The 102,415-nt window shown below is 38.9% G+C and overlaps 7 protein-coding genes and 1 non-coding gene across 21 annotated transcripts; 2 read left to right on the top strand and 6 right to left on the bottom strand.

Annotated features, from left to right (window-relative positions):
- Positions 1-11,601: 11,601 nt before the first annotated feature.
- LOC105262922 (corticotropin-releasing factor-binding protein) lies at positions 11,602-16,571 on the bottom strand. Of its 4 annotated transcripts, none has more exons than XM_011298820.1 (9): positions 16,418-16,571; positions 15,343-16,236; positions 14,293-14,383; positions 13,378-13,538; positions 13,068-13,275; positions 12,752-12,930; positions 12,330-12,438; positions 11,960-12,121; positions 11,602-11,817 (listed from the first exon to the last, which is right to left on the bottom strand). In XM_011298820.1, the coding sequence occupies exons 2-8, from the start codon at positions 15,439-15,441 to the stop codon at positions 11,979-11,981; spliced, it is 990 nt and encodes a 329-aa protein (XP_011297122.1). In that variant the 5' UTR covers positions 15,442-16,236; positions 16,418-16,571; the 3' UTR covers positions 11,602-11,817; positions 11,960-11,978. The 4 variants fall into 4 exon arrangements, with proteins under 4 accessions (XP_011297122.1, XP_011297124.1, XP_011297123.1 ...); XM_011298822.1 differs by having other exon boundaries at positions 15,343-16,073; XM_011298821.1 differs by having other exon boundaries at positions 15,343-15,711.
- Positions 16,572-17,806: 1,235 nt separating this feature from the next.
- Positions 17,807-55,224, bottom strand: LOC105262921 (uncharacterized protein CG43867). 10 transcript variants are annotated; one of them, XM_011298809.1, is made up of 15 exons: positions 54,852-55,224; positions 49,760-50,900; positions 30,034-30,096; positions 25,155-25,322; positions 24,865-25,062; positions 24,582-24,793; positions 23,916-24,153; positions 23,397-23,811; positions 22,372-23,327; positions 22,073-22,291; positions 20,179-20,510; positions 19,237-20,077; positions 18,905-19,114; positions 18,697-18,832; positions 17,807-18,619 (listed from the first exon to the last, which is right to left on the bottom strand). In XM_011298809.1, exons 2-15 carry the CDS (start codon positions 50,633-50,635, stop codon positions 18,555-18,557), a joined length of 4,929 nt encoding a protein of 1,642 aa, XP_011297111.1. In that variant the 5' UTR covers positions 50,636-50,900; positions 54,852-55,224; the 3' UTR covers positions 17,807-18,554. The 10 variants fall into 10 exon arrangements, with proteins under 10 accessions (XP_011297111.1, XP_011297110.1, XP_011297115.1 ...); XM_011298808.1 differs by having other exon boundaries at positions 49,760-50,894; XM_011298813.1 differs by having other exon boundaries at positions 22,118-22,291; positions 49,760-50,894.
- Positions 55,225-55,332: 108 nt separating this feature from the next.
- Ldsdh1 (Lipid droplet subset dehydrogenase 1) lies at positions 55,333-66,821 on the top strand. 2 transcript variants are annotated; one of them, XM_011298807.1, is made up of 8 exons: positions 55,333-55,420; positions 64,717-64,875; positions 65,284-65,438; positions 65,561-65,738; positions 65,837-65,966; positions 66,036-66,159; positions 66,287-66,412; positions 66,580-66,821. In XM_011298807.1, exons 2-8 carry the CDS (start codon positions 64,735-64,737, stop codon positions 66,647-66,649), a joined length of 924 nt encoding a protein of 307 aa, XP_011297109.1. In that variant the 5' UTR covers positions 55,333-55,420; positions 64,717-64,734; the 3' UTR covers positions 66,650-66,821. The 2 variants fall into 2 exon arrangements, with proteins under 2 accessions (XP_011297109.1, XP_011297108.1); XM_011298806.1 differs by lacking the exon at positions 55,333-55,420 and adding an exon at positions 63,285-63,503 and having other exon boundaries at positions 66,580-66,812.
- THADA (Thyroid adenoma-associated protein homolog) lies at positions 57,641-62,379 on the bottom strand. The gene is made up of 4 exons (XM_011298805.1): positions 60,652-62,379; positions 58,868-60,587; positions 58,529-58,782; positions 57,641-58,134 (listed from the first exon to the last, which is right to left on the bottom strand). Exons 1-4 carry the CDS (start codon positions 62,275-62,277, stop codon positions 57,790-57,792), a joined length of 3,945 nt encoding a protein of 1,314 aa, XP_011297107.1. The 5' UTR covers positions 62,278-62,379; the 3' UTR covers positions 57,641-57,789.
- Positions 66,822-66,851: 30 nt separating the features above from the next.
- LOC105262917 (ketohexokinase-like) lies at positions 66,852-68,568 on the bottom strand. Its single transcript, XM_011298804.1, has 4 exons — positions 68,191-68,568; positions 67,796-68,120; positions 67,418-67,665; positions 66,852-67,357 (listed from the first exon to the last, which is right to left on the bottom strand). Exons 1-4 carry the CDS (start codon positions 68,331-68,333, stop codon positions 66,961-66,963), a joined length of 1,113 nt encoding a protein of 370 aa, XP_011297106.1. The 5' UTR covers positions 68,334-68,568; the 3' UTR covers positions 66,852-66,960.
- A 1,526-nt stretch (positions 68,569-70,094) lies between these two features.
- On the top strand, positions 70,095-71,878 carry LOC105262915 (uncharacterized). Its single transcript, XM_011298802.1, has 6 exons — positions 70,095-70,221; positions 70,535-70,741; positions 70,850-71,104; positions 71,203-71,280; positions 71,359-71,487; positions 71,566-71,878. Exons 1-6 carry the CDS (start codon positions 70,160-70,162, stop codon positions 71,813-71,815), a joined length of 981 nt encoding a protein of 326 aa, XP_011297104.1. The 5' UTR covers positions 70,095-70,159; the 3' UTR covers positions 71,816-71,878.
- Positions 71,879-72,400: 522 nt separating this feature from the next.
- sha (shavenoid) lies at positions 72,401-81,175 on the bottom strand. Its single transcript, XM_011298803.1, has 6 exons — positions 81,100-81,175; positions 80,154-80,321; positions 77,051-77,164; positions 76,711-76,995; positions 75,983-76,524; positions 72,401-75,846 (listed from the first exon to the last, which is right to left on the bottom strand). Exons 1-6 carry the CDS (start codon positions 81,107-81,109, stop codon positions 73,444-73,446), a joined length of 3,522 nt encoding a protein of 1,173 aa, XP_011297105.1. The 5' UTR covers positions 81,110-81,175; the 3' UTR covers positions 72,401-73,443.
- Positions 81,176-100,696: 19,521 nt separating this feature from the next.
- TRNAL-CAA (transfer RNA leucine (anticodon CAA)) lies at positions 100,697-100,819 on the bottom strand. The gene is made up of 2 exons: positions 100,782-100,819; positions 100,697-100,741 (listed from the first exon to the last, which is right to left on the bottom strand). It is a non-coding gene; the product is annotated as a tRNA-Leu (tRNA).
- Between the last annotated feature and the right edge of the window lie 1,596 nt (positions 100,820-102,415).

The raw sequence follows: 102,415 nt of genomic DNA, 5'->3' as shown, positions 1-102,415 counted from the left end.
TCTCTATTTCTCCGAGGGAAATGACTAATTATTCCCCCAGTGTTGTCTCTCTCTGGAGACCAAACAACGTGAAGTCACTGCACGAAACTCCACACCCAGTGCTGGTTTCACTCCAGGACAAGTTTCAGCTGGGGTCCATTGTCGTTAGTCATTTCAATGAGTCCCGACGTCGACAGCTCGATCATAACTTCTGCCTCGAGGTAGAGGATCGAGAACCCACCCAATACCAGGGGAAATACCGACTCTCTACTCCTGCAGCGAAATGAGAAATTCCCCATTTCGGCTCATAAAACTTTTTGAATATGGCGGGTTCAGTGGCCGAAGGAGTGACAACTTCTATTATCACCTATCTGATGTATCACTTCATTCCTTTCGTTCAGCCCCTCAATCACTCCAACTTTCCAATCAATTATTGGTAATTGAATAAACTCAACCGTGTATTTTTTTTCCACCCGAGGAGAACAAGAAGATCGTAATCTCATTCACTGGAAATCCCGAGAAAAGATTGTACTGGACAGAGGACAACCAGACAATCCCGACTTCCAACACAATTGCCGAGACGCGTGATGTTTTCCTCTGCTGGACCCGAGCCACATAAAAACAGAAATCCAATGGCCCCGGCATGTGATACATCAGAGTGACCAGCAGGAATCCCCAGCTGCCAATGGAAATACCAGGTACAAGGCATTTCGATTGATATCTTCACAAATCCCAGCTTAGCAACTGACACACTACCACAACTCTAATCGATCCGCTCCACATGTCACCTCTCGAGCTAATCCCAATGAGGTTCATTGTCAAATTTTTTGATTGAGATAACGGAAATCTCACGATTAAACCGTCGCGACTCCATGACGTAAATAATGACCTGTAGGCTGACCTGGGTTATTTCCAGTGCAGCCCCATTTGCAATTACCGAGGTCAGAGGGTTAACGCGGTGTGAAAGCCCGATGTGTGGTTTTCTTGAAAGCTTAAAACTCAACGCGCGCCTAAACACGCCCCTTCATTTTCCGGTCAGATGAACCCCCGTACAATTTTTTACCGAAAATTTCTGGCTTTAAAAATCCCAGATTTTTAAAGAGCCCTTGGACTACTCCCGCGAATCGCCTGACTGAAAACATTTTCATTTATGTCGCATTAAAAATTGTCATGATTATTTCCATTTTCCCTATGAAATCGCGGAATTTTCCTGACGCGGGAGATTCCGCTGTTACAAACCGAAAATTTTCTGTTTATCTTTCATTTTAACAGGAACAGGGAATACTCTTGAATTTTTAATGAATTGAAAAGCCGGCGATTGTTGCGCAGTTGGTTGTATTTACACGTGTTCTATATTGAGGTACACAGAATTTCCGGGCATAAATTTTTAGCCGGAGGAGGGGGCGTTGGCCAGGCGACGAGAGACGATGTACAAGGCAAAGGTGTACAGTATAACAAAATGAGAATCAAGGCAGTGCATAAAGCTGAGGTAAGTACAAACGCTTGGTACAATTACCATGCTATTACCGTGACAATTACATGGAACTACTGTGCAGAGTGCAGAGGCTAGAGACAAAAGGAGTTTGCGAAACAATTAAAAAAGGGAGACAGCAGGGATGGAAGAAAAAAATGAAATGGTAACGATGTGCATTATGGAATGATACCTCTGCATTTCACTGGCATGAAGTTTCAATGGAATTATCTACCCGTGAATTTGAATACCATTTGGATGTTGAATTGATGCCATTCCAGAAGTAGCTACGATGATCTGGTATTCCAGGGTCAGTTCATACAGACTCTATGGAAAATATAATCCTTAAAATACTTTAAACCTCGCCAAGGACAACGATGACGAGAAATTTTAATAGCATACTTCACTCTGATGAGTCGAATTTTATTGACATACCTCGGAATTTCCGTTGCACTGCAGTTTACGCCTTTACCATTTTCACTTGAAACTCGAAGACTCTGGAGTTTGATCTAGGATAAGGGAATCATTACTTATTGCCAGGAGCACATGGCGTTTGATATTATGAATGTGAAAAAGAGAATCTGGAGATGAAATTCTCAGCTATCGAATAACGACCATTTGAAAATTCCAGGATGAATGGGATAGCTCGATTTTTTTTTTTCACCTCTGAAAATAATAAAATGGGAGTTAGTGTAAGTTTCTGATTTATGCTTCATGAGTTATCGATTTTTCGGGAACAATGGGAAGATAAAGGGTTGTACGTTAGTTCGTGCTGCGATTGGGTGGAAAGTTTTTGGTGATTGATGGAATCGATGGGAAATAATTGACGAGAAACGATTGAACGTTTACGCTCCATTAGGGGGTCACACGGTGGGTCGTATTGGTTGGATTATTTTATGAACGCAATTCATATATCTCTACATTTTTATCTTCTAACTTTTATTGTTTTACGGAGTCAACAAATTTTTCAATCAATGAAAAAAAACCGAGGCAAGAAAGAGAATGGGATACCGATCCTAGGGATGGGTTTGGGTACACACTGCACATTCGGCGCAGTATCGATTATTAATTTCTCTCGAGGGAATTCCAGTGGAGAATTGGCTTCGATTAACAGAGAATAATTAAATGCGAATTTCGGTATCGGTCCTTTTGGTGCGAGTTTGGTGGTGAGGATGGATTACGGAGAAATGATACTGGGTATTGCGTGGTTCATTGTGTTAATCCACATGATCGTGAACGCGTTCAACGACAATGATCGTGGAGCAAGCAGCAAACCATTGGCTGACACTCCACTTTATGGGGATAACGAGCCTCTTCCGCCGACAATTGCAATCGTTCAATTGCCATTTGTATATGGTTAGGACGATTGCGACTCTCGGAGGGAGAAAAAAATTTACCGCCCGCATCTTATTGTCTCATCCGTGGGATAAATCCGGGAACAATCGATTTCACCCAAAAAATCATTTCCCCAAATAAATCATTTCAAGCCAAATAATTGTCTATATTTTATTATTATCTATTATTTGATGATTAGTTTATTGTTTAATAATTATAACTATTACTATTATTATTCTGGGTGAGTGAAATATTTTTTTTTAATTTAATCTTTATTTCTTAGGTAATTATAAAAATTGTTGAAGAGTAATATTAGGTGTGACTCAATCCGATTGGGTGTGTCGTTTTTTCATAAAAAAAAATAAATTAACTTGCCGAGTATGTAGTCCCCTCTAATCAAGCGTATGTGAGTTACTTCTCCTCTCATTTTATTTCTTCCTTCCACTCGACGTTGCTCTACAAACTTCTTTACTCCACTCGCTCTTACTCCCCCTGATTTCTATTTCTTGGGGTTTCTTGTGTCTTTTTATCTCTTACTTGTAGTACTCCCTTCTTATTTTTCTTTTCTCCTCTTTTCGACTGGTTCACTCTAGCACTGCGAACAATCCTCGGGGCTCTCAAGTCTTCTCCAGTGGAATGGGAACGCTTGAGGGTAAAGTCGATGCCACGACTCGCACTACTCTGGCTTTTTCCACTGAAAAGTCTCAAGTCCGGGATCGAGTTATGGTCAGACGAGATCAAAACCCCTTGGAGCTGGTTGTAGTTAAATGGGGTATCAATTCTGAGAACAATGACAAATGTTTCGATAGATATCTCCATGTTCCCAATATATTTATTACGATTTTTCTCGACCCTGTCTATTCCGAGGGGATGGTTCATTTTTTCCGAGAATTCTTTTTTATTTTTCAAGAATACCGCAAACCATAGCACGGCATGAATAATATATTAACGTTCTTTGAAAAGTGTTAATTCTTCATATTAACTTGATTAATTCTGACTGTATAAAATTACAAAAAAAAAATAAGTTTTCAAAAAAACCACGATCTGACAACTCTGGGTTGAAGTGAAAGGGATTAATAATTGATGAAATCATTGTGTCACTCTAATTCTCAATGACTTGAAATAACTTTCAATCATTTTAAATCAGTAATAATTGTACCAGAATATTTGACAATGAATAGCTCCTCGGAAATTTCAATATTTTCTCCAGGAAAATGCAGACTTCACGATATTAATTAATAACGTCATTGAGCTTCACGTCGTTCACTCATTTCTTCGACCCAGGGGAACAATAAATAAATGGAGTACCATGAATCAATAATTTACAGCCTGAAAAACGCGTCACTAGCCATTCCGTCGATTATTTAAAGTCGTTCTGCTGACGGACAATGTCTGAGAAATTGAGACAATCGCTCCGATCGAAGTCGGGTGACGGAGTTGACCTCGTCTGAAGGACAATCAATAATTTACGGGATGTGAAATCGGGGTGGAAAAGTGCCTCATCGAACATTTATATGACTGGCCAGAAATGTCCTGGCTTATCTACCTTTCTTAGCTTCCGATCTGAGAAATCCGTCAAGTACCTGAGAGCCAACCGTTTTTACTATACGTCTGTCGCAGCCGCAAAAGCTGGATTTGCCCAATCAAAAATTACTCAGCGGCTCCCAGCTCCCCCAAATCCGTTCTTCTACCTGAAACATTATCCACCTAAAGATATTGTTGAACAATTCCTCAAATTAATACGACGCAGAAATTAATCCTCTATTTTTCAATTCCAATCCAATGAATAACTGAAAAAAAACGCCTGTAGCGATCCGTTGAAGTGATTTCCCAAATCCTTCGCGATAAATTCAAAAAAAAAAAGAAAAAAGATCCTGATCCTGCAATTTTTTTGGGGGCCTCTTGAAGAAAATTCGTTGAGAAAAAAAAATGAAACGTGTAATTACCTGGAAACTCGTTTCGCTGCACACGAGGTTTCACCAGGATAACCTCGAAAAACAATTTACCCCAATACGGGGGGTAGAAAAAAGTCGGGAAAAACCTAACCCGATCGAGTATGCGAAGGAGGTAGTTTGGGGTAAGGAGGGCAAAAGTTCTTGAAGAGGTTGAAGCCCTGGTAAAATCCATGTGGAGTACAAGATAGGAAGAATGAGGGTGTGGGGTGTAGCAGTTAGAGGGGCTAGAGGAGCTAGATAGAGAATAGGGCTGCCAGCACAGATATTGATCGTTTGGGTCACGCAACAGGCTGCTTGTCAGTACTCTCGACATCAACCCCTGAACCAACCCCTGAACATGAAGGCCAAACCAGTATACCACCTCCCCACCTTCAAGCATCCCCGATGATGCTGCAGTTGTCGTATTGCCTGTTCACGCTCTGAGCTTCAATTTGAAAGACTCGATAACGACCCAACTGTTATTCACCTTCAAACCATTCACCTGACTTTATTCAATGGTTCCCTTGGGATTTGGATACAGTTCTCCAAGGCAAGCCTGCGGGTGACACTGATGCTGTCAACCTCAGTCTACTCATGTTCCTCTTGTCTTCGTGAGGAGGAAGATGCATTGCTGGATTTATTGAAGATTTTCATTACACGAGGGAGACTCTAGACTAGGCTCCTTGGGTTATTAACTAGACATTCTCCTCATTCTCCTCATTCTCCGCATTTTCCTCATTTTCCTCATTCCCCTCATTCCCCTCTCTCACAGTTTTGGCAATTAGACTATTTTTATTTTTTATTTATTCTGTTTATTCTTACCGTTCGTGACGAAAATTCAGCTGTTGAATAAAAGAATTTGGCTGTTTCAACGGCAACACTCCATCAGTTACTCGGGAATTATAATTCTGCTTTTAATGTGACACATCTCGCATGTTAGCGTACAGCTAGTGATCCATCAAAATTCAATCCCACAAGCTTGGGCTTTTCACACTCAGATTATCTGTAACACAGTTAAACTGGATTAATCCAATTTGTGATCTGTACTTTATCATGCGTACATCGGTGTAATGAGGAGTGAATGAATTTACATTTGAATTATTTTCGTATTATGTCTGTTTCAGGTATCATTGGAGAATTAAAAAGCGGATTGAGGAAGGGTTGGGGCTGTGACGCGTCATGTCGAGGTCAACTGCAATTACTTTATCGAACACACTCAGCAATCAAAGCCGGCATTCACTAGAGTCCAGTATGTGCATCATCCAATTCATCCTCTGCTGCTCTTGATAAAATTCCCAGAGCAATCGAAATCAAAATCATACGCTGAACAAGTGTCAGATGAGTGAGTGCCGGAATAAATTGAGTCATCAGTTTATTTCATATCGCAAATATTCTGTTTAGTTTTATTCATCGCGTTATTCGCCTATGCTAAACAACCTCTCATGTAGATCTCGTACTTCTCAATAACTTATCAATTTTGCGGCGACATGACTGGATATCCGCTGGTACGTGATTGAATGTCATTGCGGAGAGCCACGAAAATCCTGATGGATCACGTTTCCACCGAATGACGAGCAGTGCTTCATACAGAGGCCATTCTGATTGCGAAATATGTTCTCCCACTAGATAAGAAAATATTCAAACCGGCTACTCAAATGAAGTGTGAAACAAATTGAATCAGTCCATTCAATAATAATTTATAATTCATCAAAAATGATTTTTGCAATGATTTTTTCCATAAAAAAAAATACATTTATCAATTTATTTTTCTCAGTCTCGGTGTATTTTTCAGAACCTTGAGGTTTAGATTGAGAAATTAGAATAATTTCAATGATTATTATAACAAGCAATTGATAAGAGTAATCATAATTGCAGTATACCTGCATTTGTCCTCTTTACAAAGGATTAGCTATGGATTCACACGACTAGAGCTCGTAATCGATATTCAGAGCAGCAACAGTCCTTAAGTAATGACGAGTGCCATTCCGCCCCGATTGCCTTCAAATTGATTTCCTCTCCGGGCATCAATCCTGATTGTCTCTCGCTAATTTCTTTGTAATCGCGTAAGAATTTCAAACGAAAACCAACATCTGCAACGGAATAAAGACAATTGCGAAAGGGAATAAACGAAACCGAGGCTGGATTTAAATCCGTCAGGCAGACGGAGAAGATGACAGCTTGAGAAAAAGAATTTAAACAGTCGTTACTCCAGTGGAAGATGGTAGTAGTAATTTTCCCGAGGGATTGAAGAGAAAACGAGGTTCGAAGAGGCACCCAACCCCTCAAAATCTTCCATTATACTCTTCAGATCTCATCAGGGGCTGGTGTTATGTTGTCAGCTGGTTGCAGCCACCTGTTTGCCGTTCCCATAAGTTATCCACGAATCAAACTGGATTTCACGAAAGTGTATTCACGAAAGAATCCCCTTGAATCATCACGAGTGGATTGACCCCGACAGCAAAAATTGTTCTCTGGTTGTACCTATCCTTCTAGATTATTTTTCTCATTTCCGCGTCCTGGCGGAACCAGATAGACAGTTGAAATTCCATTTATGGAATCGGGGATAAACTTTTGCTGTGGCAATATCATTCAGTCCTTCTAAAACCCAAGTTGTGAGTTTATACGCAAATGTTTATGAAGTTGTTGAAAGTGTGCATCAATCGTGAGAAGCGGAAATTGAGAAATTTAACTCACCGTTGGGTATTCGGGTCAATGATGAAACAGTATACACTCTGTCAATTAAATTTCACCCTTCGAATCGAATTAGCTCGAGTGCTCTGACAGTCTCCTTACACAGAATTATCTGATGTGCTGGAGTATAGAGGAGTGATGTGTAGTTGTGAGTTGGGAGTGCTAGCAGGTGAGGTAAAAAGGACAACTCTGGAGTTGCGGAGAGACCCACCCCTCGATACATTTCCACGTGCGTTAAATTTCTCTCTCACTTTATCTCTCTCTGTCTCTTTGGCCTCCATCGACATGTACTGATCGATATCCACGACGCGTCTAGACAGCCTACACCTGAGATTTCTTCGAGCCCCTGCTATTTCACAATAAAACTTTACCTAAAATATTCAGGGTTCCGAACAGCTTTTTAAATCGGAGATTATCACCCTCGATCCCAATTATATTGTCCTTTTTTTATTTCCGAATCCCAGTTTTATAATTCTTTACTTTTTGAACTTTTTCATTTTGCCTGAAATTATTTAGTGTCATCAAGCGTCGAAAAATAATGTGTTTAAAAAATACATGTGTTTTTTTTGGAATTTTACAAAAAAATGGAATTTTCGCAAAAAGAAGAGTAAATCATTTAATTTCGTATTCATTTGAATTATTTGTGCCCGCACTCGTCTCCTATTAATAATTTCGTGAGAAATTCTCGGGATCGTAACTTGACCAAAGATATATAATACCGAAGTAATTGACAGATTAATTTGAAATGAAAAATGGGTATTTTTATAAAAAAATTCGCTAGATCAGCCCAAGTTGTTTATGTTAATGAAGTGAGAATAAATGTGTGGGTATGGAGGTACGGGGGTGAGTAACTAGTATGCATAACTGTTGAAACGGCAATCGCCGCGTGTAACTCTACATGTGCCACATACCCCCCATATACAATAGCATAGTCACGTGATTTACACCCGTACTGTTATCGCAACGATAAAAGTAACTCCGGTGATCCACTTAAGCCCTGAGGCCACACCCCAGCTTGAATATTACTCGAATGTTAGCTTGTGTGCGTTAAAATGCGTGTAACGCGTTACCCAGGAGTTTTAGTCGCATGATTTCGTGTGAAAACGAGCGTGCAATGGATTTACATAATATCGCCCTTTTGATATTGGAGTGAAATACCTCTGTACAGTAACTGGACTATTCACTTGATACTGAGAGAGAGAAAAGCTATAACCCACAGCGGGTTAGTTCGAACATTAGGATCGATTTACAGCGACTCGTCCCGCATGATCGGGGTTTATCGTTTCGTGACGAAAATATCCAACTCTATCTAAATTTCCATCGCACTTTCATCTCACTTCTATTTACCGCTTCTCTCAACTGCACTCGTATCGTAAATAAAAGTTTTATGGCTATTTCAATGTCGAGGTTCTACCACGATATACTTTCAATAACTGCGGGATGGGAGTCACGACGAAGAGTGACGCAGATGTCGGTTAAAAAATATAAAAATACATCCTATGAAATTCAATCGATTATCGCGGGGGATGTATTGTTCTGTTGTGCAACTTATTCTATTAATTGAGGGAATAAAAATTTTATGGGACATGCGCTCCTCGGGGTTATCACCATGTCGATATTTTTGTAATCATGCACCGGAAATTTTTTAATGAGCGACATTTCCGGTGGATTATGAGAAAATTACGTGTACATTTTAATAACTATATTTGCAGGAGACTGTAAACTTGTCGACAATTTCTAATTTGTATCGATTTCATAAACAACAGCATTTTCGGTGAATATAGTATAATCAATCAATAAAATTTAATTTTTTTAAATCATTAAAAATATTTGTATACATATTTATGGATATATTATTCATTTTTACTCATTTAAATTATTGAATATGTATAAAATAAGCCTGAATAAGTATCGGAGGTAAATAATTGATTGATTAAGGTCCACGGAATTCCAATCGTTTTTTGAAGACCTTAATGGATTTTCAATAAGTGAGGGCATGCGGGTGGAGAGAAATGGGGGAAATAAATTAATTGAAATTAAAAGGTTTACGGGGGAGGTATCGTTTTGCGGCACAATTACCCGGCGGATTGGTTTAGAAGTGGGTAAAATCTAGGGAGCTACTCGTAAAAAGTCAGAGGAAATTCTACCTCAGAAGAGAGACTCAGGTGTTTGTGTGCGCCTTCAGACAAGTTGCTGCTATTTCAAGTTGGCTTTGTTTTCCTTTCGAGTTATCACGCTCGATATCCGTGACAACGGTTTTCCCTTGAAAGTTTTTCCACCCTCTTTGTCTCTGCAACGGTATCTTTAATTGAATGTCTGAATTTGTTTGTAGCTCAGTAAATTCGTTGGTAGTTTCTGCGAATTGGTTTTCCTCCCTCTCGCATTGGATTTTGTTTGAAACAATCTGCAAGTTTTCGAGAGTTGGGAAAATTTCCGTTAGGCTGCACGTTGATGACTCTTGGTGATTACAACTCGGCATCTGCGTAGCATTATTACTTCATTGAGATCTGGCTTGTGTTCATTACAAAAGTTCCATTATGCCCGCATTAGAGGTATTAATCAGTAATGAAAGTAATCGAGTTGTTTATCAATGGGTGGGGTGCGAGGTAATGATGAATAAATTTGTACGGTCAGTAAATATTTGATTTTGGGGGGATTACTCGTTTAGCGGAACTCACTGCAGTCGGTGATGGCCGCATTAATTTCGAAACGATAAATCAGTGAGTGAAATTTCCCTGGATATGTAATCTATTAAAAAATTCAACCATCAATCTAGATCCAAATCTTAATCCAAGGCCATCTCCACCTTAATTATTCACCCCCTACATTTTATTCGAATTTGATTACTCAATAGCGAGATAATTTTTCGATTTACAAAGTCATTAACTCGCAGAATATAAAGATGGAGGCGGGCTTTTCGGATTGATAAGAACATTTTCGTGTTCGAAGAAATTCTGGGAGTAGATTAGACGACGAATACTCCAGGAGGCAATCATCTCCGACGGGAATACAACTGGACAATGGTAAATATCAATGGAAAAATGAATAAGCGATCGCGTGACATCAGGGGATTATGATTATCTTTTGGATCGTATGTTCTCCAGTGGCTAACGACCGGTTGGAAAATGAGGGAACACACGTGAAAAACCATAGGGTATTCCGATATACTGTCAAAGTGTCAGTATGCTGGGGGAAGTGGTGTTGATTGTACCTGATAAAATGATTATCAGTCCATGCCAGGCGTGTCGGTTTCTGTTCATCGCTGATGGGAATTCAACGAGTGAATGGGTAACATGTCTTGGAGTCGTTTGCCATTTTGAATCGGGTCAATTTATCCGTTCATTGTACTCGCTCCCCACTTTTCTTAACAATTTTCCTTGTTTCCAGAATATTTATGACACTTGGGCCACTCCATGGAGCGGAAAGTTTAACCCAGTGTTGAAAATAGAAACTGATGCTCTCATACTGCCATATCTGACCTAAAATCATTCTATTTTTATTTATCTGTCAGTTTTCTGCGCTGGTTATTTATACTGCGGGAGAGAAATTTGTTTAAGTTATTGGGATTAATCTTGTGGAAATTTTTTTAATTAATCACTTTTCGTGGAACTTGTGGATGTATTGTAGTCCATATTTATTCTGTATGACTGATATCACGATTCTTATCACGCTCATGACTATAGAGGCTTCATACTTCTCATGCGCGACACCCGGGGAACCTTTCCTCTTCCGGAAACGTAACTGTTCCTTGGACGAAAACGTGCTCCGATTTTTCTCGCTTCGTGCCCCAAATGAGGAAAATTTGTGGAGTGAGTTTGTCGAGTCATGTCGAAATTCCTTGATTAAATTTTCTCGGTAGTGACGCATGAAAGTTGGAAGATTTGTGAATAATTTGGATACGTCAGGGACTACATGTCTTTATTTAATTTGTGCGTATGCCAAGGGGGTGGATTACAGGTGAATTTTTAATGCGACGAACTTGAAATGACCTTGGACTCTTACTTGAAAAGCTCGACGATAGAGGCGGCAGCAGTTGGGGGTGAATTCTCCGATAGTCGGTAAAAAATATCCCTGACAGAACACACGCGTTTTTGAATTTTGCGGTTTTTTTTATTCGTTACCATATGTAATGAGAATTGTTAAAAATTATCAAATTAAAAATAACAGGAGCTTTGATAAATTAAATTTCAGTTTTATGTGACATTTTTGCAATTTTAAATACTATTTTTCACTTCTTTAATGAAACTTAATACATGAGATTTTGTACTGAGAGTTATTTCATTCATGTATTACCCACAAAACCTGCAGTCAAAAAAATCAGGTGAAGTCGCATGAAAAACGATATAATCTAGTATTTCCTACAAAGGTACAACGTTTTTTCGCTCTGAGAATTTGGCCAATCCAGTCCTGCAATCATAATAAATAAATTCACATAAACAATTTAATTTCCCAAGTGAAATCTTTCGTGAGAAGAAGAAAAAGTGTAGACTATAGATATTCATTCGTAAATTGCCCTGTGTTTTAAAAGGTTCTGTTTAATGGCACGTACCAATAAACAGGTACATCAATTACAGTCCACAAATGATATTTGCAGCGAGAATTTCATTGTCCACAGCTGGTTTCATCATCAAAGTAACTGAATTGTCAAATAAACCGCTGGACACAAGTCTCACCGATGTCACTTCACACCCAATTATCCTAGAACTTGCATCTGAAAATCATAAAACAATAATTGAATTGAAACAATAGTTTCATTTGCATTAATAAAAATTATATGAACGCATGAATTCAGAGGGGATTTGAATATTAACGGCTGAGAATCGGTGATTACTATCGCGGGGAAGATTAATTAGGTGAATGGAACTGAAATTAATTTCAATGAAATAGCAACTGTTTATTATTTATGTTATTTTTTTCACCGGGTTCTGAATCAACGCCGCATATAGAATCAATGACTTCCATTCTCGATGTGTCCAGTCCCGTGTTGCCTCCAATTTCAACATGATCTGGTAAACCGCGTCTATTACACTGTAAAAAACAAAAATAAATATCACTCGCAATTGTGAATTTCAATTACGAGCTCATCCACCGCTTTCCCAAAAACAACCAGAGCAATTTCAATTGTAAAAAAACGTCACTGCTAGAGCATAAATCTCTATTTGCGAATTCGGGTTTTTATTTCGGATACAACAATAACGCGTTTTTCCAATTGACAATCGAAACATTGAATTCGGTTAATTCGTATTTTCAATTGTCGAGGAAATTTTTATCGGCCATCGCTGTGGTAATTCACTTAATGAATTAATATTTAGAGATATGACGGTGACGTGAAAAAATGTACTTTGTGAAAAGTGCCAGTCTCCATTTGTCTGATTGGTGGTCTCGTTCTCCGGCCACCAACATCAAGGGCTATGACCCTCACCACCGACGGATAAATGGCCGTCAGGGTGCAATTAAGTTGCTGTCCGTAATTCCGGAGAGTGAATGCATCAGTTTCACTGTTAGCTAGGACATTGCAGGCTGTAAATATTTCATTCATTAGTCAATATGACTAGATAATTACGGGTAATTATCTTCTCACATTTAAGAATTGCTGGAAATTTGTCAAATTTATTGAATGAATGTTGCCGCAATTGAGTAATAACAAGAGCACTTACGAATTGGATTTCTGTGGCTTCTCACAAAAACCGAGAAACCCTTGCCCTTCATGGGTATTCTGTACTGTATCAGGGCGGCATTCTGGGTACTGACGTAAGTTTTCGATGCGTAATCACCGCAAAACTCGTCGAACCGCTCGTTCAACGGGATCGGATGATCCGTCGGTGACGGGAAAAGTTCGCCGTTCAATTCCCAACCATCGACGACCTATTACAAAAAGATTACCGAAGTTATGACAAGAAATTGTTATGATTGTATTAAAGTGAACGGAGAAAAAAATTTGGGTGGCATTAATAAATTGAATTTTACCGAAACAAGGGCGTCTTTTTCACAGGGTACGTCGAAGGACAGAAAATTCAATTCCAGAATTTTGTCAGGGTCTGTGACGAAGTAGACACCGCAAACCGTTGCTTCGTCGTTCATCGATTGATAAGTGAATCTTCCAGTCTCTGACGTCATGAATATGCAATCTACAGGCATTTGAATTTAGGTTGAGATAATAATTTTCATAGGTTAGATACAATGTATTCAGAGTGAAACGTTCACCAAGGACATGAGCAACGTCTCCAATGTAGAAGCAAGTGCTTTTATGGGGTGAATTCGGATGAGATGCAATTGAGAGTACGTGGGATTCAAGATCGTGCTCTCCCACCTGTGAAATTCACGTCGAATGCCACAGGATTTTTCCTAAGGTATTCATATTTCATAGACTTCGGTCTTCGATCATTGGATTAAGGGGGATGAATCTACTGGAGCACTCATTCTCAAGTACAGTGAATCGAATTATTAAGCGTTGGTTGAATGAGCAATTATTTTTCGAGTGATCGTCTAAAATTTTTTTGCTCACATAGATCGATGCATACACATAGAGATTTTCCGAAAATTTTAATTTTCCTATTTCCTACCAGAAGATAGGTCGTCTTGACCCAAATAATCGGAAATTTCGAGTGGTACGATTCCTATGCAGCAATCAAAGAATTATATATAAACTTTCAAACAGAAACTTACTCATTTAAACATTATAAATTGTGCACTTAAAAAAAAATCGAACGATGCAACACTTTCAATCGGAAAGTTTCAGTTTCCTATAATTTATTGAGATCCTCTCATTTTTTGCTTAGCGTGACATAAAAGATACGAGAGATGTGACAATTAATTCGACCCCTATTTCGGGGATGATTGATTCCGGAAAATGATGAAGCATTCAGAAAAACACCTAGTCACCTGAAATTGGAATGACTTGAGGAAAAACACTGGCAATCTCCTTGATATTGTATCCATCGAAGTCGGCGCCCTTCATGAATTGATACGGCATCTGAAAAATAATTGGAGTATCAGGTGTATCGATGCGTTATCGATGTATGAAATATCCGTATGTGATATTTGCAGTAGCTCGGAGGATCGATTAACCGGAATTGATACGAAGAGTTGTGGTGAGAGGAACGAGAGCCTGGAGCGAGATAACGGGAGTTTATTGGCAGAGGGAAATTACATAGCACGTGGTGATCATGGAGTAATGCAGATGGACAGTAAACTCTCCTGAGCAACTGCTGTGAAATTCACTGGATCGATTTCGATAAGTCCGTGTTTCTGTTCAAGTGCAGCATCAACTTGAGAAATTCTCGATCGGATTTGCCGGCCGATTGATTTTTTCTATAAAAATTTTATTTCCCGCAGAGCCAAAGAAAACGTAGAAATATTGTCAGAGAATACATTGTGCACCAGCAGTTGTTACTACAATGAAGTTGAGTAATTGAATAGGTACTGTGTTCATTATTAGATAACGCGGCTATAATAGACTATTCGCTGTCCCACACCTGGAATTGCATTTTCTCCGATATACCAGTCATTGAGGAAAATACAATAACCGAATTGGAAATCTTATTTAATTCGATAGTAAATTTCGCCATGGTTTATCATTAAATACTATTTAACATTAAATATTGAATACCTTGAAAATTATTTATTCATCAATTTTTAAAATTCGGGGGAAAGGTACTATTAACCAGCTTAAGAGAATGTATTACACAGCGATTGCCCTTATTTCATTGTACATAACACCTGAAAATATATAAAGTTATATGAAATCATAAAAGAACAATCGACCGAGTCCTGAAAAAACTCAAAGGTAAAAGACAAGGATTGAAAATATTAATCTATCGGTTTTGATTTCGGAGGAAAAAGATCACAGATGAAATATGTAAAGCATTAACACGGGTTTGATAAGAGCAATAATTATTTCATTGATTTCTTCTGATTTAAACGAAGTCTTACCTGTTGCTGAAATTGTGTTTGCTGATCGGGTGGTATTATCTTGGAGTTTGCGCACCCCAGGGTGCAAACAACCACCATAAGACACAGGTAACTGGTCATATTCTTATTTTCTCACTAACTAATCAAAGGGGGATGAATCGAATTATCGGTTCTGATCACTTCTGGGGGACGAATGATGCGTCGCGACGCTCGTCGCCCTCTTATAGTCCCTTGTTGGTCCTCACGCGCATCCCCGAAAGCCCTCCTCTCGATTCAACTCTTCTGCTGTCTCTCCCTCTTTTCGATTTCTCCCCAGACAACACTTTTTTCATCAATTTAAATGACCCACAATCCATTCCATTTATTTTCAATCCAGTTGCACCTCGCTGTCTGCGATGAACGGTAAATTTTCGGATTAATTTTTTGTTCAATGCACGGGGAGTGGAATTTAAATAGTTTGGGGATTGGGGAGAGTATCAATCTAGTGAGAGAATTTATTCCTCTGTCAAGAAGTCTTCAGTCTGTATTAGAGGTGACACGATTTACAAATTGTCTGACCACAGTTTGGCTTTTTCACGTGATTCGGGAGAACAGGCACTCTTGACGCAGCGGGTAGTCTTAATCTTGGGAATTTAGAAAAATTCGACGATTGATTTTTGTGGGATGAGGAAGAACAGCTGGGGATTGATGTCGTCTTGATTTTTAGGAATCAAGGGCATTAGGGATGAGGGAACCTCCAGGAATCGACGAGCCTAGTAGAAACAGACGATGATCAGCTTCTGACTCAGCTCATTCCATACTTCCACAAGTAATTTAATAGTACAGATGAAAAAACGACAAGTGTGTCTAGTAAAAATTCCACATCATCTCCGGTTCGAAAGCCAGACGGAATCGATTAATTAAACTACCCCCGACCTGTCACAGAATTATTCAAAGCACATGCTGAAATTTTTTATCGAATTTTACCGATTCATTGACATTTGACGGAATTACGTTTTTAAAAATTCCCTATTTACCGTACAAATCAATCGGAACTGGTACGTTGTGAGGAAAAATTAATATTATTCAAAGTAGTTACGGAAATTCAAGCACAGACCTTTTATCTCCTCAAGATGAAACTCACGCTTCGCTCGTATCTCTGGTAAATTCTTTTCATTGTTCTCATCACAAGTAATCACGGTAATATTTTTCCCCCTTATTTGATATAACTGTACCTGTTGAAGCCGCTCTTTCGGAGTAAATGAATCGGCAATAGACTCTGCGTCGACTATGGAAAATTAAGCCTTTGTTAACACATCGCAATGGTATATGCGAGTGTTTAGGAATTAAACACGTGTGACAGATTGTACACAAGTAAGCGGAATGCATTTTAAATTATCATCAGGGACGAAAAATAATTATAATTACTATTCCGTACAAAAATGTACAAAAAGGGAAGAAGAGGATATTGTTGCGGATTTTTAATTAGTCAATAAAGGAAGATGCATTCAGAATGGAACATAGTTTATTTTTTTTTTTTTACTGATTTGTACAATAGTACAATACTTGATAAATCGTACCTTCATAAATCGTGCGTTTATGATTCGCCCCTTCTCCTGTCTTCGTGTAATAAATAATAAATTAATAAATGAAGATGTACAAATAGTTATTTCGGTATGAATTTTCGAGTGAGCTATCGTGTGAGAGATTATCGCTTCTGCTCCCTTTTTTCCTCTCTACAAACAATCGTTATCGTAAACCTAACAAATTTTTACAAGTACAATTCATGGAGTTTTTCCGCGTGTAATTAGCTACCGTTGTAAAGTATTCTGATGACATGAGATGAAATAGAAAAATGATTTAATCGTGTATAAAAGTCGGTGAACAATAGTCATTCCATGCGATCAATAGTTTGTACTGTTCCCAATGGATTAAATGGTTTTGCTCATGATTATTAAATTTTTTAATTGAATTGTTCGTCGATCCTATAACAGCTTCATTCAGTACGATTTATATTATTCATTCATATATGATTAAAAGGAAGACATCCACCAGATTTATAGGATCGCACTGATTGAGAAAGCACAATTATTTTCTATTTTATCATTTCTCGAACACGGAAAAATCACACAAATGGCTCTGGTATTCACTCAACAAAATTATTCAATTTAAAAACGATAAAACAATAGTTGCAAATGCGCGACGAGTAGAGACTAGTTTTTTTTGTTACAATATCATCGAGTTTTCTTTAAATACTTACAACTCATAAAATAGAAGCTACAATTAACAATGAGAAATCATTCGTGATGTTTACTTTACATTACCCCTGGATTAATTAATATTAAAGTATAAAACTACAATATCATTTTATGGCTACGAACTGTTTTTTTTTCTTATTTCACTGACGAACAATTGACTATTTTTTTCCCTCAGTGAAAATGTAACTTCGCCATTTTTTAATTGCATTGGTGGCACGATCATTTTCATCTTCATTCTCTTATCTTTGTTTATTTCCGCGAAGTATCTCGAGCACTTTGTGTATCCTCTCTGCGTGTTCAGAAAACAATTCTACGTTTTTTTAATTCAAATGTCGTTACACAACATCGAATGTTTTTTTGGGATTAAATATCGTTAAATAACAGGAATTCATTAATTCTATTCTTGATATGAAGAAAAGAGAATAACAGATGATTTTCATGAAACTCTAAAGAAAATTAATCCCAAGAAAATGTAGAGAAGATATCGATACCAATTAGGGGTGGATACCAAGGTATTCCACCCTCAATTTGTTTCCTCTTACTCGAAATAATGATAAAATCGAGTGGTATTGCATTGATACTCGGCAAGAAAACCATTATACGAATGTCCTGCATCCTCCCCTCGACCTATTATCCCACCCTCTACACACCCATTAATACGACAGTCAATTATTTACATCCGATAATTAAAACCTAAATATCCGCGTTATATTTGTTTTAAATACTGCACGATGGATTATGATTCTTTTCACGACGTCAATGAAATATTTACATGCGATAGCAGCAAGAATCTTCTTTGTTGCAATTTTTTATCATTCCTACTATCTGCTTTTGCCAGAGGTCTACTACTTATTTATTAGGCAGTGTTTCCCATCGCGTTGAATCCCTATTCTTAGTACCTTTATTCGTATCACTGAATTAGTGCCATGTTGAGTAATTGTTTTTGTTCGTTGTTTATATCGTGTTCTTCAGAGAGTTAACACGAGAAAACAAAGTTCATGGCCTCTGGTGGTCTGGTGTTGATTTTAGAATATCAGGTTGCGTTGGAAGACAACTGGAACCTGTAAAAATATTTTAGCACTCCGCATTCCAAACGAATAATTGAATCTTTGTACGTCTTTGATTATGATAAATTTACCAGTAGTAGGTCTCATGGTGGATTTTACAGATCTGTGGGATCCATTTCGCGTGAGAGTATTCATCTGAGGGGTTCCAGGTAAGGCGTGACCCAAGGCATTCATGTAGTCAGCTATCAAAAGCGTTATCTCAAGTATCTGAAGAAATAATTCACATTAATGGATGCTGTTAATCAGGATCGGATTAATTACGAGCGTTGAGACACTTACTTTGGGTTTACTAAGTGCGAATAATAATTTTTGTTCGGCCGCACCCTCGTCCGGGCAAGCAACTAGCATGAAGTCATCCAGGCATCCGCCGAAGGTCACAATATTGGCGTAATTGTATCGATACATCACTGCCATTGTCTGCAGTTCGAGGAGAGTCACGCTGTCCTCGGATACGGCGATCCAGAGAGTGATTGATTCAGACTGCTTGAGCTGCAGTAAAAAACACCATCATTAAGATTCAATTCTGAGGACGCCGTGAATTATCTTATAGCTAATGGCTCGCATGCTAGGTTTGAAGGAAAAATCGAAGAATAATAATCTAATGTACTCACTTTAGCTTGATAGAGAGTAGCTCCGAAGAACGGCCACTTCCTCGTGCATGTCAAATAAATCCTCACGCAATCAAGGACACTCCTCCCCTTGAGTCCCACCCACTTCTCCTGTAATTTTTCCTGCAACTCCCTCAGCTGATCGGGTGTGATATTAGATCGATATCTGACCGGGTAGAATTTATCGAGTGCCTGCAACACCAGATGATTGGGATTGCTGCCCTGTCCACTGCCTCGTGCTTTATCATTGTTGTATTCGCCGAAATCAATCTGTGCCATCAGGGAAGCCAGTTCGAACGCCAGCTCGCGATTCAGGGGAAATTTTCCCTGCACCACTTGCTGATTGACCTGATAGCATAGAAGGAGTCTCTCACGATCCGTCTCCATTTTGGCTGCAGCCTTCCAGTAGCATCTCGACTTGTACGTCAGCTGTATGACCCTCGTATTCTCGAATTTTCCAGAGCCCTTCTCCCTCAGTGCTGTCTCCCACTTAGATATGATGTCGCAGAGCTTCGCCTGAAGGTCTATGAAGTGCTCTAGGTCTTTTTCAATGGGATCGTCACTGAATAGAGTGAAACCAGATTGGTGCACGTCTCGACAGCCAATCTCCTGGTTCAACGTGTGGAGGAATTCCTCGATGGTGGTGCTACCGTCGAAACTCACCACTTGATACGTTCCATTGAGAAAGTGCACCGGAATTGCGTGGGGAAGGGAGTGGTGGTACGGGTTCTTCAAAAGAATTGACAAGACCTCCATTCTCGATGGTTTTACCTCCCTTCCACCGTTTTGCAAAGTTCTCTCCAACGCTCGCTCGCAATAAGCTGCGTACTTCCCACATTCCGTTCTATACACGAAATTTTTCAGTGAAGCCAATCATTATACTATTTATAAATACATGAAATCTATAGAGATGAATTGGACAGATAGAATAATTAAAATTCTTACTTGGAATCTGCATTTCTTTGGAGATGAAGCTTCAGGTACCAAAGTAATCGATTATTCCTGGGTAGAAACAGCGAAACGGCGAGCGCCAGGAGCTGCCATCCCTGGACCAAGACATACTGGGCGGGATTTGTCTTGCAATCGAGGATGTTCGAGGTGGAGTGGCCCTGCGTGAGCGTAGGACTGTGAGATGTTGATGCCGTTGACTGTGCATCCGCATTTTCACCAGCGCCATTTGACGTGGGGCTTTGCGTATCGCAGGTGAAGAGCGATTGGGTCGCACAGAGGAGGAGTTGCTGCAATATGGTATGCTGGCGTACTACTGAGTCCGTGCACTTTGAATATTCACAGTCTATTTCAACTTTTGATTTTCCTGTTCATCGCGTAGCTAAGCTAACTAAATGATTACCATTGCACAGTACCCATTTAAGGGATTATTAAACTGTTTATTAACGCCTATGAAAGCTCCCAATTCTACATTATCCGTCATTGCCCCTCAATTAATAATCACGAATTAATTCAGGAATGTTTAATTCAGCAAATGCATTAGTTCATGTAAAAGGGAAAGGGACAATTTATATACAACTCAAATCATCTCTGCGATAAGGACAATATTTTTGAAGATGAAAATTATTAAATACCTTCAGTTGTAACCCAACACTCTGCTCGGACGAATCTCAAGTTAGTGTGTGAATTGCGGGGGTACAATCGGAATTGAAAAATAAAATGAAATCCTGATTTGTTAATTACAGTGAATTAATAAAACAATGGATTTAATGGATGATAATGCCTGGAGCCCATTGCGGAGATATGAATTGTAGATGGCAAAGCTTCGGGTGAGAAATTCTCAATGAATAAAATCTTCACTTGCGCAGTTGGGGTCCATCCATGGTAATTGAAGCAGCAGGAGGCGCAACTCGATTCGTATTTCAATCTACCTCAATTTAATTTGCCCTCTACGCCGATTTTACCATTTCAAAATTTTCCTCTCATCATGTACTATATTATATCGAAGTCTAAGCGGCATACGATAAATTAAGGAAAGAAAATAGGTAAATTCAGATGGAAAACAAATTTAAAGATCTAGATATTGCAAAATATGAACTAATCAAAGGCAGAAAGTTGATTCTAACAAAAACAGTTTGTTCTGTGTGTTTTAGGATATATATTTTTTTTCATGTACACCAACATACCATTCTGCAAGTGTGTGAGTGAGATCGAACGAATTTTGGGTATGAAATGAATTTCAATGAGTAAGTGATTTATTGAAATTAATTTATCCTGGAAAATGAGAGGTCGACTCGAGAATTTTCCAAACTACGTTCGTCTCACAGTGAGGGACGTCGGGGTCAATGATATTGTCGCATAATGATCATTAGATGTATTGTGATTAAATAAAGAAAAACTCGGATAAATCGAGCTGTGACACTTGTGACAGAGACACGCAAACGTGACATGCAGTATGAGGCGCACGAATTAGCGCATTCAAAGCAGCAAATAATAATAAAAATGTGGATGACTGTGAGAACTTAAAATTTTTCTTGTCAACTCAGTCAAGTATTCGTTAGCCAAGTATCGCAAAAAATAAATGAACTTGATCGTCTGCCACCGAATGAAAATTGATGTTAAACTACTGATAGAAAACGCACAGTTAATATCGAGTACTGAATAAGAAAATGTTAGTTGTTCTCCTCAGATTTTCCATAATTACAACTCTCATGGCGGAATACTTGACCAAATATGTTTCATGTACCATTATTCCAATCAATTTCTCGTGATTTAAATTCGATACATGATAATTCAAATAATGAAGGAACGATAATAAAAAAAAATGTCGATGGAGAAAATGGGAAATGGTACACGAAATGAGTTTTGTTAAACAATAAGCAAGACTTACAACACGCGCAGTACCCAGCGAGACAATTCTGGCGGCCTTTTTTACCTGTACGCCTAAACGTTGCTGGGTATGACGACTCGTCTGTTTGACAAGTGCACAAATGAACTCAGATTGCAATTCAGGTTGATCGAGACACTGCTGTAGAGCATTTTGGGCAAGTACAACGTGATAATCGATACCAGCTTGTTCAACAGCTACAGACATGAATAGCTGACACGCCTGAAACAAATAATAACCTCAATATCCACGCTCTCACTAATTTTTGATCTGATGATCGATTAAAAATTCTGACAACTCACCTTAAATAACTTAATGGCTTCAGACTGCAACGCCTCAGAAGTGAGACTTGTGAGGGGACTAGTAATGTTTTCCTTAGTATGCAACAGAAGTGGATGCCTCCAGAGAACACAGCTGGGATCGCCATCAGTCTCCATGAGCCTCTGAACGAGCTGTTCATACTGTGTCCCAGCATTGGGTCCACCCCCTGAGACGACAGTCAAATGGTAAAGCCAATTGTCCTTCTCCTGTTTTTGAGGCATCAGCAAGTAAGTTGGACCTTGATGAGTTGGAAAAATGCCAATGGTCCTCTCATGTGGGCACTCCGCATCCCTTTCCTCGCTGTCACTGTCCGAGACATGTTCCACCTCCTCCACCCTAGCATCCCTCATGTTGATCTGGCCAATTGGATTAGTATCACTGGGACATTTGAAATAGAGAAACATCTTGCCAATTAGAACACACCAGCACTTTTTGGCATGCCCATTCTTCACTTTAGTCAGCCATCCCTGAATCGTCGGCTTATTGTCCTCTCTACTCAGCAGCAATTTAGTGGCATTTCGCCTCTGAACATTCTGCAGAACTCGTATCCAGTCCTCCATGGTTGCTATGCAGTCAGCTGTCAAGTAGTAGGTTTTCTTTCCCGTTGCTATCTCAAAAGTAGCTGCACCCTCAGCCCTGTTTATCCTGCAAACTTCGTCGAGGAGAATCTGGCCCTGGGGCTTTCTATTCACGTCATTCTGACTCTTCCAGTAAACCAACACACCGTTTTTCAAAACGAACCACCTCTTTCTCCAAGTTTTCAGCTTACCCCCCAGTTTTGCTAAGTGCCCTGTCTTCTCAAGAGATTCTAGTCTCTTTGGGCTCTCGCCTGCGACTCTCATAAGCAAACTCGGCATACTGGACTCCAGGGAAGTAGAGCTGAGTGCGTCTGGGGGAATAGCATAGTCCTCCGACAAGCCGGATTCAAGAGAAGTATCTACGGAGAATTGAACGTAAATTTTTGTTATTCAGTTTTGATAATTTTCGTTAATTGTTTAGGACTCACCACGTTTAACACTTTTACTCGGAGAACCACTGGAGCTTCTCTTGGCTGGACTCAAGCTGCTGGTGGTTTTTATGCTTTTAGAGGGGCTACTACCACTTCCTAGGGACGAATCAGTGTTGTCGGAGGAACTGTTTGTTATCCTCGTGTTGGTTTCGGTTTGATTTGGATGATCTTCACCGTCTGAACTGTCGTCTGAACTGTCACCAAAGGGCATTGATCTTATCTGGCTTGCACGACCCTTCACAGTGGCGTAGACTGGTACAGATATATCACAGTAGCCTTGGGAATTGTGTGCGGTTAGATTGTGACCAGTTGCGTGAGAATGTTTCGAGGAATTTGTATTGGTGGTCGATGAAGGGGCCACTGAGGCATCGTCGTTTGTTGGGGGGCCAATACCCAAACCTCCATCTGCCACCTGATTAATAATCAATTGATTCAACTCTTTATTCACAACTCTCCTTGAACATGAAGAAGAACATGAAGAAAAACATGAAGAGAACTGCATGATTGCGAATGTACCTGATAAATTTTAGCCTCCCAACTGGGAAATCTGTGAAGAGGAGGTGTAGGCGGCCTGGGAGCTGATGATGACGGTTGTCCAGCCCAATTCATTCCTTCCCTGCTAGGTGTATAAATCTCCGCATAATCATGCAATGTCTCCGAACTTCCGCTGTCACGATTTGCCTCCGACACCCCCGGTATACTGGGCAGCATCACGAGATTCTCCACAGCCGCTGCCAACTCCTCCGACAACAGACTAGAATTTGTTCGCAAAATCAAAAATAACAATCATTACAATGACAACTCATTGATTGCTATTTTATCGTTTACATACGAAAATTTCATTCGGTTATAAGCTGAAAATTTCAATTGATGAAACCATGAGATCTAATTCCAAAGTTTAATCTTTAAAGTTACGCTAATGATCTATAGTTTAAGGATTTAACGAGTTCTGAGTACTTCGAAGGTTTTAAGAGGTTTGATTGTGGAAATGAAATGATGGGAACGAGTTTTTATCCCCTCAGGAAGTCCCAGGACGTTACAGGGTACCACAGTCTTGAAATCGGGAGCCACTATCACGTCGCAAGACCTCCCAAGGAGAATCCAACGAATGATTTTGTGATTTAAATGGTTCGATCGAGACAGGAAGCATCTACAAGCGTTGGACGAAATATTGGGAATTACCTAGATTCCATGTTGGTTGTAATAATGCCCTGCTGAATGGTTCCACAGGCTGACAGGTGTCTCCTGTGCCGTGATCCAATTGGTGGCAAATCACTGACAGTAGTTTGATTAACGTTCTCTGGAACCGTCTGGGGGGTCCCCTCGAGACTCTCAGAGCGTCGACGTACTGTTGGATCGACCTCCAATGAGAGAGATGCTCTTGCTGTTGGTATCTGGGGAATTGAGGCGTTTTATCATTTGTTTTCTACTTGTTTTTCTATTGAATATAGCTCAAGAGAATTACCAATGGCCGTACCAGAGACCGGAGACCAATGTTTGTAATGTGATTACGCAGAAGCTCCAGTTGCTGATTGCACTTGTTATTTTGCTCCCGCAAATGTTGATTCTGCTGTTCAAGCTCACGTAGTTTGTTCGTAACCCACTCCTTTATTCGTGCTGCCTTTGCCTCGACTTGTCTCGCATCATGAAGTCGCAGTTGTCTCTGGAAATATAATTAATATCATAATGCGCAACTACTTTTGACGAATTAAAAAAAATTTGAGACAATAATCTTCAAGAAATCGTTCGTCTCACCTGTTCCTCCACTTGTGTTTCTAATTTCGATATGCAGGCACAATGCACATCCTCAATTTTATCATTCTGGGTACCGGAGGTGGATGCCAACGAATGTGCCGGGGAACCTACTCCAGATGTGCTCAGGCTGTATTCACCCTTCACCAGCCGTTCCTCCATCATCCGTACCTAAACAAAAATCAAATAAAACATTTATTCCCACCATAATTCCTCCATAAATGACTTGATCACCTTCAAAGACCGACGTGAACCATTACGCTTTCATTTAATTAACATTCTTGAAGTTCTCTCAATTCAACGACATAGTAAATACCTTATTAATTATGAATAATATAAACTTATAATATCTGCTATACAAGGTAAACCGGATACCGAGTCACCGAACCCAGCTGATGCATGCCGTATGTTATAATTTTTTAAAAATATCCTTGAATGACAAATCAATCCGAATAATGCAATAGACTTAACTTTTTGGATGTAATAAATGAATATCAGATCTATTGTTCGATTTAATTTATTTCAAAACACATGGATTCCCTCAATGCCAAAATAGCCCCTGAAAATCATGGTAACGGAGTCACCCAATAAAACACGGGTGACACCCCCCCGTGGTTGGTACCCCTTCGGGTTCAGTGGTCGCATGGGGGCAGCTGTCAAAAATCGATATTGCTCATATGGACTAGTAATGCATGCAAGTACAATTGCGGACATCGGGGAGGGTTCTCCTCACTGGCGTCTCATCCAAAGAATCAATATCAGCCACAGGGATAGAATTGAACTGGCTAATCTTAGCCCACACCCCCAGCTAATTCTTCCAACAACCCGCGTGTTTTTAAATGCCAATAGTACAAAGAGCGCGACTAATCTCAAAACCGGGAAACAGAAGTTGAAAGCCGCTAATTAACGTCAGTAAAAAAAAAACCCTCCACCCCCCACATTTGGAAGAACACTCTTACCACAAAAGATGGAGGCCATGATGACTTATTCTTTATCACTTAGTTTTTCCGATAATTCAGTGTTGACAGGTTGCGGTGTTGATAGGTACTGGATTGGTACTCGAAGGGTAACTTAACACTCGGTGCTGCGAGCTGGCGAGACGAGGAAATTAAGCAATCAGGAGAGAAAAGTAATGGGGGAGCAGGGACTTGTGTGTGTTGCGTTTACATCGAGATTCGAGATCGAACTGAAAGCTGTGGGGGTTTCTGAGACTCGGTGAGTCACTTTGGCTCGTGGCCAACGCAACGCATCGTGGTGTTCCCAGAGGGGAGTAAAAGTGCACGACCCTTACAAACACTCCAATACTGCCCATTGCTCAACCAGAGGGGAGACTACTGTCAGCATTTAATTTTATGCTAAATTTTCCACTTCTCTATTTTTTGAAACAACGTATGTGGCATTTGAAGATTTTTTCCCATAATTTTATTCTATTTTTGGTTCTAAATGAAAGCATTGGATCTGTCAAATCCAAGATTTCCATTTTTTTTTGTGTCAGTATGACTATTTCTGACCTCAGGAACCCAAATATTATTTTTAGATCAATCGTTTTCCGATTTTTCATTTACTCAAATCCATTTGCATACGGCACAGAATAAATAAATAAATAAATTCTTCCCATAATTTATATTTTGATAATTAATTAATACTTCGGTAGTAAAATGGAAAAAGGGCGATAAATACTATAAATCGGAGAACTATTGAAACTCATAACTCGAAGCTGAAATAAATATAATTATAAAAACAGAGGAATGATAAAAATTCTTTCAAGTCAAGAAAAACAATTCTCCCCCGTGGATTATTGTTCTCTCTGTGAATAGAATGATTGACAGATGTATACATTATTCATGTTATTTTTTTCCTCCTCAAAGAAAAAACCATGAAGGGAGTACAAACGAAGTGAGAGGAGTAAGAGTCACTCCATAGATTACTCACAAGATTTGGCAGTTGGCCAGTTCACGATATATGGAAAGCCAGCACTAACATAACTGATGATAGACAAATAAAGTACAACCGCACCGCCACCATGACAATATGACACCCTCAACGTGTTCTAAAACTGGGAAAATACTGGCGCCAGCAGAGGAATCATCAGAAGCCTCAGTATTTGTCCAACACAAAGGATACGTTCCAGTGTTTCCCCAGTATCACTGCCCCCATTCCTTCATTCATTTCTTTTTTATTCATCACACTTTTATGCGCACGTTCAATAATAACAGAAAGAAAGAATGACAGCGGCACTTGAGGAATGAGTCAAAATGACTCTTCGACTCCACAAATATTTGATAGGTGACTAAATGGTCATGACGAGCGAGAATTGATAAAACTCACAACTCCGTGAATAACAGTGGTGATATCGATAAGCGATTGCTTTGTTAATAAGGATTTCTGTGGCAATTACCTTTCATCAGTGTCACCTGGTGGGGTGCATAATTGAGGTGCTGTTGGACGATGTATTTCTCCGGATAAACTCAGATAACAGATTCAATGACGCGAATTGAGAGAATTCAATCCGACGGAATATCACTGTCAGGTCAGATCAGCCTCTCAGTCGCGGATATCCATTGCACGAGTTCTCGAGGATGGCAGATTTTTTTTTCAACTTTTTTTTTTTCAGAAAAAATCACGTGACGAGTATTTGATACAAAAATAGTGATACCGGGGTTGCCGATCTGCCATCTTGGCACTATTATGTGTGCACGTTGGCAAAAATCAATGCACGACGCGCAGTCTAACATGCGCATTCAAACAGAACAACGAGCACCGCGAAATCAAACACCCCTCGTTTTTTAGGAGTCGGTCTTTTTGGTGGCCTTGAAAAACTCGGTGGCGTTGAGGGGATGATGATGTCTCGTCGGTGAGGGAAGAATTCCACGAAAATTGAGGGTTTCTAGTAATCAACATCAAAAGCGAAAGCAAATTTATTCATTACCCCAAAATTTAGACACTAAATGATCTAATGCAATTGATTTTCCGGAAAATCCAAGCGGAAATGACAAGTACGCGGCAATTAATTCAGGCAATTGTTTGGAAAATGGTTGTGTTATTTAGAATCTCGAAGCAGCTTTTTAACAATTACTATAGTACTGAAATGTGAATGGGAATTCTTCTCTGAAGAAATAAGTACATTTAGAAAAAGAATTGTATAATTACTATCACCCGAAGTCATTGGGATTATCAATGAGGATTGACTAAAGTAGAGGCTCAGTTGTGGGGGTTGGAGTGACCCCAGCGGCATTAGTACTGCACCCCAAGAGAGAGGGAGGGCGCCACACGCAATGGGGGTGTCGTCCCACCCATTTGAAATTTCGAAATTTTTCGAAAAATATCAGGGGAGCATGAAAATCGAGGAAGTATTCACTGAAATTGAAAAATTCGAAATTTTCAAAAAAGTATGAGGGGAGCATGAAAATCGAGGAGTTATTGACTGAAATTTAAAAATTCAAAATTTTCAGAAAAGTATCAGGAGAGCATGGAAATCGAGGAGGCATTCACTGAAATTGAAAAATTTAAAATTTTCAAAAAAGTATCAGGGTAGCTTAAAAATCGAGAAAGGTATTCACTGAAATTGAAAAATTCGAAATTTTCAAAAAAGTATCAGGGGAGCATGAAAATTGAGGAGGTACTCACTGAAATTGAAAAATTTAAAATTTTCAGAAAATCAAATTCACCCAATCGTTTGGTCCCTCTGACAGCGGGACTGCTACTGAAGCAGTTACCGAGTCGGCTGACGGGCAGACACCCCACCGTTGGGTGCGGCCCCCTCTTTCTCTTGGGGTGAGGTACCCCTCCAGAACTGAGCCGCTCAGTGGGGGGTTTGAGTGACCCCACCATTGGGTGCGGCCCCCTCTTTCTCTTGGGGTGAGGTACCCCTCCAGAACTGAGCCGCCCAGTGGGGGGTTTGAGTGACCCCACCGGCATTGTAGTACCTCACCCCAAGAGAAAGAGGGGGCCGCACCCAATGGTGGGGGGCCTGTCCGTCAGCCGACTCGGTAACTGCTTCAGTAGCAGTCCCGCTGTCAGAGGGATCAATCGACTGGGTGAATATTATTTTCTGAAAATTTTAAATTTTAAAATTTTTCGAATTTTCACATTTCACTGAATACTTCCTCAATTCTCATGCTCTCCCGATACTTTTTCAAAAATTTAAAATTTTCAAATTTCAGTGAATACCTCCTCGATTTTCATGCTCCCCTGATACTTTTTTGAAAATTTCAAATTTTTCAATTTCAGTGAATACCTCCTCGATTTTCATGCTCCCCTGATACTTTTTTGAAAATTTCGAATTTTGCAATTTCAGTGAATACCTCCTCGATTTTCATGCTCCCCTGATATTTTTCGAAAAATTTCGAAATTTCAAATGGGTGGGACGACACCCCCATTGCGTGTAGCGCCCTCCCTTTCTTGGGGTGCAGTACTACGATGCTGCTGAGGTCACTCAAACCCCCAGAACTGAGCCTCTGTTTCAGTCAATCCTCTTTGGAGCTTATCATCGTGATTCTTCTATTTCAACTGACAGAAGTACAAATGCAGGTAATATCACCCCTAACTGTATACATTTGATATTTATTTCCCAAAAAAATTCTCTTTTGCCCGATAAATTTCATCGATTGAAATAATAAATCAAAGACTCCAGAATTTACGAAAAAAAATTTCGATTACTCCCTGTGGAGGCGATTAACGATAGTCGGTAAATTCGCCGACTACCCTCGACCCTTCTGATCAATAGAGGGTGATTCCCTACCCCCAGGCCTATAACCGCATCGTGAACATTGATACCGGCATTCCCCAGACGGTAAATTCCGGACAAACCACGAGGTAATACCCAGCCACAAGAATTTTCTCGATAAAATAAAAAAAAATCCGAAAAAAAAAACCAATTTACCTTGTCCTCAGCCTCGTCTGCTCGGCCCTCGGCATCGAGAACCCTCTGCTCGAGCTCGGTAAGCTGGAACATGAAAAAAAAATCCAATTAATTAGAATTTTTCCATCATTGGAATTTCAAACATTAATTAATTAGTTAAATCCTCAATACTTGGGGAATAACTGGCGGATGTGGATACCGGCGGGATAGATCCTGGGCAATATGGAGGTAATCCAGAATGGTTTTGCTCAGGACGCCACAAATAGTCAGATAGGATGGGTGTATCGCGTGGCGGCACCATTGCCCATGTATTCCCGTTAATTAATTAAAAGGGAGGTTAATCCGTGGGTCGCGACACGCTCTCTAAGTACAATTCGCGCTGTCGCTAGGTCAATCATGATATATGCGATTAAACTCGAGACAAGAGTGGCCACTACACCGCGAGATATCATCATTATTCCTGTCAACGCGTTATACTGAAATTATCACTTTAGATATTATCGACTCGGACAATTACGCAGAAAAAAAAGTGTTGTACATCACCAGAACACAGATGCAATATGATATTATTGTAAATGATAAATGACCACCCTCTGCAAAATTCTCCTGATTTACTACGTGCAACCTGGGGTTCACCTTCTGAATTTATATACTTGAAGTCACCTCGTCTTTTAGAATGGGGACTTGTGTAGGTGCACAAGATTACTCTTTCCCTCCTCCCTTCTAGAGGTACTCTTTTTATTTTATTTATAAATTCAAGTTATTTGTAATAAATTTACAAACGCAGGATGTGATTTTAAATCGAAATCATACTTGGCCGGGACGTAGCTCATATGAATCCCACAAAAATCATGAAGGATCCTGTCTCACCTACTTGGGATCGACACAATTTTCGTCTTGATTTCCTTTAATTGCGTTATTAGTTAGTGCCTAGTCAAGATAAAGGCTTTAAATTTAGTCAGAGGTTGATATTCTGCACGCACTTACCATCAATAGCTTTTCCCTGGATTGGTCATTAAATTTTGAATTAATTCCCAATTTCTCTTGAATTGAGTTTTTCGATAATAATGCATTTTGAACTCATTTCGTACGAAATTGGTTTTCAGTTCATGAAAGGGATTTCTCGTGACCATCGCCTGAGGGTCTCCGACCAATTGTTTTCCCCATTTAATTGGCTGTGCTTGAACTTCCAATAGTGACTTGAATTTTTATGAATACCGAATAAACTCAAATGAATTGGAAATTCAGGGCAATCAGCATTTGAACTTCCACAGCATTCTTGCATTTTTATGATCATTGGAGATTGAAACTTCGGCTTCAACTCCACAGAGAAGTATTCAAGGTCCATTTCAAACTCTACGATTATTCTATCTCTCGAACCTCAAACTCCTACATTCGATTCACCACTTGGAGCTTTTCGAGGGAGATTAACTGAAATAATAGGTATTCAAATATGAACCACTTCCCTTCCAGATTAATCAATTTCCTGACTTCCTGTAATCACTGAATTCCATCACAAGAGTTCCCGAGCAAAAACAAAATACTGAAATTCCCTCATTTTCCACCCTGGGCTTTAATTAAAATGAAAATTTGTTGGCAGGTCTCGAGGCGTCGGATATCGGCTCAAAGCCCTCACCCAAATCCTTCAATCTCCAGAGGCTCATATATTAATTACAATCCCAAGTATATACATAACTCCTAACTGCATGTCGCGGTTTTACCGCGTCTGGAAGGGCTGAACCTTTCCCCCGAGGGATGAGAGAAACTCGAGGATGGAAACAGCGAAGATGACGCACCATTCAAAAGCCAGATTGTTACGTTGATTTTGCCACGGCAATCAAGGTTCATTGACTCGCTACCCTAATCATCCCCTCACCCCCATTATTTCAATTTTCCTTATCTCAATTTCACCTCGATCATTTTCTTTTTTCATTTCATCATTAGGTTATAATAAAATGCCCAGTCACAGAGGGAACTGAGCTGGTATTATGAGCAGAGGGTGGAGAGAGTGGAGCGCAGAATGAAAGGGAAAGAAAAAAAAAAGGAAAAAAGGGCCGGGAAAGGCTGAAAGCTGCGGCTTATGACCAGAGGAAGAGCCTGGGAACGACATAGCCAGAGCGTTTGAGAAATCGCTTAGGGATAGCAGAGAGTGAGAGAGGGATGACGAGGCAACCAACTCTCTCTGAGCTCCAGATAAAGAAGTGAAGTCGGTGGGTTGTAATGCCCCACAACCCAGATGCGTCTCGTGTGTTTTATTGCCCCTTTTTATGCTCAAAGAGTCGACTATAAGGGCTGCTAATATCACCAGGACACACGTGCCCGACGACCTATTGAGTACATGTAGCTGAGGAAAATTTTCAACCGGCTAATGGTCACTAGCACGTGCCAAATAATCTACTTCATCGTTATGGAGAATCATCGCTCGAGCAGGAGAACAGGTAAAAAGAGATTTTCCTTTTTTTCCTTATTTTTTCGATATTCAGAAGTGATATGTGCATTTCTGAAAACAATTTCCATCTGAATCCTTTCCGAACCCTTTCCTTGGCTAAAAATATTTCTTATCCTCTGGGAAAATTGAAACAGTGATTTTTCCTTGACGTGCCAAATAGTCTCGCCATTCCAACGAGGAATCATAAAGCGGTGTGAGGTCTGAATAGCAGTTTAATTTTCCGGGATTCATATGTCTCTAAGAATTTGCGGATGGCACAGAAATCTTCTGGGCAATTGAATAAAACTGAGGGAGGCATGAATCAGGAGTTTAATGCTCATTTTAATAGTAAAACTCGGGTAAATGAGTAATGAAGAATGAGGAGGACGGTGGGAAAATTCTGGACAAACTTGATTATCCTCAGGGACAGGGTTTAACCCAAAAGCACTGGAGGAGCTTGAGGTCTTCTCAATTAGGACAGCAGGAGAATTTCCACACGGATATATCCCAAAGTACACAACATTAGTGTGTACATGTGAGAAGTCGGGTAGTTTAGAGCACACGGTGTGCGGTTGTCTCTGCAGAGTCTTTCCTATCTGCGGCTGTCTCCATGGGGTGTTCCTCTTTCCCTCTTTTCCTATCTTTGTCGTTTTATTACTCTCCCTCGGTCTCGACTAGGACAAAAGTTGTGAATTAATTTCAACCGACAAAAAGTGCGCGTTGTGTAAATGGCACGCGTGGAGAAGTTTTACAGCATAGGGTCGATAATCCGCATTCCAAGCCACATGAGGGAGACCAGGGGATTTTATACGCAGTAAAGAGCTCCTCTGTATGCCCCAGCTCATACCACCAATTGACGATTCACGAATATTTCAAGACCCTTGAATTTTCCTCCTTTTGTCCGGGTGGGGGCATTTCCAACATTTTATGCCGTCTCCAGGGTTCGGATGAATTTTTTCGGAATGAATTGTTATCGATGGGACCCTTTCATCTCAAACTCATCGCAGCCACTTTTCTTGGACTCTAAGTGGTACAAGTTGCGGCAATCACGGTGAAAAATGGTCGCGTCAGGTTTTTTTCTTTTTTTTTTTCATGGGTGTGGGGTGGGGATTTCATGGGACTCAGGTGGGAGGGAGACACGAGGAGAAAGGGATATGGGGGGTGGGGTGAACGGGGGTTGGGGTGAATGTGTGGTGCTCAGTTCACTGATAGGAGTCCCCGGGAGATCACGTCAACTCTCTCTAGTTTGTGAATGATTACGAGATAACGATAGCCGACAGTTGGCCCCACCCCGATTCAATCATTATAATGTTTCGGGGGATGAAATCATCTTTCGAAAGTATTCCCAGAAAGTGCAGAATTTTTTAAATTGTTACGGCTGAGATAATAAAATATTGCACTTTTCTATAATCTATAGATCTAAATTTTCAATCACATTCTCACTGTCAATTATTATCAATTATCAATTGTCCCGTTTGAAATTCCTGAACGAGTCAGTCAATGCATACATTTATTATCTGAAAGAATAAATAAAATAAATGATGCATTCACAGTTGCGGGAATATTTGAATGATTGGCGATCCATCCGTGTCTTGTTTATCGAAGAGAAGGTGTTGATTGATTAAAAACACGTGAAATAATCAGCCCGAGGTGGAATGATTTGTTTTCCCTTTGCGACGAGTAAAAAGATTGAATAAATTGCCGAGTGAAATATATGCGCAGTTGTATCAGGTAAAGAGAGACAAGAGGTGAAATTTCTGCCATCCCCTTTTGACTCAGTATATCTTGTCCCAAACGCCACGGGTATTTATTTCTATTTGCCGTCGCTCTCACCGTTTAGAAAGGACTATATGTGTTTGTGGATATATCTATTGGTACATACTGTATATACCATATAGCACAGTGGGGTCTGATGGATGGGTGGATTTGGTAAAAGCGCCACAACAACTCGGGGTAGAATACAACGATGCCACTGGTATACTGGCTCGTTATATCGATGCCATCGATCCTCTATACACGATGGGGAGGTTGTTGTATTAGCAGAGTTTCCAAAGGATCAGGAGAATATTTTCCCGACATTTTCCAGAGAATCCCAAGCCATCGGAGCTGATGGAATCATTCAATTTGGCGCATGCCGAGGCCTCAATTTTGGAGGTACTTTCCAGATCTTTGGCAACATCATTTCATTTCCTACAAAATAATAACGCATTCATCCAGAAAATTACTGCATTCAGAGAGTTAATCCTTGATTGAGTATCAAAGCTATTAGCTGAATAAAGCAGTTTCACTTGATAAATTTACGGAAATTTATTAATTAGGATTAATCATTGTTTAATTATTTTCGGCTGCTCTGTCGACGGTGAAATTATTCATTCGTGACGATTTTCGTATATTTTCGGTTTAATCCCCGGGATTACCTCAGCGACGTGGAGTAACCGTTAAGTGGTTCATTCAGCCTGTTGTCGGAATACATTATACAGGAAGTACTAGTTGAAGAGTCAGAGTACCAGTGCCTCCTACTCACTAGGTCTTTTAATTTTTACTTGCGGTTTACGTTCCCTCTCTTTTTCACTCCTGAATCATCCTGTATGCGTAATGTACATTAAACCCTCGTCGAGGCACTAATAAGTGGAAAAGTACTGTCTGCAATGTTTTTTTATTTCGATTTTTCCCCCTTTGTGTAAAATTTTTCCTCCCATTCTTTTTTTAATTATTCTGTGCAGTAGGTAATGCGGTTTTGTTTGGAAAATTGAAAAGAGGATTTCAAGCATATCAACGCTTTGACACACCCTCTTTCACGGCTTTGTCATGAAATTGCAGTGGACGACGGAGAGAATTGGAGAGGCGTAAGTCCCTGGGAATTGTCGTTGTACTTGCGCTCTTTACATTCGGAATATAATGGGAAAATTTATGAATACAACCAACTGTTGTCGAGCCAAGGATTGAAATCCCCAGTTGATATTCAGTGGTGCGTTTATTGGAGAATATATTTAACAGCAGAACGGAATCGATTCAACGGAGATAATGACGAGATAATAATGCGGTTTTAATTATCAAATAAAATGCTTCCACGGTGGATGGGAAAATGTTCTACTATCATTGTACGGCGATAATAGACGCTCTGTTATCAATGGTGTTAATTATGTTGACGATATGAAAGTACATTTTGCGGGATTCGTTGAAGGTCATTAAATTTATTGAGATAACTCATCGGTATTAACCCCAGGGCTCTTCCCAGGGTCATTTCTACCTACAGAATAGTAGAGGAGCCATTCAAAACTCCAGCCGCATTAAAAATAATTTAACATTAGAATTAACGCTGGCATTTTCGAGTTAACTATCAGTTGGTGAAAATGAAGTCGAGATTATTCTTGATTGAATTCCTGGTTTTTAAATCTTGGGTTGGCATTCATATTTCGGCCAGAAATTATTTATCTAATTATGAATCTATTAAGAATTTAATTAAAGTTAATTCCTAATTATTATAATGACACGTTGAAAAATTACTCTTGAAATCTCAAGTAAAAAAACTTGGAGATTTTTAATAATTCTTCATTAACGAATTATTGAATTTCTTGAATATTCTCATAATTCTTCATTGTCAAGTCGATATGCCAGTGAAAACTAGAGGAATTTTTTTTAATTGTCAAGATAAATGAGAAACTTAAAGATCGTTGTTAATTGCAATTAAATTTAAACTCATAAAACTGAAAATTCAGATAACTTTGGGATTGAAATGCCAAGTACTTTTTAGGGGAATTGATGTTCAAATTGAAATAATATTACTAAGCTAATAATCTGATAGTTTAATAATTCGGTAAAGTAGACAGGTTAAAGAGGACTTGAATGAATAACCAAACTGGCAGAACCAATTGTTCCCAATTGCCAACGGATAAATGCAAGTGGAGATTTACCTTGCGAAGCATCTCCTCGAGGGACTCCATGTCGAGGGTAGAGTTGTTGTTTTCGGTTTGTACAGGCTGCACCATTTGTTGATGTTTCGAGTATCACTGGCTTTTAAAACCGAAAGTGGGTCTGTCACAATGTAAACAAACACCACTGAACTTTGATAGTGCAGGTTGATGACCTACAGGCTCTTTCCTCACTCGGAAGGACGTAAATACTTGAGGGGGAACCCAGTGGATTGATTCACGCGCCGATTTACGTACACGAAGGTTAATGGTCTCTTATTTTTCTGGTCGGCACTCGTTCGATTTCTCAGACCCTTACCCGTAACCCACATTCGACCCTTCGACCATCCATCACACGATCAATCGGAAATTACAACTTCACATTTTTTTTTCATTCGGAAAGAAATGCGTAGCGACTATAAAAGAAATATTACAAATAACGTTGTTTTCCAATGCGAATTTCGTTTTCTATAAATGATTAATTATTCTAGAATCATTGGGATTTGGATTAAAGCTTCAAATTTTTAATGAGCATTGATTAATATTTATTATTTTCAGATAAATAATGTAATATTGTTTCAATTGAGGGAGCATTGATGAATAGTTTTGCACCAATAGTTTGTGATAGGTTGCAGAAACAAATTTCATCAAGTGAAAGGCTTTTAGTGAGCCTTGAAAAGTGCTTGGATAAAGCGGGTGGTCCTCCCCCTCATTCGGGCTATGATTTCCCAATTTTATCAATGACACCATCCCCAATCTTCAACCCCATGAACTTCCCAAACGAGAAGGATCATCCCTTCAATTTTGCATTTCCCTCCGCAAAGCCCCAAACCCCTCACCATCCAAAAAAAAGATTAAAAACTGATAATTTATCAGTGGGAAAATCTCCGTATGAGAAATGGGAAAAGGAGAAAAATTTCCCCGGATTTGTCCTGAAAAATTATATCAGGCGCTGAGAAAACGATGAGATCGCGTGTCCCCCGCCGATAAATAAAGACGTTTCCCCTGTGAGATCGAATAAAAAAAAAACGGAACGATTCAAAAGACGAAAAGAGAAATCACACGGGAAAAGGAGAAAGGAAGAGGCCAGAATGAGACGACACGAAAGACAAGATGCAGGGGAAAAGGAGGAAAGCTGGGCGGAGGGCGAGCGTATGGCCCTCCTCGGATGATATATCTTTCATTTTAACAGGGCGACTATTTTAACCTGCTCGCGTATAAATTACATGTCGCCTGAGACGTTGCGATTCTCTTTTTAGTTCCAAACAAAACGAAAGAAACACCAACGACTTTCCAACTTTTCGCACTGTGATGCCATCCACTTCTTGGGTTCAAACCATCGAGCAAAGTATATCGTTTGGAGGTAACAGTATGGAATAGTGGGATAAACAAGAATAAAGTGACAAGTTGCGAGAGGCAAAAAATTCCCCTGTGGGTGAAAAGTGGGTGGCAGAGGGTGACAGAGGGTGGCAGAGAGTGAACCTCCAAACGAGAATGAAGAAGACCGTAAAGAGGAATAAAGAAGGCGAAAGGATAACACGACGGCTCCAACCGAAAAAGATAAGAGGAAGACTATTTTGGTGGGCCTCTGGATTATTTTTACACGGCGAATGAGATGGTGAGTCTTTGGAGTGTCGGCGTAATGACGAAAAAGAAATGTATTTCCTGTCCCCGCAAATGTCGTCGGTCTGATGAGGATAAAGGGGAATGGCGCGACTTCTCCATCCGAGTAACGACTCTAAGACGATACAAAAATGAAAGACGCGGTATAGAGCGGTGTCTCCAAGGCTATTTTAAAATCCAATTGAGTCAAAGTTGAGTGGAGGGGAAATAAAAATAAAAACCAATGGGTGGTGGATGAAAAAAAAGGTATGATGAGATGTGCAGCGATGCGCAACGTCAAACACCAATTGGATTAATCGAGATTTACTCAACGCTCTGGACATGTGAACTATCACATCGGGCTTTTGTTCTTAAATGCCTCGGCTTGCAGTTATACAGAACGTTGAAACCTCGCAAAAGCTTTTCGCGATGAAACTTCACTGCACAGAGTAAAAAAAAAAATACCAGGGGTTTTGAATAAAAGAGAGGATAGTCCGATGAGTGGAATCGGGAAAGGGCCGATAGTCGAGGATAAACGGATCCCCGTGGATTCGTGTCGACAGCAAAGGCAATTTCCCTTGGCTTTGATCGACCGTTGTGGATCATCGTTCCACTCTCATTCCCATCTCCTGTCATTCCCACCTGTCGATTATAACTAGCCTGTACTCAATACAGTAACATACGATACTTTATGTGCTCCAACCGCAATCGATAGTGTCACTGAAAAACATTTCACTATGATTGAGAGTTTTAATATCCAGGGGTTGTTGTTATTTACGAACGTCGATAAAATTTTATTTCATTTCATTTTCATCCCGGTCTCGGCACCCCCTACCCCTCCACCCCTTGATTAATTATTTATTTTTTGTCATGATGATTGAATATTTAAATGAATGGATTATTAGCGGAATTTTGATATTTTACGATTTCCTCTTCGTTCAAATGGGTTTCTTCTCTTTTTTTTTGCAATTTTATGTCACGATTGCCAGTGTTCACTCGTTACAATGTATTTGCAGTAATTGAAGAGGCAAAATTGCTGTACACACTGCACTCGAATGCGGTAGCACGATTACTGGAGTCATTGGCAACGCGTGTCTCTGGCGCGAGTTTCTTCAGAGTCTAGACTTCGGTTACGCGCGCGCATTAAACACGAAAAACGCGCCCCCGCGTTACTGGTGTCGCGCGCACGTATAAATCCCCCTCTTATCACTCCCTTATCATTCCCTCACCCTCTGGACCCCCTCTGCCACCACCGGATCACCCAACATCCACCCAACAATCTCCCATCCCCCGCGAACTCTCTCTTCCCTCTGTATCTCTCGGGGTACGCGAAATATCCCCTTCCCACCCCTTCCCGCCCCATCACACCCCCTCAATCCCTTCCGGCTCTTACTCTCCGTACACTGTGCACTTAACGTTTTTAGTTTTTTTTTTTTTGGCCATAACCCCAGCGTAGGGCACCCCATGGTCACTTTTTTGCATGTAGAGTAATCAAGCTTTGGATTCAAGTGCCTGTGAATGGAGTAATTAATTCCATTGGGTACTGATTACGACCTTAGCAAGGGGCTCAGGTGCGATAATCGAGAGTTCAGGAACATCTGAATGTCCCGGTTTCGTTTTTACGGATTTAATTGTTACCATTGGATTTTTTTTCATAAAAAAGGGAATGTGATAATTGAATTGAACAAATTTTCTTTAAAGCTCGTGGCCTGGGGAAAAATTTTCCGGAATTTCAGTCTTGATGGTTTTTTAATCCTCTGGAGAGTTATATTATTCTTGGAATTCAGGTCTAGCTTAGTCTAGCTTGTGAATTTCAATTCTTCTCGAGCCGAGAACATTTGTAGAATAGGCTATGAATTTCAAAAATTAACTTTTACATTCTAATGAATTTTCATGATCTCGATTTGCTTTAATTTTTATACGATTCCGAAAATTCGAGTTCAAACTCTATCTCCAAAAGCTTTTACGTAAACGAGTATAAATAAAGAAATATAGATAAAAAAATAAAAAATAATTCTCCAATAAAGTAGCAAATGAAATTGTTCCCCTTTTTCATCTACAGCCCATTGATTGCCTTCTAAAGTTATTGTAGCAGAAATTTATGGAAATTTATGAACAATTCCTGCAAGGAGAGTATTGAACTTATCGTGACGATGAGAATCCTAGAGAATTCCACGATTGTCTATTGATTTCCGTAATTCTTTCACCAGTGCAGCACATGCCGTGAATCCCACGCAGTCCATTACTATACAGACGTTGTCGGAATAGTTGGACGCATTGAAGAGTTGCATCCTCCCTTACACGTGGAATGACTAATCATTGCGATGACACTTCCGATGTCTGGGTCAGTCTCCTCATCAACCAGAAACACTTTAACAACTCTCCCGCAGATCCATGTAAATCATCATTTACATTATGTACCGCGATTTGCTGGGGAAACTTCATAATGGAGAATTTAGCCGACACTTGTGACTGCTCTGGTCCAATATGCACTATCCCAGGAAACAGCTCGAGGGCACTGGGAAAACAAGAGCCCAGAGCCACCCAGAGTAAACGAGAAACTTGAAATGTTTGAGCTGTACAGACATATACAGCCACCAGTGGTTTAATAAACCTTTGCTCATTGTTCCATTCCAGCATTGACAGCATTAAAAATTCTGGTAAAATTCGCCGAAACAACTCGTTTAATCAAACTTTTGGGAGCAATTAAATGGGCAATCAACCGAATACTTGGGGATGAATTTTGAAAAAAAAAAAAAAACCGACGTTTCCCTTGTGAAAAGGCCAAACCACGTTTATTGACACGTCAAACATTGGCGCAACGGTCATAAATACTGAGCAGTTAGTGATCGTATGGAGCACGTGCTCTTCAGCAAACCGCAGTGGATACCAAACGCCTCTATAACGGGCTTAATTAATTCTGCAGGCTGATTAACCTACGGGTTTGGTTGGTTACATCGGAGCTGCAAACCCCATATTGCGCTCGGGGCAAGGTACGAGACTCAGCCTGACTGCAGGATATTGTAGTAAAATTTTGAATGGGATGTAGGCAGAGGAAACAAGAAAATTATTAAATCCAGGATATACTGCTTTTACGAGGTTGAAAGTTTTTCCCGAAATTTTATGCATCAAATTGCAGAAATTTTTAACAAGCCGCAGCTGGAGCCCGAGGAAATCTCATCACTTAAAAATTACAAGACTCACTTCAATTATTGAACAAAAACGAGAAAACTTTAGGTGATCTTCCCACTTCCAAGGCAATTATCCCATGAGAAGTGGCACAAATCAGGGATATTCTGTTGAATACGTTAATTTGGAGAACGCGAGTTGTTCGCTAAGGATTTAATCTATGTAGTTGTTCCTGAAATTCCAACATTTTCCCAGGCATGTCAACCGCGAAACTCCATCCATCGATATTTTTCATTTTGCAATGGACGAATTTGCGTGAAATTCCCATGAATTACCAGTACAATTGTGACGCACAATTCGCGAGGCTTTTATTCACCATATAAATTCCAGATGACGCAGCTCTCTCGCCCCCTTCCCCCTGGGTATTTTTCCCAGTGTTCAAAACATTTTCGAGAATAGCAACGTGCCCCATTAATTCAAGAGGGCGATCATACATCAGGCTTTTGCATGGAACGTTACCTGCATGGCTGAAGTCGTAACTAGTACGCTTATGTGCTTGATCCTCTACATGAGAGAGCAGTCACTGCACGCTGCACCCTGTGCAATGAGCCAATATGCTGCAAATGCCAGATGCTGCAGGGCTTTCACTCAGGAATTGCACACGTGATACGCTCAGAGTAATTGAAATAATGCATCCAGGCATCTTCTTAAATTCCCCTGATGTTCGCCTGTATGATGTGATGATGATGTTTTCGGTTGTCTTTTTAGGTGATCTAGACCTCAACTAGGTCGTTCTCAACAGCTGTTGACGACCTACTTGTAGGAGTGCTTCATCACTCGGCCTCTGCCATTTTTTCCACCTCCGAGTTTCCCTCTCATCTCGTCAGCATCTTCATTTTCATCGAAAAGTGATGAAATTCAACATCGCAGCATTCATCACTGTCAAAGTCAGCGACGCGAGGTGAAATGACCGGGAGATCATCGCTATTGTCACCCAAAAATTTTGGAGACTCATTGGCACCCGATTAAAGAGAAGTTTGACAAGTTCGTGGGGAATGAACTTGATCGTGGAATATTATCTCTACACCTAGATTCTTCCAATAATGAAGGTAATGATAAAATAATAACAGATGCTTTCATTCAGCAGGAATTTTATAAATAGACATACCCGTGGAAACAGTCACTCGAAATTAACGAGCTTGGACACCAGTGCAAGTACTTCCGGGCACTTGCCTTAAGAGCCCCCAGTACTTTGACTCGTGCGCCACTCATCAAAGTAACGAGCTCTAGGAACACCGAACGGATATATTTGAATCTGTTTTCTCTTCTTTCCTTCATTCCCACTCCCTTTTCATTTCTCGTGGCTTTTTTCAGATAGCCCTTGAGATTTGTTTTGTTGAAAATTAAGTTGCCACGGAGGGACATGGTCTCTAGCTCAGTTGCTACAACGTAGAGGATAAAATAAGACAAAGCTCCTTGGGGTGGAAAATATATCGCTGGAAGTATTGTTGTACGGCATCAGGTCTACTGAGCACGAGCCTGCGGGCGGTTTGAGCATTTCAGCTCATTTATCAAGTCTAACAATACCTGCTCTCAACTACAGGCACGCCATCCACTTTGATCCATTGTTCCTTGATGGAGCGAAATTTTCTTCAAATATTTGATACTCTCTATTTCACTATTGTTTTACTAAAAATTTTCCTTTTAACACAATTTTTTTTCTTAGGCGCAATCAGGTGATGTTTCCCTAATTAGATATAATTATAAATCAGATTTTTTAATTGAGGCGGTTCAATTTTTTTTTTATTTAATAATTTCGCGGGAATTTGAATAATATTATCAGACCCCAGCGAATATTCAATGTATTATCAGAGGGTGGAGCAAAATCAATCTGGATTCCGGCGACGAAGAGGGAAGGAAAAACAAATTCTGTAGATAGGGATCAGAGTTGAAATTGAAACTGGCAGTTGATATTGGTGAGAATATTTTCGGGGTCGTTTTAATTTAATCTGAGGATCGTAGGGAGAGTGTGAGGAAAAAAGGTGCGAAGGAAAGCGCCGAGATGGCACGATTGAGGGGGAATAGTTGGTGGAGTCTGTGTTTCCCAACTTCCTCTTTTTTTCCCTCCTGACCAGAGACTCTTATCACTTCCCTCGAATCGTTCAATAGAGACCAGAGCACAATCTACCCTGTCTCCTCCACTGGCATCACTTGGATCCATCAAACATCAGCCTTTTGTAACACTCGAGAAAACGACTTGCGGGGGATTATGATTTGTTCCTGTGAACGACAATGAAAATGGGAGACGACAATCAGAGAGATTGGAGATTACCTCATCCAAAGGATCTTGAGTATTCCTTTGATACTTTGTGGATGCACAGAAATTGGAGCATCTTTCGTTATTATTTCAAATATTTTCTGTTTGCTATTTTAAGATCCAAGTATATTTTCTGCCAGTCTGTTTATTACAATGAGACCAGATATTGCGAGTGGAAAAGTCTATTCATTAAAAAAGTACCATGAAAAATCTCATTTGTTGACGTGCAATAAACATAGTCTGTTTAAAATGTTGCTGAAAGTTGGTAATCAAGGAGAGTAGTGGGGATTTTCACTCGGGTCTGTGCAAAACTCCGCCTTGAGCAGTTATTTACAATCACTCCCGTTTACCACTAGGGGATTCCCCAGCATCTTGGAAGGGAAAAAGCCTCTCTCCCCTAGACCAGGTACTCGGTACTCGGTGGGGCATTCATGGGCACCAGGAGCCCACTCCTGTGGAAAACCGGGGATAAAATGCCACCAGAGTTTTCGTCAAAATACCCAATGGAAGGGGGAAGTGTAGAAGCGTTAATAATAATGGGAAAAGTTTTCTACCCGCTGCAAATGTATACACATGTAGACCTAGACGGTTACCTGCGCGAAGTGCGACTGTAAACCCTTGTTCATACCTCTCTCATGACAAATTGTTCTCGTGGGTTTCATTGTTAGTTTCCCAAGGTTTAGGGAGCCTCTTCGGAGGTATCGTTAAGTAACTGCTTCCAATCTCAGTAACAATGAGAAGAGGAAATTAAAGATTTCTGTATAAGAGTTCACGTTTTTGCTGTGTTTAATTTTACTCATAATTTTCACACAGTGGCTGTAGAAGGCATTGCAGGAATTGCCCAGTAATTGCGAAATACAATGGACTTATGAATGACCAGCGTTTGATTCTTTCAATGATTCAGCCAGTGACATCATGATAAACTCCTGTTATTGCGTCGTGATCAAAACTGGCTATGACATTTTCCATGATAACAATAAGCAATGATCACTGCATCAATCATATCAATTTTTTGCAAACGTCAACAGCAGTGTGATTACGTCAACTTTAATTGACAACTGCGTCATTGCAGACAAATTTTTTTTTCAAAATTACATGTTTTCATTATCCACTGATTTATTTTATCCCGGTTCACCTAGATCATAATAAAACGCAGAGAGGATAAAGAAAACATGGACATAAAGACTAATCAAGGATTTTAGTAATTTTTTATGAAGAAGTCAGACTTTTCAATAACAACAAATCCTAAATTAAATAAAAATAAATCAATTCAATTGAAAATGCGGTAAAAAGGGATTTTTCTACCATTTCACGTTCAGTCCAGAGCTTTAAATCCGAGCAAAAGGACTGTCGGTCTTTCCAAAGCAGATCTGTATACCCTTAACGAATTTATGAATGCTCCTTCCACGGAAGAGCTCTCTGCGCATGAGAATGGAGAGATCTGGAGATGACATATACATCATATCATCCCTGGATTGATGCAAATAAATAAAGGAGACAAGGGTAAGAGGACGCATTTTGGTGGAAGTGAAATGGAATTGTGAGTGGTGCAAGCCTCAGCGTATTTTCGATGCACGTCCAGGGCACAAAGGATGGGGTAGTGGACGAGGAGAGTAGAGAGGGACTAAGATGCTGGAAGAAAAGAGGTAAAAGAGTAAGTCTATGGAGTTGAGGGGTTGAGGTGAAGACTGAGATATATATTGACTGCTTATCGAAGCACTCTCTGGTGCGGCTGGTCGCGCAGAAGGGAGGATAGTACCTATTCCAGGCACTATTTTTTTTTTTTTACTTCTACGGACTGGTATACTCTCTTGTCTGTATATTTTCTTTTGACAACGAGGATGGCGTTGAAAGCTGGAGAGTGAGAATATAGAATGTGGAGCATCCTGGCAAACGACGGCCAAGCGTGAAAGGGTCTGCTGAGGAAAAGTGGAAAAGCTCGGGGGCTTTGGATAAAAAAAAGCCACATCGGACGCTGAGGAAGAACAAAAGGGAGAAGCTTAAGCTCGTATATCTGGGAGATTGGATTCTTCTGAGATTCGAGAGTTTTGATAAATTATCTCAGTTAATCTTGCCGCCGTGGCGAAACACTGGGCGATATGATAGGCTGGAGCTGCTTCAGGTGTCAGGGGATTACGCCTGATTTTTAAGGAGAACAGGTCAGAAAATGGATGAAGGTGTATTGGGGGTTGATGAAGTAAATTTATTGAATAAACTATTTGTTACCAAAAATGGATATTCAAATCCGAGAATATTTTAGTTAACAAACCACCCATTTGTCTGTCCACTTGAACTACCCTCAGGCCATTTCCCTGATCGAATCTCTAGAGAAAGAACTGAGAGCTCCCCTCGCTCTGAAGATACGACACGAGGGTTTAATAATTTAACCGAGCGAAACGCCTGGTGTTTTGCGAAATGAGTTTTGTTGCGCCATTTCGCATTTGTTACGGTATGGCTTTTTAAATCTCCAACCTCCCTTGCTTCGGAGTCCAGCATTCCTTCTCTCCAGTGACCCTCCAAAACTTTACTACTTTCTTTACGTCTACAATTTCCAAGTATTTAACATGATCCCATTCAACAGCAAGAAATTTCAACTTTGATATAATGAATGAATAATCGCAACTCGACGAATTTATCGGACAATCAAAAACACAGGTCTAATTAAAAATGAAAAATCCTTGGGAGTTTTCGCTAATGAAAACAGTCAGCGAAAATGAAATACAATATCATAACTCGACAGCACGGGGAACAAGAGCTCGGAAAATTTCAATTCTTTTTCCCTCCACATAATGTGAATTTTAAATAAACGTAAATGTTCAGTGAAACGTAGTATAACGATTGGGGCGAATCTCCCAGTGCTCGGGAGGGTGATATCGATTGTCGCCTGAAGGCGCCTTTAATTCCACGACTGAAATTCTTCCATAGCCCCAGCTGTTTATCCATCAACAGGCCACGATAAAACATCACGTTGTGGTTTGAAAATGAAAAGCAAGCAATTCCCCTTTTAATTTCAACCCGAGCCGTTTGATATTCCCAGAAACATCAACCAGACCATTGAAATTGAGCGTTTGAATAATTCCCTGTGATGTCTCCCAGGGCAACATAAGCAAACTCCAAGAGGACAATCCCCCACCATCAAATCCCCCATCCATCACTCCATTACCCAGGACCAAGAGCATTATCGTACGTTAGGTCAAACCAACCCTCCACCAAGACAACCTCCACCAAGACACCCTCTTGCAAGAGCATCTGCCTCCGAGATTTACGCATATCGCTTGCGGCCAGGTTGCGTAACTTTTCCGTATGTTTCTTATTGTGTCAAGGGGAAATGGCAGAATATACTAGATATCATCATTATGCGACGCAATGGGGTCACAAAGAAACACATAATAAAATACCTCGCCACATCCTTCCTTCTGGGTGAGCCCTGAATCACAGAAAATGTGTTTTCACTCCATAAAACATCTGCAAATACATCTTCACTCGGTAATTATCCACGGGGAAATAAATCCGTTGGCTTTGTTGATCCATCAGGCCCATGATAATCATTAAAACTTGGAGAATTACAGATTATAATTAGATCATACTGGCGCAATTCATAACTGTCCGCCACCGAGACGAAAGTCTTCATGCGGATGACGGAAAAATGACCAAAAGAACCGGTGAAATGGGGGAGATTACAATAAAACGAATTCTCACACACTGACATTTAACGTTGCAGTGACAACATATATTTTTGGTGATGCCGCAGGGTATCTTGTATTGGTGCAGGAAGTTTCAACGACGCCGAGCCGTCGGGGCGCCGGTTGTTCGCCGGTTGTTCGTCGCCCACCGAGGATGGAGTATATTGTCGTGCTACTCCTCTTTTACACCGTTCTCTTCTATCCGAGCTATGGGTGGGTGTCTTGGCCCGACACCACCGCCTTTTTTTGTGCAAAACCGTCCAAAAGTTTTTCGCTGCACAACATAAAAGATCGGATTGAGACGTCGAGGGGATATTTGGAAAAGCTGGAGGGAGACAACTTTCTTCCACATTGTGTGGCCACCGGATTATCGATTCTCCAGGACAATGCCTCAAAATTCCATTCAATCTGGATATTCAATAATTCATTATGCTAATGGAGTTTGCATTATACTGACAGTAAAACCCCATTTCTAGAAACGGGGGAGTTTTTTTTTAATCAGTTGGAGCTAAACGGAGAGAGATTTTTATCCCGATGCTGCACTAGAAAGTGGAATTCTCTTAGCAGGAATTGAACAAAATTTCTAGTTTGAAGTAGCACATATTTCGCGTGAGTCTTTGAGTGTAAAAACGGAAAATTAATTCAAAATGCGCAGAAAATGTTTTTCATATATAACCGCTAGCTTCCAGGCGTCAATCTTTGAAATCTGAATTTTGTATGTACAACTTTAATTCAATGAGAATTGATCCATCAGAGTGGCTACGAAAATGGAAGATGGAATTTAAAGTTATCAATCTTCGAAACAGCAGGATGTCCGATTCTCAGCAATGCATCGTGCAATGACAACACCGAGTGTAGAATGAGGAAATGAGTCCGTGGGACGAAGAAGAAGGGCCACAACTCAAGAAATAACATAATACAGATCGTAATAGAAATGATAACTTAAGGGGTCCCCCGCCACAGCAACCGTCGGAGCGGTAAGGGACACACTTGGTACGTACAAATCAAGATAATAGCTGATATTTCACGGTAATGTAACGGGTGACCGAATGATATGACTCCCATGAGCTTTTCAGTCTATTCGCTGGTCCTTCCTCATGCCTCTCAGTATTAATGATACCAATGGGTGTGTACTTAAATCCAAATATCCTACGTACGCTCGGAAAATTGATACTCAAAATACATTACTTCCTCGATGGCGTTAATTAAGGCGCCATTCGCGGGTATTACAGCCCCGGATATTTCGCGCTTTTAATTAAGCTCGATGGAAACACGTATTAAAGTGAAAATTAAAAACACGAAAATTTCGAGTACGCGATGAAACTCATTTAGTTTTATTCATCATGAGGATTAAAATATGTAAAACCGTCTTTTTCACCCTCTGCGTAGGAACTCGGTGGGACTCGACACACTCCCGACTTGCAAATTAGAATTTTTAACGAAGATTAAGGCGATATTCAACGGCACCGGCTCACAACCGCAAAAAGACGGATTTACTTGGTTATTCCTTGTACTTGATAGATGCACACACCATTTGTTGATAAAAACGAGTTGTAAATTCGACAAATTGTTCTTGAATTCGGGACAAAAAAACGTCTTGGCTAATTAAATTGCCAACTACAGCTGGAAAACTTCATTTAACGATGTCAATTTATCTAATGTCCCAAAAATTAAAGTTAGAGCTGAAATTTTTCGGAATTTTTAAATTTTTAATTACACCACTTCCAACGCTCCATGTCACAATTTCTCCAGACAGAGAGGATGGGGTGATAAAATCGATAATTTCTCTTCATCAAAGTGCCATTCCTCAGTGATGAAATAGAAAAATTGAAGGAGATTAACCTGAATTTGGAGCTTAAAGTCAACCTCAAGTGCATGGTTCCACCCAAAAATAATAAAATACGTGAACCAAAATCCCCCTGAAACATATCACCCCTCCCCCCACTCTTAATAAATTCCCCGAGTCAATGGAAAAATTATGGGAGCGTATTTGTGAGAAGCACGTGCTTTATCTGCCGCAGAGGCATTAACTGTCGTCTGCGCGTGATGTTGCATATAATGAAGGAAGAATTTTTTTATGTACAGCCGATCATACCTCGTCCAAACCCTTTACGAGGACATACAATAGCCAAGAGGGATAACCGGAGGAAAAGAGAATCACCAGACATTTGGTCAGCCAAAAGGGGATGAGAGGGCGCGTGGCAATCCGGGTCCGGGCCAGGGATCAGAGCGCTACCGTCCATGGAATTGTCACGGATCGAATATCCGAGTGATAGCTCCCCACGGGAAGTTGCCGAGTAGAAGGAACGACAGAGGGAGAAGTGAGGGGAAAAAAGGTAAAAAAAAAAACGATCCAACTCAAAACAAGAAAAATGGAGAAAAGGCTGAAAAGCTTATCAGGGAAAAAGGGGCTGGAGTACTTACCCCCGAGATAGCTGGAAAGTGTTTTAAAAAACATTGGAAGAGCCAGGAAATGCGATAGCGCTCAAATTACCTTTTTTCCCTTCCCTCCCCCTGGGTAACGGGCGGGTTGACTAAATTAAGATCGTAGACCGTAGATGAGCATTTAAGCACTCATCACCATTCGTTGAACCTTCACTCTAACTCCACCAGAGAGTCATTCATGAGTCATTTTTTTTAACGATCACCTTTTAGAGTGGCAATAGTGAGCACTCACCTTTTCCCTGAGCATATCTCGTACTCTCGTAGCTTGGCTCCTGCTCCGATGTAATTCAAGCTGAAGCTCGAGACACCTCTCTTGCCAATTGAGCTCCTCAACTGTGGCTGAGTAACCGGCGTCAAAGCTCTTGGATGAGGAGTACGCAGTTGGACGGTCAAAACGCTCCCTCTGGTCGTCGCTGGTAGATGTTGCAGCTGATAACGACGAGGCGTATGTCATGTCACGCTCGATTGAGCCCCTACGAAATGGCTGTTTGTTGCTGGTAAATGATGAGAGTATTTTGTCGACATTGGACACCATTGTCGACTGTCCAGCATCGAATATTGGTGATGAGCTCTCTGAATGGGTCTCATTATCAAAATTAGCGTAGGCCGTGAAATCATCAGCTCTTGGTGCATAAAATCTCTTGTCAGCGTATTCAACTCTACCACTTGAGTCCGAAGTGAATGTGAATGGCACTGGTCCCCGGCAATTGTTTCCTTTATCATTGACACCTTTGTCCCTGAGCTCTACGTAACCGATATTACTTTTCACACTGTCTGTGAAGGGCTTGTCCCGTCGGCTGATGTGAGAATTGTCACATGGTATATTGGCGTATGTTGAGGTCAAACCTCGGGTGTGAACTGGTGAATCGTTGCGTTGTGGTCTTGGTGGTGGTACAGGAGGTTGTCTTGGACATCCACCTCGATGTCTTGGTAATAATCGAGGGCTCTCTTGGGCTGATAAGGACTCGCCCGTTGGATTCCGGGAGGACATTCCCAGTTGTGGGCTGCATGGCGCTGAAAGTGAGCTAAAATCCGCTGTGAAACGGGCTACTGGGTCCAGCGCACTGGCCAGGCGGCGTCCAATCGGCGAAATGCGTCTATTATCCATCACCCTCCCAGTAGTGTAGATGGCATTCTTTTGGGAGTTATCGAAGTTTACTCATTGAGGGAAGCGCTGGGATTTGGAAGAGATGAGTTTGATGAGTCACGGGGTATCGACTGATGCTCCCGTCAGAATCCTCAATACTGATGCCCTTATTGCGGATTTACGCTGGGTCGACCCCATTTTCCTCGGAGATATTGCTGGGATTCAGATTGGACGCTCTACCAACCAGCCATTCTCGTCGATATAGGCACACCGTTGCGACCTGAAACTTCAAATCAATAAATATGCTTTTTAGGACGTGAATATTGCAGTGCATTAAAGCGGAAACATTGCATTTGTTCGAGGGACGTTGTCTAGATGAGTCGCCCTGGATTAAGAAGAAATCGTTCTGAGAAATGGACTCGAATCCCATCGAAAATTGAGGCAAATGAGTTTGAAAATTAAACCCGGAGAAATTGTTAAAATACAGTGAGTTGACCTGTGGCACTTTTCAACATTAAACCTCTCTGCGAGTTAAATGGATTTTAATTGCCTCCATCGCTTTATGAAGCATGAAAAAGTTCAAGGCTGAATTCATAATGTTTCACCAAGTATTGAGATAAATTTATTACCCGACTTAACATCTCAATCCGTTCTATCCCAGGAAAATGTTTGAAGTTTCTGACTCTCTCTGCTGAAAAACCCGAGAATCTACGATTTATTCAGTGGATTTTTTATTTATTCCTGGATTATTATCAGCTTTTCTGATTCATCTCCGCTCACGATTTTACACTGTTTGAACGAACTAGATAAATTTTCCACTTGACGAATCAAAATCAAAGATACGACGGGGGAAAGTTCATTTCTCTGTTGAGCGAAAGCCGTGATAAATCGAGACGATATACACCAGGTTCGAAACACGGCGTCAAACTGAGTTATTCCTCAGTCAGACTGAGCTACATATATGGGCTTTTCATCACGTCCAGTGATGTTAAAATCCTGGCGCCGGTGCGCAAGGAAATTGACAGGAAATTAACGGCTAGACTTTAGGATAGCATAGGTGGACTAGGATTGCATGTTTCTTGTTTGTACCGCCATAGCAAATAAACTTGCTAACATTAATCGCTTGGAAACCGGTGAAATTTTCGGCGGATGAGGGAGATTTATTCCACGAACAGTTGATTATGGGAATAGTTTGCCGGTGGATGCACGACACTGTATCTTGACTTATTGGATCCCTGCCAGTTCCACCAGCGAGAGAGACAACGGCCAAGTAATTTGATCCAGTTATTACTCAATGAGACTATTTGGTCGTTCGAAATATAAATAAAATAATGGAATTAATGAAGAGATTAAACCTGTCACAATCAACAACAGCCAGGGGGTTGAGTCCCAGAGGAGCCAAATTATCGAATCCAGTTGGAATAATGAATAAAAAAAATAATAATCAGTTGCCGCCACCGGTTGCTAATTAAAATACCTGGAGAACCAGTAATTCGATCCATTCCATGCCACCCATGTTGTTAACTTCACAATGACGTAACAGGAAATATATTATCAAGGTCAGAAGTGTTCCTCTTGCGAGGTAGGACGAGTGAGGCCTAATCTCACGCTCGGTGACTACCAAGTTTGTACTATTAATCAGCTGATTTATGATCCTTGATATTATCAATGCCAAGTGTCGCGTTTGAATTTGCATTATTTCAGCTGGAGTTCAAGCCTCATCGCACCCATCGATTTTCTGATTATTCCAGGCATCAAGAGCCCTCCCTCAGCATTTGAAAATTACCGGCACTGAGGATTCGTTTGTGGAATCAAAATGCCATTGGCTATAATTAATCCACTAATAATTACCTCCGGCTGTGGGGAGGAAAAATATAGCGTACTGAGTTAAAGTCGATTGCCACCCCTCTAATTTCTAATTCCACGAACATTACGTATTCATAGGCAGCCCAACTCCCATTTCTGTGCACTTTTCAGTTTTTTATTTGTATTTTTTTTTCCGTTTTTTTATTCTCATTTTTCATCCTCACTTCTGCACCCTAGTACTGAGCATTATGGTTGGTACCCAACTACGTACATATTTACATGCATAATAAGGCCCTGGCTCTTTCTCCCTGTGATCATAAATAAATTTTAAATTAACTTTCGAACGACATTCTCGATATGCCTCTCCAACACTCACTCTTTCACCGAGCTTTTTCCTACGTTCTGGACAGATTAATCTGAGTATACGACGGAACTTTGACTTTACGACTGCGTTGACAATAGTGTGTTAAAAAAAAAAACAACATTCGTAACGTATACAGAGATAAAAAAGACAATCGTATCAGTATTACATTGTGAAGGTAACATTTCATCCTTTGGACAATAGCAATATCGAAAGATATTCATAGTTTTCTCCTCATATTTTTTACCACCACCACATATTTTTACTCGGGCCATTTTTGTCCCGTACATTTTGATTCTTTTTGAAATCTTGGTCATCCCCATATGTATTATTTATATTTGTCGAGAATCCCTACACTCCCTGGACCCAGCGTATGCCATTTCTTCCAGTCGATTTTACGTAAAATTTATGTCTCCCGATGGTACGACACATTCTATCCCCAACGTGTGTTACCTATACCTGTGTGGGGAGGAGGGATTATTTATTCGAGGGAATGCCTTGTATGTAAAGCCTTTTCCACATATTCGCGGAAATATATACTGAGGGAAAATGTTGAAATTTTCGTATTTCAGCTTCCTCGAGGTTTTACTTTTTTACCCGAATGTCGGCAATCTGACCCCGGGAAAATCCCACGATTTTCAGTGATTGCCGGAGGATCATGTCAACCGTCATGCGTATTTCATCCTGAATTATTCTAATGGAAATTTCACGACTTCACGATGCATGAAAATAACTGGATTTAGGATGGATTGTCATCTGATTTCAAGAGCTCAAGGCATTGGTGTGGAAACTCAGGAATAAACGGATTTTAATTGAGTTCATTGCTTCATGAAGCATCAAAAAGTCAAAAGTTGAATAAAGAAGATTTCACCAAGTATTTAAATAACTTTGTGTATGAGAGTTGAACGAGCCTCTCGACATTGGAAGACTGAAGTGGCATTAATATTTCATTCTTCCAACTTCTCCCCATCTGAAAACGCTAAGAACTCCATCGATTGAAACCAGATAAAATAAAGCGGACCCCCAGGCAATTAAGCAATAGCGTAATTACCTATATATTACAGTACATCAGTAACAAGCAGATAACTCAAATGTACAGCTGGATCTGTACAATTGCCGCATGGTTACATTGCACGTTGATTGAGAACTGAACAAATCGATTACGTCAATACCATCGTAAGAAGTGTCTACAACACCAACGCACAACGTTCACGTCTCAGGGCCACAAATTACTCCAGCATAGGTGGTAGGTCTACTGGCCTGTCCACAGTTGATACATCAAGACAAGAAAAAAGAGAGAAAAAAAAAGAGAGGGACTGGAGAGCTGAGGAGACAGAGGGGAAGGAGAAAAGCGTCTCATGCAACAGTTGCGACACGAAATAAGAGGAAAAATAAATAGATAGAACTGCCAGCTCCTGACACCAATGAAGAAAATCCTTCGGTTGTAATTACGAAAATTGCTGTAAAGCAATATCCACATACTTCATTTGGAAAAAATAAGGAGAGGGTAACGTTTTCCCATGCACATACATGGCACATTGGGATAGAAAACCACGTCAAACTACTACTTACTGGCAATTCTACTTTTCAAACTTGTTCTGAAGCTTCTGGTCCTTGGGTATTGCAAACCCCAATGGGTCTCGAGTCTCATCCAAGTAAATGAGGAAACGAGGGGAACGAGCAAAAAAAAATCTCCCACCTGACGTTGAGTGTGAGATACAAACGAGTGTCTTGTAAAGAAGAGGAGAAAACAAAATACATGTAGGATGTAGACAGAAACACTTGTGTACCATGGAAAAAGGCTAGGTCGGTGGTGGAGGATGGCAATACGTCTGTAGAAAATTTTAAAAACCAAAATAATTAGACGGCTGACAGTTTATCCAGTATGTGGGTCATGGGAGTTCACTGGAGATGCTGGATTAGATCATAGGTGTATTAATCTGACAAGTAAATTCATCATAGAAAAAAATCACCCCCCACATGTGTTCTCCCTCGAACAAATTACGAGTCAACGCACTGCCTCCACGAGAATAGTGATACATTAAAATGTCAACACTCGTTGAGACTTACCCTGTAAATTCAGGAAGTGTGACAAGAGCTCCAAATAATTTAAAACTATCACTACAACACTGAGTCCACTCCATGCCTGGTATTACACACACGATCGTTGCTCCCATTCGTTGTTTTTTTTTTATTTCATCCACTTAAAGAGGAAAAAAACGACATATTTCTGGCAATATTGTCCGTTAAAAAAAAATGATAATAAACTGTCAAGTCGGGGCTGTATGGTAGGCGATGATTGTCAATCTGTTGATGCAATTTACACGTAATACGGGTTATTCAATGAGTCAATTGGTGTGGATTATTTTGTCGCGGCTGGGTGAACCACGAGTCGTGGAGATTTATTTAACACGAGACGAAAATATGCAACGAGTTACGAGTCGGCCGGTGAGCCTCGACTGAAGCGCCTCCTCAGACCAACAGATCACTCCACCACAAATACAAAGTCCGCCATTTTCCTCTATATAACGGGTGGAGCAACATTCGTTCCTCTCCCCTGTACATCAAAAATATCCAAGAAATGAAAAATAATCAGTTATTTGGCTTTATTCATTCGGAAAATCATTCACAGTAGCACGGTAAAGACAATTAATGCATATATATGTTCATACAACCTAAGAGTACATAAGTTATCGAATGATATTAGTCAAATTGGAAATACATTATATGTATTTCCAATATATCAATATTCAAGCACATATATGAATGCATATGAATGTATATCAATTGTGCGCGGATATATCTCGGCCAAAATTGGAATATCTCAGATATATGTTGGGCAATATATGTAGAGGAATAATTGTGTGGGAAATTTATGTGTGGATTTTGATATATATTTTAAATATATCTTGAATATTATTGTACGGGTAATTTCTTTGTCATTTTGACCAATTTTCTGAGCTGTTCTCCTGCACGCTCTGGGATTATGAATTATTCACCTGACCATGTCGATGGACCTCAGGGGACAGCTTCACCTCATTTCTAAATTCACCTGGTTTTTTTCACCCCTTTATTGGATATTTTTAACCCATTTTTCTTTTCAACCCCTTTGGCCTCCATTTAGCCATGCTTTCGAGGAGTTGTCAAGTGCCTCGACAACTTTTAATTCCGTGCCAAAGCTTTTACACTTTTGTCCTATTTCGCTTCGGGGTTCACCCTCATTTTCATTGTGAAAAAAAAAACCCTCGCGCTGACAATTTCAAAGTATTGAGGGGGAAAACAACGCTCGTGACCTCCTTACAACGATGAAATTATTTTTTTTTTCTCTGGAATTATGGAAATGTCAGATGTGGGAGGCTGGGAAATGTGGGCATGAATGGACTGGCGGCCGGGTATTGGGATTAATCATTTTTGTGATAGTCTTGGATATACTGTATACGGGGAAAAAATGACGTTATCGTCATTGAGGCATGTGGATGTTAACTGAATTATACTTTTTTAATTGGGAACCATTTGGGAATTTGAAATGAAGAAATTGTCAACTTTATGCTGCCGATGTCGAGGTGATTGGTGCTTCATTTTGATGACATGTTGAAATATCGTGAAGAGAGATTTTACTCGGTTTATGTCGACATAAAATGTGATTTTGCAACCAATCCTTGTTGAGCATTATGAATGTCAGCCCTTCATTGGTGGAAAATTACGGGTTTATGTCGATATAAAAACGCGGAATCTCTCCCCAGAGGTGAACTATTCTTTCGAAATCCATTCAGCGCTGAAGATATCCGCCGCACAAATCTATCAAACATGCATTCATATATTTACATTTAAATAAATAAATAAATGGCTATGTCTAACACAAGTGAAAATCAAACAAATGGAATGTTTCTATTCGGAAGAAAAACGAAATGGCATGTTTCGATACGAGTGTTACTGACGTGGGAGGAACGAAGCGAAGGCGTGATGAAAAATATGTCAACTGTCACGGCTCCGATACTGCCTTTTTTTATTTGAAAAATAATTGAAAAAACGGAATAGATCAGGTCTTTATCTTTTTTTCATTCCCATCTTGAGAGATATATTTCCGAGAATAAGGGCTGAGTAATCTCCTGTAATTTTTCTTCCACTGTTTTTTCCACCCGTCGACAGAACGTTTCATATATTGCTAACGAGGTTCATTAATTATTACCAAATGGTTCACATGAGTGAATGGGGGGTCAAATTGGTTCCTCAAAATACGCGTTTATTAATTATTAACGAATGAGCATTTGGGAAGACCGAATCGATCCCGGCCATTACGATGTTGGTCACATTAAGTCGGTCGAATTTTTTTCCATGTATTAAATTAACATATTTATTTACTCTATTTTACTGTAATCCCAATGCTCAATACGGTGACATTTCTAGAAGCACCAGGAAACGGTCAAGCTCATGCAAATCCAGTAAATCACATGATGCATTGTTGCACCGGTTTGTCGGATGCGCAAGAATAGACCCAAACCCCAATTGTCAATTCATTATTCATGAGTTCACGTACACTCTGGAAATCATGGGCAGAGAATGCTTTATCTATTTATCCGAATTGGCCAAGCGCCGTAATCGTGGGGCCACTTCTACAACGATTGCTCTTGAATAGTAATGAGCCAAATCGTTTCCCATAGTATAAACGGTGAAGAGGGACCTGGAGAAGTTCGAGGTAGAGGGTGTACACAGTTTTCGGTGTAATACACATGAACCGACAAATTGGTCGACTTTCCTTTAGTCGAAGGTGGAAAAAAAAAATTGAAACAAAAGTGTAATGGGTGGGTCATAAAAAGATCCATAAAAGAACAATTCCCAGTACAATTGAGACGTAGGTATTATGATACTGCTCGTGCATTTATTCATAGGCGTGAGAAATTTTTTTGGATTCTCTCTCCTTTATTGGAAAACACTTTCTTCGATTGCTCGTCTTCATTTTTTAAAATGGAAATAAGGAATTGTTTTGTCGCTGTTGGAATGAATTGATTCAGTTGCCATTGTATGTCGTTTCGTGGTAGTGGGGATTCTCTAGGTGGGGAAACTTTTCAAATGCTAATGATTGCAGCAATTTGTCGTTACACGTGGGATCCAATATATCATCTAGTTTGTTGGTGAGAGGAGGCAGGCGATTTCGATAGGACGTAATGAGGGCTTGGGCGTCTTGGCAGTCTGAGGGCTCTATATTCAATCTGTGGATCAGCCACGTCTGTACCTCAACCGGAAATGGAGCATGAATATCGTAATGATCCGATAGGGTATTCAGGGATTCTTCGCAGAGACTCGATATGCGCAAGGGCTCGAAGCACTCGTAATTGTAGCATTTGTTGAATACCTGCAATTGGAAAGAGTGTCGTCGTTAGCCTTATTCATTCATCTATTCAATTATTTTGAATTCATCCACTTTTTCAAATTCATTACTGCTCCAATTATTTCTATACCCACTGCGTGTTTAACGTTCGAAAGTACAGCATGATTACCGGAGTGTGAAGTAAAATTTTAATTTCAATGAAAATATGCAATAAGAAGTGATGAATTGATCTCAGGAAAATTCCTCAACAAAAAAATCGGTAGAATGAGAGATGAGAATTCACCGATTTATTCCGGCAAGTTATATTGTAAATATTTGAATTATGCTATATATAAATTAATTTAAATGCGTATAGTTTTTAAATAGCTGTAGGATGGAAAACGGAATTTATTTCTGCAATTTCGGGAAAAACTCTTACGTCGCTGTCATCCATTTCGTAGTCTCCCTCGGCCAGTGCTAAACTCCAAACAAAATAAGCAGCAAAACGCACACTCCCTTGATCCCTCAAGATGGAGGAAAATTTATCAAAGAATAATTTCAAAGAGTGCGAGTCGCACTTCGGCTCGGACTCCGGATGTACTTTCGATAGAGCAATCGCCGCCAACTTCCGCACTCGGCTGTTATCATCGACCAATAAATTAAGTAAAGTAGTCCACCAGTCTAAAGTATTTCCTAAAATAAAACCAAAACAATTGCCCAATTAAAGAGTCATTTCCGACGTGGTAAAATCACCCAAGCGCACATCAATTTCTCTTACCACAATTAATCCATTTTCTCCCCTTTTCACAGCTATCAGCGCTAATATCATGAATAACTTGAGCTATAGCGATTCTGCAATCGTTTCCAGCTGAGCCCATCCACGAGTGCTCACGAAATCCATCATACATTGTATTTGCAATATCAAGAGTTAACGGAGAGGCCCTCCCACAATTTTTAATGAATCCAAAAGTTGTCCCCAAGAGTCTAAAGAAACTTGCATTATCCTGAGATATTTCCCCTCCAAGAGTATTCAATATGGATTCACAAATTACAAAAACACTGCTATCACTGATAGAAAACCCTTCAACGCCCCTTTCCCTATTGATAAAAAATCCATACAAAAATTCATAGATAACACTTTCTAAATCCAGATCCCTTCTTTCGTTTTTTACACCCTCTAGAGCGAGTTCAATTGCACACGTGCAAAATTCTAAACTGGAGGTTTCCTGCACCGCCCTGAGAACACTGCGCCAGGCTATAATTCGAACTTGGTAATTAGCATGCGATAGCATTGATTTCCAGCTGTTCAAGTATTCATATTCAAGTGACCTCCTATACCCCTCTAATTTCAAATCTAGTAGAGTAATGAGAAAACCAGCAGCAGCAGTCTCATAAACCTCTCGCCCAGGGCGACTTTTGAGAGCATTTACCACCCTAATGTGTCCTAATAATCGTCTCAGAACCCCATCAAAGACGACCGGACTCTCAATTAAATTATCGGCTTTCAGTAGTTCAGCGAAGACATTAACGAGTGCTGTTGCTAAGGGAAAGGCAGCTGGTTTATCATTATCGACCTCTAAATGCCGGAGAATCCACTCAGATCCTCTGATAAAAGCCTGAACCCCCAGTCTAGGTGCCTCAGGGGCTGTCAATAAAGAACTCCTCGTGATCTCGAGAATTTGCAGCATGTACCCGTGCATCAGATTCAAATTGACACTCTCCTCGGGTCTATTGATTATCGCCTCGAACAAACTATTGACGAAGGCACCCACTGTTTTCCCAGTCAATAGAGGCACCAATGCCCTCCCAGCTAGTTCACGAGTATTGTAAACTCGACTTTTAGCACACCCAGAGACTAGAGACACGAATTCATCGATTCGCCAATTGACATCGCCACTATCGGAATTGTAGCTGATGTAGAGTCGAGACAAAAGGAGGAGAATCGATTGTACACTGGGTTTAATCAGGTCATCACTCGCTTCGATAAATGCTTTCAACTCTCCGAGCATGAATGGTAGAAGCTTTGCATATTTTTCGAAAAAAATTCGTCCAGTCATTTTATTGTGAACTGTCAGATTCACGTGATCTTTAGTCCTCTGGACCCCGAAGATTCGGGTTATCAGGGAACTGTAGAGGAGTGTTGCTGCATTACGCTCTGCCCAGGTTTTCTCGTCATAGCTTTTGATCGCTGCGATCAAACCCTCGGCTGCATAAACCCGGGTTAAGTCCCCTAGTTGGGCATGTTTGAATAAGGCCCTGAGGATATTTAATGCGTGGGTTTTTACCTCCGTCATTGTGACCGAGTGAATTGTTGAGGCGCTCAATGCTGATGTACCTCGCACGTTGTCGAAGAACATCTCACTCTCTAGGAGATCTTTCGCACTAGATAATTGAGATTCTTCTGTAAATTGAGTCAGGCCTAAGAGAATTCTCATCACAGAATGGAATACCGTGGCATCTGATTTTTTAGAGACCGATGGAGCTGAAGCGATCAGCGCCTGGAATTGAGCAAATTAAATAATACGCTTATAAGACATATCGAAAAAATTATTTGTTGCATACCTGAACCATGAAGGGCACTCCAGCACTTCTCCTGGTAGCGCACAGTTTGGAGTTTCCCGGAGACAATCCAGTGATATCCAGCAAGACCTGATAGAGCCACAATTTGGGCAATTGATTGAGTCCCTCCCCCTCAGCTCTCCACAGCCTCCTGCAGAGCTGCTCAAAACCCACATGAGCCTGTTCAAAAGCCCCCCGATGCTTAGTCTCGCAGAGAAGAGTCACCAAGTGATCTCCAATCTCCACGATCTGCCTCTTGGACAGAAGCCCAAGTGTTCCCTCACCCTCGATCGGAGATTTCTCAGCGAGATATCCGAATAATAGACTGACTTCCTTGACAGTTCTCCAAGAGCACAACAATACCATCTGAGGTGTTACAGAGATCTCCGTGTCATCAAGATCTCCATTCAAGTGTTTGCTATCGAGGTCCATAGGAAAATGACCCTCAGGGGATGAGTTATTTACAATTTGCGACACTGAGTTATTCAAACTTAAACACAAATTGATTAAATCCTCAACAATTTGCCGCCAGAGTGAATGATCGCGCTTGTTCATGAGATTACAGGTGGATAGCAGTAATTTAATACAGAATAAATAACCGTAGAGGGAATGCTTGGCAGCAGCTATGATTATATTCTCATAAGCCAGTCTTGCTGGCTCTCTCAACTGTTCAATTATCAAGATAATCAGCCACAGAGTCACATCATCAGCTTCACTGGGTGCTGTATCAATTCTCGTGTATTTTAATAACACATTCTTGATCACAGGTGATAAGAGAGATACTTTAAACATATAACCAGCTGTTATGCTGTCAATTGGTCGTATACTGTTCCCTAATCTCAATGCAACGTTTATTATCTCATTGACTCGTTCCTCATCATCTAATTTCAAAGTGCAAGGGCTGATGTTTGATATTATCCTGAATGACACCTCTTTGTTGGTCTCGTAGGTGTCCAATAGCAGACATTGGAGCAGCTTGTCAGCTTGATCTTGTGTCCAAGGGGATTCTTTGAACTCAAGGGACAGGAATTCATCTTGTAACTGGAGGATTCTCAAGCTGTTCTTCTTTCTGGTGTGGGTGGAACCTGGGCAGATACCATTCAGGCAGATCTCCCGGGTTTTAGAAAAAAATTCACGGTAATAACTGATCGAGGTTAATGAACAAGTTGCCAGTTCCTCGTACTCCCTCTTTAATTGCTCGAATAATTGGAGATTGTCACGTACTTCATGCCTGCATGACTCGATCCTATCGATCTGAGTTTTATGTCTCTTCAGCACTCCAAGACTTTCTTTCATTCGTTTAAAGGACTTTTTTATCAGTGGAATGAACTCCAGCCTCTCCCCCAGATTGTATGACATAAATTCCAGGATAAATTCGAATTCTCTGTTGTCGAAGACTAGAGTACTTTTTTTGGACTCGACCAGAAGCCCCAGCACCTCCAGACGAACGTCTTCGTTGAAGTTTTGAATACATGAAGAAATAAAATCGTAATCCAGGAGATTTCTCCATCTGGTCTCCTGGAGGTTGAGACTATTCTCGTCATCGAGATCACCCGTTTTTTTTTTAACACGCAATTCGGCTAGGTAGTTCACTAATTTGTGAGAATCCACCGGCTCACCTTTACACATTTTTCAGGATTCAGCTATTTCTTTTTCGGGAAATTATTGGAGCATGGGGGATGGGGACGGGGGCACTGACACCTGAGTGTTTGTTTTATTGACAGGTTAGGGTCAATAATTCACGTGCCAGGGGTGGCAGGTGTTGACGGGATTGGCCATTTTTAAAGCGGCTGCGCCCTCAATGGCAGAAAATAGCGGTAAACTTTTGAATTTCAAATGCATTGAGCCACGCTATTTTCAATCCACAATTTATTATTCATCAAGATAACTTATGAAAAATAGTTGTATTTGTATCTAAAAAAGGCTATATGACATTCCATAATGTAAATTACTTGAAAAAAAATAGTATTAATCAATGGATTTCGTAAAAGGGTGTGGACATATTTATCGATACCTCCGGAAAAGCTGCAGATATTAAGACCTATATAAATATGACTTTCAATTTGAATTCGCACTCGATACGACCAGAAGAAAGTGATTCAATCTCTCTCGGGTGTGCTTAAAAACAAGTATATCCAGGGAGAAAGGGAGGAGCACCTCGGGGAAAGTACGAAGAGATAATCAATTGCAAAACCCGTTAGATGATTCGATTAAGGCTACAGAATCGGAATGAGGGACTTCTTACGAGTGATTATTGAATTATTACATCGGTGAGATATCATTTAGAGGGGATTCAGGGATCATGACACTCTCGATTGGATAAAGACCCATTGACAACGACAGTGGAATATTCTTTCCCCTGGTATTACTTTTACACTTTCCTGTATTGCCAGTGGACTTGGACGATGACAATAGCTCGCTGATAATGCTATCATTGACTTATCTATTTGTATTGCGGTCCCGTTGCATCATGACTGCCAATCTCATTTTGATTATTGTGGAAATTAGAGGAAACGGGGAAAATTTCGCCATGAGCATCTTTTCCTAATCTATCTCTGAAATTTCTATTTTATCACTTCTCCCTGCATAGTAATGAATCGAGTGGAAGTGGATGTTGTGGCTTGCCATAGCTCATAAGTTAAGTATAGCTTCAGTCAGCGTTGGTGCATTGACAACAGCGGTTCGAACTCGAATGCGTCAGTAACCGTTGGTTATTCCTAACTTTCATTCTCAATTGCAGCCCTCATTGCGGAAATATATCTGTATTTTATCAAAAGAAATCGAAACTTAAAGATACGGCATTTTGAGAAATTTCACTCAATGGCCTGAGTGCATTTCCGCTACAACAGCAGAACGTAAGTAAAAGAGCTTTCGTAATTAGCGATGTGGATGCACGTAATTGGACACTCACTCGCTGAATTGGTGAAAATTGTTATCAATGGCTGAAGGTTATAACTATTACTCATAAACTATCAAATCCTCCGGAGATTTCAGGATAAAATTTGAAATGGGATTTGGAAAATAAGCATTCGTGAAAAGTGAAACGGGAGATTTTTATGTTACTGTAATTGAGTTAAGTTAATAATTTATTTCTGTAGTAAAGTGGTTAGCCAGGTTAAGTCAATTTTTTTTCAAAAATGGGTTTTTCACGTCGAGGTACTCCAAAGTATAACGCATCTGCTGCAGAGAGCATTCGAGTAAAAAAACAATATTTAAAACCTTTTTAGTGATAAAAAAAATGAGTTAACTCTCGTATAACTGAACTCAATCAATGTCCATAAAGCTATGTCGATTTAACTCGAAAGATATTTTTTGAAAAAAAAGCTAAGTCGACTTAGCTTCCGAGTTGGGGAGTTGTCAAATATTTTGAAATATGTGCCATCACTTGAGTAGTGGATTTGAGTGTGGATTTTACGCGAACCGTACCACTGATAACAGATCCCCAACTGATCCAGATATTTCGATCTCTGATGATGAATTCATTGTTGTAAATAGAAAAAATATAGAAAAGCAACTTATCTACCTTTTTTTTCAATTTACATAATTTGAAAAAAACTGGTTTATGTCGACATAGCTTAATCGTCCCGTTATGGCAAAAAAAGATAAGTCAACTTAGCTCATCAATAGTGGAACAAATTTCAAGCAGGGTCGATGAGAATAGAGATAGAATGGTTTGTCATGAATTTGACTATTGACACGAAAGGTCTGTTCAAGATAAAATCAAATTCTTCAATCGGTTTTAAAAAAATTTGAATGGAGCGTACGTAATACGTTTTTCAGCTCTTCTGAAAAATTGGTTTTTTCGATTTAACCTGGTTGACCGCTTCGCTACAGATTTTTTAGTAGTGATACTGATGAGCGCGGCTTTTTGTCCGCGTTTACGTACCGATCGATATTAAAGACATTACGAAGCACTTATAAACTTGCAAAAGTGCCAGCTATACCCTTCTTGACGAATGAAAGAATTGGAGCGATAAATTTACACCACCGAAATTGCATCAGTGATTTTGCGAATTTTTATCGTCGCATTTCAGTATCGGAGTATTCAAGTGCTTCTTCTGATTTCAGATAGCAAATTAATTAATCATGGTAAACGCATATTGCGGTGTGCTAATTTTAGCAGATGTGTGTCTGCTATTTATCAAAGCATTCTTCAGCGTATTGGACAGTGCCTACCGGCTGTTTGTACCGGTGAAGGAGAAGAGTGTGGCTGGAGAAATAGTTCTGGTACGAATTTAGATGTTTACGAAGGCTAAAAATGAATTTATTGCGAAATTCAATGCTCGCGAGTTGCTGCGCTGGAAGAGAAGTTCTCCACTGTAAATTTTATTGCTGAAGTAATGAGTAGTTTTCAATAATGTAATCATATATATGATGAGAAATAGAGAAACTCGAGTCCCGCGTGAAATAAAAAAATTACGCCTACTTGAATTTCATAAATATTGAATGATCTAGAGATGTTTATATTATTGTAGAATCAATTCTTTGAAATTATTAGAATTCAAGACAAATACCAAAGTGCATGGCGAGACCTTCATTGCAGCTCTCACTTTCCTCGGCAACAAAATCAAACTATGGCCGCATAATTAATAGTGGGGAGTTTATTCTCGTACTGAGGCTATTTCGTTCATACAGATTACTGGCGCTGGTCATGGAATAGGACGTGAATTAGCACTGAAATATGCGTCTCTAGGTGGAACAGTCGTCTGCTGGGACCTGAATCCCCAGGGGAATAAAGAAACCGTCGATGAAGTCATGAAATTGGGCGCCACCAAGGCCTACGGCTATAAGTACGTCCTGCGATGATGCATCATAATTATCTGCGAAAACTCCATCTCTTTACTCGATACCACTGATAAGTGGGAAATTGCACATGGAGACATTTTTTCATTGAAAACAAAAACAATTACAGATGTGACGTGACCAATCGCGAAGAAGTATTCAAAGTAGCTGATCTAGTGAAGGCAGAAGTTGGAAATGTCACAATTCTCGTCAACAATGCAGGTATAATGCCCTGTAAACCATTTTTGGATCACACCCCCGAAGACATCCACAAGATAATCGACGTAAACGTGATGGCGCACTTCTGGGTAAAATAAATAGCAAACTTTCACTCATTTTATTATGTCTCGCCAGACTGAATGCCCATGAGTTCATTTAACTTTCTATTGTACTGGTATATAAACAGATGCTGCAGGCGTTCCTTCCCACGATGATCACCAATAATCACGGTCACGTTGTGGCCTTGTCCTCGATGGCTGGTATTTTAGGCATCGCCAATCTGGTTCCTTACTGCGCCAGTAAATTCGCTGTCAGCGGTCAGCCACATCCATTCATTCTTGATGACTAGCCAATTAAGTTTGATATTCAAAGGGTGTTTTTTATAGGCATGATGGAGGCACTCAATGATGAAATTTCTACAGCAACGGGGAGTCAAGGTTCCAATGTCAGATTTACCACCATTTATCCGTACATGGTTGACACAGGATTGTGCAAAAAACCAAAGATCAGGTAATGAGTATGCATTTTTTAATGAAAATTCTTTAAGGGGAGACTGCTACGGGTTTTTAGTTGAAAAAATGATCTTATTGAACTTTCAACCTTATCGAATGCTTTTTTCAATTATTTAACCATTCAGGTTTCCAAACTTGATGGCTATGGTCCCACCAAAGGAAGCTGCTGCGCATATTGTGACTGCCCAACGGCGAAACTACAGGGAGGCATCGATTCCAAGACATTGGCTGGCAGTTAACATAACTCTGAGGTGATTTACTCGTTTAATTTTTTTTTAATAATTAAAATTAATTCATTTGAGTGATATTACCATCAGAAAAGACTGAGTACTTCGTCTTGTCTCGTTTTTAATCGGACGAGGCGTCTCTTTTCATTTATTAATAATAAATAACTTGAGACATATTTCTATTTCGTCAGGAATTTCCCTGAGAAAGTGCGGGGCTACGTCAAAGCATTTTTGGACAGCGGTGTTGAAGCCGACACATAAAGTCCATAAAAATCAAAACTATTTTCATAAAAACATTGTGATTCATAAATTTTTACTTGAGAAACCCATTTTGCATATGTATTTCTTGCCTATTGAATGTTAAATATTTAAATATTTCTTGTTGTACATAAATAAATCGCATTACTAATGTGTTTTGAAGTGATTGCACAAACATGTAAGGTTTTTATTAGGAGAGATTCTCTGGTTTTTAATGACGTTATAAAATTTATTGTATCAAAAAATATATGAATTTAGATAACATAAAGGTAACAATTCAATCAGGACATCAATTTTCACCCATAACAGAGATTTCATCCACAGATTTTCGTACTTGTCCGGCGTAAGTCCTCGTATCCGTTGAACCCTATTTTGATACCAGCAGTCTGACAGCCAAAAGTTATTGCTGATTGCAAAGCTGATTGATCTATAAATGCAGTTTTGCTGCACTGGAGACTCTCAATATTTTTGTTTTTAGTTACTTCCCCCTCTGATTGATTCCCTTGATCACTCGTGGCCGATTTATTTAAATTATTTTCACTCTGATGTTTTACCTTATTTAGATAGTGAATAGTTGCTGCTACAAATGTGTCTCCAGCTCCTAGCGTGTCGACAATTTTTTGAGGGGGAAAAGCTGGAGATTGAACAATCGTACCGTCACGAGTTCTTGCCATGGCTCCCCTGTCGCCCCAGGCACACACAATTGTTGCCCTACAATATCATACAATGAATATAAATAAAAATAAAAGTTGAAGGATGAATATTATTTACCCAGATTTTATATCTTGGGCAATACTCCGAATGGCTTCACTCATGTTGTGATGCCCTCGACTGCGAGCAAAGTCCTTTGACACGAATGCAACATCGGCGTAAGGAAGAAGGTCTAATAATTCCGAACTTGTCTTCTCCAACTCAACGCTGATTGTCACTGGTGAACGGTCTGATCCTCCCTCCTTCAGGGAATCGTTGTAAGTCTCTACGTGCTGCATCATTGTAAGAACTCTTGAGATATTTCTGCCCTGGAGATTATTACAAAAAAATGATCTTTAATCGGTTCTACTTCGGTCATTGCAAATCCATGACGCGCCTAAAGAGGTTTCACTTCAATTATAAGAAATATTTAAACTTCACTGAATGTGTGGAATATACCTCAAAATTAATCCAGCTGTAATCCTCCAAATTTAATTTCTCAAAGTCCTCCAGTTTCAATTCTGGAAAATTTGGATTATAATGGACAATAGTTCGTGACCCAGAGTTGGAACTGAGAATGACTGTAGACGTGGGACACCCTATTCCGTCAGCCTTGGGACAATGTGAGAAATCAATTCCGTGTTTTCGCAAGTCATCCTGAAGAAAACGAAATTGATAATCTTCTCCGAGTACTCCAAAAAATTCAGTTGAACTGCCAAGAAGAGATAGAACAGTACAATTATTCGCTGAATTGCCCCCGAGTTGCCACCGGTAGTCTAAGCACCTGTCAGAAAAAACAAAAATCGTCAACAAATAATTGGTCCATCCGACGAATGGGAGTATTGATCTTTTACCTAGTGTCTGAGTCCTCAACAGGAAAACTTTGAACTGTTTGAACAATATCGAGGCACACCAAACCAGCGCACAAAATTTTTTGTTTATTTGCTTCAGGTGGAGGTGATCCACCGACAATTCTCTCGTAAAAACTCGAAATCATAACTCTAACCTTAATTTCCCACAAGTAAAAATGGGCTTTGATAATCACTTGTCATTTGTGCGTAATATATAATCGTATATATAATTAGCTGATTGTAGTTTTTTATCGCCAACTGCCCCGGCCTTTCACTGTTCAGTATCACAACAATATTTTGTGGGAGGAACGTCATCGTTCCATTGGAAGAAAAATTTTGGAAAAAATGGAAAGAAAAAAAATGGAAATATGATTTAATATGTGGAAGATATACTACTAATGAAATTTAACTACTGCAATGAGTGCGTTGTCTAAATGGTAACGTGCTTGGCTAGCACGCCGACGGCTAGGGTTCGACCCTGCCGTTATTCATTTTTTTTATTTTTTAATAATTCCAATTTTTTTTTTTGTAACTGGCTAATCAATGGAAATACCGTTTAAAAACTGAATATTTGAAAAACGAGGAGATATCAAGTGAAATTGAAAAATTCGGAATTGTTTAAAAAAATTCTTTTTCAAAACATATACTCCTAATGAAATTATATTATTATAATGAGTGCGTTGTCTAAATGCCAACGTGCTTGGCTGGCACGCCGACGGCTAGGGTTCGATCCTGCCATCATTCATTTTTTTTTTTCAAAATAATTCCAATTTTTTCTTTTGTCAATGGCTAATATTGAAAAATTCGAAATTTTTGAAAAAGTATCAGGGGAACATGAACATCGAGGAGCTATTCACTGAAATTTTCACTGAAAGTGAAAAATTCGAAACTTTCACTGAAAGTGAAAAATTTGAAATGTTTGAAAAAGTATCAGGGTAACATGAACATCGAGGAGCTATTCACTGAAATTTTCACTGAAAGTGAAAAATTCGAAATTCTTGAAAAAGTATCAGGGTAACATGAACATCGAGGAGCTATTCACTGAAATTTTCACTGAAAGTGAAAAATTCGAAATTTTTTAAAAAGTATCAGGGTAACATGAACATCGAAGAGCTATTCACTGAAATTTTCACTGAAAGTGAAAAATTCGAAATTTTTGAAAAAATATCGGGGGAATATGACAATCGAGGAGCTATTCACTGAAATTTTTACCGAAAGTGAAAAATTCGAAATTTTTGAAAAAGTATCAGGGGAATATGAATATCGAGGAGCTATTCAGTGAAATGTTCACTGAAAGTGAAAAATTCGAAATTTTTGAAAAAGTATCAGGGAAACATGACAATCGAGGAGCTATTCAGCTTTTAAACAATATTTCGATTAATTTGCCATTTACAAAAGAAAAATTGGAATTATTTTGAAAAAAAAAATGAATGATGGCGGGAGCGAACCCTAGCCGTTCGTGTGCCAGCCAAGCACGTTGCCCATTTTTTTTTTTTTTTAACAATTGTTTATTTATTTGCACGTTGCCCATTAGACAACGCGTTCATTATGAAAGTGTAATTTCATTAGTAGTATATCTTCAATATATTGGATATTTTTTCCATTTAAAATTCCATAAGATGTGGCTTCCCCCTTCCGCTCGTTCTACAGTCGGCTGAATTTCACTTAAACAAATAAAAAACAAAAAGCATTCATACCGCAGAAAATAAAATTCGCCCCGTCAACTTAATGGACACCCCAGCATTGCGTGTTGCGCCCTCCCTCTTTTGGGGTGCAGTACTACAATGCCGGTGGGGTCACTCAACCCCCAGAACTGACTACTTTAGTCAATGCTCTCTGCTCGGAGTTATCGGCATGAATGACGGGAAAACTGAACTTCCTTTTTCAACCGCAACGTCGGAGGGCGTAAAATCGTGATTCTGAAAAAAAAAATCCTTGAACCGAGTCGAAGTAAAAATTCTTCTCAGACAAAATGTCTTGTTCCGTGTGTGGGATTGAAAGATCATATCTTACACAACATCTCTGTTTTCATCGGTATGAAATTAATTCTATAACTCTTTTCGTGGAATGTTAATTTTTTTTATTTATCCGGATATGTTTGTATGGAGTAACTTTTGAGGTTTTAATTTCACTAGAATTTTAAATTTCTGTCTGACAACAGAACACCAGGAAAGGGGATCAGAGGTTGGAGGTTATTTGAGTCCCCAACAAACACGTCAAATTTAATTAGATAATCAAAAATTAATTGACTAATCGCTTATCATCTTTATGCAGTTCGATTATTGATTATGTCTTCGAGGGAGAATGGTGATGAGAGGAATAACATCTCTGTAATTTAATTTATCAGATTACCTAAGAATGCAGACATAAGGAAGAAATGGTTGGATGTCTTGCAAAAAGGAGATGTGAAACGTCTTCTTGTTTGCAGTAATCATTTCAGACCGGAGGATTATCGACAATTTTCTGTAAAACCTTTATTGAAACCTGATGCTGTACCACGTCGAGAGCTTGTGGAATTATTTCTGCGGGGGAAGCCAACAAAGAAAAGTCAACAGTATGTATTTCAAAAGTGGGAATAAACCAAGCCAGTCCTGATGGTATTTGCAAAATAACTTTAAGCTGAAAACGTCCACTGCATGTGACAATGAAAAATTATTTTCAGTGCTGCATTGGTCGAAGCATTTAATTGGGACACTGTGGCCGATGAACATAATTATTATTGTATGGACAAACCAAAAGCAAAGGGATCAGTCCCTGTCTATGTTAATGAGGTAGAAATAGCACATGAGAAATCCGGTGTTGCTGAGGAACATGTTCAATACGAGGAATTTAATCCTGGAAGTCCAGACTATGACGGATTCGATCCTGAAAGCCCGGATGATTGTAAAGAGTCAATTGATGTCAATGATGCTAAAAAGTGAGAGTTGCAATCATTTACTCTTTATCTGCTGTATCGATAATTATCCTGTATGCATACGATAAATGGTAGAAATATATTTTTGCTACCCATTCCAGGACACCACTTGAGACAAATGATAATAGCATTGAGTTTGTGGATGTAAATTCCTGTAAAATCGATCCCGATGTTGAGAGGTGAGAAATATAAATATAAGCTGATTTGAAATTTTTAATATCACATACAATTTTTTATATATTTTTTATTGGATTCAGGGAAACTTCTGAGCAAGACGATAATTCTGATTACGAGGAATTATTGAAAAATCTGTATGGGAATCAAGTGCTTCGAGACGCTTCGAATGTAACATGTTCAGAAACTATAGCCGATGCGTTCTTGAAAAGGTAATTATCTGATCGATTTATCCGTCAGTTATTTCAATATTTCTTAATCCGTTAATAATATTGGAATATTTTCTCAAGGAAATCGAATTCTGAGCCTGAACGCACCATTTCAGCCCAGCGAAGATGTATAGGTAAAAACAAAGTATTTCGTCGTGACGATTTTGCAAACGACGCGTCATGGCATCGATTCTTGAATTATTATGAGAGCAGGAGAAAGGAGATTTCGTCACTTAAACAGAAAAATGACCGGTTGAATAATAAAGTTACCATGTACAAAAACATGGTTGAGCATATGATGAAGAAAAACCGCTGTAATGTAGATGTGTAAAAAGGCAAAATAGTTTGCGAGAGGCTGTGTTTTAAAATAAAATTTTGCATTCATGTGTTCATATTTTTGTATGTTGATTCATCAATTTGTTGCTGTTCGGGTTTGCGATAATGATATATTTAATAAAAAATTATAGAAATGCAAATGACTTGATATATTTCACATAAAAAATTACAAAATTCAATTCCACCTTCACCGAGACCCCCAGAAGTTAGGAGAGAAATATACAATAAATTTGATATTTCTCAATCCAGCACTTATGATAAATTCAAGATCAACACAAATTCAATCTATTTAAATGAAGTATAATAAATATAAACAACGAATATGCACTACAATAAATAATAAACTGTGTATGGATCCTATTTTAATCGAAATATTAACAAAAATGTATAAAAAATTGTAACTATATCGATTTACATTTGGCAGGTACTTGCAAGCGTGCGCTGAGTGTCAAATAAAATTAAACGTAATAATAAACTAAACAAATAGTAGAAACTAGCAAAATAATAAATGTAAGATTAAAACAAATTTTGCAGTCTAGACTAAACCAGAATCCGTACCACGTAATTTGGATGCATCCAAGAAATAAATAAATAAAATGGAAGTTATAATTACATAAATAAACAATCTCTATGTTAAATAATTAAAAAACGGTTCCATCTAAAAATTACTAAAGAAGATAAAAAAATATTGACATTAAATAATACCTTTTTGGCAAGATATCATTGTGACCTATTCTTCTTCTATAATTAATTATCAAATTTGAAAATTGCACACGACTTATTTTGATTATTATTTACCCAATGTATTAACGGTATTCCATAAAGAAATTAGACTAGAGTCGTGTCGTATATTGAAGCCATTGAGATTGAATGAATTAATTTAAATCTAGTATTGCACCACCGGCCACATGTTCTCGCAGAACAAAAATTCTACTTTAAAAAATTAAATCTCAAACATACAACATATCAAGTAGATAAACAAAGCATAAATATTTACAATTAAATGAATGAAAGCAGTCCGGAACAGATTTCCAGCGGAATTCGCTAGAAAATTATAAATACTACAACTAAACCCGACCAACGAACTTTTTGTTTTATTTGCTACCTGCAAATAAAACGTTAAATAAAAATCTAATAATCATTAATTAAAATAATCTATCAGCCACTTCTGCTTAATGATGATTGGCACATTAATTACAACCTCTTCCGACTTTACCTTAAAAGAAGCGTTCGCCTTATTAATCTAAATGGCGGTAAGAATCACCTCTTTAATTCTTCTGTGATCCTGTTAAAATTTCGAAGAAAATTGAATCGAAAAGTTTAGAGCGCATTTCGTTAAAATTTTAATCAAATGGAAGTTTTATAACAGGACAACAGAATAATTGCGGAGTTACTCGATTGTTGCCTCTATTTTTATCGGTAGAACCTCGTACGATCCCAGAAGATCTGAGGAGTTACCCGATGTTTTCCGCCATTTTATGAGCCGCCTTTCTCAGAATTAAAATGGCGGAAAAATAAGTTAACTCTTCAATTCAATTCAAATTATTCATTTTCAGCGCTAGCGCAAGTCTGGGGCCTAGTTTGTAAAATAATTTGATTAATTAGTTTGTAATTAGTTTTTTTTTAAAGCACCAAGCTACTTCTCCTGCTCCCCCCATGCGGTAGAACAGTGACAAAACTTTCATTCTCACTATCACTGGCATTGAAGCTCGCCTGTCTCTCAACCCCCAAAGATCTCAGTCCATTGTTCCTCACACCAATATCCACCCCCGAGTCCATGCTCTTGGTGAAGCTCTCGCCATGAGAGAGTCCTCTAATATTTCCAAAGAACACACTATCAGTGCCAACACTCTCTGCTCCACTCTCACTGGCACCATCACAGATCGATTCTGTCTCATCAGTTTCCGAGACACTTCCAAAGTCGTACTTGATAGCCTGTCTCTGAGATCCATTACTATCAGTGCTGGACAAATATCCACTGTCCTCAATCTTGCCATTCTGGGCATTCCTGAACGTCTTCAGGGATTGTTTCTGAATGCTTTCCAGGTGTCTCCTGGAGTCCGGCAAGATTTTCCTGTCGAGTGTCTTCATCCCTACGAGATTTTGAAGACGGACAGGAGAGCGTCCGCGGGCCGTAGGGGCACCTGCTTCAGCTGACCTCCTGTCCCACCCGTTTTTTGACTCGTTATCCCCCAGAGACTTGGACATCTCATAGATCTCTCCCGCTGGTGGCAGTGGTACCACATCCGGTTGATTCTGCTTCCTCTGTCTTCTCGCTTGTCTCTGATCGGGCGTCAAATACTTGGATGAACCCCAGGTACCGTTCTCCTTAAATTTATCATCAAGAGAGCCATAACTACTGACTAAATTCGTATCTGCTACACTTCCATGGAGTTTAGCTTCATAAATCTCTCGGAGACTTCCGTACCCTTTCGAGCCATCGGGACTAACCGATGGTGTGACATTTCTAAAACTTCCTTTACTTCTCAATAAAATTTGTACAGGTCTCTCCAACGAATCCACATAAGACTCATTCATTGGCTCTTTATCATAAATCACATCGCCATTTATTTTTAATCTCATTGGCTTTCTGTCGAGTGTATCCGGCTCGTACTCGGACTCATCCTGTTTAACATAATTCTCCGGTGAATCTTGCACCTTTATCGTTAAGTGTCCAGGATTCTCCGGCTCATAACTTATTTCCGGACCTGAATCATCACTGTTCGCTGGACTTGCGTAACCATCATTAACATAAACTTCACTAACCAGTGAATAGCCCTCGGGCCGTTGGGAAATCAATTCTGGCAGGGCATTGTAATAATTTCGTCGGAGTACCTCATTGTTTGTTTCAATGCACTTCGTTTCATTTTCAGGTACTTGTGATTTATTTATTTCATTGTTTGTACTTGAGGTAAGAGTGGATAATGGTGATTCGTTAGTCTTGGGTTGTTGTTTCTTCTGGCGTTTTCGACGGTTTGTCCTCTCCAAGCTGTCTACCTCGTAATCTGTCAGTCTGTGATGATGTTCTAGAGCTTTTACGACAACCATCTCTTTTATCACTGCATCCATGATGGTTTTAACTGGGAATTTTGAAGTGGCTAGTTCTGGTATCATGTCTGGAAGGTCTTTCGTGGGAATCGGAGGTGCTTGTGCCTTCTTCCGTTTAATCGTGCTCCCGGGAGATTTCTTTATTATTTCAGATGGTGTGAGTGATTCTTTGCTGGTCCTCTCCGAGCTTCCATCCGGCGAGAATCGTTGCTCGGGGTGTCTCTTATTTTCCAACATCTGATTCTCAAGAGCCGCATTCTCCTCCATTTGCTTTATGAAAGAATTCTCGATTGCTTTGCGGACTTTGGCATTGAGAAAGTCTTCTGGGCCGTTTGACAGTTCGAGTTGACGTCTTCTGGTTCGACAGAAGCGATCGTAATTCGTATCCTCGAACATTGACTTTGTTGATCGTTTTGATATGCTGTGTTGATCGTCATCGCCCATGATTTCACTTCTTGCAATATGTTGGAAGGTCCTCAGCATCGGGGGATTGTCTTTCCAAGAGGCAAGTGGAATGGTTCCACCGTTTTTCGATTCACATTTCAAGAAATCATTTCTTGGCTCTCGAAGATGCTCAAGACTTCTTGCAAATGTTCTGACGTTCTCCTGAAAATTTTTATGATGATCTTCGGTGTCTCTCCATCGACGCTCTGGGGGCTTGACATCTGCCAGCCATGCTCTTACTCTGCTCTCACCGGGAATCGAACGAGAGTTGTCTGGGAGAATTGGAGGATTGGGACGAGAATCTGTGCAGCCAGGGCAACCTGTGCATCTCTGGGATTTTTTGGAACGCGTTACAGATCCCTGGACTGAACCTGCGCGTTTGTTCTCAGAAGAACTACAACGTTCGGATGATGATTCCTCCTCAGGAATTCCCGATAGCGACGGAACGAAACGTTTAGCTGACATTTTGTGCTTTGCAATGGAGATGACTTCGCGAATTTTTAGCAGAAACTCGATGGCTGCCGGTGGAGGAGCCTAAAAAAATAATTCATCATTTTTTCCACTCAATTCGTCCACCAGCAATTTCAGATGAAAAATCTTTGAAGAGCTTTTTACGCGCCGGTATCATAATTCGTCATTGAAATTGATCCAAATTGATTGAATTACTTACCAGAAGGAATTGTCGGTCAAAGTACGCAGGATTGAAATATAATTTTCGTCTCTGGACTCCAGGCAACATTGCACTATCCACCGCATGAGTGCTCTCGAAGGTCTCAACAATCCTGACATTCTCATCGGGAATTCTCTCACCAATGATTGGCGAGCCGAAGAATCCGTCCGTCTGCTCGACGAAAGCCTGAGGATGAATAACAGCAGCGGTGATTTTCTCAAATCCAGGATCAGTGTCACTGGGACTCAAGTCCCCACCTTGATCGCTCTCGCTTCTCACACTGTTGGAGTCGCTCTCAAAGTGTCTCGACGCCAGTAGAGGATTATTTTTCACTAATCCTGGACCCTCACGAACAGTTGCAATCGCCATCTCCGGATCCTGGAGTTTCTTTCGACGAGACTTCTGACTGTGAAGGTAAAGGCAAACACTCACGACGTAAATCAACGCCAGGAGTACTGAGGATATCCCAATTGCCGTGTATTCGAAGCTCGAGAGACCACCGGCACCTTGAGTCGATGGTGCAAATGACACTTCTCTGATAACTGCAGGATAAGGTAAGAAAATTAATTAGAAGTCGTCAACAACGACTAATATTTCCAATATTCTGAAATTCAATTCAATTTTTTATTATAAAAAAAGAAGTCTGGGGGGTATACGGTATATATTTGAAGGACTGAAGACAAATTGAGAAAATATATTGAAGGAGGTAATCAAGAAAATTTTTTTACCGCTCTTCGACGGTGAGCCAGCAATTCTGAATGCCACACACGGTGCAAAAACTCCAGGATAACTAGCATTTGGATCAGCATCCCTGCAAGTGAGTCTGGTAACGACAATTTTTCCCTCCGCAGCTTCCCTGAGATCAGTTTCACCAATCCACCTGAGAAATGCCCTTCCCTCATCGCGAAATAGCCGAAAAGGTGGTTCCGGACTCGATAAATTTCTCAACTCCGACCAGCCCGGTTTTCCCAACTGCTGAGCCCCAACAATTCCACAGACCGGTGTCTTCACCCCTGAATAATAATCAATTTGAATCTCCAATTACGACCGATTGATTGAATAACATACCTTGGAATAATATCTCCGCTTGTGGGTAAACAATCTGTCCACATTGCGGTAGAAAAACGTACGGCACTTTCTCAATAGCTCCAGAAGTACCCAGAAATCCAGCGACACTGCACTCTGAAGAAACAAAAATTCAAACAATGACTCGTGAATAATCAGCAATCAGCGCAGTGTGACTTTGCTTATCTAATCTAGCGGTAAATCATGGAACGAGATACCGAAGTGAGTTCGACTTGAATACAGAAACAATGGGGCTTAACTGTAAGTCATTTAAGGATTGTAAAAAAAATATTGGAGGAATCCGTGGAAATATACCCTCTCGTGAGTTTCCCTGTTTGGAATTTAACAGAGGAGCTGAAGTTGTACAAGTATCAACCACTTTCTAATCCCTGTGCACTCTTACTACTGCTTTCTTCTATTTCTCAAACAATGAGGTATTAAAGGAGACATGTACAAAGAAGTAATCGGCAAACGGTAATTTATGTATCGAAAATGACCGTGAATTGTTATTTGCCATAGGCGATAGCAGGTAGATGAATGCAAGTCGAATGTGAATCGTTAATCTTATCCAAGGCCATTCGCACAATCCCCGGAGTCTACGAGTCCATTGGACAACTCGTGATTTACGAACCTGTAACTTTTGCCGTTTTCCCTGTTTTTATATAATTTTTATTCAATTGACAAAATGTTTTCTGGCCTCATAAAAATCATAAAAATCATGTGCTCCTGAACTTTGACACTGTAGACTTGGATCCCAGGATGTCCTCCCAATTGATAAATTAAACAAGAAAGTTGGGGTTGAGGAACTGAGAATGTCTGGTTTTGGAGAGGAATGAGAGGAACCACTTTTCTGATAAAGTTGGTGCCATTAATTCAGGGGAAGCCAATGGGGCCAGTGCTGCATCAGGTCGCAAGATTCAGTGGTGACGGTGACCTGCTGAGACACCTGTCTGCATTGCGGTACTTTTTACTCCTTTTTCCTTCATGAAAAAGCTCCAAGCGTTTGTATAATTGGCACAGTACATCAAACCCGCACGATTCAAGTTCTCTTCAATTTTTTAAATTTCCTTTTGCACCGACACGAATCTCTTCAATGAACTCTTTTGATATTTTAAGTGACTTTTTCTCTCGCGATTCATCTCTCCGCTTATCGAATACAGTTTTTATGTTATCGTAAAGAGAGGAAGGATTTCACCACTCTTTACAGTATCAGAATATTTTTGAAATTGCATTGATACTCATTTGGGGGCCGGAAACTTCATTTACATTCTGGACTGATAGCGTGGACTGTTAAGTAACATTTAGAGCTGTGAGGTCTGAAATTTAAGTGTAATCTTCGACCCTTAAAATGTCAATAAGCCCCGAAATATAGTCCCACACTACTAAATTTATCAGATATCTGCAAATTCCATATACTTCGGAGTATATTTCTCAGAGTATATTTTTTCCCCCATTGGATAAATTATCGCTCGAGATGACTATCAACGTTAAAAGTTTCTCAATATTCGCCAAGTCATTCGCTTCAAATATATTAATAATAATAATAACAATCATAATGCTAATAACAATAATAATTCCTGTGTAAATTTGAATTTTCCAATTTGGTGCATTTAAAATGAGATTAAAAATTTTTTTTATTTCACTAATTAAATTTATTATAGGATTGAGTGTATAATTTATAATTTATTTGTATTCTGGGCATGCTCATTATTTAAAGCATCAAAATAATTTCCCGTTAATATTTCGGACATGTTTATCTGGATTTTATCTGGATGAATCATCTGAAATGGAATATTGAATTGTCCATCAATGTGTCAGTATTTGTTTATGATCACGGGAGGAATAAATAGGTGCATCTGATCCTGGGAGGTTCATGCTAATGTCATTGGGCTTCCACACTCGGCACTTGAATTTGCTGTTTCATTGCATTGATGAGTGATGATCCACCTGATGACCAAGTCGGTTTATTTATGGTTTTCGCACGACCCAATGTCATTACGCTCATACCTCATTCTTCTAATTCCCTTTTGGCTGTGAAGATTGATCTTGATTGCGATTTACATCAGTCATGAGATTGCGATTTTTCTTGGAAAACAGTAGCCTTTGCAGAAATGGGGTATCGACTTCCGTTATAATTAATAACTTCTGCGGAATATATATCTGAATCTTCAAACTGGAGATAAATTATTTAAGTCATGATTAAAATGAGTTGTTTTTATTTATTAGTTTGTATTTATTAAGTGCTCATGTGATAGAGTCGTCTTTTGCAGATTTTATTTATTTAGAACGTCTGGGGACTCATTTGAATGAAAATCGAATGAAATGCAAAGGAAATGGAGTCGAGCTGTCGAAAGTCCTCGAACGAGAAAATTAAGGAATTTCGATCGGCGAAAGTGTTGACTAATGATGACGATTTTTCAGAAAGTATCGAATCTCTCTCCCTCCTCTCTGTGAGAGCGAGGTAAGTGAGAGCGATTGAGTTTCTCAAATTGAAAATTTGTCAGCTTTTTCCATCTCGAGTTTTAATGACACCAGTATGATAATTCAGTGTCTCTTGATGACTGATGTAAATATTTCCCTTCTAGCTGTTGATATTATTGATCGATTTCCGATTAATAACCCACCGGAGCCGATGAAATTCTCATGTTTACACAAGTTATTATCCGATCGCACTCACTTCTCCCCCAAAAAATAGCGCGTGATCAGAAATTATTATTCAATCAATTTTTCTCCATCATCGCCTCCCTATCCTTTTTGTTCTGTGATCAAAGCCCGCGCAGAAGGTAAACAAAAAATTAAAAAAGTGGGAAGACAGAAAAAAAATTAAGCGATCAGGAATAACCGGCTTTGGGTCACTTTAATATCGCGTGTTGAAAGAATTGTTGAAATTTCTCCCATGGTTTGAAATTTGGATACTAATGAATACGTTCAAATTGTGGAAACATATTTCCACGAAGACTCAATTCTACCTGCATAATGACACGGCATGTATTTGATAAAAATTACACGAACCGTGAAATGAAGGTAATCGCACGTTAAATCGGACGTATTGACATCCCCAGGACGTGAATCGGATTATAGGAAAAAAGGTTTGCGTGTTACTCACCGTGAATATCGCTCACGCAAATGTTGAGATCTTCACGAAATATTGGGATATTCGATTTGCATTGACAGATGCACGAGGCGTTGTTACTGTTTAATCCCACGGACTGTTGACGTGTATAAGCTGATGCTGTACCACCGCTGACTTGAATGCACGCCTTTTCACAGGTCCCTGTGGGTATAATAAAAATTTCATAAATGTCTTCATTAAGATTACAAAAGGAGACTGCCTGACGTGGCTTTAATGAAAAAAAAATTGTTACATTCGTAATTGTGAAGAATTTCGTTATCTCAAGTGTACCATTTAATGGGAGAAATTATTGAAACTGATTTCAGTTGGATTATTTTATTTAAATTTATACAATTATTGAAATTGTTATTGTTATTATTGGAAAATGGGTATATGTAGGGGAATAAACTAAAATGTTTGAGTTTGTAATGTTTTTTAGGTGATATAGATTTGCATGGGAATTTTCTTGGCATGTTTTCAATAAATAAATTTCATTGGATTGAAATCCGAAATAATTAAATTTTTAAGATGATTCTGCAAGTTACAGAGGCGCGCAAGGGTGTCATCTTCAGTCTCGTAATACATAAATAACAGAGTTAAATGGGATTCTACCGGTTTCAACAGCTATTTATTAAGAAGTACATCGAACCACGTTTGTGGTTTATGATGGCACTGAATTATGAGGAGGAAAATCTAGAAAAACTGGTCGAGGTCTGTAACGTTGGGGTAAATTATCCTGGAATCAAAACGGCTGAACTCTTTTCATGGGTATATCTGTTACAATCGTCAATACTCAGAAAGAATTTTTATAATTCTATTTTCAGACCAATCGCGATATTTTGTAATCAGAGAACGTGACGAGCTGGTAGTTTTTCTCTTTGGTTAATTTGCGAGGTGTTATTGTGGTGTTAATCTTATCGATTATTCACAATCGACTTACCTTCCACCATAAAAATATCTCCATCGGCGTGTCTTACAACAGAAATCTCTTGGGCTGATGCGAACGCAAATCGGAAGGCACCCAAAATAACCAGAAGCCGCAGTAGCATTTTTCCCTCAGCATTCTATTAAAAATTGCAATCATAATTGTCATAATAACGAAATTGAAAAAAAAAAAATAAAATAAACAATAAAATCGACAACCATATATTCAATACAGCCTTCATGTTTTACTTTAGTTGTTTATTTTCTCATTTTTAGAATTTTCAAAATTCCGCTACCCCAGTACGCAGTAGGTGTCGTAATTCCAAAATTTTCGCGATTTGATGACTTTTTGACTTTTTTTAAATTTTCATTAATTTTTCTACCGCCCCCTGCTGCCCAGGCAAAATTGGTTTGATATTTTATTGCCATTTCAAAGTTTTGCTACGACGTCGTGGGGGTGGGGGGTCGGTTTCGTCTTACAGATCATACCCTCATTCGAGATATTTCGAGATCGATTTCCATTTTTCTTCTTATATTAGGATATATTAGAAAAAATCATCACCATACTGGTATATAATTTTTCGTTGGAAATTCGATAGATTTGAAAAGTCCGTGAATAGTTGAGAGGATTGGTCTGGATTTTTGCGCTAGATCCGGTGATTTGTCCTGGGGGCGTACAAGGAAATCCCGGGTATATGCCATACTGCAGGAATTGCTTATTGCACTACATTGGCCGTAATAAGAGTGGAACGGGACGTCGATTCGTGTTCGTGCGTTAAAACGGTCCACATGCAATCGCAGCTTCTTCATCCTGTCTACACTTTGTCATTACCTAGGGAATTTTATTTGGCCTACCCAGGGCTCTTTGTAACGCCAAGTTTTACCCTTGTTCTTATGCGGTGCGATCGTCCATCCGTGGCGGCACGAGCCGACTTTTTCCACCTCCACGGGACGACGCCCGTCGATGAGGCTAAGGATCCTATGAGCAACGGGATTTAACGAGCGGCCCTTGTGGCTCTCATTTGTCCTTTTAGGAACTCCCAGAACCGACAAATTGATGGCCAAGATAAATTGTTAATGGATTTTTATTATTGATCCCAATCTTTCAATATTTACTACCTCTGAAATTTCTCATGATCCACTTATCAGGACATATCAATTTGTTTTATCTAAATAATATTTACAATTGTATTTTTCTTTGATTGTTTGGAATCTATACCGTACAATATTATTTATTCATTATTTTTAATACATTATTAAATTAATTCATGGTTTTGTTAAATTTAATGATGAAAATTACGGAATGTCCACTCAAAATACGCAACGTCTCGTTAAAAATATGTTATTACTGCATATTTTTTATCGAACATTCCGTAATTTTTATCGGATCTTAATTTTGACTTGCGAGTTGCGGAAGTTTCGTGAAATTTTTATTGAATTTTTTCCCCTGTTTTAATGATTTAATGCCCATAACTGAGTTCCGGTCGCGCTCAAGAAAATATTTCTTCTTGTATTTCAAAAATGTATGTGTGACTTTCTCTCATGGGGTGTAACAATTGCAGCAATTCCCCGGAAAAAATGAAATTCAGCAAGGAAATAATGTAAAAATTACATCGTGAGACGTAATCCAGACGTGAGAATATAATCTCCTTAATCAATATTCTCCAGTAAAATTTTATGGGACGTTATGATAAAAAATAATAAAATCAAGAAAGAAAGTCAATTGACTTTCTTCCTCTGTCCCCGAGTTTTCCGGATTTCAATCGGAAAATTTCCGAGTGCCAGAAAAAACTTTCCAAAAAATAAATGGTATTAGAATTACGTATAAAATCGATCAGTAAAATAAATTATTATGAATGATAAAAAAATCCCGCGACGAAAATGCCTTTTTTAATGAATTCTATATTTATTCAATCACTAATTACCCGAAGGAGTTACAATTTCCTCTATTGAACTATTTACCAGTTGCCTCTCATTATGGTGATTTCTCCAATAAAATAAATCAGGCATTTGATCAGCCGAATGAACCGATGAGTCGCCAATAAAAAATCGTGAGCCTCGGCTGATTTCTTCTGAAGAATGCACATACTTGACAATTTTTATTTATTTTTATTCTAATGCTCTTTTGTTCCATCTCATCTTATTTCCTCGTGCGTACACTGCGTGATTTTCTTTCCGCTGTGCACCTGTTGCTAACAGGTGACGTTTGTGCATTAACAAAATCACAATAACCGCCGCCACAAAAATCACCTTTACAACGTGAAGAAAAATATTCAATAAAAATGTCGACACATAAATCGTTAAATTGTTGAGTACGGAAGTGACGAAGAAAATTTGCGCGGCGATATCGCAAACATCTGAAATAATTCACAAAAAATTTTCTTTTTTCTTTTTCCACTTCTCATGCTTTTTTCGTAAATTTCTGGAAAACCATAAATCAGATTGACATAAAAAAATGAGGGTTTGTTTAAATAATTTATTATCAATCACTCACGAATTTACATAATCGTGCGTCTACTTTCCTAAATGAATTAAATATCAATGAATCGGATATCGAATTTAATCGATTAATTGACGGGATAAAATGAAAAAAAAAATGTTTAAAAAAACCGCCATCTGGCAACTCAGGGCTACGATTCCTCGGTGTTCATCTACTTGACACTTCCTATATCAATTAATTTTAACGAGGATTCGTGCGCGTTCGCAGTTGCCGATCGTTAAGTAGCAAGGAATGTCGCCTCGAAGATGACTCTCTTTGGATTTTTATTAAAAAATAATGGCTGGCACGCGAAGAGACAACTGTGACTTTTAGTGCATGTGAGGATTCGAGCATATCAGCTAATCCCTTAAGATCAATCCATACCATTCAAGTCGTAACTCCTTTGACGAGCATAAACTTAATGATTCTGGGTGATAATTATGTCGTTGGAGCGTTAATTCATTTAGAAATTATTAAATGTTGTCGATAAGTTAATCAACTGGGGATTCGTCTAGGTCTAGATCGTCTTGATAATCCATTTCAATTTCACTTGACCAATTGTCTACGTCTTCTTCGTTTTCTCTCATTTATGTTCCCCTTCAAATATTTATCAACAAAAATTCAGTGTTAATAATTTTTCAATTATATATTACGCATTTCTACTTATCGCCGCAAAATCTTCTTTCTTAAATTTAGAAGATTTAGAAGATCGCTCTGGCTTGCAAAAGACATATAAAATGGCCTCTTGGGCTGTTAAATTCTGATTATCGGAGAATACACCGAAAAATTAAGATATTCCAGGGTCCGACACTCCGGTTAATTTATTTTTTTTCGGTATCTCAAAAATGTCTATTCAATGACCATAAAAACACTTTAAAGATAAGAAAAAAAGTATTTCACTTTGGACGTTAGTTTGAGTTGTTAAATTCCATCGGAGATGAGGAATTAATTTTTAATTATTTTAATTGCACTTTAATCATGGGTAGGCGATACTGATATGTGTTCTATATATTGGGAGGAATTAAACGAGACACCAGGAGAAAATTGGCCGCGAATTTCGATGAGTTAGGTATGATACGATCAAAAAATTGTCGAACCCCATCAGTCTCGATTAAACATGCGTGAAGGTGATGATTATACAAGCGAAACCGTGAAAAATACCGGTTGAGAATTAAATCAACGATCCACATAATTTTAAATATGTGAATAAGAAGTTAATTAGAGAAATTCTTAGTCGTCTGGACCATCTCATGGCCATCAAAACTCATATGATTAGACAAACTCGTTCACTGACGCAATGACCACTTGACCAATGCCCTCTGAAACTTTTAATGCCCCCGAACTAGCCAAGAATATCTCTCATTAACATTCAGCAATTAATTCAACGATTTCGTCCATCTCATTGATCAGTACTTCGACCCCTAGATGAATGGTGACACTTTAAGTACCACGAATTTTTAATTCTCCAACTTAAACCCGAATACCGATACCGCAAGGTGATTACGTTTTACAAAAATATCGAAATGAAAACCAGTTCGTTACATATTCATTAATTTGACATGAATTTCAGATCAATCCGAGGAATTTTTCGTAATTAATGGTAAGACATATGAGCGATTATTAATTTATGGTGATGGTGAAGTCTCATAGTAGAGAAAATATTTTATTCTGTGACAAACTTCGAAGTGAGTCGACATTTAAAAAATCGATTTAAGTATAAAAAGGACTTGTGGTCAGTACCAATAATTAATCCAAATATTTTTTTTTAACTTTACACACGCGAATTTTTGTATGTACTCGTCATTACATACGCGCACCACAAATATTTGATTTTCTCTAGTGGACATTCGGGGGAGGAAAGTCAAAACACTATATTAATAAATAAAACGTGCAGAAAATCCTGAAATGTTGCAGTCACGTAATTACTAAAAATGAAACTAGTTCCGGATGATTGAATTTCGTGATAATATCCACAGGATCATGACCTTTCGGATAGAAAAATGAATGAGGAGCGGTTTAATTGTTAAAAATTCTAGAAATAGAGAGATCCGTTAGAAAGGTCTTGAAAGAAAGTCCTTCAACGATTTGAATGACTTCTCTACAGTCAGTCATTGATTCTAAGAGGAGCAAACAGAATGAAATAAAGATAAAAAGCTCGGTAGTCGTAAAAGAGGATAGCTGTCATCCTGGTAGAGCCAAGAATGTTGAGGTGGAATGTCCAGGGGCTGTTTTCGTTTGGTCCGGGCCATAACGGGCCCACCCGTGGCTAAAGACATTTCCTTCTTCACTCAATTTACGAGTGCCTTGACGATCCTGCTCATGAGACAAGTCCCAAGAGAAAACAAAAATTAAGGAAGTGGCGACTTGTCTCCGTAATTAGTACTCGCCGTGTTTATCGGTCCAGGTTGTGTCGACTTCTCGAGAATTCATTTCAAATCATATCATATCATATCAAATCATTAAATACTAGATATTCATCGCAGAAGAATAAAATTCTAAAGTGGAAACTAGGAAATATGAGACTGAAAATTGTTGTTCTGAACTGATGCCTTACTCGGAAAATTTAAAGGCCAGATGTCTTTGAAATGTACGCAATTGCCATTTTCTCGGGATTTTCTTTACATTTGCTTCCGGTGGGATAGGGTTTATGGTACATCTCTCAATCGGTCAGCCATCTTGTAATTGAGCCATTTTAGAGGATAATATCGCGAGGCTTTTAGTAGCGAGAAAAATCATCGATAAGAAAAGTCCTTTGATATTTTATTTACACTGTTAGCTGTTGATTGAAAGTTAATTGACGGTTACATGGATATTTCTGAGGTTGTTAATTAGTATTGACATTATTGGAACAAATCATCCATGAATAGCAATTGCTGGGTTATGGGAACTATTCAATTTAATTGGATTTTTTTCTTGTTCAATGACTGGAGATGCTGTACTAATTGCAATCTATGTAATTTAAGTTGTTTTCATTTTCTTGAAAATTTTTAGATGATCCTACGGATTCTGTAATAAATATTATGTAATATGGATAGACGGTACTCCCAGAAAATTATTTACAAGATTATTTGTTTAAAAAAAAATTAATTTTCTGGCAAAAATGGGTGAAATTTATTTTCTCAATATCGAAAATTTATGGCGTCAGAACTTTTCTCATTATGTTTTAATACTCTAATTAACAATTTGAGGTCTCCATAACGAGACAATAATTTTCCCCCCGATGACTCCATTGATTTCCATCATAAAAATTTCATTAATTTCCTCTCCCCTAATTTTTAATTGGATTTCTTGTTTACGACGGCAATTGACTTGATTCACGGTATAAAATTCTAATAAATAAAAAAGGTCATTATCTGATGGTGATAAATCGAAACGCGATCGATTGCGCATGCGCTGTTGTGATTATGCATTGAGTGATCTACTGCGCATCATGTGGGGGAAAATTTTAATTCTCGTTGCGGTCATTCATTCTACGCTTGTTTATGTGGATATAATACTCAGGTAATTTACTACAGAGGAGTGACAAAAATAACATGCGATCATTTGTCAAGTGATGAAAATAAAAAATGGATATTAATTCATAATTATTAATAATTTGTCAATTAACGTTCACCGAAACACCAAAATTTCAAAGTTATGCGATTTAATTACCTAAAATGTTTTTATGGTGCCAATTGTTGCGTCGACTTTAATTATGTAATTAATTATTTCTATGGAAGACTCAATAGTCCACAGCATTTTTCATATTCTTGAAAAAATGCAATGACACTTTATACATTTTTAAAAACAATTGGAACCGCTGATATGCAAGGAATTACAAAGTGCTAATCACAGGAATAATATATCGATGTAAATATTGTAAAGCACGTGTCAAATAATCTCACTCCAGAATCACGACAATTTCACGAGTGTCAGGTACTTCATGGCAGTTAAAATCACGATCACGTATCATTACACAAATCCTGAGCGGCGGTAACAACACATCCGAAGAAACTCAGCTCCACGTACAGTAGACAGACAGGTACAAAAGAATAAAAGAAAAAAAAAAAAAGAAAAACCGGAGATTTATCACTTACGAGGCAGAACGGTGAGAATAAGAGGGAAAGAAGTCAACCTGTACAAGCTACTCTCTGAAAACCTCTGATATCGTCTTTTGCATGACTCTGCACTCTCGCACGAATTCCCAGAAGGTGCTGATAAATATTTAATGTATCCACGACCTGAAAATGCTTGATCGCCCGAAAGAATACTCGAGATCACCAAATTAACATTAATCATTACGTTCATTTGCGACTGCAACGAATTCATTGCCCCCAGGAATTTCGTCGACTTTTTTCTTTCTCACGACGACGTGGTTAAGCAATTGTGGGGCGTTAGGAATCTCTCGGATTACGTTTGCTATCCCGAGTCTTGAATGACTGCGGTTTTATCCCGTGCCAGGGCCACCTTGTAATTTCTATTATCCTCTCATCGTGGTGGCACTAATACCAACCCCAACTGCCGCAAATAGCGTTAAGATTGTAAAAAGCGTTTATGCTCTTGGCAAGAATTCATAAACCTAACATCGTGAATACACCGACTCGGTGAATTCTAAACCACCACCATGCAAGTCCTAATATCTTCAGATTTTGGTGAACGAGGAATGACATTCCACCTGAGGTTTCAACTCGAATTAGACTCTGCGATAAAATTTGCATTTCCGGGTATCTACGGGAATCAAAACCCTCATGACAGTTTAATTGAAATTACTAGGGTCCATTATCTAATGGAGGTCAACGAAATATTTTCCGGTAAATTATGAAAGTACATCATTTTGATAAGTTGGAAATTTTCTATTCATGTATAATTTTTTAAGATCCATAAATTCCATTTGGAGATTGAACTAATATTAAAAGGAATTTTCGATTTTTTAATTAAAGAACTTTCCAAATTCTTCTCACATTGCTCCCTTTTTTTTTAAAGTCATAAATATTTAATATCCAATTACCAGATATTTTCAATTAATGGGGAATTTGGGAATATATTTAATAGAATTTCTCTCATTCAAAAAATTTTCATTGTAAGTTGATATTTTTTTTACTTTTGTTTATTTAATTTTCTCTTGACGCAAAATGACGAATAATTTAAAATTTAGGACAGTTGTGCCTTTGACTGCATCATCTGTCATTTGACAGTAAAAACTGGCGTAAATGATGAACTGATGATGATTACACGATTGGTCCCCTCAAAATTCCGTGACCTCACGCGACGAGGGACTCCACGATTTTTCTTTCCACGGTGTAATTGAATTTTAATCGCAACGGCAAATTGTCCAGAATATTATGTCGACTGAATGTCAAAGAAAATACTGTCAAGCTCTGACAAATCGTACACACACGCCATGATTGATCGAAGGAATCGCTAAGATTCTAATTCCTCATCAATAATACATTCTGGTATTGGAGTTCGTTGAGAGGTTGGATAAGTTGATTGATAAATCGATGCAATGCTGGAAGTCTGTGTGCAAATCGATCGGAATGATTTATTGCGTCGGCATCGGCAAAACGTGTGGTGATTCTATGGATTTTCCAGGGACTCGAGGGAAAATACAAGAATGAACGAGCACGACCACCATCGAGATTACTCTGTCCATCGGGATTTACTGGGCTCTCTCAACGGAAAATCGATGTCACAGTTTCCACCGACTACGACAAGAATGCGGAAATTCAATTCTTTATTTATTTGTTTATTTTTTTGCATTGCTGCAATCGTTCAGTACTTATAAATTAAGAGATTTGGAGTATTTGCCACTATATATTTACGCCATTTATCAATAATCATGACTTTAATAATAATAATTATTATTATTTTATTCGTCTTTGATGTTACAAAAGTTTTTCTGTTTTCCATCGTCACCCGCCATTTTTACCGCAACCGCATAATTCTACCTATTTATTATTTAATTAATTGTTAAAGGGTAAATATTCATCTGGAATTGTTGAGAATAATGTTCGCAGTACTTGTAGTATTTGAATTTATTATTAGGGTGGAAACCTTTCAAATTTTTAAAAATTATTTCCAATGAATTTTGAAAATAAAGATGTGATTGAAAGGATTGAAAGGACCATCGCAAATAACAAGCCCGTAAAAGTAAGTAATTGCCGGACAACATAACCGATAACGACAGTTACTGCCAACTTTTTATTTCAAACATTTTATTTTGTTTGTTATTTAATTGGAGGGAGGGGGCGTTGTATAAAGCTTTATGCGTTTCCCTCCACAGGACGATCCATCTGATTATTTTTACAACACTTTCGTATGAAAATGTTATGATGGCCGAGTCATGCTGAACTTCGAGTGGCCAGATTTACGTGCATCTTCAGTTTCGGTTCATTTATTTATGGATATAGTAGTGCTGGTTTTTTAAGTTTAAAAAATATGAAAATTTCTCCGAAGAAAACGATTGGACAAATTCCTACGGTATATCGTGATAATGAGTAATTAATAGCTAAAGATGATGCATGTTTATGATCCGTTTTTTTATATGAATTTTAATAAATTCAAATCATTCCATCTTTTTTTCAACGGATTATTTCTTAATTCTGTAAGTTCTTTTCATTTTATGGGTTTGGGGCAATAAAAGAAAATTCGGTGCATACAGTAACGATGTTAGACCATCGAAAATGTCAGGTCGTTATGTATTTTATGAGGGGCGGCTCCATCGAGCCGGCTGTAAGGGCGTCAAGATTTTACTACCTTAATCACCTGGAATTCTGTGGAAATCAGTGGGTGTTGAGGTGAATTAGTTTTCAAAATGTCTGTATAACTTTAAAACGTGAAATTCCCATTGATTTACGAGATTACTCATTACAGGGCGATAAATAGTGCTCCGATGACCCACGAGATGAGAACTAAATAATCCAAAAATTATAGCTGAGACATATTTTTTTTACCAGAATTAAATCCTCAATATATCCGGATAAATTGACATATATTGCTGGATATATATTTTTCACGTGGGTTAGGCCACTTTTTGGATATCTCGAAGATTACTTTCCAAACATGTTTAACTGACAAATTTATTTAATAGAAATTTAAGAATTTAATGAAATCTCAACTGTAAATAAATGCAAAGTGTGTCCTACTTATTGTAATTGAAAGAATCTCACAGCGACCTCATAGAGAATCAGAAAGAATTTATTCAAGCGAATGACGGATTTGTTATGAAGGTATCGCTCAATGCAGTCCTCGGAATCGGAGATTATAACTTCAATAACAATGCAAGTACCTGCCGACTGAATTTCCTATTAAACCCGAGAAATAACCTCCACAAATCATTCCCTGGTTTTATCCCACAAAATCCGTAGAAGTTGCTGACATTTATGACTCTTTATATCAATCCTTATTCTCACTCGATATTAATAAATTCCTTGAACCACGACATGAGCAGTTATGCAGGTGTCCTCATACCACTCCAAGTACATGAAGAGGGTAAAGAGGTTGCGGATTACCCACGACATGCCAAAGGGAGGAATAAACACAGATGTACACGACAGTAGCAAAACGCGTGACATTCCGCGAAGCTAAAGAAAATGTACATTTCGATCTGAGTTATGGATTGTCGACTTGAGAAACCGTTGGACCAGTAAAGTGCATTCTCTCTCCTGATTATTCATCCCCGAATATTCAACTAGTATTTTAATCTTTTATTCCGCTTATCACGGTTCGTCGAAGCGACTCGACATGACCGCCTGACGTTTCGGAATGGCATAAACATTTTGTTACTCATTCATTCATCGAAACATCCGCCGCAACTTTTAGTCTGCATTAATTTTTTTATTTCACCGCAATTTTTCCTACACCATATGCTTACAATGCGTGCAACTGAAGTACTCAGGTAATGGTAAAAATAGAAAAGGGAAATAGCCACATGATCGCTCTTACGCGCGCATTGAACTCACTCATCGTACTTGGAGTAGTCATAGAAGTACTTGATGTTTGTAACATTGGGCTGGTGGTCAGACCCCCATGGAAATTCATCGGGCCGTAATAATCTTAGCCCCCTTTCTACGTAATAATGACGCATTAATTAATATTTATAGTCTGCCCACGTGGCATGACGCTTCCTTCGCATAATTCTTACTTTTTTTCATTCTCCGGCACTTCCCCCTTCTTTTGTACGCTCTTCGTATACTTATTTTCTTCTATTTCACATCACCGGTAAAAATGAAATTGCTTTTGATACCGAGATTGTGCATGTACACTCGGTTACGGCGGAATTATGATTGATTATAAAGTGAGAATGAACCGTCAGGTTCTCAGATCATAATAATCGGGATATTTATACTTCGATGCTAATGAAGCGATTATCGAGGCTTTGCTTTATTATCTTGTGCTACTGTCGATTCAACGCAAATTAGGATCGTAAATTGGAAGACAGGAGGAGAACCAAGTGTATGAAACAATTGTGATTCGGATGTTGCGATTATCTTTTTGCATTGTGCGGAATTTAGGTTTACGCTTCAATATTGTTAATAATTGTAATTATTTAGAGGCCATTGAATTTCATTGAATTAATTCCAATAAAAAAAAATATTAATACCTGTTGTTATAAATGTTGTTATAAATGTTTTGTACATATTTTTGTTTTTCTATGTAATTATGTAATTCTGTTGCTCAATAAAAGAAACAGTTGTAATGGGAAAATGGAGATATGAAGAATGGCGGGTGGTCCTTTCGGTCTTTGACGGAGTGATGATGATGGAGAAATTGATCCGGAAGTACCTGGTATCATTCCCCATATGGTCGGGCAAGGATTTTCCTTTACACATAACCTCGGCGTCAGTTGTGTTATTGCTTGTACTCAGTACTCAAGTGCAACTAAGTAATTTTACACCGACAGTAAAAACTCAATTGACGACACGAGACTGGTCAATTGTCAGTTTCAGCTTCCGCTTCCGGCTAATGCAACACTTCATTAATAACTGGTGCATTAATCGTCACTCGAAGGATTAAAAAAAAACTGGTAATAAACCGCGGGCTATGTTGATTTAATAAACAAATATTTTTGACGATCTGTTAAATCAATCGCTATTTTTCCATACACGTAATTAGGGGAGGAAAAATAAAAGGGAAAATTGTGCCAAAGTGATGCATTTCAGTGGAAATATAATTGATTTATTAATTTATGAAATTAATAAATTAATAATATTCAAAAATGGGAATATAATAGAGTATGAGCTTTTTTTTAAGGCAATATTCATGATACCTGCGGCTCATTGTGATTGATAATTAATAGAAAATAAAAAAAAAGTGTTGGAAATGACTAGAAAATGGCAGGTATGGCGTCAGGTGGATTACGCGTACTGGCTTGTCATTTTGACACCAAGTGTCAAAGCAAACGAGCGTGACTATCGTAAACCTCGCGATAGGCGTTTATGAAAGTATGCATATAAGGCATGTACTTGAGGGCGCTTTAATAACTTTACCTAGTGTTCCATGAGTGGAGTAAAAAGACAATGTTATGACAAGGGGATCCGTACGAATAGGGTGTCTCATCGAAGATGCGGTTTTCAATGATTTATTGGTGTAAAAAATATCGGTCCTCATCATTTAGTATAATCATAAACACCTTGCCAGTAATTAACGGAATTATCATGTTTAGAGGATGAATGTTACTTAGTAATTGTTTTTACGTGATTTTTTTCATGGAAGGACATGGACATTTCGAGATGTCTGAATGAAAAGATAAGTTCATCTTTTTTTATTGAATTTTTTTTATTGAATTTTTTTATTTTCATAAATTTTGTTTATGTTTAAGGGAAAATAAAAATGTTGAGAGTTAAGTGAGAAAATCTGCATGGCATATGGAAATTTATCAATCAATAATCTCTAATGTTTCAATATCGGAGATTATCGAAAGGATCCGCGGAGGAAAACTCCGACCGGACTTTCGCTTTCACCTTCCCATTTCAATTTTCGACAAGTGCTAAAGAGGAACAATAAATCACCCGGAAATTTAATAGCCTAGAAATGTATCCACGATACTTCTCCACATGCCATAACATTTCTCCAACGCGGAAAAGTTAATCCATTACTTTACAATTTTTCTTTCATTTTTCCCGACTGTGCAACAGTGCGAGGAAAATGGTACAGTGGAGATTTCAAAGAGAGAAAAAAGTGGTGTAAAAAAAAGAAATGATTGTCGGAAAAAATTACTCGCGTGCAACTTGAGAAAATCTACATCGAGGGAATGCAAAGTGGAGATGATTCAGAGGAATACACAAGTACGAAGTAGACTGTTACCCACATGATTATCCGTCGCAATCTCTATCCAACATGAGTATCATCATCGACACTTGATAACACGTTTGCCGCGAGTTGAACAAACATGTTCTTTTATTTTCCTTGAAGAACAAGATCTCGAATCAGAAGCTCGCGCACTGGGTGGTTTGTTTCGGAATAAGAAGAGATGGGAATTAAGTGGCCGATGAAAAAACAGGCAAAAGGCAAATTGAGAGATTTATTTGACATTTGTCCTTTTTTGCATTATAGATCAGAGGAAACAAGTCCTGGGGACGGAGAGGCGTGTTACATCCGCAGGTTGTGTAGGCTCGTGCCTTCTCGACGGCCTTGCAAGGCCGTCATTTAGTATTTCAATGACTTCATGTACTTCAAGGGTACGATAAAAATCAGAGTGATATCGATTGAATCGATTTAATTGCTCCCGGACTTAATGACTCCGTCAAAATTTCCCTGAAAAAAAATTCCCCTTGACAAATTCTATAGTGCATCATTATTTAACATTAATCACTTTTTAATTTCTGTAATGGCGATGATTTATTTCGGGAGAAATCATTTCCGGGGAATTTAATTGGGACATTTTTTCCCGAGAAAATTTTTTCCAGGAAAAATTCTCCGGGAATTTTTTCTTCCAGTGCCACTGATTAATTAATTAATTATCCAAGAGATGAAGAAGACGTGGGGAATAGTTGAAATAGTCACCTGAGTTACCGCCGATGAATAGCCCCGCAGGAAGATCCTTCGGTTGATATTTCAAAACACGAACCACTCACAAAATATTGAAAATATTTTTCATAATGGCGATAATCAATGATAATTGTTCAGCACTGCACAATTGAATCCGACACTTTAATCGTCAGAGGGATCAATTCACGTGACAGCAGATCAATTCACATGACAGCAATTATTTATGAATAATTCGTGTCATTCGAGTTAATGATATTGATGGAGGGGAAAAAAAAGGGACTGAAAGGTGATCTGTGCTGCTTGGTGGCCGGGTAGTTTGTGGCTTGGAGAATAAGTCTACAACAAGGGGGACTTGAGTCCGTTTCTCTCAACGGCATCCTCGCGGTCTTCCCCGATATCCCCTCCCCCGTTTAGTATCACCTCCTCCTACTTGTCGTTATTTACCTATTCTCTCTCCACCGTCGGTTTCTCGGATCTCCGGTGGCTTTTCATATTGCGCACCTCCGGTGATACCTTTTTATATTTGAGGAATGCTCGGTGATGATCAAACGATTCCTCGTAATAGAGGTGGGGACGAGGCGCGTGCCCATCGGCTTCTAATGTCGTCCGGTGGTTGACGGGTTAATTGGAACGTTTTATCTGACTCGTCATATCATTTCATTCCAATAGAACATATCGCATTTGTGTTTATGCTATTTTTGGGGAAATTATTTGTGATTTTTTTTAAATAGCGTACGTAACACTTTAATATAAAATTATACATATAAAATTCGTTTCATGTTCTGATTCGTCTATCATTCGTCAGTGTATAAAATAAAAAAAGGGAGAATAATGCAAAAAATTTGGAGAAGGGCAATTGTCAATTTTGGGTTCCACTTCAGGTTCAACATTCCATGGAGATTGTTAGCAGCCAGAAAAATTCAGGGGAATATATCGCCGTTGAATTAAAGATCCAGCATAATGTAGTACTGAATATTCATGTTTCCATTGAAAATTCAAGTACGAGGATCGCCATTTCTCGCGGATTAACAAGTTTAAAATTCTTTTGAATTTTAAGAGCAACTTGAAATTTTGTAAATCGATCAACATTTAGCGCTGACTAAAAAAAATCTCGTAATTTCTGCAAAAATAAAAATTTTTATTTCACTAGACAATACTTGAGAGTTGAAAATCACGATTGGTAATTTACTTCAAAAATTGCATAGCTTGTTACATACAATTGCAATCACACTTCGACATATGGATTCTCCAATAATCAATCGATGACCAAAAAAATCCACAAGCTGTAAAAATCAATGTCCCCACTGACGCTTGATTTTTCCACATGCCGCAGGATTCACTGAACTCCAAAAAAATGAAGAACAGTTATATTTCAACTCCAATAAATTAACGATAAATTTTTTTTTCGAATTATCACCAAAATGAATAATTCTAGGTAAAAAAAAAACCAATAAGATATTGTAATAATGAAACCAGATCCGTAGCGGTATCGAGTCACATCGTTTCGACCGTTAATTACCTGTTTAACATTTCGGTTGACAGTTTTTACCGGAATGAATTTCTCGTTCTAGAATAAGTGAAATGCATCAATGGCTTTTATCAATTCACCGACAAATAATGGTGATGATACTAGAGTTAATACGAGATACAGATCCCTGATGTATAAATGATAATAGTAAAACGTCACAGAGTAATAGATGAAGAGGGGGAAAGTACTTAGATGCTGACTAACAGTTAGGATAACATGTGGCAAAGCCGCGGCATATGTCTAGGAAGTGATCCCGTCATGGTCTGTCATACCTTGTGCAAAATCATCCCTTTTACCATCTGCATAGACCTCAGCCCACGAGTCAACGAATTCAAGTCTCTTTCATTGAATTGATCTCCGGATTCATTCGCTCATTTGCTCATTTGCTCATTTACTCATTCACTCATTTACTCATTTGCTTTCATCCTCCGTACTTCAACGAAATTTCGTCGTTCCATCATCACAAGACCACCTGAGCAATTAAATCAATTAAAACCCGCAATTATCTGTAACGGATATCGGTGATCATGTGTCGTGAATTCTTACTACATCGATCTGCCGATAACATCATTAAATGTCATTCAGTCTGCTTTGAAGAGCATTATGAAAATAAAAAAATACACGTGACCCAGTTGCTCGCATTTTTCATTTCTACTTCTCCACTGGGAAAAAATATAATGTATTATCAGTCATTTCGTTATGCTGATAACTGCATAACTACAAGCTACCACTGATGTTAATTAATTTTCTTTTTTAACGAGCGACACGTCTATTTCAAGGATTCTGCGATACGTGCAATTTTCTCGCATGTGGACAAAGAAGTTCCGATTTCCGTGGAATTTCTGTAATTATATATCCCCAGGGTGAGCAAAATAGGAGTATGGAGATAGCCGAGTTAGAAGTAGAGAGTCAACTTCAAGATCGCGACAACTCGTACGGAGAATTCTCAGCTAGCACGATAGTTCCTCTAACTGAGAAGAACTGAGTAAAAAATAGAGATTATGTGAAACTATTTAAAACGCACTTGGTGACATTAATAGACCCAAGAAATCATCCTCGTGACATAATTACGCAGTGTTATTAATTTAATTAAATTATATATTTTATATTTACTCTCTCGGTGGAAAGACACCGCGGATGTGGAGATAAATTGTGAGAGAAATACCACCTTGCAATCAGATGCTACCATCTTCATGCCAGTGTGTCACCGACTCAGTTACACACGGTTTAAGATAAAATGAATTAAATAAGAGTGAATCCAGCGGTTTTCACCTGCGACAATGGCACACATGACTCAATTCTCATTCCGTAATTTGCGAGAGAGAAAAATAAAACTGTCTCATCAACTCAAAATGAGAAAAATATATAACGACTGGTCCAGTGATGTCCTGCAACAAGTGATCAAGTGGATCCCAGAATAGAAATCCTGTTTTTTTTTTGTTTTTTTTTTGGAAGTTTCGCAATCATAAAACGGCCGGTAGTTTCGCGTCGATTGGACAGCAACCAGTTTGCCAAAACGATGAAAATTGTCACCACCAGTTCAATGATGATATGAACGCTTATCCACGTCCAATTTCCGTAATGACCCCTAAAAAAGATAATGAGCATAAAAAATTAATGACTCACAGGACTCGACATATTTTTTGCATTAGGACTAATGATGGAGTGTTGTAAAAAATTTTTGGCACCTTTGTTGTAACTCAAATACGTTGAAAAATAAGAGCAGACTAATACCGACTCATGCTGCCTCCATTACGGTTCTCAGAAGTGCAAAGAAGGAGTAGGAGTTTCGCAATATCTGCGTAAACATGTCATGGATTTGTATGGATGCCAATTAGCGACATATATCAAGTATTAGGAGAAATATAATATGCTTACAGCGATGAGGGTGTGCATGGACATGCTGTAATAATTTCCAGCTCGTAATTGCAGAGGATTTTTTGTTCTCATCATTGACATGAGCATCAATGTCTTGACTTGATGATTATCGAGATGATGTTCCCATCCAGACAGCCACTGACTCTCAAACAGCGATGTGCTCTACGGGTGGACAGTTAATTTTTATGACTCGTAATGAGCTCTTTGAAGATGCCCTCCAGAGTTTAAGCAACACGTGCGGATAGATAACCACCGGAAATTTATTGATTAGTAAGTGTCAGGAAGGATCTTCTTACTTTCTAATAACACCACAAATTAGCCGTTAATGGTAGGGCGCATATTTTTCATAATCACTGGAGTCCACTTATCACTGATCTTTGGCATGTGGCGGATGCTTTTGAACACTGAACACAGAATATTAACTATCATTTTCAATTGAACAAGTCATGACTTTATTGCGATGCGAGCGAAAGCTTCAAATTGAACAAATTTTATCGAGTGTTATGGTGGGCAGTATCAGGTCGTGAAATCTGTGGCTAGAACAATTTTTATAAATATTACCTGATATATTAATTGATTTCCACTCCAGCACCAATTGACCAATTGAGACATGGCAGCACCAAGATAGACGATAAATTTGAAAACGCTTTCCTTGGACGATGCCCCCTAATGGAAAATAGCAGTCAATGAAGTTGCTAAGATTTTCATCAACAGCCACTCACTAGGACAGCCTGAAAACCAGCGAAACATATCATGGAGAAGCTAGAGAAAATTTGCATGAGCATGCAGCTACTGAAAATTGAATTGAATTCGTTGATCATGGATATTATTCTTTGATGATGTATCTCGCAGAGACGGAATCGCTTGACAAACGAGTCGCTCTCTTCGCGCTCTTCCTGTTTCCGGAACAGCGCAAATTTACGTATAACAATAGTTTTCTCTCTCGATTGGAGATCTGACCGTTTTGATGGCTTGATGGAACGAGATGTTATCAGGTGACACCGATCGTACGTCTGGATCATGCATTTTTCATAATTCGATGATAATGCCAGTAATTGAATGCTGAGACATCTGCAAATGTTGATTGCTAAACTATCCATTGCGACGATTGAGTACAGGCCGAATGTAACGGCGGCTGTTTGAAGGTACATCGCGATTTCATGACCTGGGGAGATAGTGGTGTCGAAGGGAAAACTCGTTTTTATTGGAAGCTCACCGGGAGCTTTTGGTACGAATAACATCAGAGCGATTACGAGAAATCCAGCTAGTACGATGAAGAAGTACAATAATATTTTTTCGTTGTTAATTGTTGTCTTCAGAAGGGTTTGGACTCCTGTATCTGTAATTTTTTTTTGGTAATCGTGATGATAATCTGTGACATACTGCATTTTTTCATGCCGAAATGTCTGCGCAGATGAATGATGTGTAATTTATAATTGATTACTGATATTTCGCATATAAATCGCTTCGTTTACGAGTAGATCAATGGGTAATAAAATAAATAATAAATAAATTTATGCATGCTTACCAGATGATTGGGAAAGAACATCCAATGGTCCGTACACTTTTTCGCTGAGAATTTTAATTTTTGCGTGTTGTTTATTGAATTTATACAACTTGAAGATAATTACTGATATTCCAGCTAGGTAACATGCATCATCAGTTGCAACTAGAAGGTCTCGACAGTTGATCAGTAAATGTGCAAAGAGTGTACCAAAGAAAGTAATAATGATCGCATAAATAATGATTTTATACATGAGATAAAGAAATCTCATAAGACCAGGCGTTGACCCGTCGAAACTCCAAATACCACATAATCTGGAACGAAACGAATTAACAGTGAAATCATCTGAAATAACAGTAAGACACTTGTGTTTATGGGCGACTTCACTTTAAAAGTATGATAAACATATTCAGTACGCTACGGTGCGTACAATGTGGTGTCTGCATTATATTTTCCAATCTGTCGATGAGAGAATGATATTATTCTTCTACTGCTGTAAAAATCTTCCGTAAAAAAATGATCGGTTATCCACTCCACGCTATCATCAGCTATTTTCTCCAATTTGAATATCGGATGATCCGATAATTTCGGTTTAAATCATAGATGATACCAAAGTGTCTGAACTGTGATTGTGCAATTCAGTACATGTGAACAGCTGGTAGGACTCCCTCAGGTAGCCAACACTTTTCCGATAATACACTCGCTATTGTGGCTGAATTCAATGGTAAACGATACCTTTCGTCGAATCGATCTATTCGACTTTGCCGTAGATCCTATACTTATTGCCGCGATTTCAAGTCACGCACACTCTAGGGAAAATGATTGCTCCAATAGCAAGGGGAGTTGTGAATTTCCGGGGAAGGGGTACATATTTTTTTCATATGTACGCAAATTGTTCGCTTTGAATGGTCATTCTTGAAGAGAAAAAAAATTATTGGTTTCAGCGTGCATCACTTCGATATCATTCCACTCGGGATCGGCGATAAAATTATTCTTCTCAATATTTGTGTTAATATTTTTAATTTGTTTTAGCTTATGGTTATTTTTATCGATGGGTGTAAATTATCTAGGTATTGAGTGGTATCGATTTGTCGATTGATAAATTATACGGTTGTGGGATTTATTATTTTTTTGTGGGAATTTTTATGTGGTGGTTTGATTTAATTTTTTAATTTGTTTTGGGTATTGTTATTTAATGATGGTTATAGGTGATGGGGAATTTGTGATTAAATTCGTGACTCGGGGGAAAAAAAAATTGTCAGAAGTGGGATTCGAACCCACGCCCTCAGAGAGGACCAGAATGCCCCGTCAACTCAGCGAATCACTGAGAAGGTTATCAACCTTGAGTCTGGCGCCTTAGACCGCTCGGCCATCCTGACAATTATAAATTTTCACGAGTAAATAAATTATTACAATTTACAAACACAACCTCCGCTATTTTTCTAATCAATTCTTTCATTAAATTATCCACTCCTCGTTCCAGTGGTGTAAATAATTTTTTTAATAGCCCAACAGAAAGTTTTTGAGACATTCTGCCCTCAATATTCAATTCAATTCAATTCTTCTCATATTTTCATAAATTACTACATCCTGAAGTGTTCACCAATTTAATTTCGACAGTCGGTGAAACGATCCTTCTATGAATATATATCTCTATAACTATTTCGGCATGAGTTATTTTATGAACTGGAAGACTCGTGAATTTTATATAAATTTTTTTTTGTGCCTCTCGAATTTTTCAAGAGAAAATAATCTCAGAATGGATTCTGCACTAATTCAATTCTTGTGGGTATAGTATTGAAGACATTGTTTGGAATATTTCACTCAGATATTTGGGTTTACGCATTAGATACAGATTTGCCCCCGAGGAATTTAACGATCGATTCAAAGACCGTGCGACTGTGTACTTGATATTAATTCAGCTCAGGAATAAATATGGAATTTACAACTGTTTTTAGTTTCAACGCTTGACAGCACGAGAAAAGTTTCTCTGTTTACACTTTCCCAGGGACTTGGCATTTTCTCTCACCATATTTTTATTCCAACTTGAGAGATTTTTCGAGTTGTATAAATAGTTAAATAGTCATTACTTCATTTCCCGACCTTTCATAGTATTAGGCATGACCCGAATTTCAATAAAATTGATATACAATATATGCTATATTATCAAAAAAATATATTTTTATTATTAGTATATAAAATATTATATATAATAATTTGGGAGTATGTCAAAGAATTCTGCAGTTCTGTTGGAATAATTCTAATTATAAAAAATGGTGCATAATTTTCAGTTAATTTTTGTGTCCGTGGGCCAACAGTTAACGTTGAATTTTAAGGAGCGAATGATGGGGCGATTCGACTGGATCAAAAAAACTTGTCAATATCTCAGAAGTTCTACAGCATGCCGTTGGTTCGGGCAAAAACATTCCCTTAATGACGCTAATGAAGTGAGACTACAAATACCTCATAAATCTCGAGCAAGATCGGTGTACAAAAAATTATCCGTACGTCGGGTGACAGCACCTGGAGAATCAAAAGAGAAGCGAATAATGAGGGAAAGATCTCATTGGGCTTTGCGTGATATGAAAGACAACGATTTCTTTCATCTCGAATTAAAATCTCAAAACGTATGCAATCGTATCGCGCCAACTGCTTTCGATGTCGCACTTCCATATCGTTCTGACACAGCATTAAAAATTCTTACTTTGTGCGATGCACTTTTTGAAGATTGTCAATGATAACGAAATTCTTCCTCAATTAACTGGAGAATTTAAGGCACACCCACTATCAAGCTGCACTTAAAACTGCAATTGGGGATTAAATGACCTCCTGATACAGGACACGCGGCGATTTTCAAAAAGCTGGACTCCAGTGATATTTGCTAATTTCATTTCCTCAATTCTATTTTTAACATACTCTGATGAACTCTCTGGTGGTACATTCTTGGATGAACTCTGGGGATGACATTCGCCTCG

This window comes from Fopius arisanus, unplaced genomic scaffold (assembly GCF_000806365.1).
Source record: "Fopius arisanus strain USDA-PBARC FA_bdor unplaced genomic scaffold, ASM80636v1 scaffold00011, whole genome shotgun sequence".
NCBI classification, from domain to species: domain Eukaryota; kingdom Metazoa; phylum Arthropoda; class Insecta; order Hymenoptera; family Braconidae; genus Fopius; species Fopius arisanus.
Note: the sequence above shows the minus strand (reverse complement) of the source record. Positions and strands in the feature narration are given on the sequence as shown.

Excerpts from the sequence above, each read along its gene's own strand:
- LOC105262921 (XM_011298809.1), bottom strand. The coding sequence starts at position 50,635 with ATGGATAATAGACGCATTTCGCCGATTGGACGCCGCCTGGCCAGTGCG. Across the intron at positions 24,154-24,581 it reads ACAACCAACATGGAATCTAG|TCTGTTGTCGGAGGAGTTGG; the intron begins GTAATTCCCAAT and ends AACAAATTCTAG. Across the intron at positions 20,511-22,072 it reads CGCTGGGTACTGCGCGTGTT|TGCACGGACTCAGTAGTACG; the intron begins GTAAGTCTTGCT and ends GAATATTCAAAG.
- LOC105262915 (XM_011298802.1), top strand. The coding sequence starts at position 70,160 with ATGTCTTGTTCCGTGTGTGGGATTGAAAGATCATATCTTACACAACAT. Across the intron at positions 70,222-70,534 it reads CAACATCTCTGTTTTCATCG|ATTACCTAAGAATGCAGACA; the intron begins GTATGAAATTAA and ends TTAATTTATCAG. Across the intron at positions 71,488-71,565 it reads GCCGATGCGTTCTTGAAAAG|GAAATCGAATTCTGAGCCTG; the intron begins GTAATTATCTGA and ends TATTTTCTCAAG.
- LOC105262917 (XM_011298804.1), bottom strand. The coding sequence starts at position 68,333 with ATGATTTCGAGTTTTTACGAGAGAATTGTCGGTGGATCACCTCCACCT. Across the intron at positions 68,121-68,190 it reads GTTGAGGACTCAGACACTAG|GTGCTTAGACTACCGGTGGC; the intron begins GTAAAAGATCAA and ends TTTTTCTGACAG. Across the intron at positions 67,358-67,417 it reads GCCCAAGATATAAAATCTGG|GGCAACAATTGTGTGTGCCT; the intron begins GTAAATAATATT and ends ATGATATTGTAG.
- LOC105262922 (XM_011298820.1), bottom strand. The coding sequence starts at position 15,441 with ATGACCAGTTACCTGTGTCTTATGGTGGTTGTTTGCACCCTGGGGTGC. Across the intron at positions 13,539-14,292 it reads TCAAGTCATTCCAATTTCAG|ATTGCATATTCATGACGTCA; the intron begins GTGACTAGGTGT and ends AAATGCCTGTAG. Across the intron at positions 12,931-13,067 it reads AAGCCACAGAAATCCAATTC|CCTGCAATGTCCTAGCTAAC; the intron begins GTAAGTGCTCTT and ends AAATATTTACAG.
- Ldsdh1 (XM_011298807.1), top strand. The coding sequence starts at position 64,735 with ATGGTAAACGCATATTGCGGTGTGCTAATTTTAGCAGATGTGTGTCTG. Across the intron at positions 64,876-65,283 it reads TGGCTGGAGAAATAGTTCTG|ATTACTGGCGCTGGTCATGG; the intron begins GTACGAATTTAG and ends TCGTTCATACAG. Across the intron at positions 66,160-66,286 it reads TGCAAAAAACCAAAGATCAG|GTTTCCAAACTTGATGGCTA; the intron begins GTAATGAGTATG and ends TTAACCATTCAG.
- THADA (XM_011298805.1), bottom strand. The coding sequence starts at position 62,277 with ATGTGTAAAGGTGAGCCGGTGGATTCTCACAAATTAGTGAACTACCTA. Across the intron at positions 60,588-60,651 it reads GAGTGCCCTTCATGGTTCAG|GCGCTGATCGCTTCAGCTCC; the intron begins GTATGCAACAAA and ends GCTCAATTCCAG. Across the intron at positions 58,135-58,528 it reads ACGAAATGGATGACAGCGAC|GTATTCAACAAATGCTACAA; the intron begins GTAAGAGTTTTT and ends TTCCAATTGCAG.
- sha (XM_011298803.1), bottom strand. Across the intron at positions 76,996-77,050 it reads AGCGGAGATATTATTCCAAG|GGGTGAAGACACCGGTCTGT; the intron begins GTATGTTATTCA and ends ATTATTATTCAG. Across the intron at positions 75,847-75,982 it reads TTGACCGACAATTCCTTCTG|GCTCCTCCACCGGCAGCCAT; the intron begins GTAAGTAATTCA and ends TTATTTTTTTAG.